The sequence below is a fragment of the Rhinolophus sinicus genome, chromosome 3, assembly GCF_057876585.1.
Source record: "Rhinolophus sinicus isolate RSI-liver-muscle chromosome 3, RSI-T2T, whole genome shotgun sequence".
Lineage (NCBI taxonomy): Eukaryota > Metazoa > Chordata > Mammalia > Chiroptera > Rhinolophidae > Rhinolophus > Rhinolophus sinicus.
Window position 1 is genome coordinate 188,537,536 of NC_142503.1, and position 121,896 is coordinate 188,659,431.

Genomic DNA, 121,896 nt, shown 5'->3' on the forward strand with positions numbered 1-121,896 from the left:
AAGGTGGAAAAAAAAAAATCAAAATTGTGAATAATAAAATGGCAATAACTACATATCAACAATTACTTTTAATGTTAATGGATTAAATGTTCCAATCAAAAGATATAGGAAGGCTGACTGGGTAAGAAAACAAGACCCTTACATATGCTGCCTATAAGAGACTTACTTCAGATTGAAAGACACACAGATAGAATTAAAGGGATCGAAAAATATACATATTTCATGAAAATGTAAATTAAAAAAAAGCTGGGTTACCAATGTTTATACCAGACAAAATATACTTTAAAACAAAGACTATAAAAAGAGACAATGAAGGACCCAGTAATCCCACTTCTGGGTATTTACCCAAAGAAACCCAAAATGCTACTTTGAGGGGAAATGTGCATCCGTATGTTTGTTCATTGGAGCTTGTTTACAATGGCCAAGCTGTGGAGGTAGCCTGGGTATCTGTCAATGGAAGAATGGATAAAGAGAAGGCGGTACAATGGAATATTGCTCAGCCAGGGAAGGGGCAGGGTTCTTGCCATCAAGGGTGGCATGAATGGACCTCGAAGGAAATGGTGCTGAGTGGAGTATGTCAGACAGAGAAAGACAGATGTAATGTGATTTCACTTATATGTGGAATCTAAAGAACAAAATTAACAACACAGAAACAAACTCAGAGATACAGAAAAGATTTTGATGGTTGCCAGATGGTAAAGGGGTTGTGGGTTGAGGTTAAAAAAAAGGAGAAAGGATTAAGAAGTACAAACTGGTAGTTACAAAATAGTCATGGGGATGTAAAGTACAGCATAGGGAATACAGTCAGTGATAAGGGAATAACTACATATAGTGCCGGGTGGGTACTTGACTAATCAGGGGGGATAAATTCTTAAATTACACAAATGTCTAACCACTATGCTACACCTGAAGTTAATATAAAATAATATTGAATGTCAACTCTAGTTGAAAAATTTAAAAAGAGTGGGAAAGGTGAAGGGGAATAAGATAATCAAATGTCCAGGTATAAAACAAACAAGTCATGGGGATGTAATGTACAGCATAGGGAATGTAGTCAATAATATGGTAATAACTATGTATAGTGCCAGGCACATACTAGACTAGTCAGGAGGATCACTTCTTAAATTACCCAAATGTCTAACCACTATGCTACACCTGAAATTAATCTAAAATATTGAATGTCAACTAAAATTGAAAATTTTTAAAAGGGTAGGAAAGGTAAAGGGGAATAAGATAATCAAATGTCCAGGTATAAAACAAATAAGTCATGGGGATGTAGCGTACAGCATAGGGAATATAGTCAATAATATTGTGATAGCATGCTACAGTGTCAGATGGTTGCTGGACTTATCACAGCGATCACTTCTTTAGGTATATAAATGTTGAATGACTGTGGTGTAACCCCCTAAACTAATCTTAATATTGTATGTTAGCTATATTTTTAATAAGAATCTTAAAAAAAAAGAAATCAGTTAAGAAAAATGTTTTTACACTGATGTGACATGATATCATAATATTTAGTTATTAAAACTAAAACAGATAAATATGCATTGGCATAAAAAAAGTTCATGATGTATTAAGCATGCTACAAAATTTTAGGTATGATGATTCTAATTTTTTTTAAAGCATATAACACAAACACACACACATACATACATACACACACACACCACACTTATGTGTCCTTGTGTGTATGTCTGTATTTGTAGATATGATTAAATACCAAGGTTGTTATCTCTGGATTGTGGGATTAGGGTGTATTTTTTTATTATCTGCATCATAATTTTTATATGACACATATACTGCCTTGAATATTAGAAAAAAGTTTGTTTTGTACTTTTGGAAAATGTTAAATAGAAAATTCTCAGGAGAAATGAATAGATGGAAAAAGGGTAAGGGACACAGCGATGGGTCCACAATAGGGTCTGTGGGGGCCACAGGTTGACATCTGACTGTAATTCAACTCCAGGCCAAAGGGCGGCAGTGAAAAAAAATGCATTGTGATTCTCAATGGGTCGGCTTGGCCATTTTCTCCAAGGTACCCTAAAGATGCCCTTGAAAATGAAGCCCACAGCCACTCGAGCACGGCAGCCTGGCTGTCTTCAAGTTATTACCTGAGAATCAGCTAAAGATGAGAATGGGGCATGTGCAACCAGATCCAGCCATGCATGAAGGCAGCAAGTTTCATTGCTGAATTTTAAGAGAGCTCGAATTCTGCCACTTACTCCGTGTGAACAAGTAAGAAGAAGATGATGGGGAGATCCTGTGGAACCCAGGCAGAGCCTTCTCAGCGGCATGAAGCACATGCCCTCAGAGTAGTGACACTTACGACACAGCTTAATGACAGTTTTTAGGAGAATGACAGAAAGTGCATTGAAACCTCATTACCCGCTGAATAGAGAAAAAAATAAAGCAGACTTTAACTGTTGGAGAAAATGATTACAAACTAAGTAAACAAACAACTCAGGGAGATGGAGATGAGGATGCATTAAGGAAGAAAGAAGGATATTTCAGCCAAAGAGGGTTTGTAGAATGAGGTGGGGGAAAGGGCAGGCTGCGACAATGAAGCAGATTGGATAGGCTGGCTCCAAACACAATGTGAAAACTCATTCATGGTTTTCTTAATGCAATGGCGGGCAAGATGGGAAATCAAATGGAGCTCACTCATGCACACGTTGTCGGAAATGCAGAAATCAGATTCCTGGCGTGACCCAGAAGAGGCACGTGAGGGCATGGATGCCTTTATGAGAAAGAAGCTACTTGACGGCTAGAAAAGGGCATGAGGCCAACTGCTCAGCGACGCTAAATGGCTCCTTCCAGCAGTTTCTTACACACCTGCCTGCTATGAAACTGGGGATTGTAACCCACAATCCTGTAGAGAAATAAACCGCATAGATCCCAACCATCTGTCAGTGGCTTGTGAGAGCTCAGGCATGCTCTTCTCTGCGTGTCCTCCCATATATCTCACCTCCTTCTCCTGGAAGAGATTCTTTGGAGATAAACTATGTCTGTCTCTAAAAGTCACATCAAAGACACTGGCTCCACTCTGCCAAGTGTTTATTGCTTTAGACATATGGGTGTGCAAACTCGTACTCCACATGATATATCCCCAAAGTAAACATTTTATCTACGATTTCATTGGTGAAAGTAATAATATTCATGCCCGAGCTGCAGTCCCAGCAACATTTATCTCCTTCACTTGGGAGACATCTGACTTTCTGACTTGTGCTGACAAACAGCTTATGAAAACTTCCCTGGTCACCTCAGCAACCAGGCTCTTTTGCAACCTCAAACTGTTGGGGTAACACTCTCTGTTTAAACTACCTGTTTTCACCTCCTTGACTCACAGACTAAATTCCAGTAGCATTTTCTCCCAGGAGGCTTCTGTGCCAGTCCTTCCTTATTCTGGGTAGGTTTCCATAGCGACCTGTCATAACCTCCTTCCATTACTGGACTGATAGCTCCTTGAAGACATGGAGTGAGTCTTTTCCCACTTTCACATCTGTCCACCAAGCCGAGAGGCTGGCACATAGAGGATGCTCAATAAATGCTTGCTAAATGAGTGAGCAATTGGGCGTCCAGTTTCCTCTCAAAGCCACCTCTTTCCTCCGCTTGTTCATGTTTTGGGAAAAACAATACAGATTTGGGGAGAGAAGAGCTAAGATATATTCTTGCACTGGGGATCGCCTACCCATCCTGAGTTGCTAGGTAGCGTTCCGCTCACCTCCTAGTCCTTATTCATCCATTCAGTATGTTCAATGCACCTCCTGGACAAGGCCTCTCCTTGGCACAGCGATTCCCACCTGCCCTGCCCTTTAGGGGTCTATAATGTAATTCTAAACTTATGGCTCATAGTAGTCATACAGAGTCTAAATCTTAGCTCCCATTTATTTACTACCTGCTACAAACTCTACGCAGGTCAAGCCAACCATGCTGTCCCTTGGGTCCCACCAACTATCATGGTCATTTTGGCCTCTGGTTTCCAGTGGGTTAAACCCTTGCTCCTTGACCTCTAGTACGTCAGGGCTCCTTCATAAATGGAGCTTCTACATCAATTACTTTCCCCAGAACCATGCAGCTTTACCATTCCCTTTTCAAGATGAGAAAATTAAGGTGCATAGACATTACAAAACTCACCGAAGGGACTATGGTTAGTGGATATGAGCTAGAATTGGAACCCAAGTGATCCCAAAATACCAGAATGCCACTCTAACCCTGTAGGCCCACTCTCTCTTAACCCTTTTCCTTGTGATTCCTTTTATACATTTAAAAAAAAAAAAAAAAAAAAAAAAAACTATAATAACAAAAACAATAGTACAATGTCTATCATTAAACAGAATAGTTGATGGTAAGAGCCGAGCTAGTGGCCCAGGTAAAAATAGCTCTGTGTTCTGAAGTTAGAGAAATCACTTTGGGCAACAGATGGAGCCAGTCTCTTTATAAACTAATTTACGAACTCTGCACTTGGAGTAACAATCGTCAGGAGGACAGAGAAGGACCACAGATTGCTTCAGAAGGAAACGGATCAATGCTGAGTCCCTGGGAAAGGTCTCTGATTTGTTGCATCTTCACAAAAAGAAATGCCCTAGTGAGGAGTTGATATTCCTAGATATTAAGAGGCCTTCTTTGGCAAAACCCACATAGATGAAAAGCGGGCTCGATTCCTTGAGCTAGCTGCCGTCAAGATAATATTTGAGAGGACAATGTGGCATTTTATCACCTTCTGAGACGACCACAGCTCTACCAGCAAATGAACACATTTCACTGTGATGCTTTATATTAATTGAATGAACTAGTGATTTCGACCTACCTGCTACTGTGTTTCCCCTAAAATAAGACCTATCTGGACAATCAGCTCTCATGCGTCTTTTGGAGCAAAAATTAATATAAGACTCGGCCTTATAATAAAATAAGACGGGGTCTAATATAATATAATATAATATAATATAATATAATATAATATAATATAAAACTGGGTTTTATACAATATAATATAATACAATATAAGACCAGGTATAATATAATATAATATAATATAATATAATATAATATAATATAATATAATATAATACAATATCAGGTCATATTAATTTTTGCCCCAAAAGACAAATGAGAGCTGATTGTCCAGCTAGGTCTTATTTTCAGGGAAACATGGTATTAAAACAAGAATCCAATTGAACAGCAGTTTCAGCCATGTGCACAAACAAAGCCCTGCCTACAATGCCTATTGTGTTAGTGTGGGTTCTCTATGACGGAGATGCTAAAATGGGATTAGACATGGCAAGAGATTAACTGCCAAGGAGGGAAAATGGAGAGGGAGCAGGTAAAACTGGGTGAACCGTCAGAACACAATGCAGGTCTGACCTGTTGAAAGAGAGAGGGAAGGAAGAAAGTCCGGGTGAAATGTCCTCAACTGCCATGCAGTTTAAGGAAAGTTCTAGCAGGTGGTCAGAGAGTCCACCAGAGGAATCTTGCATCTTACAGAAATGGGACTGCATCTGTGTCCCCACTGTGCTCAGCCACTGGCTGGAACAGCCCAGGAAAAGCCTGTGGAAATGACCATGGAGCTTGTGAGCCCACTGTGCACCAGACTTTATCCAGGACATCATTTATGACCTGCCCCCTTAGGCCCTCAGTGTAACAGAGGCCATGATGATACTTTTGGTGTCTTAGTAGCAATGTCGACTCAGACCCTATATCTGAGCATCCTCAAAATGTCCCCTTTCCCCAGTGCACGGTCTGCTTTCAGTTGGTGATGAAAGCACTTTTCACAGAAAACACTGAAGAGCCTCAAACTGAAGAAACCTGCCACATCAGTTACTAGAAAAAAAAAAATCTCTTTCTTGTCCTTTTTTACAAGGCCACCAATCCTATTGAATTAAGACCCCACCCTTATTCTCATTGAAGCTTAGTTACCTCTAAAAGCCCTATCTCCAAATTCAGTCGCATTGGGAGTTAGGGCTTCAACATATGAATTTGGGGGGAATACAAGACAGCCCATAGCAGTCTACCACCTTGTAGCAGGGACCATCTTCACCCTACAATCCAGTCAGACTCCTGTTTGCTACCAGGTGGTGAGTGAGCCAGTCCCAGAACCCCATCTTACTGCCTACTTCCTGGGACCATGCCTGGCACCAATTGTGTTGCTTCAGGTTTCCAACAAGTACATGCCAAGATAGGATTAGATGTGCAATAGATTTGTTGAGGAAAATGCCTGTTAGGAAAATGGAGAGGGAACTAGAGACGGTGGGGAAAGCCATCAGACCCCAGTGCAGGTCTGGCCCTCTGAAGGAGAGAGGAAAGGAGGGGTTTGAAAAGGAAGTCTCACACTGCAATGCAGTTGTGAAAGGTTTCAACCAGACGAGCAGGGAGTCTTCAACCCAAAGCAGCTCATCATTAACCTTCCTGGTATACAGTCTATGGTTGCTTTTGTGCTGCAAAATCTGAGCAGAGTAGTTGTGGCAGACACCATAAGTTCCTTAAAGCCTAAGAGTTTACTATTTGGCCTTTTATGGAAAAAAATTGTAGACACCCACTTACAGCTTCTTATCACACCACTTATTTGTGTAGGAAAGATTTGCAACAGTGAACCACTATGGCTTCCACCGTAAAATCTGAGGGAAGAAGATCTAGAAGCCAGGCTTGCCCACTGCTGGAGTTTACAGGCAGGCAAGACTAGCTGAAGACCTGTCAACAGTGGTTACGTCCTCTTTATTGTATTGTTAGGATCATTTATGCTACTTTAATGGTTATTACCATATCTTCCGTGCTATAGAAACCGTTAAGAGATGGGGCGAGAAGAAGGAGCAGTGAGCTCATGAGGAAAACGCACCAGATAAGAAGAGACATGGTCATACTTCAGAAATGGGGGCAGGTCACTTATGAGCATGAGGAAGAGAGTTAGGAAACACAGCATTTTACATGGATTCCCTTAGCGCTTCCCTGAGAAATGATGTGCAAGAGTGGCTTTGAAGGACTCACACAGACGGAACGGAATCCTGAATTCATTACTGTACTTACCAGTCAGCACAATCATTTTAACAACCCAATTTTCTCAACTGCAAACCCTATTAGGGGAGGGGCTCCTGCTGTTCCCTCCAACATCCCCCTCTCCCTCTGCCGCATGGCACCTTTAGATCCAAGTGTCTATCTTCCTCCCCAGTTCTACCTGCTCACCTTGCAAACCCAGCACCTTACCTAGTATCTGCTCTGTGGCAGGCACTCAATAACTATTAGCTGAATGAATAAAGGAATTCTGTGCCAATTAAATTAGATGTGTGTGAAATTAGATGTAAATTAGATGTCTGTGAAAACCCCCAGCCCAGGACCCAGTACATTCAAAAGGCTCACTGCCTGTTAGTTTCTTTTCCCCTTTCTATTTTATATATGAAAGAAGCCAAATCAACGTGCCCCTCTCCTTGCAGAGCTGTTGCAATTTCACAAGCTTGTCATGCTAAACACCAAACTGCCACCTGCTAAAGTTTCATAAACCCCAGGGAAAAGAATAGTCAAAAGCAGTTTCCTTGATAAATTACCCTGGGTGTTTCTTTCAAAACCTGTTTGTCGATGACATAATCATGCATAAAAACAGACTCACATTCTCAGCTACCATTCTAAAATCCAACTTATTTCCTAGAGAAAATTGGAAAAGGAAAATGCATGCCTTCGTTTTATGCGATTCCTCATGGAGAAGAGTTATTCTCTTTTTTGCTGTTGTTGCTGTTTTTAATTTTTAACAAAAAAGGTTTTGAACACAATGATCAAAAGTTGTAACTCAGATGGTGTAGTCCCGGAGTATCAGGACTGAAAGAATGAGTGCAGCCAAGAAAAAGAGATTTCAAAATAACTCTCATTCTTCATGTGAATTTCTTGACTCTTTGTAGATCACAGCAAACTTGTTTAAAATCCCCCTTTTCTTTCTCCCTTCCCCTTTCTTCTCCAGTTTCAGCTGCTCCCACATCTGCACAGGTGAGACCCAAGACACCTGGGCTTTACTTGTTTTAAAGGCCACAAGGAGATCCCAAACAATCAGTGGCTTGTCTAACTACTTACCAGCTGGGAGACTTTGGGAAAGCTATGTAATCTCCCCAAGCCCGTTTCCTCATCTTCAAAAGGGATTGCCTACATCACAAACTGTTGTAATGAACCAATGTACTAATAAGATATGTATATAAAGCACTTAATACATTGCACTCGCTAACTGGAGGCTTATTATTGTCTTTGCAAATTATATGAATGGTGTGATTGGAAGCAGTCTCGTGTCATCTACTAATTGCTATAATTGATTAACAGCTTGCGACGTTCTAAACACTCTTCTAAGTGTTTTCTCCCTGCAACTGTTGTGAGAGGCAGTTTTATGGACCCCACTTTACAGATGAGGAAACTTGCCCAAGCCTACAGGTGAGCAGCGGTGCTGGGATTTGGGGTCTGGCGTATGGCTCAGGGACTGGGGCACTTGACCACCAGTCTAGACTCTTCACCTTTGAAATACTGCTATGGTTTTATAATCCAGAGAGACTCACAGAGAAACTAACAACCAATGGGGGAGAAAAAAACTGTTCTAACAGTAATAACAGGGTTTTGGTTTTTCTTTTTTTTTCTTTATTTGAACAGCCTTTTGCTCTAATTTTCAGGGAAATTAGATCCTCTCCTTGGACAATTTGGCTACATTTCCATAAATTTGCAGTAAGTACTCATTTTACATAAACAAAAAAAAGAATAATACAAATCATTTTGTGTATTACAATGTAATACAACTATGTGAGCTCTAAAAGCTAAAAAAGGCATAGAATAAAGAATGACTAAAAGAGACTACTCCAAAATGTTTCTAATAATCATCTTTTAAAAGTGATTTCACCCTACTTTCTATCTTTCTATATTTTTCAAATTGTCTATATTTTTCTATGCATCACTTTTATGAAGGAAAAAATATTTCATGAAATGAATACTATGTACATTTTTTATCAGTTGATTGCACAGAAACCAGCATTTCTCTTACTATGTGAACTATACAGTGGAGGCCAATTGTGCTTGTTTAAATACTTAAAAGTTCTCTAAAACACATAAAAAGTTACATTTTTCCTATTTAAATTCAACATCCTATTCTCTTCCACTTTTCACATATGCTAGTTTAAGCCTGACATTTAGAAACTGCCTAAAACTATTTCAGTGAATGGAATCCAGCCAAAAAATAAAAGTTTATTTTCCCTCTGGTTTTATGTCATTGGACTGCTTTGCTCTCTCTTTTCCAGGTATTCTACAAAATTCTCATTTTACATAAACATATGTTTACTAACCATGACCATTGTGCTAAATACTACACAAGCAGCAAACTAAAAATAAGACAAATAAACTTTATTAAATGTCATTCTGCATCAGAGCTAAAAGCTGGTCAAATCACTGCACTTAGAAAGCTTTTTAAAACATCATTTTTTAAAATGTGCCAAGCATGGTGTTAGGTGCTTTCTCTGTTAATATTCTGAGAAGCCTGTTGTATTCGGGTCATCTTGAGAAACAACAGGAGGATGGATAGATAGATGATAGATAGATAGATAGATAGATAGATAGATAGATAGATAGATAGATATAGATATAGGTAAGGGGTGGGTGGATAGATAGATATAATAGATGATAGATAATTTATTTGGAGGAATTGGCTCATACAATTGTGAAGGTCAAGTACAAAATCTACAGGATAAGCTAGCAGGCTGGAGACTCGGAAGAGTTGGAGTCCAGTTCAAAGGCCATTTGCTGCTCAGGAGAGATCAGTCTTTCTTCTATTAAGGTCTTCAACTGATTGAATGAGCCCCACCCACATTAGGGGAGATAATCTGTTTTACTCAAAATCCACTAATTTAAATGTTAATCTCATAGAAACATCCAGAATAGTGTTTGACCAAATATCTAGGCACCGTGGCCCAGCCAAGTTGACTCATAAAATCAACCATCACCAACCTGTGATGCCAGCCAAGGTTAAGAAATGAGTTTTAAAGCATCTCCAACTCCCTTAACAAAACCCCTATATAGTTGCTATTTATTAATATTTCCAAAACCCCTGTGTAATGTGCTTTTATTTCTAGGAATAAAAATTGTTGAATGTAAAATTTAAACATGTAAAAAGAAAGCTGTCAACACTGAAATACAGAAAAATCTCATTAATTAAATGGATTCTGCCCAAGATCAGAGAAAATAAAAATCCTGAATTATTGGATATTCAAAGATATGCAAGCTTATTAAGTACAGCTACATATATTAGCCCAAACATTATCACTATGAATTAGCAACTCAATTTCCTTCTGGATCTGCTTTAATAATCAGATTTAAATGATCAGTAAACAGCACATTGATTATTGATATGGAAATAAGTACAGAATGGACTTTCAAATAACATATTCTCAGGGGAAGTCAAGCATGTATCATGCAGCCTTGTTTTCATTACTAATGAATGTAATTTTTCAAGCGTATGTCTGACTTAGAGCAGATTTTATATTAGTGAGTTCTCAATTATGTTGTTCTTCTAAGGAGGGGAAAGGTAGGTTTGTCTAACAATTTCACTGGGCATCTGGGATTCTTTTTCTTTTTTTAAGACACAATACTTCCCATTAGTGCAATTCCAGAGAAGAGGCCAGAAAAATGTCCCTTTATCTTTCATGGTGAGGGATGTTCCTTTTAGTGTAGTCAATAGAATTCTTGAGAGGAGGAATATTTCAGAAGGACATATAAGCAAATGTCTGGTGCAGGACCTGAATAAATGCCTGCTGGATCAGAGTCTGAGTCGCATCCAAGGCCAAGCTGAGAACAATTTGCAGGTTGATTCAAGTGCAAAGCTGTCTCGTCATAGGCTCCAGAGAAACAGAACAAATTAAGGTGGTTTATCAAACAGGGAGTGAAGAGTTATTCTAACAATAAGACGAGATTGATGGAGTCTCCTTCCAAAGAAGTTTTCTTTGCAAAATTCCAAAGTTCTTACACAAACATGTCTTTGTTCATGTAGAGTTTAAGGTCCCCTCCATTTTATTACCAGAGAGATGGTTAAATAAAAAATTGTTTGAAATCTTTCAGTGCATTTTACATACAGGACATGTCCAGTCTTCCTTCTCTGCGTCACCATGCTTAATGCTTTTCCTTGAGAGCCAATCATTTCCATTCAAGACTGTTTTTAAAAACGCTTCAAATAAATAACGTATAACATAATCACCATAGTTAGTCACACTCTCCTCAGTTTCAGCTTATCCCATTATTCATCCTTTTTGCCTTGAACTACATTGATTAATGATTAACCCATAATGTGTTGGCAAAGAAACTGGAATTCCATTTCGTATGAAAAATTGCTGGGTAAACAAGGGGTAAGGTTTGAAGCCTTCTGCAACGATTCTGCTTCTGGTTGGACCTGAGAGCTGAACAGCTCTGAATATATTGCACAGATATTTATATTTTTTCAAAAAGGCTCCCAAAATTCAGACACAGGCATTTCCTAGGCGTCCTCCTGAGATGATGAGCAGAAAGGGGGCTGGGTGTTCGAACACTGGCTTTGGCGTTGAGTAGGGTAAGTTACTTAGGTGATCGGAGCCTCATTTTCACCACCAGTAAAATGGGGACAATTCCACATGCCTTCCAGACGTATGTAGCGATAATGCAAACATAAATGGCTTAGCACAATGCCTGTCACATAATAAATACTGTGTGAGAGTTGGCTTCTTCATATTAGAAAAGAAAGAATCTGGGCTGCAGAATTCAGGTAGTTTGAGAGAATGGCTGGAGGAAGAGAAATCAAAACAAAAATAAATACTTTCTCATATTGATGCAGGATTTTGTTTTTGTTTTTTATAAAACGTTGGACACATTTATTTTTGGTGTCAATAAAGAGAAGGAAGACAGATATTTAAACTGGCTGCCTCTAAATTCAGCTCAGCTCAGCTCAATCCCTGCAGGTCATGGGCACCTCAGGGGTCTTTCTATACTAGAAACAGGGTAAAAGGTGCACATGTCCTCCTAGGTACACGCCAGTGGTCTTGGAAAACCCTTGCTAATACCAGCTGCCAAGGTCAATGTTCTTTTCCTGTCCTTCCATGGCACCTCCCACCCAGTTTACTTTCCTTCACCCCACAGTGACTGCTAAAAACCCCGAACAGCTTATTTCCATGTAACATTAAAAGGCTTCCACCAAAAGGGCTAGGAACATCAGAGACCATCCAAACTTGGGCCTTCTCTGACTGTTGGGACATGTCTACCCACCTACTTTGACATCTAAAGTAGGATCTAGTGAAGCAAACCCCCAGGAGGGAAGCACCTTAAACACCCTCCAACGCTGGACTGTTGGCTGTGCAGAGGTGATCTGAAATCCATTTGATGTATTTATGGCACCTCCTCTGTGTGACAGCTTCAAAGAATGTGATGACCAAATGTCACAAGGCTTCCTTAGAAATGCACTGTGGACCCAATAAATACATACATGCTTTGACATTTCTTTGACATTTATTGGCTTCCCGGAGGCTCACGGTATATGAAAGACAGGCCACCTGAATTTTTAACAGTATCCTACGGACATAGTTAAGGTTATTGCTTAAAAATACTCTTATCTATGCACTATCCCCCCCAATATAAGTAAAATAAAAGAAATGGATATTGAGGACCCAAACACACAGACACTGGCAGCTGCTTAAAGGTTGATGGAGACAGACGCCCATTTCTGCCCCGAGAGATGGAGAAGCAGCGCTGTAGAAGGCAGTCCCTCCTCCAGGAGCCTGACCTCCCATCTCATGAGAAAGAACCCACGGCGCTAAAGGTTTAATGGCATCCAGTTCGTCTGGGGTGAATTTAACAAACTGCATGAGCCAGTACATAAAGTCTCTCCTCTGATACAGGTGACAATTGTGCTGTGAGTAACTAACACAACTTCAGGGCACAGAGTCAAGTCAAGGTTCTCCATTGGAACCACCTGCTCTCATAGTGAACATAAAACCCCCAAGAAGAAGCACCAGGCTGATCACCGACATGCTTCCTTTTGACATCTTGAACAAATATGCTACAACACATCGAGGAAGCCGTATCTCATCTTCAAATGGCTGAGCTTTCTACTGCAGCTTGTAAGGAATGCTATTTGTAATTATAACCAGATTGTCCCCCCAACCACACCATGGAATCTGGTAATAAAGGTAATGTTCTTCTATAAAACAACGGTTTCATAAAATGATCAGAACCTGGCCCAGTGTCCTAAACACTTACCTACCCCCTTAAAGTGTTGGATTAGATTAAAGTGCCATGGGGACATAACTGATGTAATGTTTCAAAATCATAAATGCAAGGGGAGGGATTTTAAAGCTGGATAATGGAGAGAATGGAATAATGCAATAAAAGCAGGCTCGAACGCTGAGTCTGTGATACTTGATTTATTGTTTTAATATCATGCTGTAAAGGCCATGCTTGAATATAGAGCAGTATTTTATTTATCTGATAGTCGTGATCCTAACGACGGGTGTTTAAACAATGGCTTTACACTGGAGAGGTTGGCACAGACAAATGAAGCTAGTTTCGGGATGCTCCTGAGAAAGGTAGCAGAGTAGCAGGGAGAGTTTGAGAGTGTGTCAGGGGTACCTGAGAGCCCCTCTGAAAAATATAATTCCTCACCTCTCCAGCGTGGCTCTGCAGCTGTAAGAACCACTCCCAGCCCTGCAAAGCTCAGCAAACTGGACACAAGATGAAGACCCACAGGCCTGGCAATGAACTTACAATTCTGGGTCCTCCCAGCAGTGGGGAGCATACACCCAAGGGGGAAGAGGGCCCCAGGGAGGTCGGGAGAAAGCAGCACCGCATAGCCCCTCATCTCCCTGAAGGCCAAGCTCTGCCCTATTGGAATGTGCCAAAGAAAATGCCATGAGTCATGGAGACAATGTCTCATTTCGTTCCGAGGAGCTTTTCAAATTGTCCTCAATTGGCAGAGGGAGAATTAAGCTTGGTACATTGGCTAACATCCTTCCTTCTTAAAACAATCAAAACCCATGACCCATGAGCTATTTCCAACAGTTCATTGTCAAACTGTCCAATGCCCAGGTCCATTATTGCTTCCTCAGTAGCATGGCACCGAGGCTAAGAGATGCTCAGGGTTAAAACCCTGTTTGACTCCCTAGTAGTTTTGTGACCTCGTGCTGGTCAGTGGAAACTCTCCAAGCCTTAACTTCCTCATCTTTACAATGGGGATAAGATTACCCACCTCAGAGATGGTGACATAAAATACCATATATAACCAGTAATGTTAGAAGAAGAACGGTTCAGAGATTATAATCAATACTTCCCTTTCAAATGTATTCAGGGGGCAAGTTTTTTCTTTGCCCTTGGTGGAAGATTGTCCGAAGCATGGTGCATGACATATGGCCTTTAGATAATAAAACGTCCTGCAATTGCATCTCACATACAGTCTCGGTTCAGAAATTGAAAGGTCTAGTTCGAAACAATAATCATATTTGATTTGTCTTCAAATCTTCTCCCCTACCCAAGCCAGTGTCCATTCCACAAAGAACTTGGTCCCTCTAGATGTTACTCTTGGGAGACTCCTTTTAAATGACCCTCCATCCAATGTGCCCACCAGTCTTCAGCTCTGATACAACACTCCTGAACCTCTAACCTACTTCCCTACTTCCTCCTCCCTCACCTCTTCCTCTCCTCCCTCATGTCCACCCTCCCATGTCAGAACCAGACTCAACAGGCCGCCAGAATTCCAGCACAGACAATCCACTCTCCAAGTGGTCTCATCGAAGCCCCTCACTTCAGGGGAGAAAAGGGAGAAACTTGGTATGAGCTATTTCCAAAGAAGTCCTCTTCACAAATCCATTCTTTCTATGTTTTATATCCTACAGATGGCTTCTCACACAATGGAACCCCTGCTCCTTTGAAAATCTGCATTTGTTCTGGCATCTCACTTTGGAATTTATATCTATAGTATCCTGATGCCTCTTTTGACATTTCCAGTTTACTCCCTAGTACATGTGTGCAGACTGGTTAGCACATGCCTGGCACACAGTAAGTACTTAATAAATGCATCTATCCATAGTAATAGTGCAGATCATAAATTACAGCACTTAGAAAGCACAACAATGTCAAGTCTGAAATACCGATCAGGGCACGTCTCCACTTGGCTAGAATTCTCCAGTGGCTTCCCACTGCACTTAGAAAAAAACCTCCTCCCCTGTCACTCACCCTCCAGCTGCTGCTCATCTCCCAAATGTCCTCTCCCACCACTCACCTCTTCCTGCATTTCCTTCTTCTGCCCTTGTCTCCCCAACACCCCAAGCTCTTTCCCATCTCAGGGCCTTTGTCCTCCTGCTCCCAGATCTGTGCTCTCCCTTAGATCCCAGCACAAAGAGGCCCACCCTGACCACCCAACTGGGCCCACCCAAATCCCAGACACAAATGAGCCCATGCTTATGAAACACTTTCTTCATGGCATTTATTACAATCTGAAACCATTTTCTTAACTTTTCTGTTTGCTAATATGAACTGAATGATAGTGATACCCCAAAATTTGTATATTGAAGCCCCAACCCCCAATGTGATAATATGAGGGGGTGGGGCCTTTGAGAAGGAATTAGATTTAGATGAGCCCTTGAGGGTGGGGCCCCTATAATGATCGGGTTTGGGTCCTTATAAGAAGACAAAGACCATAGCTCTCTGTGTGCCGTGTGAGGGCACAGTGAGAACACAGCCATCTGCAAGCCAGGAAGAGGGCCCTCCCCAGAACCCATGATGCTGATACCAATCGCAGGCTTCCAGCTCCTTCAGAATAGTGGCAGATAAGCACCAATATGGTATCTTGTCATAGCAATCCAAGCTAAGACAGCCTATGATCTGTCCCTTTTCTTCCCTCAAACAATGAATGACTCCCGTATAATTTCCATCTAAAGGAAAACACCTTCCTCTTCCCAAATGTATGGTGATCTCCCAAACCCATTAGATACGATAAGGGGAGAATAATAACAACCAGCATGTACTGAATACTTATGTGGGAGGGACATAGCCTTGTGGGTATTAACCCACTGAAAAAAAATCCTATGTGGTAGGTGTCACTAGGATATTTATTTTCTCCTGAGGAAACTAAGGCATAGAAAGGTTAAGTGAACTTGGTCAGGGTCACACAGCTAATCAATGGTGGTGTTGAAATTTGAACCCAGACCGTCGGGCCCCAGAATCTAGATTGTTAATCATGCCGTTTGCCATCTTGCATGTCCCATCTGTGAGCAGAGCGGAGGTCTGCCAAGGAGAAGATGGGCATGACCGCCTCTTGCCACTCCACCTACCCGCTCTCAGCCTTTCCAAATTCTCAGCACAGCTACAGATTTAAGACCAAATTTTTACACCAATGCACAGAGTAGTCATAAATTTACAGATTTAAGACTGTTTTTACCATTCAAATTCTTTTCAGCTTAATCATCATTTTATGATGTTTCTCTGAAATCTTTCTATCAACATCTGCTTGGCATGAGCTTAAATGCCCGACTACAAAATCTGTTAATTACTTACTTGTGGTGTCACCCACATGCATGTTGCTCGTCCATGGGACAGATGTGACTTCTAGATCAAGTCAATAAGAAATTCTCTGTCTCTCTTTCTGACAGACAGCAGAGCAGGACTACAGGAGTCAGGCTCTAAAATGTTTATTTCTGGGTGCTATAAAAACAGTAATAGTGACCCTTTACTGAGGACTTCTTACAGAGAGGTGATGGAGTATAGTGGTTAAAAGTGTGGGCTCTTTAGCCAGACACGCTTTGAACACTCACTTGAGACTGTGAGCAAGTTACATTTCTCAGTGCCTTGGGAATACATCCATCCTTGAATATTTTGAACACTAAATGAGTGAATGTATTTAAAGTGTTTGGTACAGTGTTGGTATAAAGGTGCTACATAAATGTGATAACCTTGTCGGTTTTGGCAAGAGAGTACAAAATACGGCAGTGTCAGAAGAGTGGGGGAACCCCAAAAAGAGTAGGAGAGGGTCTCAACTTGCCTGTGGATTAGTACAAACTCAATGAAGCGTAACCCCAAGAAAATGCATTTATGGATAAAAGCTTTGCTGAGGGTAAAACATTACCGCACAGGGCAGAGAGGAAAAGAGAAATTTGGGGGTGGTACAATTCTCCCTATTGTCTTTCATTTACAATCACAGATTCTAAGTGCTCACAGGTCCCTTCTAAATAAGCTTCCAGCCAGTGCAAGAAGCACCCTCTACGATGCCCCCCAAGATGTCCACATCCAAATCCCCAGAACCTATGAACATTACTTCATATGGCAAAAAAGACTTTGCAGCTGTGATTAATTTAAGGACATTGAGAGGGGGAGATTATCCTGTATTATGCAGGTAGGCTCATAGTAATCACAAGCGTCCTTATAAGAGAAAGATTTGACTACAGAAATAGGAGATTTGATGATGAAAGCAAGAGGGTGGAGTGATGGGAGAAAGGGATCACAAGCCAATGAATGCAGGTGGCCCCCAGAAGCTACAAAAGGCAAGAAAACAATTCTCCCCTAGATTCTCCAGAAGGAACCAGCCCTGCCAACACCTTGACTTTAGCCCAGTGAGACTGAGTCCAGATTTCTGGGTTCCAGAACTCTTAAGGGAACAAATCTGTGGTAAGCCACCAAGTTTGTACTAAGTTGTTGGAGCAGCAACAGGAAACTATCACAGACCAGAATGTCATTGGGATCACTATCGACACAGTGGTTCTCTGACTCTGCACCTGCAATGTGCTGCAACATGCCTTGCAACCCAGACAGTCAGTAGCTAAAATTGAATACTGAATAAAGTTATTGTAGGAAGAATACTAATAGTCATCAATTTAAAAAAACAAAACAAAACAAAGTACCATTGTCTTAGTTCATTCAAGCTGCTATAACAAAATTCCACAGACGGAGTCCCTTATCAAACACAGAAATTTGTTTCTCACAGTTCTGGAGGCTGGAAAATCCAACATCAAGGTACCAGCATGGTCACCTTCCGGCGAGGTCCCCTTCCTGGTTCATGGCTGGCTCCTTCTCACTGTGTCCTTGCAGGGAGAGGAGGGCAGGACTCTCTCTCTGAAACCTTTAATAGGCACTAATCCCATTCATGAGAGCTCCACCCTCATGACACAAGCCCTTCCCAAAGAACCAACCTACAAACACCCTCACTTTTGGGGGGTTAGGATTTCAACATAGTAATTTTAAGGGGACACATCCAAACCATAGGAACCATTAAACGTTTCCCTATATAATTGCAATAAATATAATCCTCACAACAATTCTCTTTTTATAGATGAGCAAACAGGTTTAAGTAATTTGTCCAAAGCCATAAAGTAATTAAGTAGCCAAATGGGAATTCAAACCCAGTTTGAGTCCAAAAATAAGCACATTGAATTCAACATATAAAAATATGTAAAACTTGGGGGTTTTTTCTCAGAGGTTTTTCTTATACTTATGAACTCTGTCACTTGTCAGTTGCCATGTAGTAGCAGAGGGCCACACAAGAGAACTAGGAAAATCTAGGATTAACAGCAAAACTTAGCATCAGCAATACCTGAGATCAAATCGCTCATTTGAAAACAAGTCGCTTACTTAGACTTGTTATTGTAATGTTATCTTGCTTTATGGAATGTACCATTTCATTATATTTAATATTTCAAAGCATTGTGAGCTGGAAACAAATACCGAGTGCCTGTGAGACCACCGTCTGTGTATCAGCACCCATTATTATAATCAGGGGCCAGGCCAGGACTGCCCTTCATTCTCACAACTGCACTATGATGCCGGTGATTTTTATTTTCCCCATTTTACAAACGAGGACACTAAGGCGTGGGGAGTTTAAATAACTTGCCTGAAGTTACCCAAATCATGAGCAGAGAGTGACACTGGAACTAATGGCAGTCTGATTCCAAAATCACACTCTTTTCTGTAACCCCACTGAGAGGGAAGAAAACTATCAAACCCCACCCACCTTCCCCCCCACCTCAAAATATGTCATTCAGAAGAACATTCCATGCCATCCTGCGTCCCTGTGACTCATCTCAGAGGTAGCATAACAACTAGCTCTGGGGAAAGATGTGAAGGAAAGGCCAGAGGCAAAGTGAGAGAACTGCTTAATCTGTTATTTTGGGGGGCCCTGCAAAGAACAAGGTGAGTTCTAGTCATGAGACACCTTCAGCTGGGACACTGTTCGTCTCATTGTGCCCAAGTCTGTTTGCAGGGGACCTTCAGCCCCCTTCCCTGGATCTCACCTCTGGAGTCACAGAGAACAAGCCTCTTCTCTCTCCAGCCAACGGACCTTTCCTGCCTCTCCAAGTGTTCGGTTGTTTCTGAGCTAGACATATTCCTCTTCTTCAGTCACCCTCGATGAGACAAAGTTTCTGCGTTAGAATCTGCCAAAGTCAGAGGCGACTCTCTAACTGGCTGCAGCCTTGATTTCAGTTATGTCATCTCAGGAGGGTGGACACCTCAGGACATGGAGAGAGAGGAATGGTCGGAGATTTGGTTTGTATTTCCTTTTAGTTACTATTCAAGACCGTGCAGTGTAATATTTAGCTCTTCCGGTCACTGCTTCCAGCCAAGGGAGTGATGATTTGAAGGAAGGGCAGTTGGGGCCCCCTCAGCTGGCACTGCTCATTTACACATAGTGGTGACCTACTCCCTGCAGCCACCTCCGTGGATACGACCAGGAAACTACTTCAGAGCAGTGGAGGAGGATCCCCTTCCATTTCCTCCCCAGGTAGAAACATTCTGTGGCAATTTCCATTTTTACCACCTTGCTTCTCCTCTACATAATGCTAATTAGGCTGGACTGAGTCACAACGCAATAAAATGGAGATATTTCAGAAAATACATGACTCATAGTATGTTCTTCTCTAAGGAAGATGGCACAGCAGAAAGTCCTCACAACCTCCTCACCGCCAAAATCTCCTACAACATATTCGTGCTAAAAGAAAAGGGAGCGCATATACTTCATCTGTATTTTACAAAAAAACAACCTAATAAAACACATATTGACCCAGAATGAAATGCGCCATGTTGCAAGCCAGATGCAAGGATCCTGACGAGAAATCTCTGACTTTTTGACAGTAGACTTTGGGATCCACGTCCTGGTGAATTTTGGTGCCGCTGCCATTTCTGACCAGGATAGAGCTGTGTGGTCTAGGGGAGCAAGTAGTATCAGGAACCCAGGGTTCAAATCCTGCTTCTGCTTATTTTCAGTCTGGGGTTTTGCACAAACCCCTTACCCTTCTGAGCTTCAGTTACTTCATCTGTGGAAAAACTCGAAACTCATGGGATGTGATCGGGGAACACATTCAGTTCTCTCTCTCTCTCTCTCTCTCTCTCTCTCTCTCTCTCTCTCTCTCTCTCTTTGTCTCTCTCTCTCTCTCTCTCCACTCCATTGACTGGTTTTTCCTTACTCCTATATCAGATTTAGGTCAAGTCTCATGATTGTTCCAGACACTTTAAAATAATCAAAGAAGTCTTGATTGCATATCTTCTGGGCTAAAGGAACCATAAAATATTAACTTTTTGTTCTCATCCACAGCCTCTCCATGTTCACAATCAGCTGAGCAGTCTGCTGTCTTCCTGGAAGAAGGTGGCGTTTGCCTTCTATTTCCCACTTCATTCATCCCTTCTCAAATTTGTTGATTGTGGATCAGAGTGTGAGGAAGGGTGAGAAGAAAAGCAGTTTCATCTCGAGGTGACCTCCTGGGGCTTTTCCCTGAGTCTCTGAAATATGCCCTTCCTCTCCCCATAGCTGAGGGTTTCTCTCCCATAGTTCTGTTAACGTGGGGGAAATGCCTCCCTTCCAGCTGACACTTATGGATCCTTCTTCAACCCCTGGAATTCCAGAACTCCACTTCTCCCTAGTGGAAGACATCTCATCCCTGCTGGGGTCCAGGATCTAAGACAGCCCCATACCTGCTCACAAGCACGGCCTCTGTCTGCTCCACAGGACCCACTGCCTCTGCCTAGAAAAACACTGAAAATACAGTCAACCCCGAGGCAGCAGCAATCTCTCCTTCACTCCATTCCCCCAGCAATGGCCAGTCAGTCTCTCCCTCTCGGGATTTTGTAGGGGAGTCACACACCAGTCTGTGCTGCTGACCAAACTGCCGGAGGCACGTATTAGGCTCTCCAGGTAGACTCCTTACAGCCTCTCCCTCTGGACCTGCTAAAGCATTCCATCCTTCTCTCTCATGAGAGCAACTCACCCCACCAACCACTCCATCCATCATGGAGTGTCCATCCTTCCCACCTCTTTGAGGCTGGAGGTGAGTGGTCCGGAGCTGGTTAGACCCCAAGTTTTGTTCGCCTCCTTTTACAAGTCTTGCTTGTGGTTTTCCACCCAATTTTAGACTATAGTCTCTGTTCACTTAATGCACAGCTGACATGGGTACTGGTAGACTTTCCTTTTAATACTCCTTACAATGTGATAACAATGATAACAGTGGCAGCCAATATGGACTGGTCCATGAGATGTGCCGGGCACTGTACTGAGTGTGGGTGTTCTCTTACTGAATCCTCACTACCACCCTGTGAGGAGCCTATGAGCTTCCCCTCATTTGACAAATGAAGAAACTGAGACTCAGAGAGGGTCTGTGACTTGGCTGCGATCACAGAATTCATACGCCGCAAGGCTGGGATTCAAAAGCAGGTCAGTCTGATTCCGAGGATAGCACTCCCAGGTCTGTCTCCACACTGGAATGCTTGTGTAACCATCAAATCAGTCATTTATTTGATAGTCTGTGAGAAAGCCTCTTATAAAACTATAAAGTATTCTTCAATTATTTATACTGTTATTGTAGTTATAAAAAACAATAATTTGTATTATGCCATTCCATTGGTGTGGCTTTCGGCTGCTTCTACAAGATACATTAAACACTCCACAATGATTTAAACTGAGGCTGGGGATTGGGAGGTGATAGAGTGTTACAGTGGCCATTAAAATGTCTTAAACATTAAGGTGCCTAAAAATTGAATGTTTAACTGTGTTAAGATCGCCAAATTAAATTGGCTGTTTTCCCAAGCATGCTCTCTAGCAATTGCCACTTGATTGAGTAGTGAACCAAAGGGACTGAAACGAAGGCAACACAAATGACGGTCAAGCTCCCCTCTGTTAGGTACGTGGGGCCTTACTGATTGTTCGGAGAATAGAACATCTAGGCTTTGCTTTGGATTTATACGAACATCAGAAATGTTTGCACAGGTTTTCCCACCACTGGAAAGGACTTGAAGAGAAACCTTTCCATGAGAACGGTACATGGATGAAAAGGATAATGGTATCAGCAGTTAGCAGGTCGTGAGTTGCTGCTCTGTGTCAGGCACTGGCTGGAAGGCTTCACAAGAATGACATGCTTCAGTCTTCTCAACGATGCTCTAAAGTAGAACCGGGAGGAGTCCCAAGTTACAGGGAGGGCTTAGGAGAATCACTGGGATAGGCAGAATAATGCCCCCCTGCACGATGCCCATGCCCCAAACCCTGGAACTTACGAGTTCCTTCTAGGCAAAAAGACTTTGCAGGTGAGGTTGACGTCAGGAACTCGATGTGGGGAGATGATATTACATCATCCAGGTAGTCATCACAAGGGTCCTTAAAATCACAGTGGAATCATAAGGATACTTAAAAGATAGAAGAGGGAGGCAGAAGGTCAAAGTCAAATTGGGAGAGATTTGAAGATATTACATCACTGGCTTTGAAGATGGAGGAAGGGGGCCCCAGCCAAAGAATGTAGGCAGCCCTGAGAAGCTGGAGAAGGCAAGAAATGGATTCTGCCTCAGAACCTCCACCAGGCACATAGTCCTTACAACCTTGATTTCAGCCAGTATGACCCATTTTGGACTTCAGACCTCTGGAAATATCTAGAAAATAGTAAATTTGCATTGTTTTAAGCCACTAACTGTATTTTGTTACAACTGCAATAGAAAACTAATACAGCCACAGTAAACGGTGGAGGCTGGATTTGAACTCTGATGTGCCTGACTCCAAATTTCATCCCCATGCTTTCTCACTGTTATGGGATGAATTATGTGCCCCCTCCCTGAAAAACAATAATGCTGAAGTTGTAATCCCCAGTATCTGTAAATGTGACCGTCATTAGAAATAAGGGCTTTGCAGAAGATCAACTTAAGATGAGCTCGTTAGGGTGGGTCTTGACCCACTAGATTAGTGTCCTTATAAAAGGAGGAATTTGGATACAGATAGAACCAGAGGGAGAATGATCTGAAGTGACACAGAGAAAAGAGAGCCATCTACGAGTCAAGGAAGGCCGGAGGCTCCCAGGAGCTAAGAGAGAGGCCTGCAACAGATGCTGAAGGCTTCAGTCATACATGGCCCTGCCAACACCTTGATTTTGAACTTCTGGCATTCAGAACCACGGGACAATAAAATCGGGTTGCTCTAAGCATCCCAGTTTGCGGTACTTGTTTCAGAAACCCTAGGAAACTAGTATACTCATGATGAGAAGCAGCCTCATAACACTTGATTCTACAGTCTTAGGTAGACACATTCGCCACAGCTAACATTAGGAAGGCTATTAATAATAAATTGAAAACAACACTTTACATGTGCACCTGAGCTATTATTTTATAGAACACTTTTCACCAGTATTAACTTCTCTGATCATACCACAATCATGTAGGCAAGGCGAGGATTGCATCTCCAGAGTGACTCGACCGTGGTAGCACATACACAGTGGTTTCAGACACCGCCTTAGACTGTCTATGGCCAAATCATGCCCCTGTGACTGACTCAGGAAAGTTACCAACCTTCCATGTGCTTCGTTTCCTCATCTGTATAATAGGAATAATAATAATAATAATGATAGTTCCTGCCTCATAACGGTCTTGAGATGGTTAAATTAGATTAACACATGTGAAGTTCTTCACCCAGCCCATAATAAGGCCCCAGAAAACCCTATTTTACAGATAAGAAAACTGAAGCTCAGAGAGGTTAAGTGATTTACCCTAGGACATACAGCTCCTAAGTCACAAAACCCAGGCTAAAATCCAAGTCTCCTAAACACTAGGACACAATTATGGGCGTGCCTTTCTATTACCTTTCATTTTCATTATTATTTGGGTTTAAATCAATCTTTTTGTCCTTTACGCAATTCTAAATTTAGTTCCTCTTCCTGTTTCCATCCCACTCAGTCAGTAAAGATTACAGTTCCTATAAACCACTAAGTCTTCTTGTCCAAATTCTTTTATGAGACCCTTTATCCCAAGAAGTAAGTCATCTTATTGCCCAACAGCAAAGGAGTTCTCTCAAGACAATGCCTTCACTAGATAAAACACCAAAGACACAAAAAGATGGAAAGCATAGCAGCCCCTACCACCAGTCACCAAGCTGCTGATTGCCCTGAACCCGCCAGGTTTTATTTCTGAGTCATCTTTGGTTAGAGAAGCAGGCCCTGGTAATGTACAAGTTCTTCTGGTGTTTACGAGTTCTTCTGGTGTTTGTAAATAAACTCAGGGCCCCTCAGATTGAAAAGCTGCCTTGGGACCTCACTTTCACCTTAGTATATTTTCTGCATTTATCCAACCATCTCGGAAAGTGGTTCTCCTTAAAATTATGGGATACAGAATAAAAAACCCATCAGGATTTAATGACCATATTTCAACATCTTACTGCTTAAAGGAACTTGGCTTTTTTAGCGCTTTTGCAATTGTGCAAACTGGAAGCAGATCAAAAAGGTAGAGCGAGAGTTTGATTTTTTTTAACTGCCACAAACCATCCATCAAAGTTAAACTATTGATAGGGAGCAGGGAAAAGGAATGAAGAGCCAGGAGTGAGGAGGATTGGAGAATATTAAAAAAGACAATCTCTCAGTCTTATAAAATACAATTAACTGAATTTCATCAAGGCTTCTATAAAAAATATACAAAGAATCAATATCAGGCATAAAACCCAAAAGTGGGTTGTTATCTCTAAACCAGAGAAAACATTTCATTAGGCTGAGGATTTTATACCCCCATTGGGAAAATTGCTTTTTCCTCACACCACTCCTTTGCTTACTACAAAAACTCAATTGGAAAGTCAATCACCAAAATCACTTAGCAAATGTCAAAAGGTGCAGCCACTTTCTAAATATATTTGTTTCTTTATAGAGTATTCAAGGCCCTGGAAACCCTGGCACCTTTCCTCCATCCTGACTCACACTCTTCCATCATTTTGCGGTTCTTATTTTTTTTTTTGCCGTTTTCTTTCCCTGTTTGTCTACTTGGGTTTTTTTTGGTGTTGGAAACAGAAAGCCCGTTTTATGAGGTTATGGACAACAGCCTTTCTCTTTCACGTTATAATATTCTTTACCAGCCATTGCTCCGGCATGTCTCCTGTTGCCCACGTCATAAACGAGCACAACTCTCTAGTTCCACTCACGGCAGCAAGGAAAGCCTTTTCCAGGATGATCGTGTGAGGTTCCATCTTTCCCCATTCCATCTTTGCAGAGTCATGTCGCTTACTTTACACTCTGCCCAGGAACGATGCTGGTTTTGTTTATGGTCTTGCCAACCACCAACCAACAGGGCACGCCCTCTTCTTCCACCAGTTACTAAAACACAAGCTGGGCAGACGCACGCAGATGCACAAATACCCCAGGGGCAGAATATGAAGGTCAGTCGCACACACATAGTCAAAGCAGTTGCTCAGAGAATCATGTGGAGACCTCGAGTCATAAATTATTGAACCGCAAAGAGTCTGGGGACCCATGGTGGGGCATCTAGTAAACACTGGGCAGAGGAAAAGAGCAACTTATCGGGTACATCCAGGGTGCACTTGACATGTTTCCTCATTCTACTTCTGGATCCTCTCTTCCCTGGCTAGTTAAGGGAGCTGGGGCAGATTGCCACGTTTTCTGGGCACAAGGTGGTTAAACTACCATGTGAAATGCTTGAACACACTTTATCAACCATCAAGCGATTTAAAAAGGAAAGAATTAACTTTGCCTGGCACAGCGACTTGTTCTACACGTTCACCAGTCTCATGTATTTCGCTCACTAAATAACCAGACTGTCTGCATACTTCTAACTGACTTTGCCTGGGCCATGTGGATGTGTCCTAAAGATGACAGATGGTGACAACAATAGACAGCTGCAGCTTGGGGCTGGTCCACGCAAACATGTCTGGCATTGGTCCTCCAATAATCCCTAAATTTGGAAAGTCACTTCTGATACTTTCAAGTCCAAACCCTTTTTCTGATCACCCAGCTCTTTCCAAAAGAACTTTCCATAATCAACTGAATAAGGATCTAAATTTTAAAAGGACTTGCACAAAAGAATTTACTTTGAACTAAAGTGTGTACTTTACACATGTGTCGTGGTATATTCCGCTAGCATGTAAACCTCCACCAAAGTCAAGCTCTGCACGGCCGACAGCTCACACACAGCCTGGCTGTCAGTCAAAGCATAATGGTTGAACATATTGCATCCATGAAATATCAAAATTCAGGTTGTAGTTCATGTTAAATCATGGTCGAAAAAGAAGCAAATGACTACATCATACAACTGAGTGAAAATCATGACAGATCAGTAATTAGCAGAATCACAGCTGTGTGGCTAATGCTGTAGACCACAGCCATTTAATAAATAAACATCCCTGCCCTTTGAAGAATGTAGTTTTAGCCAGGCAAAAGCTGGAATTAGCCAAGAAAGGTGGTGGTAGCCAGCAAAGGACTTTCAGCCATAACACTAAACCTGCTTAAGTCACACATAAGTAATGATAGCAAGACTTAAAGTTAGGATATCTATATGATATTTTACATAACAACAGTATGAATTATATATTATATATAGTCTATAATTTAGAATGCTTTAACAGTATATTCATATCCATAAAACCTTTTGAGTTTAATACTGAACCAATCTCGGTTCAGTATTAAAAAAATTCCCTTTTTTATGCCAAAGCAAGCCAGTAGAAGGCTTTAACCGTAGTCATGCTGCCATCTAGTGGACATCTCTTAGAACTGAGGTTTTTCTGTTTCCTGGAAATTGTCAAGAATGGATTAGAAGTCCTAAGACATGTATTTTTCTTTAGGAGACTAATTTTTGGAATTCCTCTATAAATTTCTCTGCGTGTATATTGTAGTATTTTTACACTATCCCTTTCTCCTGCCTCAGTAGAAAAATCTTTTGAAATGTGTCAGTCACACTCGATGAACCAGAATAGAATTTCTCTTTACCTGCTTTTGTCTAAAAACAAGAAGCTTCTCACAAGAGAAAATGTGTCCCCATGGAAAGAAGCACCACTAGATTGGCAATCGCCTGCCTTTTCTTGAGCTCCATGGTGTGTTTTCAAGAAATTAGACCTCAAACAAAAACACTGACAGATCCGTCTATTTTTAGTTATTGTTGTGTCCTAAGACACTTAACAATGCTGTTATGTGACAAACAAACATGCTACTATTTGTAAGGGGACATTTTACTTTAGCTCCTTCACATGCACCGGTGCACTGCTGAGGTTGCACCAAAGAGCATAAAGGAAAAAAATGAGAAAGCAGAGAGTCTGGGCTCCTTGCTCAGCTATGGGGTCTGAATGAGGCATTTCATATCTCTGAGCTTGCTTCTCCCCCTGCCAAATGAGCAGTGACATTAAAATGCCTCCTCCCTCAAAGCCGCATTCAGGTGCATCTATATATGTGAGTTTAACCATCCTATGAGCAAGGCCAGGATATTCCAGGATTATAAACAAAACAAGCGCAGGATTTTCTGCATTTCACCCTCCTCAGGTGATAGCCAGCCCTCACTGTGATCAGGAAAGACTGGGAGAGAAGAGTTGTTTCTATCCACTCAATGGAACAGAATTGACATTTGCGATTCACAGTTGTATCTGAGCCCTCGTTTCACGGCAGCACATGGATCTTCACTCTGGATGTACAGTGGAACCATCTGGGGAGCCTTAACCAAGATTTAATTGGTATGGGGTGCTTCTGGGACCTGGGATGGTCTTAAAGCTCTCCTGGTGATTGTAATTTGCTATAAAGCGTGAGAACCACTGCACTAGAGAAAATAAAACACAGAGCCCTTGGATAATGAACTGAGTCTTTCCAGGAAAGGGCAGGAGACCAAGGCACCTGTACCCTGTCACCTCGTTCCTCGTCATCTCTCACCTTCAGAACTGCAGCCCACTCTGGCTTCCTGTAAGCCACTCTGCTCACAGTGGTGAATTTCAAACCCCGCTACTTGGTTCCTTAATGTATACGCATGTGCTGTGATAACTCATTCTTTGCCAAAGAAGGATAAATAAAAGCTAAGGGGATATTAAATTCTCCTTGCTCAAGGCTTTTTGAGGACCATTGGTTAAGGTTTAAAGAGAAACGGAAATTTAGAGATCGTCTATTCCAATTCCTTGATTTGATAGGCAAAGATGTAAACCAGGAAAGATCCAGAACTAGATATGGGTCACACGCCCTCGATTCCTTGCTCCCATGTTTATGTGCATTATGTCATAACTCTTCAAACAACCCAACAAGGCGGTCGTTTTACCACTACGTTGAGATTTCATGAGATTAAGCCAACATAGGTAACTTTGGACGTGGACTTAAATCTTGGCCCATCCAGTTCGTATACCATACAAAGTCCTGGTCCCTCAGCTCCTGGATGGCAGAGACAGCCGCCCTCCATGGTGCCTCAGCCTCCCTCTACAGTCCATCTGACAGACCTGGAGTATTACTTTATAAAGCAATTCATCTGCTAACTCTCCTTAGAAACCAACTTTAGAAAAATCTTGACTTTTCTTGTCCTCAAATTCCTACAGCATCTTATTTCTCAAGCCAAAGTGAAATTACACAATCTGACAACAGGACAGATTTTGGAAACTGGGATAAAATGGGAAAATGTAGAAGGTGTGGTTTTTCTCTACCTACATGTAGAAGAAGTGGTTTCTATGTATATTTGTGGTGCTCACTGAAAAGACCGTGTACACATTACAGTAAAATATAAAGAAGAAAATAAAACCCCCTGTTCTGACCTCCCAGAAATAATCACCATTTTCATTTTGATATTTCCATTCATTTTTTCCAGTTGTTTTTTTGTGAATACTTTTTTATTTTCTTTGCAAAATATAATGTAACTTCTATTTTATATACTGCCTTTTAAAAACTTAATATTACATCATAAGTAGGTTCCCCTGTCACTAAATATTCTTGCAAACATGTTGTTGTTTTTTAAGACTTCTATTCCCCAGTATAGGTAGGTGTAATTTCTTTATCTATTCTACTGTCATGGAACATTTAACTAATTTCCAATTTTTCACTATTATAAAGAGCCATGTAATAAACATCCTTACACACACATATTTATACCTATAGCTATATGTTTAAACATATATAAATATATAAATGTATGCAATATTTATAAATATATAACATACATAACATATTGTTTTATACATTACTTATACATCAAATAATATATAATATATATTCTTTGTATATATACATATTAATATACATACATATCTACATACACAAATACATACACTAACAGTATACTGGAATACAGAGGGTGCCAAAAAAATGTATATACATTTGAAAAAAGGAACACTGTATTAAAATTGTAATATTCAATATATACCGATAACAAAAGATGAACACAAATCACACTTAACTTCCGCAATTACAAGAGATGCTCAGAGTAGTTACCATCAGCATCCAGACACTTCTAATTATGGCAAACTACTGCTTGAGAAACATTGACCAAAGTGTCCACTTGTATGCATTTTTTGGCACTCCCAGTACATATGTATTTGCCAATATGCAAGCCAAAAAAATGCTTTTTGTTATTTTAATTATACACTTTCATAATATTGCATATCAACTAGAGCAATGTAACTCCAAAATAGTAATCACCCAAACAATTTAGTTGACTCAGTCATTGCTTAGGAATGGCAGCTTACATGGCTTTTCTTACCACCAGCTGCTGAAAAGTTCATTCTCTATGGCTCCTCCAGGCTTTCCAAAGCTCCTCAAGGGTAGGGCTGTTTCACATGCCCACTACTGGCCTAAGACTGTTAGCACGATTCCCAGAGACACCCAGGTGGGTGCTCCTTAGGGTTCCACAGCTGTCTGCTCAGGGAAGTCCTGAGGAGCTGGACAAAGCCCCAAAGTTGCCAGCTGTTGACTTGAGCAACTTTTGCCACCTCTCTATGCCTCAGTTTCCCCATCTGTTTATCTGGGGTATTACTGACTTTATATAGTAAACAGTACTTTATAGAGTTAAATGACCTCCTACTTAGAAAGCAGCAGAAGCACAGTTTTCCTCTAAGATGCTGACCCCTCTTCTACTGTTCCCCGAGTACTTCCCTTCCCTGCTAGACTGAGCAGGTCAACCCAGAAGGCAACCTCAAGGTCCCCTCTGCCTTTCTCCATATAGCCTGAGTCAGCCTTTGTAGCCAGCCTGGTAGTGTCCTCTCCTTTGGGATGCCTCAGCCTCATCCCCACTGCTGCTGGTTGTCTAGAAGCACGCGGGAGCCCCAATCTTCCACCCCAAACGTCTCAGCTACAAAGCCCCCACCCCCAGCCCCAAGCAAAGGACCCACCTCTTCCAATTCTCGAAATCTAGAATCCTTTGACTCCTTCTACAAAAGATATTCATCCCTGCAATGTATGTAAAATAACAGAAGCAATCAAAATGACTAAAAACAGAGACTGTTAGTTAAATTAGGGTCCACAACCTCAACCAAATGTTACATGGCCACTAGAAAATACAATCATGGAGAGCATAGAATATATTTACAGGACATTTCGTGACCATGCAGACCATAGAATAATGCTATGAACAGTGATGTCAGAATGTGCCTATTCATGGACAAGGGAATCCAGAGAGAGGAAAAACCACTATTTTGTAGGATATAAATATTATGAATAAACTGCTTTACTTTTTAAACATCTACTTTTCCTTGATATAATGTGTTCTTATAACAAATAAAATTCAGCCTAACAGACAGGAAGATCACAACTTATGTAAAATTTCCATCTTAAAATATGTTAAAATGTTAATAAATAGAACATCTGGTTAAAAATAACAGTGTTGAGTTAAATACTGCAGGCTAATAATAATAATGACAATAATAATAGCTATCATTTAGTATCATTGGGTACTTAGTGTGTGCCAGGCTTGCATGCATTATCTCATTTAACCTGAATAACAACACTCGTAGGATTAATTCACCTAGTTTTACACGTAAGGTGCCTGCAGTCCCAAGATCAGAGAACAAGAGGCAGAGGGGAAGGAGGCCTCTTTGGCCTTTGAAATCTACTGTGGAGGGTTTTTCACGTACATTGCATGACTCATTCCTAACACAGCCAAGCACCTAAGGAGTCTTAGTAACATAAAAGTTTGGTAATGTTTTCTGCCTCATTTAGCAGTGCAAGCATGCCCAAATATTTAATTTGACTAGTTTATATTAGAGGAAAATGCTTAAAAGCAGATTACACTTTTCACTATGCCTATCTCCAAAATGCACCTAATAGGCTACAGGTAAACTACATGATATTTATTAAACCAGATTTTTATTGCATCCTAAAAAGCTGTGATAGCTTCACTGTGAATTGTAAATGTGCACTGCCTTTATTTTCACTCTGAAAATAAAATTTATATGATTCCTCACTAACACATTTCTCATCTGATTAGTATGTGATGACTCAAGCTCAGAAGCTGACACATATGAATGATCTATACACTACAGTGGGATAGGGAAGGGGGAGTGTTGACCAACTCCAAACAGGACTTGTGATGTGACGGATTAAGTCTCATCTGCACAGCCATTCCAGATTTCAGGAAAATATTGCACTCACATTTTGTCATTTGGTCATTCAGTAGCTTGCATGAAAATCTAATTCATCTTATACAACTGGTACCCTGAAGTTCTATATAAACCAAGTTGCTTTTATTGAATTATACTAAGGCCTTGAATAAAAATTGACAAGGTCCTACATGCCAAGCCACTGCAGAAAATTATACCCTCACCCACAGCAATTTTGTCTGCTAAAATTAGGTTAAAGTGCCTTTGATAAAAGAGGAGATGGGAAGTTGTTAAATGATAGCTGCAGAGAAATATAAAGGTAGAGGAAAAATCCAGAATATTTGCTTTGTCGAGAGGGAAGGGCAGTTATGGTCGGATTGAACGTCGATTAGTCTCGGGAGTTATTTTACCAGGAGTTAATGGAGCCTCCACAGCATGTAGAGAACACATCACTGGTGTCACCATGCATGTCTCTTATAATCTAGAAAAGAGGCTGTAACTCCCATTTCATTTCAGCCATCCACAAGATTTCTGTGTATCCATGCCTTTCTATCAGCTCTTATTCAGAGTCCTGCTTCTGCTGAATTTGCTAAATTTCTGGATTACCCCTCATCCAGTCCCTGCCCTGCACTGCAACAGCCCTCGCGGGGGGGGGGGGGGGGGGGGGGGGGGGGGAGTGTCCCAGTCCCTTCCGCCTGCACAAACCACCAGCCCTGTCTCTGTCTCTGTCTCACTGTATTTCTCTCCCTCTCTCTCTCTCTCTCTCTCACATACACACAAGCACACACACACGTGAGCTTACATACGTAATACATACCCACACATATGCCTCCATGCACACATACATTTACACAAACACACCACTTAGAAAATGTGCACACTTGGCTAAAGATTTCAGCAAACTGGGAGAGGCAGGAGTTACTTACTAACGTCCAGCCCCTTCATACTGAGTACTTGTTGCCTCTGTGCTTAAAATCTCTTTGAGTTCTTTACCAACGGGGCCACTGTGATGGTTAATTTTGTGTGTCAACTTGACTGGGCCACAGGATGCCCAGATGACTGGTTAAATGTTATTTCTGGGTGTGTCTGTGAGGGGGTTCCCTAAGAGATTAACATTTGAATTGGCCGACTGAGTAAGGCAGAAGGCTCTCCCCATTGTGGGTGGCATCACCCAACTTGTTGAGGGCCTGAATAGGAAACATGGAGGAAGGTTGAATTCACTCAGCCTGTTTGAGCCAGGACCGTTGTCTTTTGTTTTTGGCGTTCCTGGGTCTCAGGCCTTCAGAACTGGGCTGAAATTTCCAGCTTGCTGACAGTAGATAATGAGATTTCTCAACCTCCATAATTGTGTGAGCCAATTCCTTATAATAAATCTCTTTATACATGTACATATGCACATATGTATACATATATACACATGCATACACATACATACCATGTTTCCCCGAAAATAAGACCTAGCTGGAAAATCAGCTCTAATGGTCTTTTGGAGCAAAAATTAATATGAGACCCGGTCTTATTTTACTATAATATAAGACCCGATCTTATCTAACATAACATAATATAAGACCGGGTCTTACATTAATTTTTGCTCCAAAAGAGACATTAGATCTGATTGTCCGGCTAGGTCTTATTTTTGGGGAAACATGGTATACATATTCATATGAATATATATTTATATCCTATCCGTTCTGTTTCTCAGGAGAACCCTGACTAATAGAATAGAGGTACTTCACACCTCGGGGCCCTCTCCAGCTCTTTCCTATCTTCTTCTCCCCAAATTTTAATATATGTGCACAGCGTTCTCAAAATTCCTTGGGTTGTTTTGACTCCTGGAAACCCTCAATGCTTCCCCTTTCACCCCCAAATGCATTTTGTCAAGATACTTTCCTGAAACCCCTCCCTTCCTGGGAATATTTCTGGTAGCAAATGTTAAAATAATGCATTCTTCTACCACCTCCATGCTTCTTTCTCCCCTGTCTACTTTTTTTTTTTTGTGATTTGCTACCTGGTAGCCAGGACAAAACAAAACAAAAACAAACACTGTATTCTGGATTTGATAAAGCCCAGTAACAAAAAGAATCATTAAATCAATTTAAAACCATTCATTGCATCTTCATGGGTATCCCACTAATCTAACGGACTTACTTGGCCTGACCTGTGTTAAACACAGGGTGTACCTGGATAGTCCTCGACTTGGGACCCAAACCCCCATCAAGTCCATGGCTCTCAGCTTTATTCAGGGACAGCCGAGTGTCCATCAACCACAAGAGTTGAAGCCTAGAAGACAGATGTTCAATAATCCAAGAAGATTGTTGGCCGGGAAGGTGCCAAATGCACGATTCCATGTCACAACAGGCCTGTCCAAGATTCTGGTTGGCGGGAATTAAAGAGAGCCATGCAAGCAGCACAGATTTCAAGATAATTCAGTAGAGTAGCATGGCGGGGACAGCTGGATGGAGTGTCACTGTCAAACCTCAGTCCATCATGCCAAACACCCAAATTGAACAGAGTAAGAAAAAAAACAGAGCAAAGGCACGAGCAGATACAAGCTCAGGGTGCCAGGTGTCATCTTTGCTGAAAGAAAGAGAGAAGGAAGAGGAGACCGATTTCCGGGATCCATGACCTTAAACATGGGGTCGATTCTAGGTCAAAGACACTCAAATGATACACACACAAAATCCTGCCCCCATTACCACCATTTCTGCATTGGTTTTCCCCTTTCGCCAGACTTCTCCCACCCTTAGGCTGTTATCTCTCACCTCTCTGCTCACCCTCCTCCTCACTCACCTTTACCCTCATACACACACACTCACACACTCATGAAAGACCATTCCTGCTGCTTTGCCTCCATGGGAAAGCCAGAGTGTTTCCCACACCTCTCAGGGGTAGCTGCACTTTCACCCTGTGTGAATGAGGAAAACTGTTATCTTGGCAAGGAGAGTTTACCCTGCCCCAGGGAACAGGGGAAGGGGGGCGGAGGTGGCGTATGATGTGCCTGTATTTTTGTCAGAAAATTTCCCTCTTCATTCCAGAAATCATTCTCTGCCTCTGCTGGCTTCTTTTTTCAATACAAAGGGAGCAGTTTAGCCAAGGATTATGAACAATTTGGGAGGTACAATTTCCCTGCCAAGTTGCCAAGTCACAAAGAAAATGCAACTTGTCTGGCGATAAAGGGATCAGGCAAGAGTGATGGCCTGGGAGTTCACTGAACGCAGCAGCAGGGGACCACAGAGGAAAATGAAATGCACGGTCCAAGAGGAAATGCAAAGAGGTCTCCTGCTGAGCTCTCCTGTCTAATCGTGGGAAGCCCTAGTCCAGGGTTTCAGGACATTGTCCGCCTCTCCTGAGTTACCCACAAGCATCAGGCTCGCCAAGCCGAGTCTCCACCCTGAACCCACTCGCCCTTGCATCTCTCCTACCATGTTGGCCACAACCTCTCAATACCCTCGGCTGCTTTCTCCTCTCCCTGGTCTCTGCCTCCAAACCCTCAAACACTAGAACATGCCAGTCTCCATCCTTGGGCCTCTCTTCCGCATCAACTCTCACCTTCTAGCTGATCTCATCCGTACTGCAAGGCCCATCCCCATGCTGATGACTCACAAATTTCTAACACCACATAGCTCCCCTTAATCTCAGACTCATGTATGCAGCTACCTACTCAACATCTTTACTTGCTTGTCTGACAAGCATCTCGAACTTAATATATCCCAAACATAACTCTGTCTTCTGCCTCAAACATATTCCTCCTTCTCTCTTATTCATCTCAGTAGGTGGGAAAGCCATTCTTCCAACTGCTCAGAGTAAGATCTTAGAGGCATCCTTGAACTTTTCTTATACACTTTTCTTATACACTTTTCTTATACACTTTTTATATAGACCATCTGCAAAGCCTATTGGTTAGACTTAAATCTACTTAGAATGCAATCAAGTCTTACCACCTCATCACTCCTATTCTGGTACCGACCACCATCCCTTTGCATCTGGAACATTGCAGTAAGCATTGCACATTCCAACTGGTTCCAACTTTCCATCCTCTCTGCAACGTGCTGCACAAGAACTGGGAGTCAGATCAGACCATTTCCCTCTTCAAATCTTCCAAGGATTTCCAATCTCAATCAGCATAAATTCCGACATGCTCGATCCCCTGTGGTTCATGTCTTATTTATATTCTTAGCACTTCGTCATACCATATATCTGTTTTATTGTCTAGAACAGAAGTCAACAAACTCCAACACCCAGGCCAACCATCTGTTTTGTAAATAAAGTTCTATTGGAGCCAGTCACGTCCATTCATTTATATCTTGTTTACGGCTGCTTTAGTGCTGAAATGGCAGAGTTGAGTATCTGTACAACAGAGGCCTGTGGCCCGCAAAGCCTAAAATACTTACTATCTGACCATTTACTGAAAAAAAAATTTGCTGATACCTGCTCGAAGAATATTAAGTTCCCTGGAAACAGGAATTTTGTAAACCTTCGATAAATACGTGTTAAATAATAAACAAGGATTAGTACAAAGGTGTGATTAGGTTTCAAACAAAGGCATCCAGAAAGTGACATCCAAATGAGTGCTGTTCTATAAAAGACCAAAAATTGTACTAATAAGATAATGGGGGAAGACTTCACTGCAAATAGATCCAACATTTGTGGATGTTGCAAATGGTTTCTGCCTCCTAAGGGAGGAGTCTTGAATTTACTTATAGGAAAGACTGTATTTTGGTTTAGGAAAATATTTATGAGTACATTCCCTCCTGTCACTCCTGGGGAAGACCTAAGTGCAGTGGAGTCACCTGAATGTTGATGTCCCAGACTGTTTCATTTAATAATGCAAATAGATGTGTCTTTCAGCAGAGGTATGGGCTTTAAACAAAGGTAAGGCAAACAAACAAGCCAACAACCTCCCTTCTCTTCAGATGCTAAGGGAAGTTTGCCCAGCACCTTCCCAGTGCTGGGTGAGGAGATGCCCCTTGTGGCCTGGTGGCTGGCCAGGAGGTAGGCAGGGAAGTGGCCCTGAGATGGACTGTTTGAGGTCAGGTCTGGGCTCGGTAGTTTGTTGGTACTGAAAGTAGTGGTGGTTTTAAGTTATTCTCTGTGGTTTCAGGGTCTCTCCTGTGCTTCTGAGAGAGTTTGGCCGAGGTTAGCATGGAAGAGCAAAGGGGAGAGGGAAGTCTATGCTCCCTTGAAGCCAGAATGGGGGTGCTAGAGAGGGACATCAGCCAAGGGAGCCATGCCCCCTGGAAAGCCACCCTCCAAGGGTCACCAGGAGCTGGGGCAGAAATGAGGGCTGGGGTCAGAGAGAACTGGGTGCAAGTCTCCTGAGCACTGTTGAGAGACAGCCCCTCAGACAACTCCCAGAATTCCCCTGGGGAGGGGACTCTGACAGTCACAATAGTGCCGAACATTACAATGTTAATTTTTAAAACAGAAATGTGATCTTGTTATGGATCACAGCCTTGTGAGACCAGGATATTTAGCTTACAGTAAAATCAGCAATTTAAAGAACATTATTTTAATGACTACCATTGAGTGTTCATGTATGCATTTACCTAATAAATATTGATTGAGTGCCTGCCATGTGTCATCACTGGGCTGGTAATGGAGATGGAATGGTGAGCCCAACAGACATGCCTGTGTTCTCAGAAGTGTATAGTCTAGTGGAGGAGGCAGACAATAAACAGAAATTCAATAAATATTTATACACTTGTTACAAAGTCTACAAGAGAAATACAAGGAGGGGACATATGAATGGATGGATGGATGGATGGATGGATGGATGGATGGATGGATGGATGGATAGATGGATGGACGGACAGGCTTTGTAACTTCCCACACTCCAAATTCCATCCAATCCATTATTTCCTGGTCTAAGGTCATGCCTCATTCATAGCTGGTTGACTGGGTAACTCTTACTCTTCTAAGGAATCTCCATCGTTTCAAGGTGAGGAAAAGGACCCCACTCATTGCAGGCCCACAGGCCTGTTCCACACAAACACCTAAAGTAAGGAGAGAACTTTCTCTTCACAAACACATTCGCCAGCCCAGGTGACTTCCAGGTGATTGTCTGAAACTGGGAAGGTGACCCAGGTTTCCAGCAGCTTCCACGGTGGTACAGTTCCATGGACTCATCAGTTGTCTACAAATGTACCCAAAGAAGCTGATTCACAGCTGCTCTCACTTGCTGGTGCTATAAACATGGAATGGACTTATTTTCCCTAGTAACTGCCTGCCTGAAAGACTCTGCTCTGCGAACATCTCCCTGGAGAGAAGAGGATTTTTGTAATATCTCAACCCCGTTCCATCACTTTTGGGTCACTTTCAATTATTAGAACAGTATCATTCCAGTGCTTGAAGACCTGTTCTTCATTTTAACTCTTCAAACTCATATTTGATTCAAAACCCTTCCCACAGGCAGGCTAGACCTGCAGCCCTGGGGCTCTCCCACATTCCCTGTCTCTCTTTCCAATTCCTGCTGCTGAGGTGCTGGGGCAGGAAGACAGAGTGGAGGCCCAGGCACCCACCTGCCCAGCTGTCTGTGGCCAAGTGCCAGCCCCTTCCTTTTGGAGACCTGTTTGTCTAACTCTGACCGGACAGCAGTCTCCTCCCTGGGGTAGGGCTCAAAATAGACTCTCAAGAGCAAATATGTAGATTCTTGTGAGAGAGCATGGTCATCAGGGCCCCTCCCACAGGAAGTCCTCCTGTGTCTATCCTCTACCTGCCTCCCTCAGCACCCCAGGAGACTGAAGGGACCCCTATCCCAGTAGGCAACTCTCTTGTGGAGAGACCTGTAAGGCAGCCAGCCACTCCCCCTGGGGCATGCCGGAGAAACACAGGATGCACAGATGTCCCTGCCAGGCCCACGGAGGTGGTAAGGAAGCTCCCCTGGGGCTGCCTCTGGGCCCCACCTTCTCTCTCCAGTCTGTGTCCCCATACTCCAGCAGCACGAGAGCTCAGGCGGAGGAGACACTGTGACCACCAGTTTCCAGACTAGTGGAAAGAAGGATGGTTCAGGCTCCCTCAGTAGATTTGGGAGCCTCCCATTCCTTATTTGGAGAGGAGAGCAGAAGGAATAGTCTCTCTTCACCAACAACGCGCACACACACAGACACACCCGCAGAAGCTACTTCTCTCCCTTGCCCCCAGCCCTCTGCCATCAGCGGAGAGCTGGGGCAACGGGCCTGGGGCCAGTTTTCTACTAGTGTTCCCTCAGAAAGCCCTACTGAGTGGGGCTGGACCCCAAATGCTGGCAGTTCTCTGAACTGGGGTCCTGAGATTCTTTGGGTAGCTGTGGGGCTTTGCAGACTTTTCTAGGGAGACATACATGTCACTCCACAGACACCAGCCTGTTAACCCATTTACACAGCTCAAGACCAAACAGAGTGAGAGCATCAAAATTCTAAAATATCACACTAAGAGGATGGGAAAAGCCCAAGGGAAGACCCTCTGCTTCCCGGGTTGGGGCTCTCGAAGCTCTGTGACGTCTCGGTTGGTGAAAGAGGACAACTGGTCTGTCAGCACCTGAATCACACGCTCACTAACGACTAGCAGAGCAGAAAAGGACTGTCATCTTAGGCTAAATCACCAGGGGCACCAGACGTGGGAGGCCTGCTCCCTGTCCTCGGTGCCGCCACACTGAGCATTCGATATTTATCAAGTCCCAGAGTAGGACGGGCACTTGGGTGTCAGAAATGCACAGCATCCCCTGCCCTCCCCCACCACCCAACCTTTGAGTGACTGTCAGTCTCAGGGAGAAGATGGATCTGAAAACAAACCCCCTCCCCACAGGGGAAAGGAGCAGCAACAGAGGCCCACGACCCCCAAGAGAACCAGAAACTCTTCTCAGAGACATGACATTTGTGCTGATTTCTGAAACATGACTACATCCAAAGGAATATGTTATGGGAAGAAGAGGAGAAAATCATCAGCTTTTCAAACAAGACTATAAAATGGTGTGTCACTGTCTTTGCACCCCTAGGACCTAACTCTTGAAATTCCCTACCACAGACAATAAGTATCACTTTCCAAATCAGTGACCTTTATCTATTTGGAGGGCTTTGAATGGGGGTGAGAGTTTCAACTTTCTCAAAGTTGATTCTGATCTAGAATTAGAACCCAGGGTCAGAGCCGCAGAAGTGGGGGCTCCCCTCTCACCCAGGCTCTGCAGCACTTTCCAAAGAACTCAAGGATTTGCTAATTCTGTTCTGAAGAGGGCATCACTCATTTGCATACCTCATTTCCCATATGTTTATTAAACAATAATCTTGGGATTCCACAGGTCATCAGGAGAGGAAACATCTGCTGTTTATGAAAAGAGCTTATACGCCAAATCATTCATTAGTTGTCTGAACCTCTGGCCTAAGGACTGGAATTCTTGTTCAAGCTTCTTATGTCTATGCCCCTAATGATAAAGAGAGGCACTCCCTTTCCTCAAAACCACTTTTTTTAAACTTTCCCCTGTGGTTGCCATAGCGATCTGAGCCGGTGCCTGACTCCTGCTCGTAGGCCCCAGATCCCGGCTGAGGTCCAGTGTGTTCCCAAGGATGGCTGACACTCCCAGCTTCTCCTCAGGGACCTTGGGGCCATGTCTGTCAGTGGTGGGTTGTGTCTTACATGAGTCAAAATAATATAAGGGAATTTAAACCCTCCTTTCGTTGGTTTTTATTTTTAATAACTTTTTTAAAATGGTACATGGCACATTATAAACACACATACATATACACGCACAAATACAAGACAGTGCAAATAAAGTAAAATCAACCAAAATCCCATTCAAAGAGGACCTCTTCAAATATCTTGAACACACTCTGGAAAATTCTATTGTTGCCTCTATCGTTTATGTGTGTGTGCTCACATGTACATTGCTTTTTTATAAAATGAATCATAATGTACTTGACACTGTAATTTATCACTTATAATGTCATGCTGTGGTCAATGATCTCGAGCAACAAACATAATGACATCTAACATTCATTGAGACCTAAAAAAGAGGAATCACATTAACTCATTTAATTCTCATAAAACCCAGTCAAGAAGGTTATTATCTGTTATCATGCCTACTTTGCTGTTATTGTCTCTATTTTACAAATGGCAAAATAAATTACATTCCAAGATCACACAGCAAGTAAGTGGTAGAATCAGGGTTTAAATTCAGGCTCTCTACTTCCTAAGCCTGGGCACTTAATTGCCACATGATGTCATCCCCGAGCAATGCTTCTTTTTCAAAGAAAGTAATGGTATTTTTATGGTGAAAACCTACCGTACCGTCGTTTATTTCCTCAGTCCCCTTTTGATGGGCATTTAGATGGTTTGCAGTGCCTTGCCATTAAGAGCAAAACTCTGATAGCAATAGTATGATGCTTGGATATACGTCTCTTGTTAACTTCATGAGATTATCTCCTGCCTTGGCAGGTACTCCTGGCAGCAGGATTGCTAAATCAAGGGGTTGACTCTACTCTTTACAAAGGTTTTCTGTTTTTGTAGTGGTATGAGGGTTCCTCTTCCCCTCTACATCCTTGACAATATCAAGTTTATCATCGGTGATTTCAGTTGCAGCTGTTGATTATAATAAATTTGAACAGACTTTCATTTTGTATGATCTCTTGACTTTCTTCTTTTGAGTTACCTGTCCTCCTGTGTCTGTTTTTCTAAATTAGGGCACTTATCTTTTTCTTGTTAGTTTTTCACAGCTCTCCCTATGTACACGCTGAGGTGTATCACTGTGAGCTGTAAAGTAGATTGGCTCCTTCAGCAGCTGCCTGAACCTCCTCCTGTTCCCGGAGCGCTAAAAACTATACTTTCCAGACTCCCTTGCAGCTAAGTTTTCAAATGTGATGTCATTCTACCACTGGGATGTACTGACAGGAATTTGAGTGAGAAACTGAGTCAGCACACAAGGCACATTTGGCATTCACATTTGCTGCTGTGGGGTCATTGGGCTCAGTGGAACTTGTCAGCCAACAGTTCTAGCTGCAAGCTTCCTGTTTTAGGCTCATTGCTGTGATCCTGGGACCCAATAACCAGCAGAGGAGACAGCAGCTTCCTTGGCAACTTCCTGGGTGAACCCCAGCAGCAGTTGCCCAGGAGAAGTTGCTCCTGGATCTCCTCCTTCAGCCCCTCCAAGGATTCAGTAACCACTTAATTCCTTCTATTAAATATCTTCCTATTTAAAGAGCCAGAGTGGTTTCTGTAATCTGCAACTGAACCCTGATCTCTAAATGTTAAACCATGTTAAACATGTTTTAGGAATATTTTTCCACATTAGCCATTTGACTTCAAATATTGTTTCCATTGTTCCCCCGCAATTTAAATATGTTTTTGTTTGTGGTCATATTTTAGTACTTTCTTTTTCCTTGTTAATAGCAACCCTGGAAAAACTTCTTTCACAACTAATTGATAAAAGCCTTCCTTTCTTGCAGTACAATGATTACTTATTATCTGCAATGTGAGTGTATGCATAGGGTAAAGGACAAGACAACTGCTATAAGCAAATAGTCCCACTGATTTTCAAATGGCATCTCTAGACATTTGAATGTGGACTTTATTCCATGCCAGGGATTGGTAAACTTTTTCTGTAAAGGAACAGACAGTAAATACCCATACATTCTCCATTGCAACGATTCACCTCTGCTGGTGCACCACAGAAGTAGCCATAGATAATACACAAATGGAAAGGCAAGGCTTTAATTGGCCTGCTGGCCTTAGTTTGCCAATCCCTTTCTATGTCTTCTAGTTGTTTATTCCTGGGCCAGTACCGTGCTCACTGCATTACTACAACTTTAAGTCCTTTCTCATTATACATCTATACAGATTTTTTCTGGCCTATTCTTGAATATGTATTCCTCTGGAGGAGCTTTAGAATCATTTCTTCAAGTTAAAAAAAATAGTATTGGCATTACAATTGGAGCATAACTTAATTCAGTAATAAATTTAGAGGGAATGCCATCTTTTCAAAATTATCTTCCAATCTCCATATATTCACGACTCCTATTATCAAGCATTTTCTTCCTAGAGGGGTGGTATAAACACAGATTCTAATCGCAGCTATGCCACTTGCCGGCAGTGTGACTTTGGGCAAGTTTTATTTCCCTGTGCTTTTATTTTCTTATCAGTAAAATGCGAATAATAGCATCTCTTTTGCTGGATTTTGGGAGGATTAAATGATTTGCCTGGGACATAGAAGCACTGTTCACTTGGTGCTCTAAACTTCTTGTTACATTTGTCAAATCACAGTGGTTATTGCTGTGGACATCCCATTTACTTCTAAATTGAAAACTTGGTTCTAGTGTTTCACCATTAAGCGTAATGAAAATAACTCATGGAAATCTCCCTAATATGATCTGTTACTATTTTACTGTTTTGTTTATCCAGAACATATACTGACTTTTATCAAATGACTATGCCACATCCATTGAAATCAACATACGTTTTCCCCTCCATTACCCATCAAAATAGAGAATTACATTAGCAAATTTCCACTATGGATTCCTGTCATGCAGGGAGTCATGCAGGGTCGCTGGTCCCACTCCCCACATAAGAACGCAGGATATGATGAGGCCAAAAAGGAACACCCAGGGAGCCATAGATGGGGTAGTCACATACCACTATATTCTCACTGGTGCCATCCGCCTCTCTGCAATCCGCTCTTGCTAGCTCAGCCACCATCTTCTTGCTAGCCCCCATTTTTCTGCTAGCATAGCCACAGCAGTTATATTAGAGGCCAATAGCTCACTGGTTACAGCTGACGGCCAACTAGCCAAAGCTGATAGCCATGCAATCACAGTTGATGGCCATTTACTACCTGAGCCAGCACCTTTCCACATGAGGCCCAGGGCCTGGAAACTGCACTCCTGGCTCTATCCCCACACTCCACCCCTACAGGGTCTTGCCTCACAATCTACGCGACAAGCGTCTTTTGCGAGGGGCCCTGTGCAAGGATCCTGGAGGTGAATGCAATATCCTGGACATAGCCAGGCTCTCTGGGCACAGCCAGGGTTCCTCAGGGCACCACCAGTTCTTCTGGGTACAGCCAGACTTCCTGGGCTTCTTAGGGTACCACCAGTCTCCCTGGGCACAGCCAGACTTCCTGGGTTTCTTAGGGTACCACCAGTCTCCCTGGGCACAACCAGGGCCTCTCAGGGCACTGCCACTCTCTCTGGGCACAGCCAGACTTCCTGGACTCAGCCAGGGTTCTCAGGGCACTGCCACTCTCTCTGGGCACAGCCAGACTTCCTGGACTCAACCAGAGCTCTCAGGGCACTGCCAATCTTTCAGGACACAGCCCAACTTCCTGGACACAGCCAGGGCCTCTCAGGGTGCCACCAGACTTTCTGGGCACCGCCAGACTTCCTCACGTATTCTTCACGGCGGCTGGTCAAGACACAAAAGCAAACATCCGCCAGTTCCACTACATGGTGGTACGTTCCCAAGCAAACAGTCAAGCGGTCCATTAAATTAGGGATGGAGCCCATTCCCCATAGTCCACAGTCATTCGCCAGGGCTGTGCATTAGCCTCACAATGTGTGCCCTCTCCACAGGGTGGGGGCTCCAAGTCCTCCCCAACCTGGGGGTGAGGGCCTCAGCAAGCACTTCCCTGCCCACAGGATCACAACGACCTTCGCTTTCTCTGGCCTATGCTGGTTGGGGAACTGTCCACGTCTTCCCACCCCTCCACGGGGGTCCCGCTCTCCAGCAGCAGCTCCTCCTGGTCTTCCTGAGACTGAGTGTTCATATGCACAAACTGCTCCACTGACCTTCAGAGACCTTTGGCCGGCACCGTACCCTGCTCGCTGCGCCCTGCGGGGTCTCTGGTCATGCAGGGCGGCCTGCGGGGTCTCTGGTCCTGCTCCCCACATAAGAACGCAGGATATGGTGAGGCCAAACAGGAACACCCAGGGAGCCATAGATGGGGGAGTCATACCACTATATTCTCACTGGCGCCATCTGCCTCTCTGCAATCCGCTCTTGCTAGCTCAGCAACCATCTTCTTGCTAGCCCCCATTTGCTGCTGGCGTAGCCACAGCAGTTATATTAGTGGCCAATAGCTCACCAGTTACAGCCGACGGCCAACTAGCCACAGCTGATGGCCATTTACTACCTGAGCCAGCACCTATCCATGTGAGGCCGAGAGCCTGGAAACTGCACTCCTGGCTCTGTCCCCACAATCCCTCTTTGATTTGTTAAAATGAACTTCACTTGGCCACGGTGCTGTCCTTTTATGCATTGCTCGATTCTATTTGCTGATACTTTATGTGGGATTTTCACATCGATGTTCTTAAGAAAGATTAGGTTGCTTAGCTAATTGTTTTTAAGTGCTACCCTCACCCATTATTTTATACCAATGTTGTGCTTGCTTCATAAAGATAATTTGGAAGACTTACTTCTTTTTCTCTGTTCTAGAACACTTTTGAACAGCCTAAGAACCATCTGATCCTCAATAATTTAAAATTATCCAACTGGAAACTGTTTACGCCTAATGTTTTATAACAAATGGCTCAATTTCTTCCATGATAATTGGTCATTTTCTTTTCTTTTCTTTTTTAGTTCCTCTTGAGTCAGTTTTATTAAAGCCTTGTCTTCGGAAAGCATTCGTTTAGCCTGTTTCCATTTGTTAGAAGATAATCTGCAGTCAGACTTGCTGGTTACAGAAAAACCATAAAACTTTTCTAGTTCACACTTACTTGGCTTTTATTATTTTTTCATTAGCTTTATTCATTAATTTTTAATTAAAAATAAAAATAGTCCATTGTTATATATACCTCACTCTGTGCCTCTCACAGAAGACTTCCCCTCTCAGCCCACCTCTACTCCAATCGAATGCACAGTTTTTGACAGTCCTAGAAATTCCGCTCGATATAAGCAGAAGCCCCTGTGCTACACAGGTCAGGACACAGGAAGAGGGGAAAGGCAAAGACAATCAATGGTTTATGGGCAGGAGCCTTGTGAGGCTAACAGAAAGGCTTGCAGCTCTGACTACACATCAAATCACCTGGGATGCTTCTAAAATTAAATATCAGTGCCTGACCACCTCCCCTCCAGAAACCAATTAAATCAGGTCCGTTGGAGTAGAAGCTGAGCATCAGTATTTTAGGTCTCCTCAGATGATTCCACTGTGCATCCACAGTTGTGAACAACTAGGTTCTAGAAATACAGTTGGAGGGGAAAAAGCAAAAGCTTTAAAGGAATGTGGCCACGTTGCCGCTAACCTACATCCCTAGACCAGGTCAGGTCGACAGGTGAAGTTTAGGGGATTCTGTTCCAGATGCAATGGCTTAGATCCCTGTGTAGGGGTGTGAGAAACAGGATCACATCCTCACCACCTAATATAGGCTTCTGCCATTAGAAACGCCACAGGCAAAAATAAACAAATAAAACCATACATAAAAATACAATAATTTTCTCCCAACTAGGCAGAAGAGCGGTGCCTGAGGCACTGAAACCAGTCAGTTCCTGTAGCTAGAGCTCACTGCACAAACTCACCATTTCCTTTGGAAAAGATTTAGCATCAATGGAAATAAATCCTGGGAGTAAGATTTGTGTGTCTCTCAGTCATGATCTAGATGCAATATCACCACAGGGTGGCCTTTTCAAATTGAACGTATGGCTCAGACGAAAGTCGCTGGACATCTCAAACAAAATAGGCGTGAAACTTCACTGAAATAACTACTCTCCACTTAACCTCACCCTGCTCCCCAAATTACCCAACTATCTTTAGCCAACCCAACAGGTGAGTTTTGTCCTATTTGATTCTTCCATTTTTGGTAAGGCTAAGTCACTTATTTTCAGTGAGGGATAACAATGTCAGCTAGTGGGGCTTTTAAAACTTCCCATATTTAACCTAAGACTAGCTTTATACATTTCACATGATAATCAGTGGCAAACCCAAAGCCTCCAGCTTCCCTAGTAATTCAGGTTGGAGTCAGAAAGACTGGTCCAGGTCCCAACACTCACTGTGTTTGTATCCTTGGGCACGTTTTCAAGTTTTAGTTTCAAATATTACCTACCTCGTGGGATTATTATGAGGATAGAATGAGATAACTCATGAAAAGTGCTTAACACAGTGTCTGCCACCTCATAAACACGACGCCCACTCATCCAAGAGCTATTTATTTGTTGTATTGTATATTATGCATCAAGGACCAGCCTAGGCACTACGGACGCAGCGGGGCGTAAAATCAGACTTGATCCCTGCTTCCACGGAGCTTACAAACGAATTCTCAATAGACACGGCCATTATTGTTTCAAGATGCTAAGAACAGGAATGATCCTTTTACTGCTAAAAATAAAGTGTGAGTGGGACAGCAAGCATTTGCAACCTTTTTCTGGGGCTTGCCGATTCCCAAATGGCTGATATTTGTACAGTTAAAGTTTCATGGAAAGAAAACAACGCAGCACTGAAGGGCGGGATAACGTTCTGACTTTGATTGAACTTGAAATGACAGGGATTAGGGGTGTGTAGACACAGGCTGAAGTGACCAGCTTCCTATTCCCAAAAAGTCTCCCCCATGCATTAGAACGTCTGCTGAAGTCACTGCACCTCTGTGGGTTTTAGTTTCTTCCTCTGAAAACTGAAGAAGCTCTGCCAGATGACAGCTAAGAACTATGCAGCTCCAACAGTTTACAATCATTTTCAGTGTGCGGATATTTTTTCCCCCCTAAAAATCATGATGATTCAGATCTGCCAGCTTTAATAGTATCGTACGGAAAATAACTGAATAAAATGCCTTTCCACAGATGGAGATTTTAAATAACATTTAAAAAACGGGTACCCTGTGGCAGAGGCTGTTGCCTGCTCCAACATTCACTGTCCTCTCCTCCTTAGTAACTGAAGCTAATTTTACCTGAAGTGCCCAGGAGCCCAGAAAAGACCTTACTTCCCAGCCTCTCCTGTGACTCTGGCTGGAATTTTACTAAATTCCAGTCAATGACGTGTAAATTGGTCTTTCTAGCACATTTTCTTAAATGGGAAGGTTCGGGCCCTTTTCCCCCTTGTGAATAGTAGTTTAAAACAACAACAACAACAAAGGAATATATTGGAAGTAAAATGCTACTGAACCATGCAAAGGAGGAATTTTCAAAAGTCATTTTTTTAAACAAAAGTTTTACTTAAATATCACCGTGACCAGGAAGCCCTCTGCATGCTCTTGAGAGGATTAAATGAGTGGTTCTTATACCCTTTACACCACTGAAAGTAAAGTAGGGGGGAGTCTTTACAGTTAAATTGTAAGTTTTTCATTCAACATTCATTCACAAATATTTCTGATTGTTCAAGATTTCCATGCACTCTTCTATCCTCTATGAGAAACAGCCCCCAAATCTTGTTACATAAATCTTCGAAGTTACATTTTTATTAGAAACTGTAATGCAACACTCTAAATAGAAGATTTTATCTACTTTCAGGAGGAATTCCAAGAAGCACTTCTAGGATAAAGGCATTGGTATTAGTCAGGGTTCTCCAGAGAAACAGGAACACGAGGAAGTACTCACATAGAGACAGAGATTTATTTCAAGGAATTGGCTCACGCCATCATGGATGCTTTGCAATTTCAAGATCTGCAGAGCAGGCTAGCAGGCTGGAGACCCAGGGCAGAGTTGCCACTTGAATCCAAGGGCAGTCTGCTAGCAGAATTCCCTCTTCTTTCAGGGAAGTCAGTTTTTTTGTTTTTTGTTTTTTGTAAATTAAGGCCTTCAACTGATTGGATGAGGCCCACCCCCATTACAGGGGGTAATCTGCTTTACACTGTTTCCTGATTTAAATGTTAGACTCCTCTTAAAAAAAAAAAAAAAAAAAAAAAAAAAAACAAGAATATCTTCACAGTAACATCTAGAATGTTTAAACAAATATCTGGGTCCCATGACCTAGTCAAGCTGACACATAAAATCAGTGTCTTAGTCTTATTTACAAACCTTAATTACTCGCAAAGATCATCATAGTCTGTGTAAATCTGTCAGAGAAGGACATATAGGAAGAGACCTCTGAAGGCTCCGTGCTTGGACCTACAGGAGGAGGCTATACCTGAAAACCTGACCTTCGACTCACCTAGTCTTGCAGTAAACTTTCAAATTATTCTGGGATTGTTGCCAGTTACACATAGGGAATAGCCAAGAATGTATCTAGAGTCTCCAAAGCAGTTGGAAAGAGGCGAGAGGGTGGAGAGTCCCTGAATCCTCCCATTTGTAAACAACCTGACATGATTCAACCCCATCGGACAGTATCACAAGCAGCTGAGAAACCCCGTGTGGCTTCGGTGCCAGACACTGTGCAGACCCCCTGGGAGAATATTATTGTGTCCCTCATACTGAAAAGCCATCAATACACAGGTAAGTTTTCGTATCACTCACTTACATTATGGAAAGTTGTATCCTCTGCCTGTGTCCAGTGGCGGCCTTCCAATTGACCGGCTGCTTGTTACCAAATAGAGCAGTAATCCACTGCAGCAAAATCACAGAGGCCAAAGTCCACACTGATTCCCAGAGCATATGGTACCACATTGCATATAAAATCTTTAACATGGGCTTCAAAACATTCCCTACATTTGGTTAAATACACCACACAATTCAAAAACATTAATCAATGCAGGCTGTTAAGCAGATGCAGAAAGTAGTAAACTGTCTTTTCAGTGTAATCTTCAGATCACTTAATTTTTTAATGTTTCCCTCCCCTACTGAATGTAAGAACTATAAATATCCTGTTGGAATAAAATCACTTCAAATTTCCTGTTCAACAATCACCCACAATCCTCAAAATGTTTGCATTTCTCTTAGTTGAATAACAATTATCAATTCTATAGAGTATCAACTTCAATTGTATTAGTGAAGGAAGGAAAGGTGGAGAAGAGAAGGAAGAGGAAGGTGGAAAGAAGGAGAAGAAAGGGAGGAGGGAAAGAAGTAGAGGGAGAGGGAGGAAGGAGAGAGGGAGGAGGAGGAGGTAGGAAGGGGAAAAGGAGGGGAGGGTGGGGGGGTGGGGGGACAGGGGGACACATTTTAGAACAGCTTCCACTTATCCATGGGCTTGAATTAAGCAAAAAGCTATTTTCAGAAAAATATGATCAAATTATACTACTTTTGACATACAAATAAAACCAGCCTTTCTTTCAAGTGAAAGACAAAAACAAAACAAAAAACCAAGTGTTAGGAAGTATGCACCTAGGAACAGAAAGTGTACAGCACTGTGGTTTGCACCTCATGCCTCTCGACTACCTCTTGATCCTAGTCTAAGTTGTCACCATGTTTCGGCACCATGACAGTTTAAAATGTTGTAACAGTTCTGTGCGAGTGATAAAGACAGTCCTTTTTAAGCAGGTCACATATCTAGAAGAATGCTATCTACCATAAGGCTTACCACTATTACTTTAAAATGAAGTAAAATACCATTTGTAAAATGATTTCACTTGATGAAACCATTTTGCCAGAGTAAAAATGTACGAGGCACAGTATGATCACCTTCAGTATGGGAAACAATGGGGGGCAAACCATATTGATTTAGAAAAATACCACCTCTTCGGGTAAGCAAGATTTGAATTAAAGAAATGCAGGTTTACAAGTCACAGAATTTCAGAGTAAGAACTGGAAAGTATCTCATTGACCGACCAGCCTAGCTTCTTGGCTTGACAGAATCAGCAGCTGCAGTCCAGAAGGCTTACGTGGTCGAACCAAAATCGGATAAATAAGTAGCAGAGCCAGCATTCAACCTAGACCGTAGGACTCAAGTTCAATACTCTTACCATGGTACTCCTCCTAGACGTGTGCTGTGGTCTGAATGCTTGTGTCCCCCCCAAATTCATATCTTGAAATCCTAATGCCCAATGTGATGGTATAGGAGGTGGGGTCTTTTGGAAGGTGCTTAGCTTATGAGGATGGCGCCTTCATGAATGGGATTAGTGTTTAGGGAATTCAGAGAGCTCCCTAGCCCCTTGCACCAGGTGAGGACACAGTGAGAAGTTTCTGTTGTTTATAAGCTGTCCAGTCTGTGATATTTTGTTATAGTAGCCGGAACAGACCAGGACACTGCATGATGTAACTGGCAACGTACAGTGCTTTCATCTAGAAGCTTGGCTGGGTCAGCTTCAGTAAATGCAACTCATGGTTATGAGTGGCCATGTATAAATACAGCATATGAAATCGAACCTGATCAGAAATCAAGTCCTTGCTGAGCACCTACTGGTAAGCCTGCACCAATGCAGGCAATATGAAAGGGTGAGACACATTCTTTACAGCCAAAGAGTTAAAAGCTACCACCTGAAACAGCATCAAAGTCGTCATGGTACATGGTTCAAATTATTAGCGTTAAAAGATGTGGAAAATGTCCATGAAGGCTAAATGTTCAAGTACACAGGTGGGTACTAGACTACTCAGGGGGAATCACTGCATAAATCATATAAATGTCTAACCACTATGATATACACCTGAAACTAATATAAAATAATACTGAATGTCAACTGTAACTGAAAAAAAAAAATTTTAAAAATAAAGCTGCTATAAACATCATTGTGCAGGATTCTCACACACACACACACACACACACACACACACACACACACACACACAATGACACAGGTGGAGAGTTTCACTTCCAGACATGATAATTGCTGTGAGCAACTGCTTCAGAGTTAAACAACAGGCCTCCCAGGACCGTGATCCCTGAAAGCAGAAACAAATGAGGCAAACCCTACGATCCCCAATTTTTGTCTGGAGGCATTTACTAGATTCCAGCACAGCAAAGGGACATCCAGAGCACGGGGTCTTGTGCAGCTATGGAGATAGACACCAGAGTTCAAGGGGGCTGAGGCACCCGAAATACGCAGTGCAGGGCTCCTGACAGAAGAGAGCGATGCAGAAAGAGGCCCAGAATTCTGCAGAGGAATCCATTTGTGTCTCTGGCTCTAGACTAACCTATGTATTCAGAGTGTGAAACTTCAGGGGCCAGGCAAAGAATCACAGGGGAAAGTATAGTTACCAAGGATCTGTTAGCTGAACAACTATGAAAATTCTCACAGGGCTGGGAGAGATTCAAGATCTGAATAACCACAATGGTGGGAACTCATTCAGCTCCCAGAGAATTCCATGCCTTAGAAATAGGGCCGTTCTAAACCTAAAGTAAAGGCTGCTCTATAGTTGCCCTAACAAAACCCTCAATGCACCCCCCAAAATCAAACTGTCAGACCTGAAAGGAAAAATAGAAGACACACCATTGTATTTGGAGACTTCCACAATCCTCTCTCGGTAATTGATAGAACACGTAGACAGAAAATCAGTAAGGACATAGAATTCTTAAATAACATAATCAGCCAACATGACTTCATAGATAGTTGTGAAACATTACAGCCAACCACGGCAGAATGTGTATTTTTTTTTTTTTTTTTTTTTTTTTTGTGGTACACTAAGACAAATTGGGTTATAAAACAAGTCTAGACACATTTAAAATAACTGAAGTCAAAGAGAGCATATTCTTGGACCACAACAGAATTAAGTTAAATATCAATCACACACAAAAAAAATCTGGAAAATCCTCAAATATTTAGAAATTAAACACTATGCTTCTAATTAGCACTAAGGTAAAAAAAAAAAAAAAAAAAAAAGAAGGAAAATTAGAAAACATTTGGAACAGAACGAAAATAAAAACATGATATATCAAAACGTGGGATGCAGCTAAATCAGAGTGTAGAGAAAATTTTACAGTGCTAAAAGTCTGTAATTTTAAAAAAGATCTAAAATTAAAGATCTACTTATATCTTAAGAAGAGATAAAAAGAGCAAATTAAACCCAAAGTACAAGAAAGTAAATAAAGGTACAAGCAACCATCGATGAAGTAGAAAACAAAGAAACAACAGAGAAACATTTTAGGTGGTTCTTTGAAAGATAAATAAAATTGACAAAACTCTTACTAACAGATTAAAAGAGAGAATGCACAAATTGGCCCTATCAGCCCCCAAACTCTCTCCATGACCTGCTTTGTGACACTGGAACCCTGTCTCTTTTGCCAAACAGCACAGAGGGTTCCGCAGGGACTTTTCAGGACAAAGGAGCTATCGTCCTTGTTCTACATAGTGTGCTTTTTTTCTTCTTGCTCCTGTGGTGAGCGGTTGCACGCAGCACTTGGGACACTCAGTGATGTATCCCTTCCACTGAGGAGTGGAACAACCAGTGATACTTACCCTCCATTGATTTTCAGCAAACCCGAGGTGGCTTCCCAGAAAGTTTCACCAGCAGCAATCAGAAGGCAACCTCCCAGCATGTCTCAAACACACCCCAGAAGGCAGTTTCCTACTTGCCAGTCCCAGAATGCACCATCTCAGCAAACTTCTATGCCAACCACAGTGCCACAGCCACACCACCTCCAATGAGAGTTGAATCTCAGCTTTGTGAAAGAAAGCCCTCTTCCAAATGGGCTCCTTCCTTGAGTCCTCTGCCCCAGCCATGGAAATGGCTGGTCTCTATATCTGCTATTTCTGTGTCTTTTAGAGTTCTCATTACCATTTAGTAGTGAATCCCATTGCTACTTAGTAACTGATGAATTCTAAGACTTAATAACCTCACAAACTCAGAAAACAAAGAGAAATGTCTAACCGCTATGCTGTACACCCTTACACCTGCAACTAATATAAAATAATACTGAATGGCAACTATAGCTGAAAAATACAAAAAGAGGAGGACAGGAGGGAACATTTCCCAACTGGTTTCATGAGGCATCAGACTGTTACCAAAACCAGACAAAGACATTACAAGAAAAAACTAGACCAATATTCCACATAAACATAGACACAAAAACCCTAAACCAAATATTGGCAAATCGAATAAATCAATATATAAACAGGGTAATAAACCCCACTGCTCGTGACATATGTCAGGAATGCAAAGTTATTTTAATATTTGAAAAATCAAACAATGTGATATACCACTTTATAAAATAAAGGAGAAAAATCATACAATTATCTCCTTAGGTGCACAAAAACATTTAACAAATTCAATCTTTATTCATAATAAAAATTCTCAGCAAACTGGAAATAGAAGGTAACTTTTCCTGCATAAAGGAAATCTACAAAAAAGAAAAACAAAATACTGAGAACGAACCAAGAAGGCAAAGTAGATAAACGCTGTGCTTGCCTCATCCCATGAACACAACAGAATTACAACTAAATTGTAGAACCATCAACCTGGAGAACCATCTGAAGTCTAGGTGAATGGAAGTTTTATAGCTAAGGATATCAAGAAGACGCCACTGCAAAACTGATAGGACAGACGGAGACGCAAAACAGGCCAGCCCCAAACTTCCATGTGGCAGATAAAAATTGGGAGAGATATCTCTGCAACAGAGGCTCCCCACAGAAGAGCAAGAAACCCAGCCCAATACTGGCCCCCACGGCCCAGAGTACTGGTGCCGGGAAGAGGAGCTCTCACAACTTCTGGATGTGAAAAACAGTGGGGATTCCAACCATCCAGGTGGGACGAAGGCTGCAGGAAACCCAGACGTCCTCTTAAACGGCCTGCGCACAGACTCACCCCAGGCACTCACCTTGGGTTCTGGCGGAGGGAATGGTGACTCTGGGGGTGTCAGAGGCATACGGGGGGGCGGGCAGACTGAGGTATATGGCTTCAGAGTGTGGCCTGGAGGGCAGTCAGCATTTTCCCTGTGTGGTCCTTCTCCCATGCAGCCAGCAGGTGGGTGCCATCTTTCCTGATGAGCCCACCCACTATGCTTACAGCCAAATCCAAATCTGATTGGCCTGGTGAACTCCGCCCTGCTGACTCACTGTGATTATGCCACACCTAACTCCCTACCACCTGAGGCAGAAGCTTATCAGAACCTGCAACCAGCAGTAGGTGGCAGCAGGACTCAGGGTGTTCTGGCTTTTTGTGGAGCTACCCCAGGCCCAGTACTGGTGGCAGAAATCCTCAGTTTACAGCGTGGCCTCACCCACATGCCTCCAGGTCCCACACAGGCAGCAACCAACTGTGGATCACATTGTAGCTCCTACCAGGTAGTCCCCGACTGGTCACAGGCTGTGGCTGACCTGAGGCTGCACCGGAGCCCCTCCCAAGAGGCCCCAGAACCAACATACTTGGAGGTTGGCTTCAGACCACAGCAGAGAGCTGCCCAATTAGCCCCACAAGTGGCAAACACAAAGGGCAGTCTCAACAGGCACCACAGCCCACTGAGGTGAATCCCACTCTATGGGGTAAGCCTCCTACACAGGAGTGCAAACCCCACAGCCAATCAGCCTGAGGGTCAATCCCACTACTGACATGCCAATAGCAACCAAGGCTCAACGATAACAGGAGAACACACACAATCCACACAAAGGTCACTCCTGGAGCACCCAGAATAGGTGACCAGGAAGACGGTGCCTCTGGACCTTACAGGGTACCTACTACATAAGGCCACCCAGCAAGAGATGTAGAAGATCTACCTAACACAAAGAAACATAGAGGCAGCCAAAATGACAAAACGAAGAAATGCATCCCAAATGAAAGAACAGGAAAATACTCCAGAAAAAGAACTAAATGAAATGGAGGCAAGCAACCTATCAGATACAGAGTTCAAAACACTGGTTATAAGAATGCTCAAGGAACTTAGTGAGAACTTCAACAAAGAGATAGCAAGCACAAAAAAATGACATAGAAACCATAAAATAGAACCAGGCAGAACTGAAGAATACAGTAACTGAAATGAAGAATGCACTAGAAGAAATCACCAGCAGACTAGATGAAGCAGAGGATTGAATCAGTGATTTGGAAAACAAGGTAGCAGAAAACACCTGAATGGAACAGCAAAAGGAAAAAAGAATTTAAAAAAAAAAAAACCCATGAGGATAGTTTAAGAAACCTCTGGGACAATCTCAAGTGTAACAACATTCACATCATGGGGGTACTAGAATAGAAGAGAGAAAGCAAGGGATTGAGAACCTATTTGAAGAAATAAGGACTGAAAACTTTCCTAACTTGGCAAGGGAGCTAGACATACAAGCCAAGGAAGGTCAGAGAGTCCCAAACAAGATGAACCCAAACAGGCCCACAAAAGAGACACATTATAATTAGAATGGCAAAGGTTAAAGATAAAGAGAGACTCCTAAAAGTAGCAAGAGAAAGGCACCCAGTAACTTATAAGGGAGCTCCCACAGGACTGCAAGCTGATTTCTCAACAGAAACTTTGCAGGCCAGAAGAGATTGGCAGGAAATATTCAATGTGATGAAAAGCAAGGATCCACAACCATGACTTATCCAGCAAGGTTACCATTTAAAATCAAAGGACAGATAAAGAACTTCCCAGACAAGAAAAAGCTAAAGGAGTTCCTCACCAAACCAATATTCTAAGGAATGTTAGAGGAACTTCTTTAAGACAAAAAAATAAAAAAATTAAAATTATCAATAATAAAATGGCACTAGTTACATATCTATCGATTACTTTCAATGTCAATGGATTAAATGATTTGATCAAAAATATAGGAAGGCTAAATAGATAAAAAACAAAAACCCTTATATATGCTGCCTACAAGAGACTCACTTCAGATTGAAAGATACACACACTCTGAAAGTAAAGGGATGGAAAAAGGGTTTTCATGCAATGGAAACAGAAAAAAAAAAAAAAAAGTGAGGTAGCAATACTTATACCAGACAAAATAGACTTTAAAACAAAAGCTATGAGACAAAAACTCAGTAATCCCACTCTGGGTGTTTATCTGAAAAAACCCAAAATGCTACTCCGAGGGGACGTGTGCATCCATATGTTCATTGCAGCATTGTTTACCATGGCCAAGATATGGAGGCAGCCTGGGTGTCTATCAATGGAAGAATGGATAAAGAGGAGGTGGTACATATATATAATAGACTATTGCTCGGCCATGAAAAGGAATGGGTTCTTGCCATCTGCGGCGGCATGAATGTACCTGGAGGGTACTGTGCTGAGTGGAGTATGTCAGACAGAGAAAGATAGGTGCAATGTGATTTCACTTATATGTGGAATCTAAAGAACAAAATTAATAAACAAACAAAACAGAAACAAACTCATAGACACAAGGAACATTTTAATGGTTGCCAGATCGGAGGGGGGTTGAAGGAATGGGTGAAAAACTGGAAGGGATTAAGAAGTACAAATTGGTTGTTACAAAGTAGTCATGGAGATGTAGGGTATAGCAAAGGAAATATAATCAATAATATTGTAATAACTGTGCATGCTGTCAGATGGGTACTAGATTTACCAGGGTAGTAGATGGGAGTGGGTTTGGGGGAAGGGTGAAAAAGGTGAAGGGATTAAGAAGTACAAATTGGTAGTTATAAAACAGTCATGGGGATGTAAAATACAGCATAGAGAATATAGTCAATAATATGGTAATGGCTATGTATAGTGCCAGGTGGGTACTAGACTAGTCAGGGGGATCACTTATTAAATTATGCAAATGTCTAACCACTATGCTGTACACCTGAAATTAATACAAAATAATATCAAATGTTAACTGAATGGAGTTTATTTCTGGATGTACACACATGATCAATTGATTTTTGACAAAGGATGGTCTTTTCAACAAATGATGCTGAAAAAAATGAATATCCATATGGGGAGGAATAAGCCTCAATCCTCATCTCTAATTATATACAAGAATTAATGCAAAATGGATCAGAAACTTGAATGTAAAAGCTAAAAACATAACACTTCTAAAAGAAATCAAAGGGAAAAAATCCTTGTAAATTTGGGATCAACAAAGATTTCTTAGGACACCAAAAAACACCTACTATAAATGGAATAAAAGATAAATTAGACTGCTGAATTAAAATTTTGCTCTCTTCAAAAGATACAGACTTGGACCAAACAATTAACAAAACATACATCATATGACAATTAAGTTTGCGAACTTATCCTAGAAAAAGTGCTACTACGTACCTCATTGCTGAATATCACTACAGTCACCTTCGAATACTCCCCTTGGGAAGCTATGCACTGACACCAGTGCCTAGTCCACCCTTCTAAGCAATTTTGGAACTCTTTCTGGGATGGCTATTAGAGCCATTGTTGTATTACCCTTGATGTCCTGAATGTCATCAAAATGTCTTCCTTTCAATATTTCCTTTATCTTTGGGTAAAAAAAGAAGTCATTGGGGGCCAGATCAGGTGAGTAGGGAGGGTGTTCCAATATAGTTATTTGTTTACTGGCTAAAAACTCCCTCACAGACAGTGCCGTGTGAGCTGGTGCATTGTCGTGATGCAAGAGCCGTGAATTGTTGGCAAAAGGTTCAGGTTGTCTAACTTTTTCACGCAGCCTTTCCAGCACTTCCAAATAGTAAACTTGGTTAACTGTTTGTCCAGTTGGTACAAACTCATAATGAATAATCCCTCTGATATCAAAAAAGGTTAGCAACATCGTTGCAACAAGTTCATGTACTTAATTGTCAGACCTAGTATACATGATTTTTAAAAAAAGAAACTTGCATCTGGAATATATAAAGAGCTCTTACAACTCATTAGTAAGACAACCCAATTTTTAAAATGAGCAAAAGATATGAACAGACATTTCACACAAAAAATATATGAATGACAAATAAGCCCATGAAAAGGTGCTCAACGTCAAATGCACCTGCTACACACCCATAAGGAAGGATTAAAATTAGAAAGAACAACAATATGAAGCATTGACAAGAATGTGCAGCAACTGAAACTCTTAAACATTGTGATGGGAGTGTAAAATCAGACAATCATTTTGGAAAACAGTAGGGCAGTTTCTTATAAGGTTGAACATATACTTACTTTCCAAAAGGGCCAGCAATTTTACTCCTTGGTATTTACCCAGAAAAAATGAAAACATATGTCCACACAAAGACTTGTATGCAAATGTTCATAACAGCTTTATTTGTAAGACCAAAACTGGGGGGACAAACAAATTGTGGTATAATCCATATAATGGAATACTCTGAAACAAGCAGCAAACCATTGACATACACAGCAACACAGACAAATCTCAAAAGCATTATGCTGAATGAAAGAAACCATTCACACAAAAAAGTACACAGTTTATGATGCCACTTTTAAAGTGTTTTGGAACAAAAAAAACTTATCAATAGTGATAGAAATCAGATTCGTGGTTGCCTGAGATGGGGGTAAGAGGAAATGACTGCACAGGTGTACAACAGACGTTTCTGGAGTGATGGAAAAATTTTTTTTGATATCTTGGTTGGAGTGTTGGTTACATGGATGTATCCACTTATCAAGACTCATTGAACTGTATACTTAAAATGAGAACACTTTATTGTTGTAAGTTATACTTCAGGAAAGTTAATTTTAAAAAAATATATGTAGGGACCTGAACTGGAAATCACTTAGACTTGGTTTTAATTTAAAATTTTTCTCCGTAATCTAATTTATTCTAATATTTAGTTTCTTGCATTTAATAGCAATACAAAACTTCATATCAGTTTAGCCTATGTTAAACCATTACAAATTCCAAAATTGAAGAATTAGTTCACTAAAGTTTTAAACTTTCATTATAAAGAATTCCAGAGTTTACTTTACCCACAGGAATAATTGAGTTGTTTCTAGGAGGTACACTAATTCTTAAACATAAATTATACTGCATGAGAAATATGCTCACCCATGCTTAAATATATTTGTAGTTTAACGAAATAAATGCATCTAACCAAACCAAATACTAGATGATCCAATTCTATGGACTAGTAAATAGCTAAGTGTTCCCCTTCTTCCACGTACAAAGAGATAAAAGAATTCATTAGCTACTTTAGTCTGTTACCAGTGACATACGAGAAGCCAGACATGAAAGGTAAAATAAAATGAGACGAGAAAATTGCTATAATTTCATCTTTAGATCTACTTCCAGCATTGGCTATATGGGGTTTTCTTCTTCCAGCCACCCGGGTAAATGTTCATAGAGAGTTAGAAGGATTATAATAATAAAAGTTGCATCCAAAAGAATTTAAAAATGCAGATAGCCCAATTAATCTGCTAGTATTTATTATTGTAGACATAGCATTAGAGGTAGGTTATGAATGAGGCATTTTTTCAAATCATCCCACTCATCATATCTATAGTTCAAAAGCATCATCTTAAAAAGGAAAAGAAAAAATACTTTGTAGAATGTGTTTTTAGGATAACATGTTGAAGTGGTTTTCCAAAAGCAGCCCTTCCAGTGTTCTTCAGCTTCCTTGTACAGCAGCATCACGTTGAGACGAGAACGTCAGCTCACTCTGGCCCACGTCAGCACTAATACACGCATCTCAGTGAGGACGCGTTATTTGCAGCTGCATGATCGCTTGCAAATAAGATGGCGAGAGCGACCCCCAGCATTAACACAGGCTTCGCGGTCTGGACCAGCCTAAGGATGGACCAGTGCACAGTGTGAATTGTAGGGGACGTCAAAGACTCACCTGTTTCTCCTTGGAATTAGTTCTAAAAAAAAAAAAATCTCCCACAGGATCAAGCAAAAATGTATTTTTCTCCCCATTTGCTCTTCATTATTTTTAGCCTCCAAACGGCTCACGTAGTGATCCATCAAAACAAGAATTGGCTCTGAACCAAAACCCGAAAGAAGGAAAATCCAAAGAGTGTCTTATGGTGCTCTGTGCATATCAGGGTGGGCTTCCACATGAAAGTTGTCGAACTGTGCGAATTCGAAGGAGTGGGTTCCAATCGCGGCCCAGCCATTCTTCGGGAAATTCACACGGACGTCGGTCCAGAGAGGCTTGCCATTCAACATGCCAGAGGAGAAATGACCCTGGGGTAGAGAGAAAGGCATCCCTTGGAGACGCTTGAAAAGGATTCTCTCAAGTCTGGTTCCTAATAACGCATAGCCCACGTACTTAGTGGAGCTGATATCCTTCTCACTTAAGACTTACCACAGCAACACACAATTCCAGACGTTGGAGCAAAAGTTGGAAATACAGGAAAAATTTTCTCAGAGGAAATTCTTATCTACCTACGTAAATAGTTTCCAAGGTACAAGGAATACCTCAGCATCTCCTTGTACTCCACCAAAATGTTGTAAAAGTGACAAAAATGTAAAACTTTTCAGAACATGATTGTAAACGTTTAGACAAGAGTCCACCAAAGTGGAAAAAAAAACAAAAAAAAACAAAAAAAAAACATTTGTTATTTACGAGTTGTGGCTAATACCTACCCCCTCTTAAGACATGACTGCTGGAGCCAAACCGTCCGTTTATTTAATGCCTTTTTGTCCCCATGTACAAAATATCACTTCAATGTCATATGAAAAGCCCATCCTTATGTTAGAAAAACAGTAACCATCAGTGAGGACTGGGGGAGGGAGGAATGTCAGAAGGGAAGTATCCATAGAAAGGACTCACTGGTCACTGGCAGAGAAAGACAAAATAATGTCCTCTTCAGATGGCTGTCATGCCTACCTGGCTAAGTGCTTTGCACACAAGTAAGCAGTAAATGCTAGCTTGCTCTTATTACCATGATAGCACATCTATGAGCATACATTCACAGCATGCCAATTACAGCTAAACATTTAAAACTAGCTCATTTCCAAGGACCAAGAGCTAAAGATCCAAAACACTAGGCCAAGACCCAAAATACAATTTGCGTTAAAGTCGTATATTGCAATGGGCCTTAACTTAGTAACAGCGTTTTACAGATGGAGATACTGAGACTTCAGATTGAAAATCAGAGCCACGTACATTCCCATCACTACTGCACAGCTACCTTCAGCTCTAAAAGTGCTTATCGAACATCTTCTGCCACTCAGGGAGCAGTGAATGCTAACACTGAGCCAAGGACTCATATACACAAATCATATTAAGCACAAACCGGTGTAACAGTACCTCATCTTCGCCTCCCACCCCGACCCCTTGCTCCCCAGGTGTCAGCCAACCTGGCCTCCTGGCTGCTCTTCGCACAAGGCCAGTCACAGCGGCCTCATCTGCTTAGATTGCTCTTCTCATCATTCCGGTGTCTGTTCAAACATACCCCCCGACCTCTCTATCCAGAGAATCCAGGCAGGGGAGCTGCTTTATCTCATTGCCCCATTTTTTTCTTCAATTTTTTATTTATTTATTTATGTACAAGTTTACTGTCTTAGAACAGGTAGGTGTCAGCCAACTATGGCCCAGAGGCCAGCCACCTCCTGTTTTTATAAATAGAATTTTATTGGAACACAGTTGCACCCGTTCATTTACCTATTATCTATGGCTCACTACACAAGCAGCGCTGAGTAGCAACAACACAGACCACAAGGCTCACAAAGGGTAAAACATTTGCTATCTGGCCCTTTACAGAAAAATCTGCCAACCTCTGTCCTCGCAGAACACAGGCTCTAAGAAAGAAGGAACCCTGTCCGTCTCACTCATTTCTACATCCCTAGCACTTAGAAAAGTGCACACAGTAAATGCTTAATAAAAATGTGTTAAATGAAAGAATAAAAACCATTTAACCCTGAAGCAGCCTGACAGAAGATACCTCCATTTTACAGATAAAAATTAACAGAAGCTCAAAAAAGGTGAAATAACTTGCTAGAAGTCTCAGGATGCATCAGCAAGAAAATAGGAATGCTGGTCTGTCTGGTCCCAAACACACCTACGCCTGAGAATATTATCTTAAGTCATTAAATAGAAAAGTAAATGTACTAGAATAGCAAAGATGATTCTGAAAAAGAAATAATGAGATACAGCATAGGGAATATAGTCAATGATATCGTAATAACTACGTATGGTGCGAGGTGGGTACTAGACAAATCGTGGGATCACTCTGTAAATTATATAAATGTCTAACTGCTATGCTACACCTGAAACTAATACAAAATAATATCAAATGTCAACTGTAACTGAAAAAAACAATTTTTTTAAAGAAGAATGAGGAATTAGGCCACCAGATAGCCACACATTCATTCAAAGAGTATTCACTGGGCTCAGGTGGGACAGTGTGTGTGCCAGGCACCTTCCCAGGTGCTGGAGAGCCAGTGGTGCTTAAAGCAGGTAGAGGCCTGTCATTGTGGAGCTGTGTTCTAGTGCAGGGAGTAGGACTGACACAAACAATCAGCAGAATGTGTGTGATGTCAGGAGGTAATAAGAGCTTTGGAGAAAAATAAACCAAGACAAGAGGGACAGAGAGTGAGACGAGTGCTATTTTATCTAAGGTGGTCGGGAAAGAGCTTTGAAGGAAGGAAGGGAGTGAGCCGTGTAATCAAAGATTTTAGAAGTTAACACAATTTAAAGTGTGATATTGGATAATAATAAACAAACAGAAATGTAAAGAACACAGAAATGTTCAAACACAAGCCTATGCACATGTGATGATTTGTTGCATCAAAAAAGTGACCTTCAAATCATGGGCAAAAGGACAGTCTTAATAAATGATGATAGCTATCTATCCATTTGTTTTAGAAAAATTATATTGGGCTCTTCCCTTTACAAATCACAGATAAATTCCAGAAGGATTAAAGACTTAAACATAAAAAATAAAAAAATAAAATCCTAAACTTTGTTTAGTTTGGGGGGAAAAAATGTTCCTAACCTAAGGAAAGGAGAAAGCCTTCTTAACCCAAAATAAAACATAAAAGCAATGAAAAAAAAGTGAAATATTTGACAATACCAAAATTTAAAATTTCTATTCATGAAACATACCATCAGCAAAATTAAAATACACATCATGAGAGAATAGAAGAAAATATTTGTGACACAGATAACAGACAATGGGTTACTACCCAGAATATATAATAAATTCATACAGATCCACCAGAAAAAGACAACACAATAGGAAAATGAGGAAAGAACGTTAATGGATAATTTCAGAGAAGAGAAACTACAAATAGCCAATAAATATAAGATGTGTAAAATCCCTAATTGTCAAGGAAATACAAATCAGGTCAGTTAGTTTGAAAACAAATCTCTAAAACTCGATAGTATCAAATATTATTGTAACTGCTATAAAAATTGAGTTTGGCTAGCAAAATTTAAAACGCAATTGCACTTGACAACATCTGCCTAAACAAATAACAGGATATGTGCACCCCAAGAGGCACATAAGAGATCCCTCCCCTCTATCTACACGTAAAGGCCGCCCTTACTGCCTCAGTTCACTAGAAAAGGGAGGAACGAGGAACAAAATTATGCCCATCAAGTGTGACATAGTTGAATAAACTATGCTACATCCAAACCAGATAGTCAATACATTTTGATACCACCTGAAGAATTAGTATTGTCTTTTTTTTTTTTTTTTTTTTGGTTGGGTAAAAGAAGAGAACAAGTTCAAAAAGTTATTTGAATTCCCTTTTTAATCCCTATTATAATCTGAACAAAATTATGACAGGACTATCTTGGTAGAGAGCAGTATATTATACAGAAGAATCTCTCCACATAGCATCCCTTGGAAGCATGCCAATCAATAACTCATGATCAAACAGTGATTCTGACAAACGTTTTTAGGTGCCCATGGTAGTAAAATTAACCTGGTATCTCATCTGACAAACATATTCATGGAAACCAGCTTCTAAAATATTGTGCTGACAGTCGAAAACCAAATTATTTTCAACCATCAAAAATAAATGTATGTGACTCTGCTTGTACCTATAAGCTCCAACTATAATCTTGGTTCAGGCAACTTGAAAAAATAGTTCAATTGTTGACTTTATCTACCAATCACTCCTGAGTTTAAAAAACAAAAACAAAACTTTAAAAAATACTGGGGTAATAAAGTCACCTGCTGATGGTTCTCATGTGGGTTTACCGTGACACATACTATAGTCCTAGGGAGGAATGGTTTGCTGGTATCATGGCAAATTCTCTGCCTGTTTCCATTATTTTATCAATTTCCCCTTCTCATTTGGTAACAGAAAATGCTAGAAAGGCACAAGAAAAGAACATTTTACCTGAAGGCATTCTGATCAGCAATACTTACGTTAATAGTTAAAGTGAGTGTATACCATTCTTGTGCTGTAACTTCAGCCTTTCCTAAAGCGTATATGATCCATCCAGCTGTAACACAAAAAGATTATCTTAATTGATATATTTCTAAAATCTAAATCACAGAATCACATAAGTCAATGGGGGTTCTCAGGTGGCATTTGTATGTAGTAAAGTCAGCCTCAATAAAGACCTACATTTCCAGATCTACACCTGATTTAAAACATTACATTTTTCATTCATGCACACATTGAACAAGCATGTATTGAACTTCTAAGCTGAGCTCACAAGAGAACCAGTGAAGTCAACTCACAAACCAACTACAGTCTAATGCATTTGCACCTATGGTTCCGGGATATACTTATACCTGATTGGACTTAACATGGAGGATAGGGAGTATCAAAGACTCCCACAAGATTTCCAGCTATATAATTGATCACATGGTAATAGCATTCACTGAGAATTACAGACAGAAGATAATGAGCTAATTTTTGGATGTAGTATATTTGAGTGCCAGAGAGAAACACAGAGATGTCGAGTGGGCAGTTTAAAACACAGAGCCGTGGGGGCTGAAGACACAGATTTAAATTCCTACTTCCAATCCTGCCTAACTCATTTTGAGACCTTAGGCAAATCAATTAACCTCTCTGGCTCTCTGTTATGGGTTGGAAAGTACGACATACCTTCTAGATCAGTCACACCATGATTGTGTCATTTCTACTCTAATGTAATTACTACCCACTCCCTCTGATTTTTATTCTATTTATGGGGCCCTTTTCACCTGAGGAAGAGGCACAACGTAGCAAACTATAAGAGAGAAGAGTTTTTATTAATGTGAGAGGAAAGTCAAGAGACTGAGAATCAAGAAGAGTCACCACCAATAAGGTCTAGTTTCAACAGACCTTATTGTTGAAACTATATGTGTATGGAATTCAACTTGCACATGGTCTACGCACCTATTCTGGATAAAATACTAGTCTACATAAGACAAGGGCTGTTAAGATGAATGAGAAAAGTCAAGCTATTTTCAAATTTTAACTACATTAGGAAACAGGTTTACTCCATTTTAAGCAAATCAGTCCCTTTTATATTTCCATGAGCACCGAGACAACATTCTCACAGTCTTGTTTTTATTGACAGTGTTTCCAGAGCATTCTCTCCCTGCTCCCACCATCTCATCCCAGTCTATGCAAACCCTACCCTGACAGCCCGGCTCAACTCTACAATAACCGAGAAAGCTTTGCCACATTTTCTCCTTTACTGAGTTGCCGCTCTCTGCACTAATTAATTAACTTATAATTTTGAATTGTTTAGTATTTGCATATGTGTGTTGAATCTTTTCCCAATTAGCTGTTCAAGCACCTTTCATTACTCCCATAGCTAACAAGCAGATGCACCCAGCGACATATCACCTAGCAAGTTAGGTGCCATAGAAGAAGTCACTTACCTAGATCACCTGTAACTCGGTAGGTGCCATTTGCAAAAATCCAGAAGAAAACGCCTCTGGCACTTCTAATCCATATACCACCTTTATTTACTCTTCCGGCAATGAACACACCTCCGTTTTCAGGGGTCTCTATGTAAACATCACACTTGATCCTCATATTGGACCTGCAGAATGAAACTGTTGGTTAGTGCTTTTAATTATGCCATTCCGAGTAGCACACATGTGTCATCATCTCACAGCCACATGTTTCCAAACTTCTAATTGAGGTGAAGATGTGATTTGCTAGGTCTGTGCTTGTAGCAGGAATGGGTTTCAAGAGTCTTCACGGATGATGGTTTTAAGTTTTACATGACTAGAGTCAAGTCATTTCATTGCCTCTTTTAGTGAGTTACTGGCAAATAATATTTACTGCTTTTAAGTTTCTTAAAAATACATTTCTTGTCTCTCTATAATAAAACTACTTCTCATCCTAATATTAAAAGGCACCATTTTTTTCTAGGAATACAGAAAAGGTGTCAGCACAATTCTGAACAAATAGGTTTATTACATTTCCATCAGCAAACAGAAGCAGTAAAGGCAAAGCTAGGGACTCTGGGAGAACATAAAGGACTCCAGGGCTAATTTCTACATTTAAGCCTAATAAGACTTAAAAACTCCAGAAGAAAGACCTAAAATTATTTGTCTGCAAAGACAGAGTCAACTCAATCTTGGCTCTACAGCAGGGTTTTCAAACGTGAGCAGCATTGAAATCCCCTGGAGAACTTGTTAAACTCAGTGTGCTGGCCCCACCCCACAGGGTCTGATTTGGTGGGTGTAGGGTGGGCACCTTGAATCTGCTGTGTAACGGACTCCGAGGTAATGCCGAGGCCGCTGATCCAGGAATCCCACTTTGAGGTCCATTTCCCCCTGCAGAGCATCTCTGTCTACACAGAGCAGTAAACCCCTAGTTCTGGGATCACTGATTGACAGCAGTATATCAAAGGAGGGCAAAGATTCAGCCAACCAGGAACCATCAGGGCTCTAACAGTGAGCTCTCCTCAGGCTTCCTTTTATAAATGCTACCGGAGACCTGCATGAAAAAACCACCATAAACCAACATGATCCCTGAAAATAACTCATCTCCTGCTCAAAAGCTAACTGCAAATGAGAAAGAAACCCTGAACACAACCAACTAATAAAGCAAGCAATTGATCTAAAATAAAACTAACACCACCAAGAAATATATTGGAAATGGTGCAGGGGAATGGATCTAGGAATATGTGGCTTTTACAGTTCTCAGTTTCTTCTTATCAGTGAATTGTGGACAGTGGAATTTTATATGTAAATGAAAATATAAAAAAGAAGCACCTGCAACAGGTACACAACAATAAGAGAAATCCACATTTAATCTTCTAATCAGAGCTGGGCTACTTTACAGGAAAATCAAATGCTAAGCAATGAAATCCCAGTCTCTCTTGTATATCTTCTCACAGTAGAGGGAGCGTTTCTCTCTGTAGATTATCACCACCATGAAACCACTAAGGACCAACATTGTTCCTTACATCCCTACCTCTTTTCTGGTTCATCAGAAGTTTGAAAGTACTACACATACGGTCAGCGCCACAAAAGTATTCTATGTAGAGTTAGAGTGAAAGAAGATCAAACTTCTTCCCTTTTTCTTTTTTTTTACATTACATTCCAGAATAAGTGATTCCGGCATCAAACTTGCAGGCAATTTTACGGATAATGAGTGAAATAGAATAAAAGGGTGGTTTAGTCTTCCATAACCATAATCTGTCAGTAGTGCTGAGAGAACAAAAACCAGCCAACATATTAAGCAAATTTGATCAAAGGGATGCAGAGTTCAGACGAGTGCAGCGAAAGGTAATTTTGCGACTGTTTCAGATCCCAACCAAAGCTTACTGACAAGATGGAAAGTCTTAAGGAGCTTTGGTCAAGTCTCCTTATAGCACCGTGCTGGTCCTTAACTACACCCAAGTGTGAGGGATGAAGTTCTACTCCAAACACAATTCTAACAGTTGATGGCACTGTGCGTACTTTGAGAGCTGATCTACTAAAACAGCACTATAGAGGAAGCACACTAATTTTCCCTTTCCTACTCTTAGGAAGAAAGACAGTGATTAACACGTTGTGTACGGATCACGAGAATCTTCGTTTTTTCTGAGCCATGCGTTAAGGACGGATAATGAGAATTTCAGAAGATTGGGCAGAGAGCAGTGAGAGGCCAAGACAGGGAGGTGAGACGAGTGGCAATAGGGAACCAGCTGTGAAAGTGCCTACGCAGCAGGCCCCCAAAGAAGACAATCCGGCCAGGCTCTCGGGAGATTTGGCCACGCATCATCTGGAGCCCATAGTGGGAAGAGGAAAGAAAAAATATCACACACGGGTGTGTAAAGTGTGCGCATCAAAAAAAGTGAGAAGTGAAACTCGGTACATATGCAATTTTTGCCGTGTCCCACTGCACAAAGGAAGCTGCTTTCTGCAGTATCACACCAGGAGGGATTACTAACATCATAGGTGAGTAAATCCTAAAAAATCCATAGAAAAATAATAAATGACATAGAAGCATTTACGCTTTAAAGAGAAGAGTGCATTTTAAAGTAGTTTCTTTTAAAAACCTGCCGGAACAGAGGGGTATGAGGGATTTAAACCCCACCGTACTCAACGTGTTAAAATGAGGTTCTGAAGTGTGGTCCAAAGAGCGTGGGCTACAGCACCAGACAGACCTGGCCTCTCCCTCTGTTTCTGGAACTTACAAGCGTGGGATTGTAGGCAAAGCTTACTCCGAAGCCTCAGGTTCCCAATCTGTAAGGTGCGAAGCTAAGACCAATGTCTAGTATCACTTAGTTTTCATTCCCTCCTTTCCCCACAGGAGGGCATCACAGCCAGAGAATAGAAATGAACACAGGAGGTGTGTGAAGCTCTGAAAAGATCTGGCTCCCTCAAATACAGGATGAGATACTGGGAAACAGCACAGAGTAAATAGGATGAGACCAAATTCTCAAGGGTCTTGGAAGTCAGGCATATAAGTAGAGAGAGATCTGATCTGGTAGCAGGGGAGGGTCACTGCGTGTTCCTGAGCCGTGGAATAACACAACGAAAGGAGGGTCTAAGAAAGGTGAAAACAGTCCATTCTTGACATGCATAATTGCTGTTCCCTGGTTCTTTTTCATTCAGAATATGTCACTCTTTCCCTCTGTCCCCTCATTTACCCATCCTCCTCCTCTTCCCCTCGTCCTTACCATCGCAATAGCAAAGCTTGAGCATTGCTATTTAAATACTGCAAAATCTCCAAAGTTATTACTATATCATTAAAGAGTCTCTCAATTTTTCTAGAGCCCCAGCCAGAAATAAAGAGAGCTTGGGTTCAGAGAGAGCCCTTCATAGTATTCATGGGTGTGGGGGTTAAGGGATGTTACAGAAATTCAAAGGCTTTATGTGGTGACTGGCTTCCAAACTAGTGCTCAAAATAACGGGACCCATCGCTTAGACACTTCAACCCCAGCCACTTGTCTCACAATCAGACCGTTAGTAACAAATAAGGAACTCATGAGCCCCACTGACGTGACCAGAAAATCCAGGTACTTTGTCTCTAAAAAGATGATGGGATAAATGGCATTTCTCTTGTTTAAAAAGACAAGCAACCAAAGTTATAAATTAGGGAAGAGTTCTCCGCTCTGCCCCTATAACACTCCATGGTGCTGTAAGGCTTCCAGAAACTCTGGATACCTAAAAATTTATATCAGAGCTTGGGACTAGAACTGGGATTTATAAAGGAAGTAAGACAATATAGATGAGATAAAGACTTTCTGCAGCATTCCACAGATAAACAGTTCAAGCTTCTTTTCAAAATTATCTTCCCTTACCTTTCCAATTTGCAAGGTACAGATAAGGCTGTTTGATGGTTTGAATAGTTACATCACTAAACCTGGAATGCCTGTGTTTCCTGTTTCACAGGGAATTATACTAGCTAAAAGAAAAGGCAGAGAAGAAACAACTGAAACAGGTATAATATACCTGTTATAATACGTTGGAATTCCATAGGTGACTTAAAGGAGAAGGTGAAATTTTGGTTCAGTTATTGTATTTTAAGTGAAGAATAAATATAATTTGTCTCTTTACCAGATGCCTACAGAAAAGAGTTGAATTCACTAAACAAATAAAAGCGGAATTGGTTTTTCCTGTTTCCATCTACTGTCACCTGGTAAATACATTTTCTACAAAGGCTAAAACACTGTAATTCCAGTGTGGATCCAGCAGGTGGCAACACCAGATCAACAAATCAAACATTTCAGCAAAACAAAAACAGAAACGACACGCAAATCACAAAGTCTGTTTATAAATAAACACTCAGTTATTATTGGGTCCAAAAGTCCTCAGTTTTTATATTAAAATCAGTCTGCTCCTGCAATAATCACTATTAAACTGGGCAAATCTGAGACAGGAAACTGAAGCAGCAAAACAATTGGCTAGTTTGTGGCCACCGTGATATTTAATAGTTATCCCACGCTTCCTAGGTTCTTGGACAAGGAGGGCTGTGGAACAGGCTTTGCTCCAGAATGTACCTGACAACATTGCAAGGTTATTTCAGTCAGATCTACGTTAAGAACACCGGTTTTACATACCATTTGTAATCTCCTATAACACTGATGGTGTTGGACGCGTCGGCAGCCCAGGTAATGGGGCGTTGATTGAGAACCTGGCGGAGTGTGAAGCGGTGCTCCCCAGGGTCTTCGGTGTTCATAAAATATTCAAACACGCCAGTCTGGTCAGCAAAATTAGGAGCTTCGCTAAAAAACGGGTAATCTGTTCGGGACATAATAAATTCTCTGTTTAATATCAAATCCCCACAGAATCTTTCCTCGCTCACATTTATACGGTACATTCTGAAACACTTCAAAAAGTTTTAAATGGGTAAATGATACTGATCACCAAAGTTTAGGGTTCAGATTAATAAAGAGATACTGATTTTTATATCATCCTTATTAAATTACCATACAGATCATTTCTGTATGGTAATTTAATAAGGATGATATAAAAATCAGTTTGACACACAGACTTTACTAATTTAATCCGTGCACTTAATTGCTTACGAGGAAAGACCATGAATTCTGGAGTAAGGCAGATCTGGGTTCAAATTCTAGCTCAGTCATTCCCCTTGGGCAAGTTGCTTAAAGCTCTGTTTCTTCTCAAGTTCCCTCATTTCTAAGTGGGGTAGAGGACAAGAGTAAAAAATGAATGTACATAGGGAGACCACCTCAGGGATGATGTAGATGCCTGATCACTGCACTGTACACCTGAAGCTGAACAATAACGAATGTCAACTACAATTTTATATGTATGTATATATAGTTACAAGAAGTGGAGGTATAACAGCATTAGGAATAGAAACAGTGGAAATGCAATGGCTGTGTGTGATGTCAGAGGGGTAGTAGATGGGGGGGGGGGGAGTTATCACTGTGTGAGGGATATAAATGATAAATGTCTATTACATTGTTTTGTACACCTGAAACTAATTAAAAAAAAAAAGCTATCAGGAGGATTCACAAAATAAATACATGTAACCACTGGAAAAAAATAATGAATGTACATAAGTGTGTATTTAAGCCAGCACCTAACAAGGGCTCAATAAGAGATAGTTTTGTTATTTCTAATATCTGTCAAGCAAGGTTCTAAATCACTGGTCAGTCATCACAGCTAGAAAACACTAGAAAAGGCTTACTATGCCAAACACAGAATTTAGAAATTACACATTTTCTTCTTTTTCTAAAATGGAATAAAAATCGGTTTTGAGCCTAAGCTATCTATCAATCTCTTCTTAGTTTTATTAAATTAGAGTCTCATGATGATGAAGGATATAGAAGAGCAATTTTATTCGCAATATCTTATAGCTATTTTGCACTTCATGATTTTCCAAGGGTTTTCACATTCATCACATCATTTCAGATGTTAAGAATCATATAAAGTAGTTCCAAAGCCTTTAATTTTCAGTTTTTAGTTTATCATGTAGCCAATAATGCATTACATTTTAGATGTGAAGGCTTAGAAATGCCCTTCAGTCTTCAGGTCACAGAATACGTAGTTTTGGTGTTGGCTGAAGTTCCTCAATCTCATGAACTAGGCCAGCTCCCGCTCAGACTCCTCATCCACTGAAGGCAGAAGAGTTACCTTTACTGCCAGAGAACTGAGCAACCTATTGCTAGGACATTCGTGGTTGACAAAATTAATGGGTTCATCTAAGAAGTCATTCCAGAGAGCAGTAAGAAAACAAAGCACCAAGCTCCCCTGAGGGCCACTGCTGTCTGTGTTAGCCAAAGAACTGAGAGGATTCTGGTCCAAAGGGCCTTATACTCCACTCAACCAGGAGTTCGTTTCCTGGGAAGGGGAGCTAAGACCCTGTGGCAGTGACCACGGGGAGGGGGCGGTAGGAATCTCCACCAGTGGTGGAACGAGCAGCCCTGAGGCAAAAGGCAGTTTGAGTCTCTCCAGCAATGTCAATCTCCCTCCCTACTTCTTTCCTATAGGTCCTAGGAGCAGAGAAAAGAGCCACCTGACCCTGTCTGTGAGGTCGTAATGCTATATAATGACACTTGTCGCTTGCTGAGTGATCTAGGAAAATAACCACAATGCACTGCCTTCTAACTCTTCAAACAGTTTTCCTAAATTGCCTATAATCAAAAGCTTTTTCTAATAGCCTTAGGGCAGATCTTCCCAAAAAATCAGGAGAGAGCAAATTTAAAACTCCCAAGCCTAGCTAGACAATGAGTTGGATTACCCAAGGATAACAGAACTGCCAATCAGCACTCAGTCTGCTAGCACTGAGGGAAGACATGTATTAATGTTCCTTAACCTCCACACAAAAGGGCTGTGTCAATAACGGCTTTCATGGGATATGGACAACAGGGCTTAGCAGTGTGTCATGAACCGTAAGTTTCACCCCAAAACAAGTTAAAATGATAGCTTTCATTCTTACAGTGTCCTCTAAGTTTTTTCTGGCACTGAAAAATACAGGGTCCTCAAGTTGAGATTCACCGTGAAATAACACAAAAGTTAAGTCTCGTTTACCACACAGAGATTTAGAGCTAAATGAATGTACTTTTCACAGCCACTCTGTCATGCACTGGCTTGTCAGGTAGAAATCTTCCCACTACTGCTAAAAATGAAAACCAAGTTAAGTTTTAGTGGGGGAAAAAAAAAAACCTTACCGACATTGAAATCGTCTTTATAGATACGTGGGAAGGGCTGGGACTTGGGAGGCAGGGGATAGCTGCCTTTGCTACCACTGGTGAGCGTCGTGAGTGTGAATAGCTCGTCCTCTTGCAGTTCAAGGGTGAAACTGCCATTGCTGTCCAGGAGCTGAAAGAGAAAACGTCGGGTTCAAGGATAGGTGCTTTGGCTCATCTCATTGGGGCAAAACAGCTTTTTAAAAAACTAAGCTTAAAGATAAGCCAAACTCATTTTTGTTTACATATCCTAACCATTTGTAAAGGGCACACCCAATATCAAGACCCTCGGAATATTTTTTAAGTTATTTTGAAGACTTTATAAAATTATACTTTATGGAAAGTATTTTAAAAGCGTTTCACTACATGGAGAGAAGGGAGTCTGGATGAACCCCAAATCTATTTCTATTGGCCTGTTCTTTTCCATTAGACTGTAAGCTCCTTAACGCTTATATATATTCAACACACATAACTAAGAAAACTGCTTATTTTTTAGGACTTTACTAATTTTTTTACTAAGGTACAAAAATCCATAAAAATCTCACTGTTGACCCAGATATTACTCACAGAAAACCTTTTACTATTAAGGTCCAACTTATTGTATGTTCAATATGTATTTCCATTAGCAAGTTAGGTTTATATCACATTTGTGATCTTAGCAACTCAATCTCTTTGAGGCACAATTTCCTCATCTACAAAAAGAGGGGGCAAGTACATACTTCATTGGGCTGTAGTGAGGATTAAATGAGATAATGTATATAATAAAGTGCTCTTAGCTCAGTGTGTGACCTACAAGAAACACGCCCTCTATCACACCTGTTCTAGGCTAAATGTAGACCTCTTAAGACACTGGAATTTGCATTAGATGTATGACCATTTTATGAAATTTGAGAAGCTTTGTTTTTCTACTTTGAACTAAAGGAGTTTATACCATATCTTTGCTTTAATGATAAATTACTGGTCAGATCTATGAAATATCTAATACCAAATTCTTGCTCTGAAATAACCCCAAATTATATTATTTTTCCCATGAGGAAAATCAATTTTATTATGTTATTTCTAACAATTGGTTGCATAAAAAGTAGACCATTCTCTTTTTTTTTTTAATGTAATATATAATGGGTGTTTAATCATTGACAGTGACTGATGGATTCACAGAATATTAATGATTACCAGGAAAAGTAGCAGATCTGTGTCACTAGATGAAGTAATGCACTTGACTAGGCCAATTCACTCTTTGAAACATTTCCCTATAAACCACCACGTACTAAGCACTAGAGTAGGCACCTGAGGTAAAAAGCTAAATAAGGCCGGGCTTCAGTCCCCAAGGGGACCGGTGTCATGGGAAAGTGTTTAGATAAGCACATATTCCTACGTGGCTGTGAGCTAAGACTGGTGGTAATGCCCCAAAGTGACACCTGAGCTGAGTCTTGAAGAAGAATGTCAAAGACATGTGGAGAAGGCACCCTAAGAGGAAGAAAAAGCATGTGCACAGTCACAGAAGTAATTGAATTGGCATGCCATGCTCTGAAAAATGCAAGAAGTTTAGTCTGTGAGGCCAGGTTAGTAGGACATGCATCTAGAAAGGAAAGCAGTGTTTCACCTCCTGAGAAGATCACAAGGGTCACGGGCTACACTAAGGGGTGTGAACTTAGAGGAAAAATCACTGAGGCCCTTTGAGCAAGAGATTGATAAAAATCAGATCTGCCGCTTAGACACATCACTTCGGTGGCAGTGCGATGCATGGATGGCCCAGAGAGAGTCAGATTGGAAGTTGGATAAACAGGAGGTTGTTTCCAAAATCCAGGAAAGAGATAATGAGGAACTGAAGCAAGCAGTGGGAACGGAGAATAAGGAACGGGTAAGAGAAATGTGGATGATAGAATCGACTACACTTGATTAGCGGTAGCATATAAAGGGTGAGTGGGAAAGACAAAGTTTCAAATGAGACTCAAATTTCTGAGTTGGGTAGTCAAACGATAGTGGTGCCATTCACCAAGACAAACTAAATACCTGAAAAAACAAACACACCTATAAAACACAATCTTCTATATTGCCATGAAGAAGGTTTCTATTTAAAAAAAAAAAAAACTGCTGGGGACAATTTTATCTCTATTATGCTTCAGCCATAAAATCAATTATAAACTTAAAAATTCTTAATTGTTAATCAAATTTATTTTCCCTTTTACTGTTCAAAATATAGAAATTTATTTTAAAGCTACCCATAGAGAATCCAGTTGTTTAAAAAGAAATCTCTCAGATGACTTTCCAAGCTTGGTATACCACACCTGTAGCTCTGGTATTTTACTCTGAGGAGAAAACACACAAAAAGACAGAGTTAAGTGGTTTATCACACCCTCTTTGAGAATTTCCAAAATCAGTACCAGCAAGAATAAACTAATGAGAATATGCACTCTATTTCTATTTACCAAAAGACCCACCTCGAATTTTAAATAGTAACATTTTGAAAGGAGGAAGGTATTATTCAAGCAAACATTTTATTTTCTGTAAATCTACAGACTTTTGGCAAATGTTTAAAAAGATTTTAGTGTCTTCGCTTCAAAGCTACTCATTATTGTGCCTGTGTTAAAAGCTCTTTAAGAATGTCCTGGTATTAAAAAACAATTCTCAGGCAATTAGTAGTCCGGAAGTGTACTGTATTTTCTGTATTTAAATCTAACAGTAGGTAGAAATAGCTAGAATCTGGTTTCTGGTTTAGTGTGTGTGTGTGTGTGTGTGTGTGTGTGTGTGTGTGTGTGTGTGTGTGTTTTGTACAGAGTACTGTAAAGATAAATGTTTGAAAGTTCCTTAGATAACATAATTGATGCTTTGACCAATAAGAATGACTTTCTTACAAGTGACTTTGGTTAAATGTTCTTCAAAGCCATGGAGTCTTACCTCCTAGTGGCTTCTTTAGTGTTTGACTAAAACCAATCAGCAGATAGAAGACACCAGGCATTTATCCATTCATATGCAAACTCTTAATAACCATAACATGAGACTTCACTTAAGAACTGCTAGCCTGTGATAAAATATATAAATTCTCAAAAGAAAATAATGCCCCACATATTTACTTACAAAAGAACCCTTAAGAACGAAGGTAGCAAATTGGTGAGACACATTGAAATAAGGAAGAAGAGGCCGTATGCACTTAGAATGTGTATGGCTCTGAGGAAAGAAAAAAAAAATCACCAAGTTATCCAAATGATATACAAAGCATCTTATGGGGAAAAAATTAAACATGTAGTGCACCAAGATTAACAGAAATGGCACACAAATAAGTTTATTACTAATTTTTAAAGACATTTTTTAACATAACCTTTATTCAATGTCTATTGTGTATGCCTAGTCAAAGTCAAGCTTATTGGCATTTGACTGAGTCAAACTTTTAATTCAAAGCTAAATACCTGTCATTTCACAGCTCACACAGATTAATTTTTATGTTATAACTATTTTCCAAGTAAAATACATCCACTAAAAAGCAAATGCTTGGGATGCTTTTACTGAAAAGGCATCTCATCTAAGTACAACCTTCAAGTACACAACTAAGTTCAGCTAAATAGATATAACAGTAGTTCTCACATTTCCAACATAATTTTTTACTAAATAGTCACTACTATGGGCTTGAATCAAAAGAAGTATGCTCCATAATCCCTACTCGAAGAGACTCAACAATCACAGAGCACTAGAAGTATAAGGTTCTGGGCCAGGCTTCATAGAAAATTTAAAAATTACAATTATTATTAGAGATGTTAATACCCTATCCTCAGCATTTGATATACAGCCAGATGGAAAATCAGCAAGAATATAGGCGATTTGCACAACCCTACCAAGCAAGTAACTTAGATGTCTACCTGGATGGATATCTATAGATCATGTCATCCAGCAACAACAAAATGTATATTCCTTTCAAGTGCACAAAGAACATTTACGAAGATATACCATATTCTTACCCATAAAAGAAGTCTCAGTAAATTCAGAAAGATTCAAGTCACACAAAGTATGTTCTCTAACCATAATAGAATTAAATCACAAACGAGTAACAGAAAAACCTGTGAAAAAACTCCAAAATATTTTAAAATTAATAAATTACTAAATAATCCATGGCTCAAAGAAAAAATGAAAAGGGAAATTAGAAAGAATTTTGAGCTATATGAAAATAAAAATAATGTATCAACATTTGTGGGATGCCACTAAAGCAGAACTTAGGAGAAAATTTATAGCACTAAACACCTAGATTAGAAAAGAAGAAGGGATTTGAGACTTCAGCTTCCACCTTAAGGTACTATGCAAAGAGAAACAAATTAAAACCAAAGTAATCAGAAGAAAGAAAATAATAAAAATCAAAGGACAAACCAATTAAACAAAACCCAGAAAAACAAGAAAGAATAATCAAGAAATCAAAAGCTGATTCTTTGAGAAAATCAATAAAATAGATAAACTTCAAAATGTTAAATATAGAGTTACCAACTGACCCAGTAAATCCACTCCTCAATATTTATTTACTCAAGAGAAATGAGAGCACATGTCCACAGAAAAACTTATACACAAATGTTAATCTCAGCATTATTCAGAATACCCACAAATTGAAAACAATCCAAGCATACATCAACTTATAAATGCATAAACAAAATGTCATATATCCATACAATGAAATGTACAGGCATAAAAATAATGAAATACGGATATAGAACTATGAAAACATTAAGTGAAGGAAGCCAGACACAAAAAGCCACAGATGTACAATTCAATTTATATGAAATGTCAAATCCACAGAGATAAAAAGTAGACTAGTAGTGGGGCGGCCAGATGGCTCAGTTGGTTAGAGCGCGAGCTCTGACCAACAGAGTTGCCAGTTCGATTCCCACATGGGCCAGTGAGCTGCATCCTCCACAACTAGACTGAAGACAACGAGCTACCCCTGAGCTTCCAGAGGGGCGGCCAGATAGCTCAGCTGGTTATAGCACGAGCTCTTAACAAGAAGGTTGCCGGTACAGTTCCCACATGGGATTGTGGGCTGTGACCCCTGCAACTAAGGTTGAAAACAGCAATTGGACATTGAGCTGAGCTGCGCCCTCCACAACTAGATTGAAGGAAAATGACTTGGAGCTGATGGGCCCTGGAGAAACACACTGTTCCCCAATAAAAATAAAAATAAAATGTAGACTAGTGGTTGCCAGGGGATGATGGAATGGGAAGTGATTGCTAATGAGTATGGGGTTACCTTTTGGGGTGATGAAAGTGTTCTGGAATTGCATAGTTGCACAACTCTGTGAATATACTAAAAACCACTGAACTGGACACTTCAAAGGGTGACTTTCATAGTATGTGTACTAAAGTTCAACTTAAAATTTAATTAATATAATTCATTAATTTAGCAAACAAACAAAAATCCATATGATGCTTCCAATAAATACAGAAAAACGTGACAAAATCCAACATCCATTCATGATTAAAAAACAAAAAGATAGGAATAGAGTAGAACTTCATCCTGATAAAGGATGTGTATGGAAAACATCATACTTAATGGTAAAAGACTCAATGCTTTTCTCCTAAGAGCAGATAAGATAGGGATATCTGCTCCCACTGCTGCCATTCAACATTGTATTGGAGATTCTAGCCAGTCCAATCAAGCAAGAAAAAGAAATAAAATATATTCATATTGGAAAGGAAGGTGTAAAATTATTTTTATTTGCAGATCATCTATGAAGAAAATCCCATGGAATTTACCAAAAAAGCTACTAGAATTATACATGAGCTTAGCAAGTTGGCAGAAAACAAGATCATTATACAAAAACATGTATTACTATACATTAGCCACTAATAAAATTAAAATTTTTAAAAATATTATTTACAATAGAATGGAAAATGTGAACTAGCTAAAATTTTGACAAAAGATGTTGAAAGAGCTGTACGCTGAAAACTACAAAATGCTATTGAGAAATTAAAGAAAACTTAAATAAGTCTGAGGATATGCCTAGTTAAAGGGTTGAAAGTCTTGATGTTCTTCAGATATCAATTGTCCCCAAATTGGGCTAGAGATTCAAGGCAATCCCAATCAAAATCCGAGCAGGCTGTTTTTTTTCTTTTTTGTAGAAATTGACAAGCTGATTCTAAAATGCACATCGCAATGCAAATAGCCTAGAATTGCCAAAACAACTTGGAAAAAGAACAGAGAGGGTTAATGATACCTGTTTTCTAGGAATTATTATATATACAGACTGAACAGATGCACAAAAAAGTCTTCTATGAGCTTCCTTTTCCTGACTAAAAGCAGCAACCTGTAGGAAATAAGACTGCCATAAATTCCTCTTCAGGCTGGATCTACCCCCAGAAACGAGGAATAAGAATAAAACCTACAGCAAGTCTCCAGTTTTATGGCCCTGAAGGAGAGGAAACGACCACTCATCCCAGTACACGCAAACACTATCACGGATTTTTTTATCCTTTGTTCTCCTGAAAACCCATTTTTCTTTCCAAAGTCATTTATTTTCCATAAGTGCCCCTTCTACCTGTCCCCATTATCTACTAAACTAGGTCTACAAACCGAAATTCTAATCACCCCTATGAGTTACTCATCACTGTGTTTCTCCCACATGTCTATGCATGCACAAATAAATTGTTTTGTTTGCTCCTTTTACTCTTTTATCAGTTTAATTTTTGGGGGGTCCCAGCTACCGAACCTGAAAGGGTATAGGATAAAGTTTCCTCATCCCCTATACTGTTTATTATATGTCAATTATACTTTAAAAATTTGTTTAAAAAAAAAAGGTGTTCAATGTGTTTTATACTGTTTTTGAAACACTAACAAAGCGAGTTAATCCAAAAACAAAAACAAAGAATTACCATAGTTTCAATGATGATGGTAAGGTTACCTAAGCCATCAGTCAGAGCTACGTAGCTTCCTCCTTTCTCTAAATGGCCAACTGTCTTCAGGTAATACCAACCTGGTTGAGTAAACTGAGTGGTATGAGCTACAGAAAAGCAAAGAAAGACTCAAATAAGATTTAAAAATGGTGATAACAGGGTTTCTTTTAAACAAAAACATTGTCTACTGATTTGAGTCCGATTAAGTCTAAAAGCTATTTACTCTGGAAAAAATACTTGCCAACCCCGTGTTCCAGCTTTGGACTAATTAGTCTAGTTAAATGGTACAATTGTGGGAAGATTCTTAGAATGACTGGCAAAAATAAATGAACCATACTCTATCAGTTCAAGAATATTGATGGCCTTTTTTTCCAAGAGTAAAATAAAGTTATCCCCTCCCAACCTTTCTTCACCTCTATTTCACCAATCCTAATATAACTACAAAAAAATGAAGTTTAAACAGTTAATAATGCATTTCAAAAACTAAGCTTTATGGTTTCAAATGAGCTTATTTCTACAACATATAGTTATTAGGCACCTCCAAAGCTGGCCCTGAAAATGTGCTGAGCAATATTCCATGTCCCAACCCCACCCCCCAAAAAATCAATTTCAGCATTTAAGGATTTAACCAAGATATACGCCAAAGTAACATATTGATTATTTTTAATTAAAGTTACTTGAGCAACAGCCAATGCGAGGACATTCTGACCCTCCTCTCTGTCCCCTGAAAGCAGGAAATAAATCTCCCCTATGAAAGGCAGAGACGTCCTTATTGCCTGAGACAGGAAACTCAGAGCCCAGAAAGCTGTGTAAGGGAACCGCTTAGTTTCCTCACTAACTACTGCAGGCTTATTTTGTTGCCTTGTGAATCTTCACAGATTCTTTGTTTCTTTGTCTAAAATGTGTATCAACAGCTTGCTTTAGTCACTTCTTAGGTCCCATGTTTGTGAAACTTCCCTATGTACAAAATTAAATTTGTTGTTTTTTTCCCTGCTATTAATCTGTCTTGTATCTATTTAATTATTAGACAGCCAAAAGAACCAAGAGGGTTAGGGAAAAATGTTCCCCCTCCCTGACAATCCCCTCTCAGTGTTTTCTGCTTTATCTGTTAGAAAGGAATTTAAGGAGTGAGAGATGGCGTCAGAACCACACCTGATACCCAGATAGGAGACTCTACCACGTAATGCCCACTCCATGGCTCCTGAGCAGTCATCAGTCCACAGCGCCCATATGGCAACTGTTCGTAGTAACTAGCCACCAAATTCCAAGCGATTGTTCTAAAAGATTTGTTTGATAAAAAGAGAAACGACAAAACAGCTTGTGATCAAAATGTAAATGTCTAGAAGCCTATATAGTAAAAAGACCTTAACATAGTTTATATAAATATATGCAAATAACCAAAAAATGACCACCCAAAGAAAGAAAATATAAGCTGCCTACATTCACTCATGTTTTGAAAAATCCAGTGCTGGATGCATCTAAATATTTTAATGGTGAATCGCATAATAAAACAATATAGATATATGAGGTATGCAATTTTTACCGAACAATGGTGTAACCAGAAGATGGATCATGCCCTACCAGTACCAGACATGTCATAAATCTGAGTCAAATATAAAGGCTTTCATCCATACCTGCTTTCCTACTGACAGTCAGCCTTCTTAACGCCCCAGTTTCATGACATAGTTTTATGAGTTTGACTCGGAGCTGTTGCAAAGTTTTACAAATGAGAACTCTGAGAGTCTGACTGCCTAGGTTCAAATCATGGTTCCACCACTTACCCTCTCTGGACCTCAGTTTCCTCATCTGTAAAATGAGGATAATAATTGTACCTAGCTCATGGGACTGTTGTGAGGATTGAATATCCTAACACATATGAAGAGTATAGAAAAAGGTCTGGGCTGTAGCACCACTATGATTCTGCTTCATCGAAACATACTAATTGGGTCAGCTTGCTGGTCTGTATTTTGCTTCATTCTTTCAGATGTCCACAGCTGGTATTAAATCCTATGACTATGACTCTGGTTCTCAGGAAAATCCATGGGCAAAACAGAAGGTTTTGCCTGATACTGCTGGGTTTCTCACAAAAAAAAAAAAAAAAAAAATAGAGCTTACAGAATTTAATTTTTCTTTTCAAGTCCTCACCCATAATAAAATGACAAACTGACATTCTTCCAAAATCAAAGCCTTCTAATTCTGTCAAAACAAAGTAGAAACAATTTCCAATTTTCAAAAATCCTTACTACCAGTGAAAATTTTAAGAGCATTCATGATTTTACCCATGATCATGGTATCTGCTCTGGCTAATGCTAGAAATATAAATCAAAACAAACTATCTGGAGAGCACTTTGTAATTTATACAAAAGCTTTGAAAACTCTATATGCCTCTGACCCAGACATCGATTCCATTTCTAAGAATACACCCTCAGGAAATATTCATAGATGTCTATAAAGATATCTGTATACAATTGATCACTTCAGTACATACAAAGCTGTTAACTAAAATAGAAAAAACTTCCACTGCTAAGAAGGGGAGAATAATCAATGAGGTATAATACATTTTCTGCATCAGTGTTTTCCAAACTTGCGTGGCATCAGAATCACCTGGGGCACTGACTAGACCAACAGAGTCCCAGGAGGCTTCCTTGGTAGCAGGTCTGGGCCGCTACCAAGGATTCAGTATAAACAAGTAACTCAGTTGCCACTTGAGACAAGGCAAGTCTGGGAAATTCTACTGTGTGTAGCAGAACATATATAAACATTAAACATGAAGAAGTGTAAGTACACTTAAATATGAGGAAAAGTTCATAATGCCTCCTTATTAAGTGAAAAGCAGCTTATTTACTAAACATTATATAGTATGGTTTCAATTTTGCATTAAAATTATATATATACAGAGGGTGCCAAAAAAATGAGTACACATTTTAAAAAGGAAAAAACTGTATTAATATATACTGATAACAAAAGGTGAGTACAAGTCACTTTTGACTTTTGCAATTACAAGAGGTGCTCAAAGTGGTTACCATCAGCGTCCACACACTTCTGATTATGGCAAACTACTGCTTGAGCAACGTTGACCAAAATGTTCACATCTCTTAAAATTACACATTTTAAAATTACATTTTTTTTGGTACCCTGGTGTGTGTATCACATAAATGGGTGGATGTGCACAAAAATTTTTAAGAACAGTTACTTCTGGATGGCAAAAATATGGGGGATTTGTTTCCTTCTTTGTACTTATATGCAGTTGCTAAATTCGCTGCCATGAGTACATAATACTCTTAATACGAAATTAATTAACTTATCAGAACCAAACTTTTCATGATAGGCATCTTTTCTTTCAAAAAAAGAAAAGGAACAACGGCTGTCAGAATAATATATCAGCCCACGTTAACATCACAAAAGAATGTATTAGCTTGCTTTTGTTATATTTAGCATTGTTTTAGAAAGCTAATTTGACTCTATAAATTACAATTAAAGCTCCTCAAAGCATTTAAGAAATACTTACCTGAGAAATTTTTTTAAAAATTGTGTTCTCTTTTTAGAACCTGCTTTGGAAAAAGTTACACAAATTATGTGATATTATGAGGCATCAATCAGGCAGATTGGGAAGTGGATAATTCACGAGACAAGGTGCCTGTGTTTTTTTTTTTCAAAAGGTCTCTATCATAAAAAATGGGGAAAGAAGGAAACTATTTTAGATTAAAAGATTTTTAGGAGTATCACATCTAAATGCAATGCATGATGCTTGACTGGCTCTTAGCTTTAAAAAAAAGCTATAAATGACATTTTCAAGGACAATTAAATTTGAATATAGACTGGATGTTAGAAATACTTTTAAAAATGCTCTTGTGCTTTTATGTATCAAAGTGATATTGTGATCATGTAGGAGAATAGTCTTAATTTTGGAGCCATATGCTAAAATATTTAGGGGTAAAATGTCATGACATCTGTAATTTACTTTATAATTGTTCATTTATATATATATAAGTTACTTTATTCAACACAGACTGTATTCAAATAATGAAAAATAGATATGTAGCTTAGGTATAAATATAAGTATAGATGAAACAAATAAGGTAAAATGTTTACAATCATTGAATCTAGGTTGTGAGAATATGAAAGTCCATTGTACTTTTTTCTACTTATTCTGCTTCTGAAATTTTTCAAAATAAAAATCTTTCAAAGGTTTTTAATAACTTACGAAGTCATATTGCCATTGACATAATTCTGATTCAATACGCGACCCCAGCAGCCTGCACCCACATCATTATTGAAAGTGCTAAAATCTTCAGAAGACCAAAGCTTCTTCTTAGTCAACTTCGCATCCTTTACTGTATAGGTCCCAGGATAATGAGCTCTAGAAAAGAACAGGTGGGAGAAAACGGGAAAAGGTCAAAATGTGGCGCTTACATGTCTTTGTTGAGTGACTAAAAATACATGTCTTCTCCAACGTTTTCTGTTGTAGAACAATGGACAGCTTCCAGGTAGATGTCAAACTGATTGTAAGCATCTCCTTCCCACCGTTGTGTCTCAGGATGCCCTTAAAATGAGATAAACCTATAATAATATACAAAATGGGAAGGAAGATCACTGATGGATGAGAAATTTCTATCTGTTTCTGGAAACCATAATATGAATGGAAGCATGTTGATATTAATAGATGGAGGTAACAGAGAAGGCCACAGTCTAGAACACTCCAAGAGATGAATAAAGTGGGGCCAGGATTCAGACTTCCCAAAGGAAGTACAGAGCTTGGGACACTAGGAAGGAAAGAGTAAGAAGGCAGTAAAAAACAAGACTAATGAGTCTCTGAGGTCGGACAATTAAGTTCACGAACTCATCCTAGAAAACATGCTACATACCTCATTGTTGAATGTCACTATGGTCACCTTCGAAGTGCTCCCCTTGGGAAGCTATGCACCGATGCCAGCACCTAGTCCACCCTTCAAAGCAATTTTGGAACTCTTTTTCTGGAATGGCCATCAGAGCTGTCATCATATTACACTTGTTGTCCTGAATGTCATCAAAATAACTTCCTTTCAATATTTCCTTTATCTTCAGGTAAAGAAAAAAGTCATTGGGGGCCAGATCAGGTGAGTAGGGAGGGTGTTCCAATGCAGTTATTTGTTTACTGGCTAAAAACTCCCTCACAGACAAGCCGTGTGAACTGGTGCATTGTCGTGATGCAAGAGCCATGAATTGTTGGTGAAAAGTTCAAGTCATCTAACTTTTCCATGCAGCCTTTTCAGCACTTCCAAATAGTAAACTTGGTTAACTGTTTGTCTGGTTGGTACAAATTCATAATGAATCATCCATTTGATATCAAAAAAGGTGAACAACCCGTTGTAACAAGTTCGTGAACTTAATTGTCAGGCCTCATGTTACATAAAATAGTACCTCCTCCCTTATTCCACCCCTAGTAGATAGGCATTTACTCCCAGACAAAAACAAAAAATAAAATAAATAAAAACCTACGCAGTTTTTCTTGAATAAAAAGAGTTAACTACCTTTGGAAAACTTCAAGTTATTATCCCTTACCCCAGTCAAATTGACACATAAAATGAACCATCCTACTGGGGAAGGGGCACAAGAGATATTTCTGTATTATTTTTTACAACTACACACAAATTTACAATTATCTGAAAATAAAAATTGTAATTAAAAAATCTCTCAGAAACATACATATATATTTATACACACACACACACACACACACACACACACACACACACGAGTAAATACTATATATATTTTGCTGGAACCCAGTGAGGCCGAGGTGCAAAGGGCTGAAAGGCAGAATTGGACTAAGGAGCAGGGTCAAAGCCACACTGCTAAGGAGACATGACAAAAGCCATAATCGGTACACCACACCAGGTACATAAGTGTTCATGAGAGAACGCCCAACCACAGGAAGTCTGAGAGTTAGGAATTCATTTCACAACAGTGCTTTTTGTAATTTCTAAAACTGAAATACTACCCTGCCCTTTCATCTTACCAAGCCATGTTGTATTACTGCAAACATTAATGCAATTTTTTAAAAGTTACCAATACATTTCATGGTCACACACATTTCCAAGAAAATGGAATGAAATAATCAGAAGCACAGGCTTCAGTTAAGTAAATACAGGACAGTTACTTTCCGAAAATTTAATTAAATGAGAAGAAACAGAGGCACTGTCAGTATCCAGCCCAAGCAGCCAGAAACTTCGTTCTCCCAGGAAAATGCTCCTTACCCGATAACGTCGATCGCCTTCAAGAGCTCGGAATCAAGCAGCATAGAAGCAGAAATGGGTTCCCAGAGATTATCACTCGCTATGATTTTCACATGTTGGAGACCTTGATAGTTCAGCATTTGTCTTAAAACCTTTCAGAGAGATAAACAGAACACAGGAAAGGTTACCAATGAGTTTTCACCTGTTGAATTACAACCAAGAGAGCCAAAGCATCTTCAAAAACCAGCACCCTGGAGGATGGAGTCAATATTATTTCCCAGGAGAAATGTGCCTCCTGTGTACGTAAAAGATTAATAGTAAAACAAAAGTATTATCATTAAGATAACTTACTTTGTGGGAATGTAAAAATAAAATAAACTCAAGAGCTAAAAATGTTTTAGAGGGATTTTCGCTCTGACCTCGAAATGTTTAACCAGAGAAAATCAGGGTGAGAGGGTACAAAGTAAAAAAAAAAAAAAAAAAAAAAAAAAAATCATAATAGTACTACACAGAAATGACCACTATTATTTTGGTATGCATTCTTTCAGGAATTTTCTTATGTAGACACAATAATAAAATCGGGACCATACTAAACATCATTTGGTAAAACGCTAATCTATAATTTTATTTTGATTATTTTACAATGTCTTCAAATATTCTGCCATTACTGAAACTATCGTAGTTCTTAATATTTTGTATCATACTAGAAATAGAAATATGAAATATCCCATCGTTACCCTCAAGTCTTTCACAGGTATAAACAGGACAGGAAATAAAACCTACCTGTAGGACTATCTACCCAGGAAAATGAAAAGCAACAAGCTAAATTCTGACAGAAAATAAATCAACACTGGCATTCAGTACATACTTGGGCACCAGAAGTCCCTAAAAGAAACACAAGATGGGGTCCTCATTCTTAGGCAATAAACACACTCACCAAGACACAAAAACTAACAAGGTGTACCAGAAAATAAGTACACGACAAAATGTATAGATTGCCCATATGTAAAACAAGAGCAGAGAAGAGACCTCATTTAACCAGGGAGCAGAAGGACCAGATTGCAAAACAGAAGTAGTTCTTGATGAATGGGTACGAATAAACCCCACTACTGTGCCACTTGGAACAGTCCTGCTCATAGTAGGTAGCAGGTGCTCAATAAATACCAGTTGGGTTAATTAAGATCAGAAAACAACAAAGAACTTCACAACCTCTCGTTTCACATTCTAATTTTTCTGAACTAGGGAATTTTCCAATCAATTAATGTGCTCTTTTAGGAAGCAAATAATGAAAGCTCGAGTCAATTCTATATTGTACTTTAAATGGATGATTTCTTAGAACTGATGAACTATAGTGTTTAAAAAAAACAAAAAACAAAAAAAACAAGGTGAGAATTAGAGTAGCAATCCAAGTTCATCTTTCAAACAAGTTTCCTAGGGTACCCTGGAAGCAGTCTGAACAGGTCCTTATAGTAAATAGAGAGCAACACTCAAGATTCAGTAGGATTGAGAATCCCTATCCCTCTATTACAAGACCAACCTTGAGCTTCATCACCCTGAAGTTCTTTCTTATTCTTACAGAGAAGAGGGAGAGCAACTTAGTCAAGTTTGCATTTATCATTATGGATATATCTAGTTTCTCTAGTGCTATTCCTAGACCATCACCTCTAAAATTGCTCACATTTGTACACAGTATATACAAATAACACTCCAAAATATACAAGTCTATAAGTTGTATTTTTAAATAAGTTTTCATCCCAAAGTCAGCATGAATAGAAGAATTTTTTTAAGCAAAATTTTACCTAATACATTTCCAATGTTGTTTTCATTGTAGAACCCACCCTTTCCCCCTAAAAACAAAATGTATCTATTTATAAGATAAAGGAAACGGAAGCTGTTCGGCTTGAACCCAGTGAGGGTCCAAGAGACTCACATACCCAGTTCTATCTACCACCCTCAGATCCTACATATGGGATTTTCCAGACACAATTTAAAAAACACATCACTGAAAACCAGAATAAATCATAAATACAATGTAAATAACAAAAAATAAAAGAAACAATAGCCCTGCCTTCTTTATATAAATTGCTTGTTGTATTATATTTATTTCTACTCTTAAAAACAAATCCTTATTATTTCTAGGGGCCATCTTACTACACTATATGGAATATACATTCATTAAGCTTATCGAACCTAAATACCTACATTCAACTGCCATTATTGAACTCTTTCAATAGACATGTTAACACACAGGACACAGAGTCCAATAAAATCTTGCTACAAAATAGCAGTTACAAACAAAAAGATTTTATGTCCTGAGATATTTTACTGCAAGTAAACTAAAGTTTGAAAGAAAAGAAAATGAAATCTGAACTGTTTAAAATGGCAATTAGCCTTTCAAACCAGGTAAGGTGAATTAGAACACAATGGAATCAGAAAAGACTCTTAAGAGTTTAAAAAAATAAAACCTCCTTAGTTGCAGATCATTAGTTTAAAAAAAAAAAAAAAGGAAAGCAGATTCTAATGCTTTTAATGCTACCTTCAAATGAAATGAACACAACTAGAGCGACACAAGAAGAAGAAAAAAGCTGGCTATGAAATGGCAAATTTGGGTAAATAAAAAGTTCATCACTTTCCACTAGTATGCCCCTGCGTGGCATCGTACCTGGCTATCGGGTTATACAGTCGTATGCACAGGTTGGCTTCTGCTCTGTGCTCTTGCTGCTCTCATCAGACCTGTGCTCACAGTAGACACGACATCCCACCAACAACCTTGTGCTTCCGTCTTACACTAGCTCCACGGCCCCACCTCTCACAACTACCCCACCCCCACACCACTACAGTACCTGCAGCCTGAAGGTGACCTTGAGTTACCTGGCTCTGGCTTCAATCCTATCAAATCCCACAACCAAGGATTAGTTCAAATGTGCCATTACTCTAGTGAACATGGTGGCCTACTAATGGCTCAGTGCCCCCACTGTTCCCCCCTTCTCTAATCCATCCTTCACCATTTGCCCTTCCCCAAACTCCCTTCACCTCTCAGTCTTCACTTACTTGCAGTGTCATGCTCCTGCCTGAGCAACTTGGGGAGCTCCGATTCATCCTACCTTGAAGATTCCAAGTACATGTCACCCGCTCCAATAGACTTCCCTAGTCCACCCGAGCAGAAATCTCACCTCCTCTCTGTTACCTCCTGAGAATCCTTTACGTGCATCACTCTGCTAGAGGAATTATGCCTGATCTTTTAGTTGGCTGTATGGGACTCGGTAACACCCAAATGTGAACTCCTTTTGGGCAGAAACAGTATTTTGTATCCTTGTATTCCAAGTATGTGCACAATGCCTGACAAATTAGGTGTTGAGTTAGTACTTGCTGATCAACTAAATGAGAAAACAAAAGAAATGTAGTGCTTAAAACAGAAGACATTCGATTTAAAGAAAGTGTTTTAACAACTGAAACAAAATAAAACCACAAAATTATATTCCTTAGACAAAAGACACACAAAACAAGACAAACGGAACTGAAAAGTAAACTAGAGAATATCTCCACCAGAAAGTTAAAATGCCCTTGTTTTCAAATGACAGAAGGGGTTATCATTCTCAGTTTTCCCTTCCCTGAAAAATAGCAATAATAGTAGTTACCTCATAAGGGAAGTAGGAAGAGTGAAATGGAGATAAATGTTTAGGAAAATGGCTCAAAGTCATATGCTTTGCAAACGTTAGTTGCTACCTATTTGCTAATCACAAACAGAAAAATGTAATATTCCAATATAATAGGCATTCCAAAGAAAATAAGAATGAGTCAGTGTACTAGAAATTTTGATGTAAGATAATGAAAGAAGAAAACTATATTTCTTTAGGGCCTAAAAGTCTAAAATGATACAACTGTTTTTATAATGATTATTGTAATTCCACAAATAATTAATTTTAAAATAGGAAAATTCAACACAACTCTTCAGACAGAGGCAATTTGGGGCTTACAGCGAATTACATATGTTTTAATGGGGAATATAAATATTAAGGTTTTGCTTGAATTTTATATCACAACTAGCAAAATAAATAACTGCTGTAAAGAAAAAATACGGTTCCTACTGGTAATTTCCATGGAACCATAAACGAATTATTCACCAGTAACTTAAAGAGATTTTAAAGTTGTACATACCTTGATATAATTGATGTTAAATGACCTCTCATTCCAAATCTGCAAAACAAAAAGTCAAGAAGTCTGAATTCAAAGTTTTTAAGAGTCAGAAAGCAGACATCATCATGAAGACACCACTTTTCTCATGGCCTTTCCTATCACCTGGAAAGCCACTTTTTCTTACTTTATGGAATGTCCTGGTTATAGAATTTAAAGATATTTGTAAGACGACATAACTTTTTTAAATTAAAATACTATTTTTAAAAGTATTAAAATATTGGGTGGGTGTTTTCAAAGAATCATTTAGTGCAGAGATTTCTAAAAATCGAATATTCATTCTGTCAACAAATACTGACAATGCAATGTGTGCGGAGAACTACAGGAGGCGCTGGAGACCCGACAGACGTGGGTCGCGGTAATAATTCAGACACCCCTGAAACCAGGTGTTCATGTGTACACCGTGCGGAAGTGACATTTTTAACACACACAGAGAACCACAAAGATGGGCTACAGCGCAAAAGCAAAACCTTAGTGAGGATAAAAGGAACATACACAAATCTCTTAGGTTTCGAAACATGAAGTATGGGGATTTAGAGATGAAAAGGAATGTGCATGATTTTCATTTTGCTGCTGAGAAAACCAAGAATGACAGAGAAGGGCCTGGAGTCCAGGCCCTATAACTCTTTTTACTTCAGCGATACAGGGAAGAATTCTTATTAAAGAAGCTCCTCACCTTAGCGTGGGATTATCAAGAGTCTAAACAAGATGTGAATCGGCCATTACTGACCAGAAACAGCTTCTAAGTGTGACTTTACCATAATAGGATGCTATTCGACCCACACCTACAGTGACTCTCACTGTGGGTTAAAAACACCTTAACATGTAAGAAATTTCTCAAATACAAACATTTTCAGTCATAATTTAGAGAGAAAGATAGTAAGAACAAGGGTGCTCTTCCTTCTGGCTTCCAGCCCTTGGCTCATCCTCATGTCCTATGTCATCCCATGACACTGCCGGTTATCTGTTCCCGGTCTACTTCTCTCACTGAACTCCTCAAGAGCTTCCTCATCCTCGTATCCCTAGAACATAATAGTTACAGTACCTGCAACACAGTAGGAGCTCAGCAATTGCCTTGCTGATTGCATGAGAACTTTTTAGATCAGTTTTGACAGATGGCATAGTTAATAAACAAAAGTACGTGGCGACCCATTATATGTGTGTGTGAGGCTCTGAGGGTACAGTGCAATCTGAGGCATGCCCCCACCTGCCAACAGACCAGTTACCTGCTAGAAGGACAAAAATATCATAATTTACATTTTTTAAATCATTAAAGAACATTTTAGGACAAGGGTACGCAGATTTCAGCCAGCCTGCCAAATCTGGCACATCACTTGTATGTTTATAGCCTGAGAGCTAAAAATGGTTTTTACAGTTTTAAAAGGTTACAATTTAAATGGTGATATAAGTTTCTCCATAATATCCTTAATAACACCTTTTCACCCACAAAACCTAAAACATTTACTCTCTGATCCTTTAAGGAAAAGTCTGCCACCCTAGTTTAGAATAGAAGACTCAGACAGCAAAATAGGATTAATCATTAAACTGTCCAATAAACATAGTATTGTAAGAACTAGAAAAACTAGGAAAAGCTTTGAAGAAGGAGGATTTGAGCTGGGGTGGTACCAGAAACAAACATTTTAAAAAAAAATAGTTCAAAGGGTAACACAATACAGTTTTTCAAAAGTGGGAAGGATGTGAATGGGCAAAGAGGAGGAATACAGGTCACATGTATTACAGTTAATGTTATTATCAGACACCAATAGAACAAATTAGTATCATGACACAAAATGGTTAGTCAACCAAGTGCTACAGCAACAAATTACTTTTAAAAAGTACAAATAAACTTCTCAAAAGTGAAGCATGTTTTAATTCTATTACTAACCCCAATATAATCAATGTCCAAATCATGATAACGCTTGGCACCCACAATCCAGGTTATGACATAGTAGGCAGTCAGCTGAAGGTTTTCATAAGGCCAGTTGAAACCGTGTCCCAGCCATCCAGGGAATGACCATGGCAACCCTGCAGAGAGAAAGGAGGACACAAAGGTACAGTGGGTATAACAGTGCGGACACTATTAGAAACAAAGCAAAAGACACCAAAATGAACACAGGCACAACAAAAAGCCAATACGGATCTGACTAAAGGAAAGAGGACATACCATGCACAAATTCTCAAAACGCCTTCCAGTTACAGATGTTAGAATTTCTTACTGATCCCTAGAGTTAGAGTCAATAATTCCAAACGCTCTTTCAAGAAAAAGAAATAAAAACAAACAAACATCTCTCTCAAAGATACTTACTTACCAATAGAAAGAAATAACATACAATTTAACTTAACATCCCATCACCTGCTATAGAATGTTCAATATCCAATTTCTGTTTTCTGAGGTCAAATCAGAAAGTTCTGAAAGCTTATGCTTAATTACTTCTATGAGGTAAGCATAAAACAAACTCCTCATTCACTACTAAGGCCACTTAAAATATAAATTAGGTAATCAAATTTAGCAAACCTAGTTTGTCCTTACAGCAACGTAAATGCCAATGACTCAATAGGGAAAGATACATTTGCTAAATGATATAGATTAAATAATCCACATTCTTCCAATACCCTAATTATTATTTTTAAGTAAAAGAAAATGAGCAGAGAAGCACTAATTACAATTATAAATCCTAATTCTGTTACTAATGCATTAAAGTAAGCTCAACAGTTAAGTTCCTTAACTGTTTATATACTATCAGTCTAGTTCACCACTGAAAATAGCAAAATCAAAATGACAACATGCTTACTTTTCTAAAATCAAGAAGAAAGACTAAGTGTAACTACACAAGAAATGTGACATTGAAATAATGGAGCATTTTAAAACAATGAAATGCCAAATACATTCTGAAGGCCCACCATGTGTGAGTCTTTGTTAGGACATGGTTCAGCATGCCAGATTTTCTACATTTAAATGAGAACTGACCTGGAAAGCCACCCAATAGGCAAGTACACACTGAAGTCAATGATGCTTTTCACTGCTCAAAACATTTCTGGAATCTCTTACGAAAGTCCATTTACAAAGGACATTCCTCATTTTTGTTTTAATTTAGAAAAACATGCTTGTCCTCTAATTCGACGGTAGAAAATGATTTTTTAAATCAAGCCTATAAAATAGATCTCATTAATCTCACTGAAATTAGTCTGAATGTGCAAGACTGTTTCAAAAAATCAAATTCATTTCAAATTATGAAATAGGCCACCCCTGTGTATGTTTGAAATACTTTACAAGTCTGTACTTTGTTACAGAAGAACTGAAATGAATACAGTCCCATCTGACAAATCATCCAATGATCCTGCCACTAGCATCTAAGCTGCCCAAGGGCAGTTATTGAGGGTTGGATTGGTCAGTATCTCCAGTGCCTGGAACAATGACCATCACAGGGGTGGGTTTCAAAACAAAGAACCTTTGTATGTACCGTGTCTAGAAATGGAGTCTGCTGCTACATGTAATATACAACTTTGCAAATAGCTGGAATATACTATTGCATGCAATATACCATTTTATAAATAGCATTGCCCTTTGACAGATTTTGATGGGAAATGTTGAGCAAAGCAGTTTAGCATCAAAAAAAAAAGGAAAAATAAAAAAACCCACCAGAATGGAATAGTCTGATTTTGCCATTCACTAATTATCTGACCTTCAGTCAGTGGCATAACCTCTCTGAGCCTCTACTGCTTCTTCTGTAAAATGGGAAGTGTAATAAAGATCAGACGTACTATATAAGGGCAGAGAGGACCATGCCTGGCATGTGTCTTGCTGCTAGTTGCATACTAGTAATAGTAACAACATTATTAGTACTTCAGTATTAATAGAGACTCCACACACATGATTGAGAATTTAAAAAGTTAAAGCAAAACAGACTGCAAAGCATGACAGACTTCACATCTTACCCATGAGTGTAATATTAGGGTTCCGCTTCTTAGCTTCTTTCATCAACCACCACTCATATCCTCGGAAATAATTCTCATCTAACGCGTAGTGCATGTGGGACGGCTCAGTGCCATCTGAATGTGAGAGAGCAGAAGACAGGAAACTACCCATTAATGGTGCTGTGTAGGGCCACTCTCACTGGCACACATACACACGTTTCACAAAAGTCGTATTCCAGTTCCAGTCCTGAAGCTGGGCAAATAAGAACATCTTTCATAACTTGAGGATGGATGATTAAAGCCCATTATTTCATCTTGTTTCATTATCCTAAGCAGTGCAAACGTCTTCAATAATAAAACCACACCTTTCTATTACAAGCAGTGTTAAGAGAGGTGGTATCACCTCATATTCTAGAAAACTCCTAGGACTACATTCTGCTGGGCTTTCGGTCTCTCTGGGGTTTTCAAATCTCCATGTTCAACTTTAAATTCACATGGCCTCAACTTCCAGCTTCTCAATCCCGGCTGTGAATCCCTGGCCGCCTGGGCCCCAATTCTCATACTTTATTCCTTGAACCTATACTGTGCCTTTTATACCAAGACCACAGAGGTTTGAGGAACAAGGAATGAGTACACATCCCCATCATAAGAAAAATTCTATACTAGCCTTTACAGTGTGTCAAGGTAAGTAGCTGACACCAGCCTTCAGGTGTTACCAGGCCTTACAAACACCTGCCCTGGATACGAAGGCCTCACAAGGAGAGTGGCCCTTGCCCAGTACTTAAAGGTGAATATCAGAATTCACAAGAATTACGTGTCTATATGTCTCCCCCTCATTTAGCTTCAGCACATGAAACTGGCCGGTCATTATCAATTATACATGAAAGGATCTAACAATATAACACAGGTTGTCTCACAAGGGGTTTCCTTTTATTTTAATTTGCATTTTTTCTTTCAGCATAAACACTACCACCACCTCACAGATATATCTGTTTAACAAAAATTACTTCCAAATCACTAACAGGAACACAAGAGTAAAAACAATACTCTAGAGTTCCCTATAATGGAATCTGACCTATAAATAGTAAACTATATATAATCACTGAGATAATTAAATTCCTTTTTCTCCTTCTTGGAAACCAGAGGCCTAAAGACTTTTAATTGACTACATGTCCTATACAAAACCAATCAAAATGGTGGCAACGAAGACTGAAGATTTAGTGATTAAAAATAATTTTGTCTTTAAAAGAAAAAATAGAGCTATGTATCTGAAATACTGATTATATTTTTACCACCTACTTTATTTAAAGCTAATAACACTTTACATGTTTTATACAATATTAAAAGCTTTGCTTTTTTAACTTTTCAGTACAATTCCAAACTATACCCCTGCTCTCTCTAGTAAATACAGGTTTTAGAAAACTATAGATTTGCTTACTACTGATTATTTCAACTAAATATACAATCTGAAGTCCAAATGCTGTTTTTAATGGGAAAATGCATATCTTGATACCAATTTTTAAAAATAATTATAGAGGGAAAAAGGAACAATAAGGAACAATTTACTAAGCAATAATCAATATCAAAAATGTTGGCATCATTTATATTCCAAAATTACAGTCCATAAGTTTCGGCATAGATTCAAATGTTGGGAGTGGGGAGGAGGAAAGTCCATTTCTCAAATACTCCTACCTGTTGTCTGCCCATCACCACCTATTTCAACTTTTAGAATATGCAAAGAAGCACCGAAGTTTGGCTGGAAAAAGAAGTAACAGTATTAACACTGTGATTCATTGTATGAAGGACAATACACTTCAAGACAATTACTAATGGCTGCCTTTGATTTTACAGATGAGAAAACCAAAGCAAAACTTCAAATAAATAGCAACTTATCCCAAAAGTAAATAGCCATTAAAAAAAATAAAACCTAGAATTTTGAAGGTGATAGATTCTATGGGTGATATTCACCATAGTTTTTAAAATTTCACAGATACTATTAAATAACTTTTTTTCCATTACCTTAAAGAGATAATCCAATATTTGAGAACGATAGGGCTCTGGGTAATTCACTAGAAGTCGGGAAGTTGCCTAAAAAAAAGTTTTCAAAAGTATGAATAAAACAAATCCAATCATAAATACTTTTTCTTGGTGTTTTATGTACTCCACGTAGCACACCCATATTTAGCCAGCTTTTAGGCAAAGCTGAGCTGTGGAAAGTCTCAGGTTATTTGCCTATATCTGTTTTGCCCATCATTGGGCAAATAGGTCTATTATTTGTCCAACAGCTAAAACATAGGTTCCAAGCAACAAACAAGTTTCTCTTCTACTGGGATGAGGGTTGGCTGTGAGGTAAGCTTGCTAAGCCTACTGATGAAACTCATGATTACAAATTTATCTTGAGGACCTTGACTCAGAGGGTAGCTATTAGAAGAAATGAAACTAGTTCTCTCTCTTAAGACCATTTGTCAAATACCACATCTGGGGGCCAGGATGGGAAAGATGAATCGCAAGTAATTTTCCCCTCAACCTCTTGCAGGAAAATATTTATTACAAGCAGCAATGACAAAAGGAAACACTCCTCTCCTCTTCTTTATTCGAGATTTACACATGCTGCCTGTTACTGTTAAGAACGACCATGCAGTGATCCCCAGGCCAAACTGTACCAAGGAAACCTCACACCAGACTGGCATCAGGATGCATGGAAAGACAGAGGTGGGAGATGCAGGGACCAACACCTGATCGCACCTGAACCATGGCTGACAACTACTGGAATGAGGAAGTCACAAAACTAGTAACTGAGCAATAACATATTCTTTGGGGAGCAATATAAACACGGGGAAGAAAGGAGATAGGTTTTATCATGAAACACTGGCATATCACGAGGCTTAGCAGCCAGATAAGCCCTAGGTTCCGAGCCACTGACACCTTGCCAGGTGTATGACAAGGGCAAGACACTTGACTTCTATGGAGCTCAACATTTTGTTTTGTACTCTCATATATGCTACCTCTGACATTTCGGTCGTGCCCATATCTATTTCCCTCACACCCAGGACCTTTGCCACTGCATCACAGACTCATGGAGCAGCATACTCTCTAGCCACGTCAAGCTCAACACATCCCCAACCAAACATGGCACTTTTTCTTGAATCTATTCCTTCTCCTGCATTTGCTACCTTAGTAAAGAACAACAATCTGCCTAAACCACAAATTTAGGGTCCCCCTTCCACCAAATTTCCTATCCCTCTTCAGTCACCAAGACATCCTTAATATCTCAAAAAGTCCATCTCCTCCTCTTCAATCCCACTGCCTTCATCTAGGTCCCCTCAATTATTAGCAGAGCCTGCATAGCCTCAGGCTCTCCCATCTGCCTCCACACTACTTGCCAGATTAATCTTCCCCAAAACACAAATCTAATCATGAAACTACTCTCTTTAAACCTACCAAGACCTCCCCTCCCCCAAGAGCTTTCAGGATAATGTTCAAATTGCTCTGTTTTATACCCAGATCCCTTAATTGTTTGGATCCTGATTCTGACATTTTACCCCTTATCACTTTCACACCTTCTATCTAGATATATCACACCGCTTTTTCTTTCTTCTTTCTGGAATGCATTCCACAACTTCTTTTAGCCAATTTCAATTTATCCTTCAGCTTTTGGCTCAAACTCTACCTCTTCATGGAAGAATGCCTTCTGCTCCTGCCCATTGGTTTCATTTAGGTTCCTCTCCCGTGGTCTCCCTTGGCACCGGGTCTACATCTCTACCAGACCTCTTTTAACCCTGAGTCCTAATCACTGCTTTGCTCTTCTGTCTCACTTCTAAGTTACCTGATAACAGGGATTATGTCTTATTTAAGCTCATATCCCTATTTATTCTCTTATTCAATAAACATTTATGTACTATCTTTTTTGTTATCATTTGTTGCACTGGTACCGGCAACATAATATAGGAAGCTTTGAGTCAGATGGAGCTTGCATCCTGATTCCATCGTTTACAAGCTATGTGATCAAGGGCAAACTATTGTAAAGTGGGTTACCTTACTCATTCAGCTGTTCTAATACTAAAATAAGATGCATACAAAGGACTCGGCACAGTAGCTGGCACATAGTAGGCTCTCAAAAACTGACAGGCATTGTATATACAAATTGTCTTCAATAATACAGTCACTGTTCTCAAAGAGCTTACAGACTAGCAGATGCTCAAAAACTAAAGTAGCCCATTTTCTCAGCTCATTGAAATTTCACCGTGGTATTCTATAGAAGCTATTATAACTGACAGACTCGCTTCATGGTGTTGATGACACATGCCTTATGATAGTAAAAGCTGCCTTTCCTCTCTAAATTGTAATAAGGTGATTAAGTTTCACTTGGTGGAGATATACTCTATGTGTTGTTCACAGAACTAGTGCGTTAGGCCATAAACTGTTTTCCTGGTCTACGTTTCTTGTATTCAAAATTTTAATGAAGACAGTGGGCTTTTTCAGGTTTTCTGACTTTCACCTCTGAATTGTCCTTGTTTGGATTTTTAGGCACTGTAATTTTTTAAAGCAATCTTTAAGTGAATGAACGCTGTCTATGTATACCAACCCATCCTCCACCCAATAAACATGCTTCCTGCCCTGCATTATGCCGTTAGAATGGTGTGTTTTGCTGTTTGGGAGGATCATTTTGCCCTTTCTGCACTCCTATCCTTAACACCGAAAGTGCCAACTCTAAACAAACCCACCACATCATTATGCTATTGCAGGCCTAAGGTCACACCCGATGCAAAAGGATTAGTCGATGGCAATAGTCGATTAGGAGTACTGTAGCCACATGTTGAAATGCACCATCAAGCAATAACAAATTACCAAGGTACCAATCACACTCCTGAATGAGGCCTGGAACTATTTACAACCAGCCCAGGAAGAAGCCTTAGCACCGTAGCTGGCACATAGTAAGCTCTCAATAAATGGCAGGCATTATAACCCAAATTGGACAAGTTTTTCATTTGAAGTCCTTGGGTCAACTTCCTCCTCCCTAATCTATGAAATAGGATGATAACTACTGCACCATAATGACTTCCTTTTTAGATATGAAGGTTAAATGAGAACATTCCAAACACCGCCACAAACTGTGCTAGGTACCAGAGACTCCACAAAGAAGTTTATAGCAGGGTGCAAATACAGTGCTGTGACCATTTTCATTCAATCAGCATTTGAGCTTCTAAGATGAATAATGCACTATGCACAGGGGTACTATCAGAACAGATAAGATCCACCTACTCTGAGTTGTGAAACAATTCTTCTCATTTTAATAATCTTAAACCAAATTCATAAATAAAACCAAAGGCTTCCATTTTTCAGCAAGTTTAAACACAAGTTTAATATCACAAGTAAAAATATTAGCACGGAGGGGTCCGCATTTTATGAAATACTAGCTCTCCCAGGTTTAAACCACAAAAATAAAAAGGATAACGATAGTGAAAAGCAAATATACTAGCCCAATTAGTCCACAGGTTACCTTGAAATATGTGACAGTACCTATGAGTGAGGGATGTTGCCACATCAGGAAATAAAAGTGTAAAAAAATCAAGGAGAATCAGTTGGGTTAGGGGAAAACACAATTTTTTTCCACAGCAAAAGGTCAGATCTGTGATCTGGCTACAGACCAAGTTATCCACTGTGGCGTAGTCCCTGACAGCTGGCTTTTTTGTTTTATAATGCAAGTGCCTGGCTTAGGCTTTGATTGTCAAGGTACCCCATTTTTCAACAAAAATTATGTTTTATGGCATGTCTACTTAAAAATAGCTACCCAAATCTTTTTGGTAACCTGAAACCTTAGAGTTTTGCTAAGTTAAAGTTAAATAATAGAAATTCATTGAATATATAGATCACTGTCAAATAATATAAAATATTAAAACATTCATTAGCGAACATAGGTTTATCTACATTTGGTTTCTTATTACAGAGAAACTAAAGGTATATGGATCTGTTAGGAAACATAGCCTGTGCTACGCTGAAAAACTGTACTATAAAAGAAGAGGCACATGCTTCTAGAAATTATGAAATGCATTCATAAATTTGACAATTTACCGAATGCTGGTATAATAAGACAATTTACAATTGCTTACTTCCTAGTTTTCACTAGAAATCAAGGTTTCTAAGTTAAGAATTCTAATTAATAAATGTAATTAAAACTACTTGAAATAATAAGGAAAACATCTCCATGTTAGGAAAGTATGATGTATTTTAGATAAGAAAAAGTATGAGGTATGGAGATGTATTTTTGTTTAGGGAAATGCAAGTAATTTTGTCCTAAAGTAGACAAACTAAATGGATATAGAAAGTTGGGAAAAGAGAAATACAGAGGAAGAGAATTTTACCTTGTGTAGTCAAGCTGGCTAAAAAAATGAAATAAGTTTACTATAAGGATTTTTTTAAAGAAGATTTCATAAATAGTGTACTTATATAAAACTAAAACTTAAATTAGAATTTTCTTCCATATGCTAAAAGGACAAAGTTTTCTTGGACTATTGGTCTACTCTAAAGACCGTGAAAGGTTTTTCTTTACCTTTTAAGTAATCTACATAGGAAACAAAGCGTCTCTGTTTTATCAAAATAATTTCCTATTCTTCAGGTTGTCTTTATCAAGCCTTTGGTTAATTTAAAATACTGAGTCTTCTCTACTAAAAGAGCTAGGTGTTTGTTTGTTTGTTTTACAATTGTACCTTTCACATTCAAGACTGTCATTTTTGTTATATGGATAAGTAGTACTTCACAGTAACCTATGATCCTGTTTAATCACGTGTTTTAAATCCTGTTGATATTTTTGACAGACTCCCCCAAATCAAATTCTAAATGAAGTCCTTTTGGCTTCAAACTAACTTTGGGAGGTTCCAGGGAGGCCCTAGAACATCTCAAAGGGTTTGCTCTGTTTCTCTCCTTGTAAAGAGGGCCTCAAAATTAACTAGGCTCATTTGATATATTAAACTACATAGGAAACTTTGTCAAATAAGAAGCAATGCTAAATCTCCTTTAAGTTATATTTTTATGAATATATGTTATTAACACAAGTGTTCCAGATATTATATGAAATTCCTTGATATCTCCTATGTCCTGGTATAAAGCTGTCACTTGTGATTCTAGTTATCTTAAAATGGTGTATGTCACAGAAATAATCAAATTTCCTTGTCAACTTCATTATAATGAATTCTCATCAGATTTTTAACATGATCATTTTTAAGTCTTTTGTCATTTATAGACATTTATTGTTTTACTCTGATGCTTTGGCAAAAGTGTTCCTGCAAAAGTGCTTCATCTTCAAGGAGATTCAGTACAGGGTGATGATAACTTTCAAATCATACCACTGAACTGGGTAAGAATTTACAGAACCCTAAAGTAAAACAGGATTCATAGAACTGCTAACAAAAAATCAACAAGAATTACAGGGACCAAATGAACTGAAAAGGATGATTATAATTTTTATAACTTTTTATTTGAAACATTGTTGGTTCAATGTTTCGGGTTTTTCCAGATTTAAGGAAACCTTTTTCTTAAGCTATCTATGACTTACAGCAATTGGGTAAAGTATATACTTGTAAATAGTGATGAAATAATTTTCCTCCTTACCTGATTCCTCCAGAATTTGGAAACAGTATTCTTATTTTCTTGGCAATATAGTTATTTGCACAAGTTCAATAAGAATTTGTCCTCCTTATAACAGGACACAATTGGCAACATTGGGTATATTACCAAGGCTTTGACTGAACTGTCATATTTGAGAGAGATATACATGTACATAGAGTCAGATATAACCAGACAGATTTAAGGGACTAAGGTTGAACTTATCGAGCCAATAAAGCCTCTTGGAAAAGTTAATCTAGTACCTTGTTACTGAGTTCCCAGCAGTCATGTAAGGAAGATCTCTTCCTGCAGGCCCAAGAACCTCATGATATTTTGGAGATTTAAAAAAGAGGAATTTGCCTAAATCTATACAAATTGATGACAAGTCCTTGGCTTGGCTTCCTAACCTTGACAGACTTTGCTTTTAAGTTTTTTATTAAAATATAGCTAACATACAATATTATATTAGTTTCAGATGTATACCATAGTTCTTCAAAATTTATATACCTAAAGAAGTGATCACCATGAATAAGTCCAGCAAAACATCTGACACCGTACCATGGTATCCCAATATTGACTAGATTCCCTATGCTGTACATTACATCCCCATGACTTAGTTGTTTTATACATGGAAATTTGAATTTCATATTCCCTATCACCTTTTCCCCACCCCCTTTTTATTATTTTCACTTACAGTTGATGTTCAGTATTATTTTCTATTAATGTCAGGCATACAGCATAGTGGTTAGACATTTATAATAATTTAAGAAGTGATCCCCTAACTAGTCTCATACCCACCTGGCACTATACAGTTATTACCATATTATTGACTATATTCCCCATGACAATTTTGTAACTACCAGTTTGTACTTCTTAATCCCTTCACCTTTTTCACCCAGCCCCCTGACCCCCTCCCATCTATCACCCCAATAAATCTAGTATCCATCTAACACCATGCATAGTTATTACAGTATTATTGACTATATTCCTCATGCTATACCCTACAGCCCCATGACTATTTTGTAACAACCAATTTGAACTTCTTAATCCCTTCCCCTTTTTCACCCACCTCCCCAACCAAACCTCCTCCCATCTGGCAACCATAAAAATGTTCTCTATATCTATGAGTTTGTTTTTATATTGTTTATCTTGTTCTTTAGATTCCACACATAAGCAAAATCACACTGCAACTGTCTTTTTCTGTCTGAATACTCCACTCAGCACAATACCCTCTAGGTCCATCCATACTACCACAGATGGCAAGAACCCATTACCTTCCATGGCCGAGCAATAGTCCATTACGTACATGTATCCCCTCTTCTTTATCCATTCATCCATTGACAGACACCCAGGCTGCCGCCACACGTTGGCCATTTTAAACAGTGCTGCAATGAACATATAGATGCACACGTCCCCTCGAAGTAGCATTTGGGATTTCTTTGGATAGTGGGATTACTAGGTCCTTGTATCTTGTTATAGCCTTTAAAGTCTATTTTGTCTGGTATAAGTATTGCTATCCCCAGTTTTTTGTTGTTATTGTTGTTGGTTTTATTTCCATTTTCATGAAATATCTTTTTCCATCCCTTTTCTTTCAGTCTGTGTGTGTCTTTCAATCTGAACTGATCTCTGGTAGGCAGCATATGTAAGCGTCTTGTTTTCTTATCCATTCAGCCACCCAATCTTTTGATTAGAACATTTAGCCCATTTATATTTAATTATTGATAGATATATAGCTATTGCCATTTTATTATTCATAATTTTGATTTTTTAAAATTTGTATTAAAGAAGTCCCTCTAACATTCCTTGTAATCCTGGATTGGTGGTGATGAACTCCTTCAGCTTTTTCTTGTCTGGGAAGCTCTTTATCTGTCCTTCAATTCTAAATGATAGTTTTGCTGGGTAATCATGGTTGTTGGCCCTCCTTTTCATTACATTGAATGTTTTGTGCCAATCCCTTCTGGTCTGTAAAGTTTCTGTTGAGAAATCAGCTGATAGTCTTATGGGAGTTCTCTTGTAGGTAACTGTTTTTCTCTTGCTGCTTTTAACATTCTTTGTCTTTAACTTTTGGTTTTTTAATTATGATGTGTCTTGGTGTGAGTCTGTTTGGGTTCATCTTGTTTGGGACTCTCTGCACTTCCTGAACTTGTATGTCTATTTCTTTTGCCAGATCAGGTAAGATTTCTGTCATTATTTCTTGAAATGAGTTTTCAATTCCTTGCTCTCTTTTCTCCTTCTAGTCCCCCTATGATGCGAATGTTGGTATGCTTGATGTTGCCCCAGAGGTCCCTTAACCCATACTCATTTTTTGGATTCCTTTTTCTTTTTTGCTGTTCTGATTATGTATTTTCTGCTACTTTAATCTTCTAAATTGCTGATTCAATCCTCTGCTTCATCTAATATACTGTTGATTACCCTAATGCATTCTTCATTTCAGTTCTTATATTATTTCTGACTGGTTCTTGTTTATTATGTTTCCTATCTCTTTGTTAAAGTTCTCCCTGAGATCTGAGACCATTGAGCATCCTTATAACTAGTGTTTTGAACTTGACATCTGGTACACTGCTGTCTCTGTTTTGTTTAGTTCTTTTTCTGGAGCTTTGTTCTGTTCTTTTATTTGGGACATGTTTCTTTGTCTCCCTATTTTGGCTGCCTCTGTGTGTGTGCATGTGTGTGTGTGTTTTCTATGTATTAGATAGGGCTGCTCTGTGTCCTGGTCTTAGTAGAGTGGCCTTATGTAGTAGGTGTGCAGTGTCTCAGTCTCCCTGGTTACCTGAGCCAGGTACTCCAGGTGTGTCCCCTGTGTGGGTTGTGTGTGCGCTCCTATTATAGTTGAACTGTGGTTGCTGTTTACATACCAATGGAAGGGAATGACCCTTTTTGCTATTTACACAACAATGGAAGGGCTGATTAGTTGTGAGGACTGACCATGACTACATTGGAGGAGATGTTGTGCTGGCCCTGACCTTACCAAGCAGGATTCACTTTAGCAGGGCTCTGGTACCTGCCCATTGTGACCTTTGGGTGTGTCATCCTTGGAGGTGGCCAGGTGGTGCTCAGGCTCAGCTGAAGCTGGCCACCTGGCCTGCTGACCCCTGGGACTCCTGGGAGGGGCCCAACCAGATCAAGTTCAGCTGCAAGCTGTGTCCTGCCTGGGGCCTCCTGGCATGAGCCACAAAGCAATCTGCTGATGGCTACTACCCCAGCTGGGCTTGGAGATGCCTTGGGGAAGGGCTCAACAAAGAATCAATGGATTCTACCAGCACTTCTATCTGGGAGAAAGTGCCCCTTCCAGCCCTTGCCCTGAAGTCAAACAATTTAGTTCCTCCCTGTACGTGTGTACCTGGTGCCTTTCGAGCTGCTGTCTCAGTGCTACAGATCAGAGTAAGGGAGTCCATCAGCGAGTAATTCCATGTATGGACCCTTTAACAGGATCATCTGGGACTCCAGCCACCCTCCATCTCACCTAGCCACAATTTCCACTGATTTTCACAGACAGAAGTTGCAGGGACTTCTCTTCCCTGCACTGGAACCCTGGGCTGGGTAGCCTGGTGTGGGGCTGGGACCTCTTGCTCCTCAGGGTCTGCAGCTGAGATATCCCTCCTGATTTTTAACAGTCACACACAAGTGTGGGGCGAGACTGTTCCTCATCTCAGCCCCTCCTACCAACCTTGAGGTGACTTCTTCTATATTCCTTAGAGGTAGGGCTTTGGTTCATCTAGACTTCAGGTGATTCTCAATGATGGCTGTTCTGTAGTTAGTTGTAAATTTGATGTGGTCATGAGAGGAGGCAACACAGTGTTTACCTACTCTATCATCTTGACCAGAAATCCCTATTCTCTTTGAGAGACTTTTAAGAGTCCAATCTAAGTTTCCTGTGAAAAGGTCTAGCAAAGCACACTTAAAAGAACCTTTTTAGTCAATCATGATTCTTGCTGCACTTACATAAATAATCAGGTCAAGTTTAATGAGACGAGACTTATTTTGCAAACAAATTAGTCCCACTTTATCTCTGATAGAAGTGGGGTCACTATACAGAGAAAAATTTTATTTCAACGAAAAACTATAGCACACCCTTGTGAATATAAGATTCCAGTCTTTGAGGTTTTCTACCTGCAGACTGGGCTGGATACTGAATTCTTCTTGTTTCCTTCAATATCTGGCTAGAACTCTTCAAACTAACGTTTCCAATATTTCTCCCATCCTTCTGACTCAGAATCACTGAGAACTAAAACTGCTCTTTTCCTGAAGCCATGCAAGCTAAAGTGGAACAACTTGATACCTATAAACTTCAGAGAAATCACAACAGCTCCACGTATGGATAGTCTTTGTACCTGTTGTTTCATAGGCCAGTAAGAATGACCACCAGAGACATTCAAATTACAAACTAGGAAATCTGTTAGTTGTCACTGACAGCCCTCACTCCATCTGAAGATGCTTTGAGCTTTATGTCTAGAAATCTCAACTGGTTACCCTCAGAACTCAAAGTGTAGTTATAGTCCAACCATTAACCATTGTTTTTCTTTTGTTTCCATAGAAATGCCTCTTATTAAATAACTTGAAGCAAATATATGAGTCATGTAGGCCTAATTTTGGGAGCCCACCTGCATCAACACCTCCTGAAATGAGAGACAACCCTTAAACTGAACTGATCTATTCTTAGGACTAAGAGACTGGTTTGATGAGATATGGAGCAATCACCAATTCAGGACAGGTTCAAACCTACTTACACCAGATGGCCCAAGATGTTAAAATATTTCACAATATTACCAAAATCATTGAACAGATTCTTAGAACCCCTAGATCACTGACCTGGTTTCATGGCAAGACCCTTTAAGCTTGGGACAATGGTTACAGACTGGACTTGAGATACTGCCTGTAAATTATAGGAGTGCTACTATCATCCTACTTAGATGTGTATTTCCTAGGTTACAAAGTCAGCTACCCAGGCAGTTAATGTCCTCATCATCCACTCTGATGCCTCAGTATCAAGGGTAGATTGTACAGTAAGCCCTAATAGTTTGTTTCTTTTTCCAAGTACCTGATAAGCTTTGATTGCTGAGGTATTTACTTCAAAGAGGCATCCACTTAAAAGATGGCTATCTCTAATAATCACATTGCCAGTCAACAACTAGATAAAGAGCCAGGTTTAGGGGTGGTAAGGAGCTGAGTCTCCTTTGGTTAATTTCATTTACTGACCATTTGGGCACTTTAAGTTCCCACTTTTAAGTTTTAAATTCACCAATGTAGTAAGTCTGCAAAACACTAGGCCCCCACCCTCAACCCCAATAAAAGCAGACCTCCAGACCCATACCCCCTCTCTTCTTCTACCTGCAAACTCGCTGTGTAGCCCCAGGTGTTCAATGAGATATGGAGCAATCAAGTATGTACTTTCCAGAATTTGTAATAAACCTCCCCACACACACACAAGTCTCCTGGTGGTTATTGTTATTGCTGAGGGCACCACCATCATAACAAGAACCAGTCCAGCCACAACATTGGTTATCAATAGGCTGAGACCTGTACAAAATATCCACCCAGCAAGCAAGCACTTAAGGCTGGTTGTGAATTGTATTTAAGGGTACAAGTTCCCTCTGACTCAACCCAAAAAACACCAAGAACAATCATGCTACTAAAGCAAGCTTCCACGTATGAAGGCTACCTGACAGCATGATCAAGGAGCTAAGAAAATGGTCAGCTGTGCCCACATAATCCTGCACAAAGTTGTAGTAGCCTTCCTGTCTCCCTTCACCTAAATTTTATGGAACGCCCATATAACACCAACTCATCCCACTGTCAGAGCCAAAAGAGGACTAAACAGACATGCCAATTAAATGTAATTGGGATCCTAGAACAGTAAAGGGGTAACAACTAAGGAAATATGAAGGGAAATACAGACTTTCACTAATATTATCAATATTCGTTGTGATGAATGTACCATCCTAAGGTAAGATGCTACTAACAGGAGAAACTGCTACAGGGTTTAGAAGAACCTTGTACTGTCTTGACATCTTTTCTGCATATCTAAAACTATTCTAAAATTAAATGTTTATTTAAAAAGAAAAATTCATCCCCTGCTCCAGAGATTCTTGAGTCAGGAAAACGGTTTCTCAATACTCAGCATAAGAATCAAATGGTGTGTTTATTAAAATGCAGATTCTCAGGCCCCCTCCAGAACTAATCAGAATGGCGGTGAGGAGGGACCAGAACAAGTACACCAGGTGCTTCTGTGCACCCTGATGGTGACTAGCCACTGGCTTGGCTGTTGACCCAATGTTTCCCCCTACTCGCACACAAACTGCCACCAACGAGGCACAAAGGCACTGACTGGTCCAGTGGGCAACTCACTCTCCCTTGGGCCTTGACCATCCGCGGGCAACTCAGTCCCCAACAGTAAATAAACAATCCTAGACTACTGATACTAATATAGCCTGCCATTGGGGGGGAAAAGTGCCAGACAATTCCAGGACCCTTCCTTTCCCTAAGGCCTTGAAGCACCTGTCATTCCTCCAAACAAAAACCTACTCAGCACTAGCCCCTCTGAAAGAGCCCAACCGCACCCTGCCGTAGCCAGAGCTTCTGACACCCAGACCCATCTCCCTAAAAAAGAAGCATCCTAATGGAGCATCCTCTTCGCCAGAAAGATGCTCCCCGGCTTCCTGACTTTTCTGGAGCGACCCTTGGAGCGCCCTCGGCGGCAAACCTAGCCCAGGCCCCGTTGCCCACAGTGAGGGTTCGAGCCCAGCTTTGTCAGGATCTAGACCTGTCATTTACACGGTGGACCTCGGGGTCCCCATCTGCTAAAACCTAACTGCCTCTATAGGTGCATCCTAAACGAGCAAGCGCCGGTCCCAGCCGGGGAGTCGGCCCGCAGCGACCACGGGTCGAGCAGCGCCAGCCGGGAGCGGGGCCTCGACTGCGGGGCGTCCAAACGCGGGGCTGCGCCGCACGGGCTTGTGGGGCGGGACCGCGGCGCCCCGCGCGTCCCACAGTTCGCCACTCACCCCGCCGCCGCTGACCGCGCCGACGCCGTCGAACTCCCGGCCCAGCCCTTCGGAATCATCGAGCACGTACGCGCCGCCGGGCGCCAGCAGGGCGCACAGCAGCAGGGGCACTGCGGCTCGTCCCGCCGCACCGGCGGCGGCGGTCATGGCTTTCATTCGGCGTTGCCGGGAAGCCTGAAGTAGGCTTTCAGCCATTGTGTGGGTCACATGACTCCGGCGCCCAGGGAGGCGGGTCCGGTCGCCGCCATAATGGAAAAGGGCAGGAGGCGCTGAGGAGGCTGTCGCCATCTTTAGTGTGGTCCACAGGTAGACGATGCTGCCGCTGTGGTGTTCTGGGAAGGCGGAGCGAGCCTTTTCTGGTCGCGTGTTTGTCAGGGTCGGCCCCGGCCTTCACGTGTGCTCACTTCGCTTCTTCTCCGCCCTTCCTTGTTGGAGCACTTTAGTGACGAGCAGATGGATGTTCAAGGCCTCCCGAGGGATCTGGGTATCGAGGGGCCTACAGTGCACGTCCCCCAGCATCTCAAGGCACGTGTACCACCTGCAAGTCGGTGGCAGTGCAAGAAAGAGGACCCACCTTGCAGCCCCTAATCAAGCCCCAGTTCCGCTGTCACCTTGGTCAAGTGACTTAGCTTTCTGAGCCTGAGTTTCCTCTCGTGTAAGATGAAACAGTAAGAGCAGTGACATGGGGACATGATTCAATGAAATACAAGTAAATACCTTCTGAAAAGGTATTTAGGATATTAAAGACTCTAGTCTTTAGTTTGATAACACATCTCCATTTTAGCAATTACTAACTTAAGCATGTTCTGACTTAACCTTGAAGTCAAAAACATTTACTAGCCTCTAATGAAAGGGTGTATCAGTTCCAAAATTTTTTAGAAGGGTGGAGCCAAATGAATTAATGGCACAATGATGCAAAAGGGAATTCAGTTACTGATGAGAGGACAATAGGATTAAAGTACCCAAACCATGCAAGAATTTGAACAGCAAGTGTTTCCATCCTCCTCCCTTTTCAGAGGTTCTGTTCTTCCCCACTCTTTACAGTCTCTTACCCAGACACCCATCCTGTACACCAGTTGGTTTCAAACTTTGGAGCATCAGAATCACTTAGAGGGCTTGTTACAACACATTGCTGGACTCCAACCCCAGAGTTCTGACTCCCTGGGCCTGGGGTGAGACTGAGAATTATAGTTCTCACACATTCCCAGGTGACATAAGTGCTGCTACTCTAAGAACCATACTTGGAGAATCAATGTAAATGGATCCTGGGGAGTTTTGCCACAATGTAGTAGCCTACTAAGGTTTTACCTGGCAACTTCATGTTTTACCCCTCCCAGGAATATTTGTATCTTTAGAAACGAAGCCTGAGGGCAAAACTTTCAAGATCCAAAAGAAAGATTTTCTAATAGTTATGTTTTAAGCCCTTGGTAAGGAATGAGAAAAATATTTTTGCCTCTTATACGAAGGTTTTTTTGTTGAATTACACACCTTGGATCAAATGTGTGATCTTAACACTGTGGATTCCAATCTTAGGGCATAAATACAGATGCAAGCAGTAGAATATTCTTTATCTTTCTGTAACTCAACTAAAATTCCATTTCAATCCCATTTGCCAAGGTGGTGGAAACTTAATCACAGTCAATTTAGGGTCCAACCTTTCCCCTGGGTCTCACCTATATTAGTGTGCCAGGCCTGTCAGAATAAAATACCACAGACTGGGTGATTGAACAAGAATCAGCTCTGGAGGCTGGGAAGTTCAAGATCAAGGTGTAGCAGTTTCTTCTGAGGCCTCTCTCCTTGTGTTGCAGATGGATGCCTTCTCTCTGTGTCCTCACATGGTCTTTTCTGTTCTATGTGCATCCCTGTGTCTCCCTGTGTGTCGAATCTCCTCTTATTAAGGACATCAGTGAGATTGGATTAGGGCCCATGCTAAAACTTCATTTTTAACTTAGCCACCTTTTACAATGCCCTATCTCCAAATACAGTTATATTATGAGGTACTGGCAGAGGGTATGGGTAAAAAATTCGTATAAGATCCAGGGAATTTGCATGTTGCCAAGGCTGTCCTCTATCCACGCTGGCCTCCTGATACACACTCATCCTGGTCTTCGTTAGTTAGCCTATGGAGGACTCACCTGAATTGTCCCCCATCAATGGCAGCAAGGCTGCTTCCATGATGCACTGGGCCACTGGGAGTCCCAGGAGGTGACCTGAGGCTTTTCATCACCTCTGTGTGCCCCTCTCAGCCTTCCAGAAACCATTCTACTCTGCCTTCACTGTGCTGGGCTCAGTGAACTTGGTGAGGCTGTCTCAGGCCTCTCATACATGTACTCTTGAGTCTCACCACCTATCTGGACTTCACCCTGAATATGAGACACAGGTCCACTCTCCTCCCCAGACCATGCAACTCATGTGGGGTAACTTTCACCCCACCCCCACCTCAGAGCTTGCTGGGGAGAGGGTGCAAGCATTCAGGATGCAGTGTCCCTGTCTCAGACCACCACATCTGAGCTCTCATCACTATCTCTCTCACAGCCCTAAGCCCCACCTCCACTAGGCAGAAAAAACTTTTCTGTTCTTGGGGGTGAGAAACTTTGCTTTATCTCAACAAGTATTCTCTCAAGCATATTGTCGGTGCCCCAGGCCTTTCATTTCTCCTGAATTACCCAAATCTTTTGAAATCAAAATCCAGGAATGTCTTCTCCCCACCATCCTCTGCTTTGTTTGCCAAGAAGGCCTTCTAAGAAGCAAGAAATGCAAAAGGACTAGTTGATTGTATAGGGGAGGGAATGGAGTAAAAGGAAATATGTATGGGGAAATATATCCATATTTCAAAACATACCCTGCCCTGTTTACTTGCTGCTATAACTAAATGGCACCAAGTGTGCAATGTGGCCTGACAAAGGACCCTTCATCAGCAGATTAAGCTCTTGCACTGTCATCCCCGTGGAGAAGTTGGAACTGAAAAGAACCACATTCTCTTCCTCTTTTCCACATGGGTGGCCCAAGTGCCCAGCCACTGGACAGTGTTGGGTGACGTTTTGTGGCCTCAGAAGACCAGATAACTGGCACACCAGGAATACAAAACCCCTATAAGTAGTATTTTGAATAACTTCTAATTGGCTTTTTCTCACCTTGGAGTTTAAAATGTCACAGAGACTCAACAGCTCTCAAATTTCCAACTCTTCTTTACATAGCCTTGTGGTTGAAAGTACAGTATTGCCAAATATTTTGGGCTAAATAAAAAGGAAATTTATTAAAATTTATTAATACTATGTAGAACAGGCAATGTTTTAGCATCAGTCAACCCAGTTTTTCTATTTAATCAAAAGTGAAAGTTTTATTGTGTTTCTTGTGTTTTAACTACATCCTTTTTTTGAAAATCAAAATACATAAATATTTGATATGAAAAATACCCTTTTCCTAAAAGCAGAAGTATAGTCTATTTAGGTAAAAAAGGAGATGTTGAGAATCATGAAAAACCCATGTATAGATGCCACAGATAAGCGGATGTGCAAAACCAAACAAAAATGAAAATTCTGGATTCAAGTCACAAGTAAACGGAAATCATTACTTTCGTTTTTGTAAAGGTTTGAGGATTTTATTATTTATTTTCCACATTATGTTTAAATTTTTCATTATTTCAGTAAAAATATAAAGTATTCTGAATTTTCACATTACTGTATGCTAAATTACTTTGCAAACTCGAGTATACTTTATAAATGTAAATTATTACTTTCATTGTTCTCAATGAAAGACCTACAAAGGAAATGTTGGAAAAATCTTTACATTCCTGTTACATCCTGAATAACCTCAAGATTGAGTCATGGTTATATCACAAGACATCTTTTGTATCTCTGGGGAGAAAAAATAAAAACCCTACCAACAACAACCTCTAATGTCCTTTTACCAAAATATATTCAAATAGTCCTGATTTCAGTTTTTTAAGTTAAAATTTTCCATCTCAGATTAACTCTGTCCTTATCAAGTAATACTCTCACCTTCATTTGTAATAAAAGTTTATGATGGCAAGATTCAAACTCGTTTTAGGAATCTCTGCCTTCCATTCCAAGGGGAGACTCAATGGAGAAAATGGTTCTACAATAAAATACTATATAGATAATCCAACTGGTCCCTTTAAAAAAAAAAGAAGAAAAAAAAAAAAAACTTTCCAAAGTTGACTACCTTAGCCCCGCTATCCATTAAGCAATGAAATATGCTCATTATACACCTAGCCCCCATCTTCCCTCTCCTGTTTATCTCCCAAAGAAGTTAATCACCCTGAATCCATCTACAACATCCTCTCCCATCTCACACGTTCAATGACTCATCCTGTCTTTCTGTACCTCTCTTGGAGTATACTTACCTATCTTTGTCATTGTATTATAGTTACCATTGAATACACCTTTCTCCTTCACTAGGTGATAAGCTCCTTATGGCCTAGAGCAGGGGTGTCCAAACTTTTTTCAACGTTTTTTACCAAGGGCCACATGCAGTAAAATACACAAACAGCCGGACCACTCACTCAAGGTGAAGTACATATTGCCTCACGAGGTTTATTTAAGTAAACTAAATATATTTTTGGAATTTGCTGCGGGCCAATAAAAATGGATTGTGGGCTGCAGTTGGCCCGTGGTCCGCAGTTTGAACACCCCTGGCCTATAGCCAGGTCCTAACTATCTCCCAGCAGTGTCCTAAAAGTATGATAGGTATACGTGTGGACAGAATAAATGAATGAGTGAGTGAATCAATGAATTCTAGTACATATACTACTAAAGCACATATATTAGTATGCAATTGTAATTAAGATGCAAAGAGAAAAGTGAATTATTAAAATGCTGCTACAGTAAATAATAAACATCTTTTAAAGTCTTTAAGAGACTTTTTTGTTCAAACTTGGATAATGTGCATCCTACGTGTTAAGATGTTGCTTCCTCATTGGTTTATGATGAAATATGAGTGCAATTTCCTGTCCTTTCAAGAGTGTTGGTTTCTCTTCTTGATGCAAGTGGATTTACCCGGCTCCTTGGTTAACAAAATCGTCACCCCAAGAAACACGGGTAAGTATAAAATTTAAAAATAAAATAAGACTTTTAAGTAGATAACAAACGTTTGCATGATTGTCAGTAATGTTTGCAACATTTTATCTAGGTTGTATAAATGTGGTAATGAAGATCTTATAAGAGTGCGAGAAATGAGGATGACACGTGGTTTCCTCTACTTTGAGCAGGGGTAAAGGAGGTCAAAGTTTGCATTTAGAAATAGGTAAAACTATCCATATACAAAAGAGGAATGCTTATACTCTCTTTCCTCTTCAGGAAGCAGTTTGTTGGCAAACTGAACTAAGCGGTTAGGAAGATACATAGCTGTACAGCCAAGAAAGCTCCTGGCTGTAGAGCTAGCTGGTACCATTTCCTCCTCAGTACAATGGTCTAGTGATACTTTTCATGCCATCAGAAATAATGTGAAAATTGGAAAGAACATTTCCATTATTAATAAATATCGGTTACTAATTCTTACTGAATAAGTGACTACCACAGTGTCTGTCACATAGTAGAGCCTTAATAAGTAGCTATTAAAATGATAAGTGAAGGTAAATGTTTCCTATAACACTTTTTATCTTTTGATTGTTGTCATTAATGATTTGTGCTATTTTAGCAGCTGGTTCGGAATAAATATAGTTTAATATCCTGTGGATTGCTTTCTTTTAGTATTTGGTAAAAATTATAAAAAATTTTGAAAATCCAAAATGTTTAGAACTGGTTTTAAAAACAATTTTTCTCAAGGTTTGATTAAAGTAGTCAAAATAATACCTGAAAATATGTATGAATAATAAGAATTATGTGTTCCATTAAAATCTCAGATTCACACATTAATTTAACAACTGTTATCTGCAGAGCTGGTATCATATGTGAAATGTCACTGTACAAATTACCCGGTAAATGCCTCTGGCTTCTCTGCTATGCTCTGCATAGATGGCCAATGATGACCTCCTTTTAGGAAATGCAGAGGACAGCACAAAGCTCACCTATAAACTACTGGTGTTGTCATTGAAACAATAATATTATCTGACATAATATAGTGAAGGCTTACCATGTGTTAGGTACTTTCATTCAGATATCATATTATTTAATTCTCACAGCAACTCCGTGAAGTGGGTGCTATCTTACATCTGCAAAAACTTAGAGAAGTGGAGAAACACATATGGTCACGAATCTCCCCAGAGCTGTTGAGAGCTTTTCAGACAGTCTCCAGACACCACACACATACCCACAAGCTTTCATAACCACTGTCTTTGTTGCAGAGAAGATACCCAGTATCTGTTTCATCAAACCATTGGGTCGTGTGCTTGTTTTAGTTAAGGTAGGAAATGTTTTTATACAGAAAGTAATATATTCTATTGAGAACTTTGTAAGTCCTCCTAAAATCATTCTTTCTACTGTATTCATCGTATCTTTTTCTAAGAGGAAAGATTCAGATTTATTAAGTAACATGGCTAAAGGAGGAAGGGGAACCCACTGACCATTACCCAGTTCTCTCAGTCCTGGTTCCAAGAAAGGATATTCTCATGGTTCAGGTGTTCTTGCCCAGGCACGTGAGCCTAGTAATGGATGTGATGTTGTGTACCCATCAGAGTCCCTCCTCAGTAGCTTATTCAACCCTTCATACATCTCAGACTTTTTTTCTAGTGTCATTTTCAATCTTCACTTACATGCTTTAGATTTCTCTTTAATAAGGATTTTAGGGGTAAATTTTTTCAGTGGTGGTTTATCTAAAAATGGCCTTATTTTTGCTCTGCTTTTGAAATTTAGTTCTGTTGGGTACACAATTACAGGATGTCATATGTTTTCTTAGCAATTTGGAAATATCAATCCACTGTCTTTTGGTTTCCCTTGTCATTGCTGTTGAGAAGTCTTTTGTTAGTTTAAATTTCATCCTTTGTAGCTAGTTCATCTTTTCTCTCTGGCTCTTTTTTCTTAGTTTCTGTTGATCTGCAGCTTGATTGTAATGTTTCTAAGTGTAAATTTCCATCTTTGTTTGTTTGTTTGTAATCCTATTTGGGATTCACTGGGCTTCATAAATCTAAGGATTCCATGTGCTTCATCAGTTCTATACAGCTGTCAGTCACACTTGTTTTGTGTTATTATGTCTATTAATTTTCTCTCGAAAGTATTTGTGGATCTGGCACTCTTCTTATTTTTGCTGAATCTCACACATAGTGGATAAATTTTGTGTGTGCATGTGTGTGCATGTGTGTGCGTGTGTGTGTGTGAACGAGTTCATGTTTGTTAGAACTTGTTAGAATTCTTTGAAGCCTCAGTTGAGGAGCTTTCCTCAAGGGATGATTTGTATTTACTTCTTCCAGGTGCCTAGAGTATTTATTTGTTCATATAGTAAACATTTATCTTTGGTGCATTCATTTTCATATTATTTATATTATTTATTGTTTGTTTTGTTTTGTTTCTATGAATTACCTTTTGTAGATGAGGAAAGAAGTTAAATAATATCCTTTCTGAGGAAGGCATATATGCTCCATCGGCAGGTAAAACAGATGTTGGTTGTTTGTCAAGATTCTTTACATTCCATCTCACATGGCCTTTTGAGTCCACTTTTTAAATTTTTAATTGTAATGTACATACATGCAGAAAAATGCACTTATCCTAAGTGTGCAGCTTGATAAATTTTTACAAACTGATCTGTTCATGGATTCAACATTCATATCAAGAAACAGAACATTACCAAATTCTCTGAAGTCCTCTAGTGCCCTCTTCCAGTCATTACCCAGACCCTCCCCAAAGGTAACCAGTACCTGATTTCTCTCTTTGTTTTATAACAAATGTTTAATATGACACTCTACATGGTTGTTTGCAACAATGCAGATTGGCTTTGTTGAGAAGGATGAGACATGCAAAATTGTTCTTCCTACTTGTCGTGATAGATAAATAGATGATAGATGACAGATGATAGATAGATAGATAGATAGATAGATAGATAGATAGATAGATAGATAGATAGATAGATAGATAGATGATAGATATCTCACAATCGACCTTATTTATGTTTTCTTCATTACCACATTATGAGTGGTGAAAAATAATTAATTTCAACTTTAAAACAACTCACAGAGGATTCCTAAAGTAAACAATAGACTTCAAAATTCAGCCTCATGATTCTAAGAATTGGGACATTGTTTTCGCTTAGTGTGGTAACAGTGCATTTTCTCCTTTTAGCCATCTTTTTCTAAAATCAAAATGCAGGAAAAAGAAAAGCCTGTCTAAGTAAAACCATTACATTATTCATTATAATTTATTGAAAAGAAACACTTTTAACATTTCAAAGAAAACATGTTGACAGATATATGGAAACATAACAACACATCGTCACTGAGTGTGAGGACATGATGTGAGATGGTAATTCTTACAAGTTTATTTGAAGCCCATGTAGTCTTACAGAGAACATAAAAGTGATGTCTTCCAGAAAACGTGAGGAAACATCTTATTTATATCTTATTTGCAGAAATGATTATTCACAAGTCATTTTCTTTAATTAGAACTGTTATAGCTAAAAGACTTGTGCTAATCTGTTGGTGTTACTATTTAGGTGGAAAAAGAAAATATTCTCTTCCTTCTCAACAAAGCCAGTCCGTATTGCTGCAGAAATACTTCAGATTTCTAAAGAATTTTTATATAAAAAGGCAAAAGACAAAATAGTTAAGAGACTCTAGCATTACAATCTAGGATTGTGGCTGAGTTCTACCAAAGATTAGATAGGTCATTTGGGGATAATTGCTTCCTCTGTGGCACAATTCTTCATTTGTTATATAGGGTTATAATAAATAGTACAGCGGTATAGTGAAACATAAATTATAACAACTATACATGCCATTTAAAATGGTGCCCAGAACCTCTAGCCCTCGATAAATGAACCGCTGCACCGATTTCCAACAGCATAGATTAACTTTATCTGGTTTTTAATCAGATACTCTCTTGGGCCTGCCTTTTCCTATCACTCTACGTTATGTTTCTGAGCTCCAATCATGTTATTGCATGTAGTGCTCATTTGTTCATTTCCATTGATGTATGGATTTCAACTGTGTTAATATACAACAATTTACTTATCTATTCTCCTGCTAATGAGCATTCCAGTTTGGGGAGGTGGGCAGCGTATTACAAACAGTGCTGCTGTGAACATTCTAATTCTACCACATGCCTTTTGGTAAACATATGCGTGTATTTCTGTTGAGCATATACCCAGAAGTGGAGTTGCTGAACCATACGGAATGCACAAGTGCCAACCAACACTATCTAAGAGTTCCAGGTGCTCTGCATCCTCACCAACACTTGGTATTTTCCGCCTTTTTCATTTTATTTACTCTGGTGAGTGTGTAGTTGTATCTCACTGTGGTTTTAGTTTGTATTTCCCTGATGACTAATGAAGCTCCAATATTCATCCATTATTGGTCTGAAACTAACAGTGTAGACTCAGACCCCATTCTCAAGTGAGGACCAGCCAGAGGCCGTGAATACTCAAGCTCCTCACAGAAAGAAAGCTGAGACGGAGAACTGGCCAACTTGCCCAGCTGTCTGCCAATATCTGTAAAGTTTGTCTTATTTTGTTTATTTTCTAGTTCACCCTTTGCTTGAGGGCAGAGGCGGCCGGATCCCAGCATGCAGGAGACGGGCCAGGACCACCCCCACCTGCTCTGCAGTTGTTCTGCATTCAGAGGCTCTGGTTCCTCCAGCTCCACGTGAGCCTCCCGGAGACCCAGAGCTTTACTGCTCACTTACCTCCCTGATCTCAGCTCCTACTTCCTGTTTTGTCCATCGCACTTTTTCCCCCCTCTCTGGAAGGTTCACCTATTGATTTAAAGGCCTGTTTCTCACATTCTATTCCTATTTTTAGGTGTTGTAAAACTAGGTTTCAGTTCTCCATTTTCTTTTTAGAGTGACATGTTTAATGTACTCTGGATATAGATTACTCTACTGGCAGAATCCTTGCGCCTTGTGGTGGCAGGTCTCTTTTGTGCTTAGGGCTCATTGACACTAGCAAGAGGGTGGTTTAGATGTCGTGTAGGCCCCACAGCACACAGGAAGAAGGCAAATCCTCCTTCCCCTGCATAGTGACTCTACAGAGCTTTCTGTGAATACCCGCAGCAGATTAGTCATCTAAGGCACCCATGGGTCCCACTAGCAGAGAAATACAGACAGAAGTGTTTCTGCACTCCACTATGGAGAGAAAGAGGGATTCTCTATTCCTACTACATGAAACTGTAACATCAAACCTTTAAAAAGAAACTAACCTAATAAGCAATCAGGTATGAAGGTAGAAACAAGATGATCCCAAAATTTTACCCAGAACTGAGAACATTCTGTCCCCCATTTCACAAGAAGATGAGAAAAACAAAATATGAGTTAACCCACAAAGGAAGCAAAGAAAAAACAGAAGTGATAGTGTTATCTATCTTGAAGCTTCTTTATGAAGCTTGTTTATGAAGCTTCAGCAAGCAGCAATATTTTTAAATACTTTATCAAATTCCTTGTAACAATATGTTCTTGGTTAATAAGCTGATTTTGAAAGTGCTTTATACCAAGATTGCATATGAAATTAAAAATTTGAAATCATATAATCTTATAGTTTATGATACACTCAAAGCATTTACTGATTACAAACAAATCAATAAATTTCATATATTTTTAAATTACCCCTTAAAATAATTTTTCAACTTTAGTATTGTGCTCTTAGATCATGTCCAGTGAGAAATATAGTTCCCTCTAATCTAGCATTCCTTGGATAATTCTTATTTGAAGTAGGTAAACAATCTCAGCTTGATTTCATTTTTGAAGTCAATTAGATCATTTCCCTTTTAAACACCTTCATTGTAATTTAATGCATTTTTGATATCTTTGATAAATGAAATAAAAGAAGACTGTTTCAAAATCAGGATGTATCTTTTAAACATATAAACTGTTCTAGTTCATCTTTCATTACAGAGACAAAGAAATTTTAAAAAGAGATACCAATCTCTGTGAAAACAAAGGCTTATGTATTCATGCTTGCACCAATCACCTGAGTTTCATGAAGGAAAACAAACTGGGGATGATCCCTGAAGATTCTTCATCAGCATTCTGTCATAATGAGCACATGGATGTCTGCTCGTTACAATCAACTGGCCCTTTAGCTATCTACCAGAAGCCCGGGTTCTGACTTCGCACCATTGACATCTGTGTGAAAAGTGATCATCCATTCTTTAAAAGCATTGATGACTTAATCAGAACTTTTGGAAGCAAAGAAAAATTGAAGAAATCTTGTAAAAGAGAATTAGATGTTGGAAACAAACTGCAACGAGGCAAGACTTACTTTGCTATTTGCCTTCTGAGAACGAATGTAATTGCCACCTTAAAAAGAAAAAAAAAATGAGCTCCACATGTATTGATGAACAGCACGACCTGGATCACTATTTGTTTCCCATCATTTACATCGTTGTGGTAATAGTCAGCATTCCAGCCAATATTGGGTCTCTCTGTGTATCTTTTCTTCAAGCAAAGAAGGAAAATGAATTAGGAATTTACCTCTTCAGTCTATCACTGTCAGATCTGCTGTATGCATTCACTCTCCCTCTGTGGATTGATTACACTTGGAATAAAGACAACTGGACTTTCTCTCCTGCCTTGTGCAAAGGGACTGCTTTCTTCATGTACATGAACTTTTACAGCAGCACAGCTTTCCTCACCTGCATTGCTATTGATCGGTACTTAGCAGTTGTCTATCCTTTGAAGTTTCATTTCCTAAGGACAAGAAGATTTGCATTCATGGTCAGCCTATCCATCTGGGTATTGGAAACCATCTTCAATTCTGTCATTCTGTGGGAAGATGAGACAGCCATAGAATACTGTAATGTCAAAAAGTCTAACTTTACTCTATGCTATGACAAATACCCTTTGGAGAAATGGCAAATTAGGTTCAACTTGTTTAGGACATGCACAGGCTATGCAATACCTTTGGTCATCATGATAGTTTGCAACCAGAGAGTCTACCAAGCTGTGCAGCATAATCAGGCCACGGAAGAGACCGAGAAGAAAAGAATCATAAAACTGCTTGTTGGTATCACATTGACTTTTGTCTTGTGCTTTACGCCCTTTCATCTGATGTTGTTGATTCGCAGCATTTTCGAGCGTGATGTAGACATTAACAAGCATACATTTGACCATAAGACTGGGAAGCAGAATTATAAAATATATAGAATCACGGTTGCATTAACAAGTTTAAATTGTATTGCTGATCCAATTCTGTACTGTTTTGTAACTGAAACAGGAAGGTCTGATATGTGGAATATATTAAAATTCTGTACGGGAAAGCTTAATAAGTCGCAAGGACAAAGAAAACACACACTTTCTACGTCTACAAAAGATACTGTGGAGTTAGCTATCCTGGAATAGAACCAAGGAATTATTTTTACGGTACACAATATTGTACCATCAAGATTATACTTTGGAAAGGAAATCTAGCATGGGAGGGAACTAAGTGTTCCAGTTGAGTGAATATTTTAATATCCTCTCCAATGGAAATATTTTTAAAGTATACTGTACAGCTCCCTGACTTTTATTAAATTAGTATTAAACAAAACTTAATATTTTCCTAATGACTTGGGATCATTATTGTTGATGGCAATTGTTTTTGTATCTGTGCTACAGTCCCTCAGAGGTTAATAAGATATATAAGGTGTGATCAAAACACATGGTGAATGCTGCTGCTGAGTGCCACACAAGGCAGCAATCTTCAATACAGGAAGTGGCACGTCGAACCTTAGATATAGTGTACAACAAGTTTCAACTTGTTGGGTGCAATCAGT

General features: G+C 40.0%; 2 protein-coding genes across 13 annotated transcripts; one reads left to right on the plus strand and one right to left on the minus strand.

Moving 5' to 3' along the window:
• Positions 1 to 58,534: 58,534 nt before the first annotated feature.
• On the minus strand, positions 58,535 to 109,313 carry GALC (galactosylceramidase). 2 transcript variants are annotated; one of them, XM_019744385.3, is made up of 17 exons: positions 109,047 to 109,313; positions 96,463 to 96,531; positions 96,136 to 96,199; positions 94,465 to 94,578; positions 92,414 to 92,553; positions 90,493 to 90,531; positions 86,356 to 86,486; positions 84,324 to 84,479; positions 81,272 to 81,396; positions 80,099 to 80,226; positions 76,331 to 76,420; positions 75,475 to 75,561; positions 73,235 to 73,385; positions 70,655 to 70,835; positions 66,030 to 66,193; positions 64,578 to 64,654; positions 58,535 to 60,438 (listed from the first exon to the last, which is right to left on the minus strand). In XM_019744385.3, the coding sequence occupies exons 1-17, from the start codon at positions 109,239 to 109,241 to the stop codon at positions 60,274 to 60,276; spliced, it is 2,076 nt and encodes a 691-aa protein (XP_019599944.2). In that variant the 5' UTR covers positions 109,242 to 109,313; the 3' UTR covers positions 58,535 to 60,273. The 2 variants fall into 2 exon arrangements, with proteins under 2 accessions (XP_019599944.2, XP_074183185.1); XM_074327084.2 differs by lacking the exons at positions 96,136 to 96,199; positions 96,463 to 96,531 and having other exon boundaries at positions 109,047 to 109,185.
• Positions 109,314 to 114,025: 4,712 nt separating this feature from the next.
• On the plus strand, positions 114,026 to 121,682 carry GPR65 (G protein-coupled receptor 65). 11 transcript variants are annotated; one of them, XM_088797442.1, is made up of 5 exons: positions 114,032 to 114,106; positions 115,351 to 115,409; positions 116,531 to 116,589; positions 118,291 to 118,423; positions 118,675 to 121,682. In XM_088797442.1, the coding sequence occupies exon 5, from the start codon at positions 120,461 to 120,463 to the stop codon at positions 121,481 to 121,483; it is 1,023 nt and encodes a 340-aa protein (XP_088653568.1). In that variant the 5' UTR covers positions 114,032 to 114,106; positions 115,351 to 115,409; positions 116,531 to 116,589; positions 118,291 to 118,423; positions 118,675 to 120,460; the 3' UTR covers positions 121,484 to 121,682. The 11 variants fall into 11 exon arrangements, with proteins under 11 accessions (XP_019599975.2, XP_019600001.2, XP_088653568.1 ...); XM_088797441.1 differs by lacking the exon at positions 118,291 to 118,423 and having other exon boundaries at positions 115,189 to 115,409; XM_074327081.2 differs by having other exon boundaries at positions 118,291 to 121,682.
• Positions 121,683 to 121,896: the final 214 nt, after the last annotated feature.

What these genes read in the sequence shown, in the direction of transcription:
- GALC (XM_019744385.3), bottom strand. Translation starts at nt 109,241, where the DNA reads ATGGCTGAAAGCCTACTTCAGGCTTCCCGGCAACGCCGAATGAAAGCC. An exon ending in TAAAGACGATTTCAATGTCG is followed by an intron (nt 70,836 to 73,234) that starts GTAAGGTTTTTT and finishes TGTCCCGAACAG; the next exon opens with ATTACCCGTTTTTTAGCGAA. An exon ending in GTTATAGGAGATTACAAATG is followed by an intron (nt 66,194 to 70,654) that starts GTATGTAAAACC and finishes TTCATTCTGCAG; the next exon opens with GTCCAATATGAGGATCAAGT.
- GPR65 (XM_019744416.3), top strand. Translation starts at nt 120,461, where the DNA reads ATGAGCTCCACATGTATTGATGAACAGCACGACCTGGATCACTATTTG.